Source organism: Eumetopias jubatus, unplaced genomic scaffold (assembly GCF_037043125.1).
Source record: "Eumetopias jubatus isolate StellerSeaLion01/CBP00866 unplaced genomic scaffold, mEumJub1_p1.0 scaffold_12, whole genome shotgun sequence".
In the NCBI taxonomy this organism is placed as follows: domain Eukaryota; kingdom Metazoa; phylum Chordata; class Mammalia; order Carnivora; family Otariidae; genus Eumetopias; species Eumetopias jubatus.
The window spans coordinates 77,495,018-77,639,196 of NW_028274818.1; the positions used below are offsets into that span (position 1 = coordinate 77,495,018).

General features: G+C 44.7%; 3 protein-coding genes across 4 annotated transcripts; 2 read left to right on the forward strand and 1 right to left on the reverse strand.

Annotated features, from left to right (window-relative positions):
* The first annotated feature begins 14,762 nt into the window (after positions 1–14,762).
* On the forward strand, positions 14,763–16,598 carry LOC114219863 (uncharacterized). The gene is made up of 3 exons (XM_028117482.2): positions 14,763–14,787; positions 14,873–15,237; positions 15,738–16,598. Exons 1-3 carry the CDS (start codon positions 14,763–14,765, stop codon positions 15,966–15,968), a joined length of 621 nt encoding a protein of 206 aa, XP_027973283.2. The 3' UTR covers positions 15,969–16,598.
* Positions 14,832–73,722, forward strand: ATF7IP2 (activating transcription factor 7 interacting protein 2). 2 transcript variants are annotated; one of them, XM_028117635.1, is made up of 11 exons: positions 14,832–14,911; positions 29,438–30,294; positions 31,350–31,474; positions 35,401–35,535; positions 36,010–36,108; positions 40,213–40,373; positions 57,300–57,373; positions 58,472–58,542; positions 58,971–59,040; positions 71,536–71,621; positions 72,198–73,722. In XM_028117635.1, exons 2-11 carry the CDS (start codon positions 29,448–29,450, stop codon positions 72,609–72,611), a joined length of 2,082 nt encoding a protein of 693 aa, XP_027973436.1. In that variant the 5' UTR covers positions 14,832–14,911; positions 29,438–29,447; the 3' UTR covers positions 72,612–73,722. The 2 variants fall into 2 exon arrangements, with proteins under 2 accessions (XP_027973436.1, XP_027973437.1); XM_028117636.1 differs by lacking the exon at positions 35,401–35,535.
* Positions 73,723–92,905: 19,183 nt separating this feature from the next.
* EMP2 (epithelial membrane protein 2) lies at positions 92,906–99,131 on the reverse strand. The gene is made up of 4 exons (XM_028117673.2): positions 99,054–99,131; positions 96,798–96,888; positions 94,563–94,709; positions 92,906–93,093 (listed from the first exon to the last, which is right to left on the reverse strand). Exons 1-4 carry the CDS (start codon positions 99,129–99,131, stop codon positions 92,906–92,908), a joined length of 504 nt encoding a protein of 167 aa, XP_027973474.1.
* Between the last annotated feature and the right edge of the window lie 45,048 nt (positions 99,132–144,179).

Below are 144,179 nucleotides of genomic sequence, written 5' to 3' on the forward strand. Positions count from 1 at the left end.
CTGAGTTGGGTCCCACACTGGGCATGGAAACTACTTAAAAAATAAAAATAAAATAAAATAAAATAAATTTTGGGGTGCCTGGGTGGCTCAGTCAGTTAAGCATCTGCCTTTGGCCCAGGTCATGATCTCAGGGTCCTGGGATCAAGCAAGCCCTGCATGGAGATCCCTGCTTAGCGGGGAGCCTGCTTCTCCCTCTCCCTATGCAGCTCCCCCTGCTTATGCACATTCTCTCTCTCTCAAATAAATAAATAAATCTTAAAAATAAAGTAAATTTTTAAAAAATCTATTTACAAAATATTATTCTACTACTTCTAATTTTAGACCAAGCACTTCTAAACATCCAGAAAGACTAGATATTTCAAATAAGGACTTAATTATACACGATATATACATAGTACTATTAAATAAAAGTGCACCCACATAGAAATGGTTACAACTGAGGTATCTTCTAAATACGACCATTTGGGCCTGGAACCATTACCTCCTGACTTCCTTCTCTCCACCTCAATCCAGTGGACAAGTACAAGCTTAGAGGTGGTTGAACAAATTCATATCCAAAAGTTATTTACAGAAGGTAGGCTTTCCTATAAATTTCAACACAAACTGTACAAAATGTGCTAATTTTCTAAGTCTACTTTGTCATACATTGGTAACCTCTTTACATTTGAAGACTAGATGGCACAAAATTAGGACTCATTTGTCTATTAAACATACTATGTACACAGCAAAACAAGATGCATATGACATATAAAAAAACAGTTTTGTCTGAAACTACCCAAATATGGACACATTAGTATATTACTTTTCATATTTCTTTCCCTCCTCAAAACTATTAAACAAGTATAAACAGTAATATACTACTCACAGAGGCAGTTGGGCAATTAAATTTCTAAAAGACAATATTTCCTATGAATTTTAGCACAAAGATATTTACAGAGTGATATTTCACTACTTCTACTTTAAGCATATGGCATTGGACACTGCAAACCATCTACACAGACTAGCTGTTTCAAATAAGGATGACATTTGGCCACTATATAGAGCAGTTCTGAGTAAAGTGCACACATATAACTACCTTTATAATCTGAAAGTATCTTCTAGGTTCTGACCTAGAGCCCCTTCATTTTTTCCCTTTCCCCACCCACTCAGTGTATGGTAAATGTTAGATGGCTGGTTTGTGCAAGCACACCCTGGACGCCCCTGTCAATCACTGTCTCGAGAATGTAAGAATCGTGTGCTCTGTCTATAGTCCCATCAAGCAGAATATGTAGGAGAACGTGTCATTCAGGGTTCAAGGTCAGGGGCTCTGGGGGTAGCCAACCCAGAGCATCTCCTTTGTAACAAAGAATGTCCAGATGGCAGGCCTTGATCTCACTGGAACGCTGGCCGTGCAAGGAGGGAAAAAGCTACAGATAACTTACAAGGCTAGCTGCTACAGTATAAAATTTGCTGCATGTAGATCCCAGCAGCAGATGTTTTTTCAGTCGGCCACCCCTGGACTCCCTGTATGTAAGTTCCCCCTATAAACCTATGACTTCATCGCTGTCTCCAGGTCACTTCTTAGGTCTTGCTGGGCCGTCACCCACCCTTGACTTAGAATCCACTGGAGTGTGGCTTTAAGTGGGCTATAATGCTCAAATTCTCAGGAGACAATCTTTCCTAGGAATTTTAACACAAAGCATACAAAATGTATTTGTCTAACATCTATACTCTTGTCATAAACTGCCAACCTCTTTAACATCCGCAAAGACTAGATGCTGTAAATGAGGACTTGTTTGTCCATTATATGCACTGTTACATACACAGCAATGCAGAACATAATCTATGAACCAGAGGCATGATGGTTAATCTTGCCTAAATATACATACACTTGCATGGAGGCTTTTACATTTGCTTCTCCTCTCTCCTCCACCAAACCAGTGCACAAACACAATGTGTACTCAAGGAAGTGGTTTGGCCATTCCAAAATAAACAAGCAATGTTTCTTATTGTTAACCCTAACAAAAAAAGCCAGCCAGTTTTTGTTTGTTTTTTTTACCAGCAAAACGGATTTATTCAGGAACAGCAAAGAATTGCAATCCAGGACATGCAAGCTACAGCAAAACCATAGGCAAGTCTGACAAAAAAGGGAGAGGAACTTTATTCTCTGGAGAAGAAAGGCCATTTGGGAGGGGTTGTTTTGAAAAAAGTCCATTGGAGAGAAGCAAGAGCTCAGGGTGAGGACAGTTTCTCATTGGTTGAGTGGCTGTGGTCATCTATTTCTTATAGGAGAGGCAATTATGTCTTTTCCTGTTGGGGCCTCTAACTCATGATTCTTTCCTGTTGACAATTCTTCTGTTGGGGTCTATAATTGACAATTCTTGTGGTACTGAAGCCAACATCCATCTTGTTAGTTCAGATGAAAGAATGAACACTAGAGGTTACACTGTCCCCAGGCATAGCTAGACTAGCCAAGAAATATGTAGGCCTAGGTTCATGAGGCAGGAATGCTTGCTTAGGATTCAAAGGAACATGAAGGAATGCAAGCCCCTAGCTTATGCGTGTATCAGTAGTTAATCAGCACTACCCTAAAGATATGACCACATATACCTAACGAAATCTCTAATCTAAAGAGCAAAGATATTTTTCAGATTCCAAGCCTCTTCTTCTAAAAATTTTTTTGTAATTTTGAGAGAGAGAGAAAGTGCAGGAGGGGTGGGAAGGGCAGAGGGAGAGGGAGAGAATCTTAAGCAGACTCTGCACTGAGTGTAGAGCACAACTCGGGGCTTAATCTCAAGATCCTGAGATCATGACCTGAGCTGAAATCAAGTGTCAGATGTGAAACCGACTGAGCCACCCGGGTGCCCCCAAATTCCAAGCTTCTTGAGATGGAACAGACCTCTCCGTGACCAGATGAAGTGGCACCAGGAGTTACTAAGTAACATCTATTAACATGACTTCATGAGCCTCCAGTCAACATGGGGCTCAAACTATGCCTTTAAAATCCTCACTTACAAACCATTAGGGAGTTCAGGACTTTGAGCACTAAATCCCCATTCTTCTGGGCGGCACCACACCAATACATAGCTTCTTCACTGCCAAAACTCAGTGTTGGTTTGGTTTTTTTATTGGCTTGTGGTGCATCAGGTAGATGAACCCTCCTTTTGTTCAGTTAGGGTATGAGCTCCCTTGTCTAGCTTCTTGCCTCCCTTTTAGTGAGGTTTCCTTTCATCTTCATATTATAAATTTGAACCAAAAAATTTTACATAATGAATTACTGCACAAACTTTGGTCTTGACATATATCAGGCACTTCCGGACACCTAGAAAGAAATTCCCCCAAAAAACTACTTAGCACTGTCAACTGTATACAGTGAGGAATACACACAGAACAATGTCTTTAATGTGACAATGTTTCCTGAATACAGCCCGCCTGACATAAAAGTTTCTTCTCTTTCTCCTCGCGGCCTTTGGCTCCATGTCCTCTAACCAGGGAGTGAACACGGAGGCGCGTCCCACCTGATGTCACTTCTAGAGGTGGTCTAACAAGGCCTAGAGGTAGCAGAACCTTTCTTTTAAAAGGCAGGGGAGGAGGGGGGGAACGTGGATAGCCGCTTTTTCCTATTTCAAGAACAGCCTTCTGTCATCAGCCAGTAGACCCTCCTGAAGGCGGCAGCCCTCCCCATGGGCCCAGGGTGCCGCCTTCTTCTGCCACCTGACGCCACCAACAGTTCCAACTGCTGTCGCCAGGGGCCCTTTTGCTTCTGGCCGGAAGGCCTCTGTTCACGCTGTCTAGAAAGGGGTTCGTTTTGTCTGACTGGGACCAAGCCATCAGCCCAGGCCCGTTGGCCTAACCGAGGTGGCCGAGCTCGCGGCCCAGACCCGCCCTGTCCAACCCGTCCTGCGTTCCAGTGTCTCCATTACCATCCCCGCCACGCACCGCATGCAAAGATGCCGCGTCCCAGGCGGCCCAATCCAGACCAGCGGCCTGCGGCGCTGGGCCCGCTGGGAGATGCTGCTGCAGCCCCGGGGCCGAGGGGTGGAGGGTTGCAGGCACAAGGCCCCGTGTCCCACTGCGCCATGCGCCCAAAATCGGCATCCTTATTGTTCCTTTTTTAACTGCAGCAGAGCAAACAAGACTCGGCTGAAGTTGTTAGCATTAAATGACCTTGTCTTTCCACCCCACATTTTGGAGTTACTCTGAATCCGCAGGATCTGAGTCACTGCACTGAGGAAGTGAAAGGAAGTGAAACCGGCATCCACGTGGTCAGACCAGAGGAAGGAATGAACACTAAAGGTCATTGTCCTCAGGCTCAGCAGGACCTGCCAAGGAACATGTAGGCCTTAGGTTCACCAGATGGGAATGCTTGCTTATTTAAAGGAACATGCAGGAACACAACCCCACTAGCTTAGGCATGTATAGGTAGTTAGCTCACCCACTTTAATCAGTACTACCCTAAAGATATAATCAGCACATGCACCTAATGGAACTTTCTAAAGAACACAGATATTTTTCAGATTCCAATCGTCTTGTGTTGGAACAGATCTCCTTGTGACCAGATGAAATGGCACCAGAGGTTATTAAGTAATAGACTAACACGACTTCAGAAGCCTCCAATCAATAACGTCTACCTTCTCAGGAGACCCCTGCCCCAAATTATGCCCTTAAAAACTCTCACCTGCAAACCATGGGGGAGATTGCGACTTCTGAGCATTTGCTTACATTCTCTTGGGTGGCACCACGCCAATAAATAACCTACCTTTCTTCACTGCAAGAGCTCAGTTGTCAATTTTTATTGGTGTACTGAGCAACATGGGGCAGTGGGGGTGGGGGGGTCTCATTCGGTTCAGTTACAGGAACCCTGTTTTGCAACTGCTAACTTTCCTAGATTTGGGGTACTTTGTGGTTTTTTCTGTTACTTGCAAAACATCCCAACTGATAAAAATCTTTCTTCCTGGAACAACTTCCCTTTTAGAACAACTTCCCTTTTAGAGCAACTTCCCATGAACCCATCATTTGGCAATTACTGTCAAAATTTGATGTACAGATAGCATTTAACTGAACAATATTTTACTCCTAGGTCCTTAATTTCTAGAACTAGGAGGACAAGACTGAAAAGATATTTATTATAATAGAAAAAAAAGAGAGGGCACCATTTCATGTCCTCCAGTTAGTAATTGGTTAAGTAAATTATGCCAACAAAATAGAACACAGTGCAGTTTTTAAGAAGAATGAGCTAGCTCTACACTGATGTGGAAAGAGCTTCAAAACATATTGTCTTGATTGATAAATAAATGGTAAGATGAGCCCATTCATGCAATAATAAAAACTCTAAATTTGTATGTGTCTATATATAGAAGTGCATGTGTGCATGTAAATAGGAAAAAGTCTAGAAAGTCACACACTATTTTGCAATTGCTAACTTTTTCTAAATTTGGGGTACTTTGGTTTTTTTTTTCTGTCACTTGCAAAACATCCCAACTGATAATAAAAATCTGTCTTTCTTCCTGGAACAACTTCCTTTTCAGAGCAACTTCCCTTTTAGAGCAACTTCCCATGAACCCATCATTTGGCAATTACTGTCAAAATTTGATGTACAGATAGCATTTAACTGAACAATTTTTTCACTCCTAGCTCCTTAATTTCTAGAACTAGGAGGACAAGACTGAAAAGGTATTTATTATAATAGAAAAAAAAGAGAGGGCACCATTTCATGTCCTCCAGTTAGTAATTGGTTAAGTAAATTATGTCAACAAAATAGAACACAGTGCAATTTTTAAGAAGAATGAGCCAGCTCTACACTGACGTGGAAAGAGCTTCAAAACATATTCTGTCTTGACTGATAAATAAATGGTAAGATGAGCCCATTCATACAATAATAAAAACTCTAAATTTGTATGTGTCTATGTATAGAAGTACGTGTGTGCATGTAAATAGGAAAAAGTCTGGAAAGTCATGTTAGGAAGGTTAGAGTAGGGGTGTGGGTAAGTTCAGTTGTGAAGAAGGGATTTCAATGTTTTACTGTATAGAATGCTATATGGTTTGCATTTCATAAGGATACATATGAATAATAACTGGGTACTTTTAAAAAATGAAAATCATATCATGGACTTGTGGTGGTTTTAAAATATGCCTACAGGGTGCCTGGGTGGCACAGTTGGTTAAGCGTTCAACTCTTGATTTCAGCTCAGGTCATGATCTCATGGCTGTGAGATCAAGCCCTGTGTCGGCTCCATGCTGGGTGTGGAGCCTGCTTGGGATTCTCTCTCTCCCTGTCCCTCGGCCCCTCCCCACACTCACTCACTCTCTCTCTCTAAAAGAAAAGAGGAAAAAAAAAAAGGGAGAGAGAGAAGAAAAGGAAAGGAAATATGCCTACAAATTCTAGAATATTCCATTTAAGAGGTAAAATTTAATTCTCCTCACGAATATTGGATGATCCAGGTTAACTTGTACTCTCCTGTATAGACCTGGAATCAACTACTTCTCCAAGAAGCTCTGGTTTCTTGCAGTGGGAAATCATAGAATGAACACTGGATTGATGTTCATTCTCGAATGCCACTAGATTGGTCATTGTTTCTTGGCTTTTCTGTGGGGAAATTTAGAAATATATTATTTCTTTTGTTTTCAAAAGAAAACATTATAAATTCAGAGTGTCAAAAAAAGCTATTTGGACGAAGGTCCTTTCATGATGTAGCTGAATAGGCAGTTCCCCGTTCTTTTTTCAATGGTATTTTTAAAGTTTAGTTGCTAAGGACACACCATCAAATAATTTTTTCTTGTGGTAATGAATCTTCTATTTTAGTTGGAAAGACAGAAACAATTATCCTCTCTTTTTCTAATATAGTTACTTGTCTCTGAATCATTCAAATTAAATTGAGCTGTTGCATAACCAAAATTACTCTCTTTTTTTGGTCTAGCTAAATATTTTTAAAATAATATTTTTGAGACAGAAAAGTAAAAAGAACAAAAGTATTCTATAATCCTGGCACTCCGAGGACTACTATTACTATTTTTAATAAAAATTATACATATACATGACAAACAGTACTTGTCAGAGTATTAACTACTTATGGATTGAAAGACTTAATACTGTTAAGATGTCAATTCCCCCACATTTGTCTATGTATTCAATACAATCAAAATCAAAATCACTGCAGTTTTGTTGTTTTTTTTTTTTTTTACATAAAGTAACAGGTAGATTCTATAATGTTTACAGAAATGAGAAGGACCCAGAATAGGCAAAGGATTTTGGTTTTTTTTTTAAACAGAGGTAGCCTTTTTTTTTTTTAATATTTTTATTTATTTATTTGACAAAGAGAGGCCCAGAGAGAGAGGGAACACAAGCAGGGGGAGTGGGAGAGGAAGAAGCAGGCCTCCCGTGGAGCAGGGAGCCCAATGCAGGGCTCGATCCCAGGATCCTAGGATCATGACCTGAGCTGAAGGCAGACGCTTAATGACTGAGCCACCCAGGCGTCCCTAGGCAAACGATTCTGAAAAAGAAGAACAGATTTGGAGGATTTATACCCTCTAAATCTGAGGCCTGTTTTAAAGCCATAGTAATCAAAACCATGGAATATTTGCATAAGGGTAAATATATAAATCAATAGAAACACATAGGGAGTCCAGAAGTAGATCCATATACACATGCTCAATTGCATTTGATAAAGGTACAGAGTAATTCAAAGAGGCAAAGAATAGTGTTTTCAGGGGGTGGGGGGATGGGTTAGCCTGGTGATGGGTATTAAAGAGGGCACATTCTGCGTGGAGCACTGGGTGTTATGCACAAACAATGAATCATGGAACACTACATCAAAAACTAATGATGTAATGTATGGTGATTAACATAACAATAAAAAATTTTTAAAAAAAGAACAGTGTTTTCAACAAATGTTACTGAAACAAGAAAAAACAGTAGGAACAAAAAAATGACCCTTGATCCTAACCTCACACCATCTACAAAAATTAACAGAAAATTGATCTAAATCTAAATATAAAAGCTATAGCTATAAAATGGCTAAAAGAAAACATAGGAGTGTATCTTTGCAACCTTGATTGCCAGGGTTCAGCAAACTATGGACCACACACCAAATCTGACCCACTACCCGTTTTTGTAAATAAAGTTTTATTGGGACCCAGTCAGGCTCTTTCAATCATATACTATCTATAGCTGCTTTCACATTACAATAGCTGACTTGAGCAGTTGTAACAGAGACCATATGACCCACAAAGCCTAAAATATTGCTTTCTGGCCCTTAGAAAAAACTTTCCCTGACCTTTGAAGTTAAGCATATATTTATTATATGACCTAGCAGTTCCACTCCCAGGTAGGAAAAAAAACCATATTCCCTGAAAGACTTGTACACAAATGTTCAGAGCAACTTTATTCATAATAGAGAAAACTGGAAACAACCCAAATGCCCATCAGCAGGTAAATGGATAAACAACGTGCAGTTCTTCCATACAATAAATGCTATTCCCCATTAAAAGAGAAAAAACTATTAAATACACAGCAACATGGATGAATCTCAAAAATATTATGCTGAAAGATATAAAAGAGTATATACTGTGTAATTCCATTTATATGAAGTTCTAGAATAGGAGCAACTAATAAATTTTTATTGAAAGCAAATCAGGGGTTTCTTCGGACTGGGGATCAGAGTTTGGATGTGACTGCAAAGGGTACAAGGGAATTCTGGGGAGGAGAGTATTCTTTTTTTTATTATTATTATTTTATTTATTTGACAGAGAGAGATACAGCAAGAGAGGGAACACAACAGGGGGAGTGGGAGAGGGAGAAGCAGGCTTCCCGCTGAGCAGGGAGCCCGATGTGGGGCTCGATCCCAGAATCCTGGGATCATGACCTGAGCTGAAGGCAGACGCCCAACGACTGAGCCACTCAGGCGCCCCGAGAGGAGAGTATTCTTGACCGTGGTGGTGGTTACATTTCTCAGAACTCACTGTAACTTAAAGTGTATGTATTTCATTTTATGCTATTTTTATATCCATAAAGTTGATTTTAAAACTAAAAAAAAATTGTAAATGAATCAAACTTGAACTCATACAATAGAAACAAATATTAAAGCAAAGTCTCACTTTAGTACAACACTTGCAATCATCTATGCAGAAATGGATTTCAGTTCTGAAGCCTACTTGTGATACAAGTACCTTGGAGATTAACTTTTGATCCCATTAAGTAAATGGTCAGGAATGTGCTGAGTTGGTTTGTGCTAGTTAGCAACTGACAAGCATAAAATAACATAAATGTTGTGGGTTTCGCTGTATAGATTTCTCATGAAACACACTGGAGATCAGAGACAGGAGAAGCAAATGGTAAACAGGCAAACATATAAGTCGTTTTCTAGGGAGGGCCATAAAGGTTTAAAGATTCTCTCAGATCAGGAGAGGGGAAAAGAAAAGCCTGGCAGAATCCTCATTCCAGTGGGGCCTTATCATCAATAGCCATACAACCACCGAGAAAGTCCAGGGAACCAACACTTGGTATCTTTGCCTAATTGCATAGTTACCACCCTGTGGATGTTTCCATAAACTTTGTCATCAAAGACACCTTACATTCTGTAACACCGTCTGTGGGCACCTTTTAATCCCATCACTCTCTCCAACTCTGATAGCCATGTGTGGTGGATCCCCAAAAAAACAAGAAGTTTGACAGGAATGGAGTAATTTCAGAATTGGCAGGCTGCATGCATCCTAAACATATCTAAGCTAGTTCCATTTTAGTTCCTAAATGGATCTTCCTTTATCAAGATTAGACTTGACATATGTATGCTTGTTGCCTGTAAAGTCAGTAGGAAAGCGTAAGAGTGGGACAATTCTTAGTCCTAATACCCTCGTGTTCTATCTTCCATTCTCCATTTCATCGATTTCTGCTCCAATTGTTATTATGTCCTTCCTTCCGCTGCCTTTTGGTTTTAGTTTAGGAACTTCCTCTAGTTCCTTAAGGTGTAAAGTTTGGTTATTTGAGACATCTCTTTTCTTTTCATGTAGGCATTTAGATCTCTAGATTTTTCTCAGAGCCCTGTTTTTGCTGCATCCCATAAGTTTTGGTATATTGTGTTTTCATTTTTACTCATCTCAAAGTATTTTTTGATTTCCTTTATGATTTCTTCTTTGGCCCACTGGTTGTTTAAGAACATGTTGGTTAAGTTCCACATACATGTGCGTTTTTCTGGTTTTCCTTCTGTTACGGATTTCTAGTTTTATTTCACTGTGGCCAGAGGAGATACTTTTGTGATTTCAATCTTTTTAAATGTTTTTGAGGCTTGTATTGTGGCCTAACATCTGGTCTGTTCTGGAGAACTGTTCCACGTGCACTTGAGAATGTTTATTTTGCTATTTAGGAATGGGATAGCCTTCATAGGTCTGGATTAGGTCTGGTTGGTTTATACTGTTGCTCAAGCCCTCTGTTTCCTTACTGATCTTCTTTCAGTTGTTCTATCCATTGTTGAAAGCGGTATATTAAAGTCACCAATGATTGTTGCAGAATTGTCTATTTCTCCCTTCTGTACTGCCCATTTTTGCTTTGTATATTTTTTCAGCTCTGTTGTGAGGTGTGAATATGTTTATGAGTGTTCTATCTTCTGGACGGATTGACCTTTTTATCAATACATAATGTCCTTCTCTGTCTCTTGCAACAGTTTTTGACTACAAATCTATTTTGTCTGATATTATTATAGCCATCCCACTTCTTTTTCGGTTGCTGTTTGCCCAGAATATCTATTTTTATCTTTCTATTTTCAATGTACTTGCATCTTTAGATCTCAGCTGAGTCTCTTAGACAGCATATAGTGGGATCATGGTTGTTGTTTTTAAATCTCTTCTGTCAAACCAGTTCTGCTTTTTTTTTAAAGATTTTATTTATTTAGAGAGAAAGAGGGGAGGGGCAAAGGGAGAGGAAAAGGGAGAGAGTCCCAAGCAGACTTTCTTGCTGAACACGGAGCCCAACTTGGGGCTCGATCCCATGACCTTGTGATCATGACCTGAGCTGAAACCAAGAGTCGGACGCTCAACTGACTGAGCCACCCAGGCACCCCAATCTACCTCTACTTTTTTTTTTTTTAAGATTTTATTTATTTATTTGAGAGAGAGAGAATGAGAGAGAGAGAGCACATGAGAGGGGGCAGGGTCAGAGGGAGAAGCAGACTCCCTGCTGAGCAGGGAGCCCAATGCGGGACTCGATCCAGGGACTCCAGGATCATGACCTGAGCCGAAGGCAGTCGCTTAACCAACTGAACCTCCCAGGCGCCCCTCTACCTCTATTTTTAAAGAGATTTTAATCCATTTACATTTAAAGTAGTTACTGACAAGGAAAATCTTATTGCTCTCAATTTGCTATTTTTTTCCTCTTTTCAATTTCCTATTTTTTCTTTTTTCTTGTTGTTCTTCAATATCTGTTTTCTTCTTCTGTGTTTACATGATTTTTTTATGGTGTGCCATTTTCATTCTTTTCTCATTTCCTTTTCTCTGAAAATGTTAAAAGTTATTTTCTTACTGGTTACCCTGTGGGTATTATAATTAGACTCTTAACCTATTACAATCTATTTTGAGCTAATATCACCTTAACTTCAATAGCATACAGAAACCTTGCTCTTGGGGTGCCTGGGTGGCTCAGCCAGTCGGGCGTCTGCCTTCGACTCAGGTCATGATCCCCTGGTGCTGGGACTGAGTCCTGCATCGGGCTCCCTGCTCAGCAGGGAGTCTGCTTCTCCCTCTGCTCATGCGCACTCTCTCTCTTCTCTCTCTTAAATAATTTTTTTTTAAAAAAGGAACCTTGCTCTTATACAGCTCCTTCCCTCCCCCTGTATGTTAACACAAATTTCATCTTTACACATTGACTTTACCTAAAGTCAACTGATTCATAGCTGTCATTAAATCTAACAATATATTCATAGCAACATCTAGAATAGTATTTGACCAAACAACTGGGCACACAGCCTGTCAAGTTGACACATAAAATTTAACCATCAAAATAATCATACTTAAAAAAAAAATCTTCAAGATAAGAAATTGTGTAACTGGAGATGTTTTTCACGTTGACAGTGCTGAGAACTATGTATAATCCTGACTTCTTTTTATTAAAGATTTACTTATTTATTTTAGAGAGAAAGTGACAGAGAGAGAGAGAGCAAGAGCATGCAAGAGTTGGGGGGGCAGAGGGAGAAGAGAATCTCAAGCAGACTCCCCATTGAGTGTGGACCCTGACATAGGGCTTGATCTCATGACCCTGAGATCATGACGTGAGCTGAAATCACCAATCAGACATTTAACCAACTGAGCCACCCAGGCGCCCCTATAATCTTGGCTTCTTATGTTGTACTTTGTGGCTGCTAAAACTCCCCAGTAGACAAAGTAGTGACAATGTGCATGTCTTTTTTTAACCTTTTTTTTTATTTTACTAAGTAGGCTCTACACCCAACATGGGGCTCAAACCCACAACCCAGAAACCAAGAGTTGCATGCTCCAGCAATTGAAACAGCTAGAAGCCCCAATGTGCATACATTTTTAAGGTAGGAACGCTGATGATAAGTTAGGAAAAAGGCAGAATAAACTGGTTTTTGGTAGTGCCCATTTGGTAATTACATGAGTAGCCCTTTACAAAAAATAGTAATAAACACTTATTGAGCACATACTGTGTTAAATGCTTTATTAAACACTTTACATGGATTTAATCCATGTAATTTAATCCATGCAATAATTCTAAGAGGTTACTTTTTTTTCTTTTTTTAAGAGGTTACTTTTTACTATGTTGTGTTATTGGTAATTTCCACTTTACAGATAAGGAAACAGGTATTGGTTAGGGTACAATCGTGAAAAGAGAAACCACTGCAGATATTTCAAGCATAATGTTATTTGGTACAGAAAACTAGGTGCTTAAAAGCCTTTGCGGGGGGAAAGCCTTTGAAAGGGCTGGAGGAGCTACTGTCACAATGGTTTTCATTTATGCCACTGCTTCTGCAGTCCAAAAAGTAGGGAAGTTGCTGCTGCTGTCAGAAAAGTTCAGAAAAAACACTGTTGATTGTCACAGCTGCCTTTTATCACTGGAGCAGGGACTGGCAGGGAAGAGAGCCAAAGCCTAAACAAAATACACAGAACAGTAATTTATGTCTTTCTTCTACTTTCCAAATCTCAGGAAGTGCATCCTACTTGGCAAAATGTCAGTGAAACCAGAACACTGGCCATAGGGCATCTGGGAAACGTAGCTCCCAGGATTCCAGCCCTGCCTCTGGGATTGCTGAGAGGGGTATGAGAAAGAATGCTAGTATTCATTTTCTATTTTTTCCATAACCAATTACTACAAAGTTAGCAGCTTAAAACAACACTCAATTGTTGTGTCATAGTTTTTTATAAGTCCCAAGCTCAGTGGACTCAGCCCGCAGCGCATGCAACTCTTGATCTCCGGGTCATGAGTTCAAGTCCCACGTTGGGCATAGAGCTTACTTAAAAAAAAAAAAAAAAAAAAAAAAGCAGGCAAGATACACTATTACCCTAAATGGACATAACATTTCTGAAGTCTACTTCTCACTGGAATTAAGTCCAAATTCTTATCTGACTCCAAATCACTTGCCTCCCACACCCTCTCTTTCTCTCAGCAACCCTATGTACACCCTTCAACCATATTAAAAATTATTTTCCGAAACAAAAAAAAAACTTGTGCAAAGATTGGCATTGTTTTACTTTTTTTGCCAATTTCCTTAGTGTTTGACTTCAGACCGTTGGATTCGCTTATCTGTGTCTGCGTTTGACATGTTGCAATATTACAATGACACTTTTCCAGAAGTTTCTGGAAAATTCCGCTGAACACACCTGAGACCAACAGAATGAAAAGGCAAATAACTTCTATTATAAAAATAGTATTGCCGGGGTACCTGGGTGGCTCAGTTGGTTAAGCAACTGCCTTCAGCTCAGGTCATGATCCTGGAGTCCCGGGATCGAGTCCCACATCGGGCTCCCTGTTCAGCAGGGAGTCTGCTTCTCCCTCTGACCCTCTTCCCTCTCGTGCTCTCTGGCTCTCATTCTCTCTCTCAAATAAATAAATCTTTTAAAAAAAAAAATAGTATTGCCTTTGCGGACCGCCCCCCCACCCCGCCAAAATCCCTGGACCAGATTTTGGAAACCCACTGGGTAGTTATTGTGTTCATGACCCAGCTTTCTGGAAGGTCTGGCCTTGTCTCGTTTCTTTTGCAGCCAGTAGCTATTACAAGGCCAGTAGCTCTCCCTTCAGCGATGAGAGGAGCTTTATCGCACAAATGACGGTTAAGTTCGTTCCCTGCCGTGAGCATAGAGGGGGCACTCAGAACTGACTGAACACACAGCAACCACAAGAAGGGCCATTATGTGCCTCACGAAATCTGACGCAGCCTAAAGGTGGCAGGATCCCAGGACAATATAAGAAACTCAAGAAAACACAGCTGGGCTCAGCCCACTTGCCTGGGTCGCAAAATTTAGGAGTCGTCCCAAAACTCCGTAATCCAGGTGAATGAGATTTTAAAGGCAATATTCTGAAAATTCAAGTCGGTTTCTGTAAACAAAGTTTCCCTGGTCACGACTTTCGGAAAACTTTCCACCGCGTCGCGTGAGTCCCTCAGAGCAACGGCCTGGCGTCCGGCGCCGCCACTCGGCGGCCACGGACGACAGCCAGACAGAGAGGCAGCGGCGCGGCGGGAGAGCTCTCGGCACCCCGCAGCCGACTTCCACTTCCCGGCCGCTTTTCCCCGCCCCCGCCCGGCCCACTCCAGCAGGGCGCCCCTGATTGGCTGGATCGCCGCATGTTCGCGCTGCCATTGGCCGGGAGTCCGGCTGGGGCGGGCGCGGGCAGACTTACCTCCACAGGTCCTGGCGGGAGCGTTATTGTGCTCGGCGGTTGCTGTTCGTTGAGCTTCTGTTGAGAGAAGCGGCCGGTGCGGCGCCGCCGGAGGTACGTTGGGGCCGGGCGAGAGCGCCGCGCGAGCGGCGGTTGGCCGAGTCGGCGGTTGCGCGGCGCCGCGCGTCTCTCTGAGGGCTGGCGCCGAAGCCCGGGGACGCCGCGCGAGCAGGGCGGTCGCAGTGGCGGGGCCGACTGAAAGGCGCCCGCAGAGTGGCCCCGGGGCTCCGGCCGGGAGGACAGCCGCGACGGGCGAGAGCACGCGTCCGCGGCGCTTCCCGAGGGGGCGGTGCGGGGAGCGGCGGCGGCTGCGTGCGCCCCGCGTGGGGGTCGCGGCTACGGACGGACACGGCGGCGGCCTCAGGGTTTTATCCTTCCGAGTAAGTACGGGATCGGGGCCCGGCCGGACTATTTTTAGCGGCGCCGGGGCAACTGGGGTCCCGCGCGGCGCTGGCTGGCTGGCTGAAGAAGCGGGGGGCCGGCGCGGCCGCACGGAGGCTCCCCGGGGGCGAGGAGGCTGTCATCGAGAAGTGTCGTGGCGCGGGGGGCCCGGGGACAGAGGGGCCCCCTGAAGTCCCGCGGCCCAGGTCTGGGGGGTCGGCGCGCACACGTGTGCCGGACACCTGTTGCGCTGAGCCGCGCTGGGGATGCTGTAGCCCAGTCGTCCTGGAGATGGCTTTTCCGCTGGCGCACAAGCTTGAAAATACGGGCGTATCTACTTATCAGAGACCATTTTCTCCTTCCGGCCCCCACCTGGCCGGCTTTCCCTCCCGTTTTGGCAAAGTTGGAGGATGTGTAGGGTGGACAGAGGAAGCATATTGTTTGCTTTTGTGTCTCTGACTCCAGTCCGACTGTTCTTGGAAAACTTGACTTCTTCCAGCTTTGCCTGATACGGGGCCTGAAGATGAAGCTGCTGACGTGGCGAGCCGGCATCTGTTGTGGGATCCAGGACGAACTAGCTTTCACTGCCCTAAAGACTTACGTGTGGTCAAGATCTAGAAGCAGTGTGCTCAGTAGCCCCTTGGAAGGAACACGTTGGACCGCTTTGCGTCCTGTCCACTTTAAACGGACTTTGGTTACTCCAGCCTGGGATCTCATACTCTTCCCATGAGGATTTTGTGTTGTGTTTATTTGTAGCCAGGAAACGATCCGCGACACAGGTATTTGCAAAAACATGATGAAGAACAGTCAAGACCAAGATAACTTATGTCACAGGAGAGCTACTGAAAATGCAAAAATGAAGCCTCTGAATCAAGGTTTAATTACATCAAGTCCAGCTTTTGTGAAGTATGCCTTCGTAGTTATCCTTCAGTTCGGTTTTTAGAGATGTTGAGTCTGACCCTAATCGAATTAATCTACTTAACTCTCAGTCTGATCTGCAGATTTGTACAGACCACATCCTAAGATTGACTTCTGCCTCAACAGAAATGCATGAAGAGTGTCGTATTGGAAATGATTTACGTCTTTTAAGAGCTGGTGTGTCTAGGTACATCTTGAATCTTCTGCTCTTTTTCTTAACGACTCTTGTACATCACCTCAGCTTTCAGTCCACTGTATTTCCTTGCTACTTAATATCTTGAATTCTGGTGTGAAAATAACGGTGTGACCCTCACATCTTTGTGCATATCCTGTAATTCTGTTTTAGTGGGTGTTTACAGATGTATTTCATTTCATGTAATCAAATTTTAAGTAATATATTGGGTAGTTGTTTACAAATAAAAATAAACTTTATAACTTTGAATGTGCAAGAGTGTTCTCATTAAGTTGAGTGAGATTATATTAAATATAAAAAAGGACTATCTTATTTCATCTCATATTATCATTTAAATACTCTGTTCTCTGAGCCATTTTTTTTTTAAAGATTTTAATTTTCAGAGAGAGAGCACGAGCAGGGGGAGGAGGAGGAAAGAGGGGGAGGGACAAGCAGACTCTCCACCTACCACTCCATCCCATGACCCTGGGATCATGACCTGAGCCAAACTCAGACACTTAACTGACTGAGCCACCCAGGCGCGCCTGTTCTCTGAGTCTTAAACCTTGACAGATACCTTTAAAATGCATTACTATAGACCCAGGTACCTAACTTCTCATCACTTTTCAGCTTTACCAATCTCATTAGGACAGAAAGTTTGTAGTCAGGTAATATTTGGAGAGAAATAACTGACTTTCTGGGTAGGGGAGATAATCAGATGTAGTTTGAATTTTTGAACTCCTGATTAAATTTCTTAGGATATAAGGGATGTTCATAGACAGATCTTACCACATTTAACCATTAATTATGTAGACACAATCTACTAAATGCAGTACCATTAATGTACCTCCGTGTCATAAGTGTGTATAATGGCAAAAGTTGCTGAGGCCTGTTTTGGTACTTTAAGGAAAGAATGACCCTGGCTGGCTTTCCAGAACTTAATTTTTATAAGTTGAGTATACATTTAAGCCGGCATTTTATAAAGCGGCTTTATAAAGAAACTCCTCTTCCTGAGGTTGTAAAAGTAAAGACACATCTCTGCTCTCAAAGCTCATGACTAAAAATATATATTTGTAATGGGATATTCAGATAAGGAAGTCCTTTTCTTGGGGGAAGGCTTTTTTGAAGAGGTGATCTTTAAACATGACCTTGAAGGAGTTGGGAAAAAGGGGAAACATTGATAGATGACAAGTTGTGATGAATTTGAAAACAGTGAAAGATAGGTTTATAGGAAGTCAGTAGATTAAATTCATTATCTTCACAAAAAACAAAATATAGGAAAGATAATACAGTCATGATAGTCTGATTATGTAGAAAATACTTGCCTATAACAACTTAAGTATTGATTTAGCTACTGATGTGATTAAAAGGTGCATAGGTATAGAAAAGAGCTAAATCTCATCTGTTAAGTATAGGAATTTGATAATGGTCAGAATTTGTAACAAGAAATAACTAGTGTGAACGTATTAAAAATACTGAGATATAAAAAAACAAATGGTTAGTTAAAATTAACTGTCACTGGGTGTTAAGGAGTGCTGACAGGCAACTACTTCATTTCATTATGAGCACTTTATACTGTTTCATTTTATGGTATTACATTGATAAGTTTTTAAAGTAAAAGCAAAATTGTACTAGCACTTAGAAGTTGGCTGATGCAGCTGGTCCATGGACCACACTTAGAGGAGTAAGGATTAGTTCATGCTCATTATGAGATTGTCACCTGGCACAAGTCGATCAAGTTTTGTCATTTTGTTGACCATTATATACCCCTGAAGATAACCCTGTCTCTTCATATTTGGAGAGAAATAACTGACTTTCTGGGTAGGGGAGGATTTGTACTTGTGATACAAGATTTCTTTGTGTCTTAAGATCCTGGACTTAAATGCTGGCTCCAAACTGTTTCCTGGAACAAGTTATATAACCTAGCTCAGGTTGGTTGGTTTTCAAGTTTCACTTTTTAGTAAAGGGAAGGTAAAGATTTGGTTCAGTGGATTTTTAAAAAATATAACAAGAATTGCCATTTATTTAGTGCTTACATGTATTAAGATACTGTCTCAACAAGAAGCATTATGAGAGATTTCATAATGAAGAAAACCAGTCCATCACCAGGAATAGAGAAACTCAAATCAGTATCTACGTGAAGCTTCAAACTATATAAAGAAAAAAGCAAAATGATTAAATAAGAAAAAAATAGACAAACCTACAATCAGTGTTTTTAATAGCTGGAAGATTGTGAACAGCACAACTAAAAAAATCTGAACTAGTAGGCATTTACGTATAATAACACCACACCCAACAGTGTTGGAAGACATGTTCTGCTCAAATATATCTGGAGCTTTTGGAAAAACTGACCATGAAGCTAGCCTCAACAAATAAAAGATTGAAATAATTTTGGAGAATATTCTCTGATTACAGTGTAATTAAGCTAACTTTCAACAAAAATATAAATAGGGAATCTGCAATTGCCTGGAAATTAATCAGTGTTTTAAATAATCCACAGATCATAGAAGTATGGAGATTGGAAAATATTTTGAACCAAGTATTAAAATTGAGGTAGGGTTTATCAAAATGTGTAGAATTCAACTAAAGCAGAACTAGAGGAAAATTTTATAGCTTTAAATGCAAAGTGAGAAGGGAAAGGAACTGAAAGTTAAAAATCTGAGTTTTCATCTCAAGCTAGAAAAAGAACAACAAATCAAGCCTGAAGAAAATGAAATTAATGCCAACAGGAAATGGTGAACACTACGTACAATAGAAAGTCAGAAAAGCCAGAAGTCAGTGCTTTGAAAATAGTGATTAAATGGATAAATTTTAGTAAGAATGATGAAGAAAAAAGAACTGTCACTAATATCAGAAACAGAATAAAAAGAGCATTACACCAGACTCAGTGAAGCCTGGCTGGCTACCAGGGCAAAGAAGGAGCAGTGGCAGAAACAACAGCTGACACCGTCCCTGTGCCAGGCAGCCATGGGCCAGAGTGAGTTCAGCCTGCTGGACCAGTGGGGCCAGGCTTGCTGCAAAACCAATCTCCAGGGCCAGTGGGTGTCAATATACTTAACTCACTGTCCTGACATCTGCCCAGATGTGCTAAGAAGCTGGTACAGGAGGCAAGACAGCGGGAGGCTGAGCCTGACTGGAGCTGCCACCACCCCCATCCATTTTTTAAAAAAGAGAAGTACTACAGATCTTGCAAATGTTACAAATATAATTAGAAAATAATGAATAACTTTATAAATTTGAAATTCTGTTGAAAGAGAAAAACAACTAAAGTTAACAAACAGATGTAGAAAATATGAATGGTCTTGTGTCTATTTTTAAAAATTCAGTTATAATTGAAAAGCTTTATCACTAAGTTAACTCCAAGTCCAGATGGCATTATGGTGAATTATTTCTAACATTTAAGGAAGAAGTAATGCCATTTGCAAACACAAACTAAAAATCGAAAAGACCTTGCAGTGTTATGAGGCCACCGTATATACTCTCGCTGTCAAAACATGATAAAGGAAAATTACACTCTTCTCTTTCATAATATTGATAACAAGATTCCTGAGCAAAATGTTAGCAAACTTAATCCAGAACATGGGAGAATATCTAGGAATAAGCTAGATAAAATATTTTAAAATATCAACATGATGCAAATTAATTGAAGAAATGAGATTATGTAATCCTCTAAATAGATATGAAAAGACATTTGATTAACTTGAAAACATATTCATGGTAAAATCTTAACTAGGAATGGAAGAGTAATTATTAAACCAATAAAGCGTATCTCCAAAAATTATTACAAAAATCGTTTTTAGCGGTGATATAATGAAATGCCACACTTTGTCCAAGTTTGGTAATAAGAGAAGCATGTGCACTAACAGCATACCTATCACATCATACCGGAGGTTCTAAATGTAGGAAGACAAGAAAAGAAAAAAATAAGGATTAGCCAGAAAAAAATCATGACATTACCTACATAGAAAATTCAAACAAGTGAATCTAATGAATTGGGAGATGTGATCAATTAAAACACTGCTTATATTTCTCTGTAATAGGCAGAAATGTGAAATTTCAAAGACGTTTTTATTCATTTGAGAGAGCAAGTGAGAGTTCAAGTAGGGAGGGTCAGAGGGAGAGGAAGAAGCAGACTCTGTGCTGAGCAGGAATCTCAATGTGGTCCTCGATCCCAGGACCCCAGAATCATGACCTGAACCCAAAGCAGATGCTCAACGAACTGAGCCACCCAGGTACCCCATAAATGTGAAATTTTAAAATGCCACTTATAAAGCCTTTTAAGCTGATACCTAGGGCATTAAAGGAAGGAATAGAGAAGCAAAAGATGTGAGACATGTAAAATGGACACAAATTGAACTATTAATAATGTAAAATTGAATGGATTACACAATCTAGTCATATAGAGATTTTCAGATTGGAGGAGAAACAGCATCCAAGTATATGCTGTCTACAGGAGATAACATCTTAGTTTGAAAGATACAAATATGTTGAAAGTAAAAGGATAGAAAAAGATCTATTGTACAAAGAGCAACTGTAGGAGTGGTTATACTGATTTCAGACAAAATAGACTTTAGAACAAAAATTTTACTAAAGGTAAAGAAGGATGTTTTATAAGAAAAGGACTAGTCCCTCAGGAAGTTATAACAATTATATATACATATGTGTGTATGTATGTATTATATACACCTAATAACAGCACCAAAATACATAAAACAAATATTGACAAGAATTGAAGGGAGAAGTAGACAATTCAATAATAATGATTGGTGACTTCAATACAGCACTTTCATAATGAATAGAAAACTAGGCAGGAGATCAATAAGACTTGAATAACACTACGAACCAAGTAGACCTTAGAGACCTCTTGTAAACAGTCAAAATAACAGCAGAAAGCACATTCTCATGTACCTAGAACATTCTCCAGTATAGGCATACTGAGCCATAAAACAAACCTCAGCAAAGTTAAAAGGATTAAAATCAATGAAGTACACTCTGATTACAGTGGAATGAAATTAGGATTCAGTGCCGAGAAGAAATTTGAGAAATTCACAACTGTATGGTAATTAAACAACTCCTAATAACCTCTGGGTCAAAGAACTCCTCAAGGGAAATTAGAAAATACTTTCAAATGAATGAAAATGACGTAACATTCCAAAACTTTGAAGTGAAATTAAAGCAATTCTTCGAATGAAATTTGTAGTCAGGGAGCCACGGTAGCTCAGTCAGTTGAACGTCCGACTCTTGGTTTCAGCTCAAGTCTTGATCTCAGGATCGTGAGATAGGGGCCTCACATCAGTCTCCACATTCAGCAGGGAGTCCGCTTGAGATGCTCTTTCTCCCTCTCCCCCACTTGTGCTCACTCACTCTCTCTCTCTCAGATATATATATATTTTAAAGGAAATTTGTAGTGATGGACACCTATATTTAAAAAAAGGGGGCACCTGGGTGGCTCAGTCGGTTGGGCGGCTGCCTTCGGCTCAGATCATGATCCTGGAGTCCCGGGATCGAGTCCCGCATCGGGCTCCCGGCTCAGCGGGAAGTCTGCTTCTCTCTCTGACCCTCTTCCCTCTCCTGCTCTCTATCTCTCATTCTCTCTCTCTCTCTCTAATAAATAAATAAAATCTTTAAAAAAAATAAATTAAAAAAAAGTCTCGGGGCACCTGGGTGGTCAGTCGATTGAGTGTCCAACTCAATCTCAGCTCTGGTATTGACCTCACGGTTGTGAATTCAAGCCCCACATTGGGCTCCATGCTGGGTGTGGAGCCTTTTTTTTTTTAAGGCAAAAAAAATAAAAAAGATCTCAAGTCAATAACCTGACTTTTACTCTTAATACAAAAAGAAGAGCAAACTAGACCTAAGTCAGAAGAATGAAGGAAATAATAAAGATTACAGCAGAAAGTAATAAAATTAAGAAAGAAAAAATAGAGAAAATCAAGGAAACCAAAAGTTATTTTTCAAAAAGACCAAAATGACAAACCTTTACCTAGACTGAAAAAGAGACTCAAATAACTGAAATCAGGAATGAAAGAGGGAGCATAAGTACCGACTTCCAGAAATTACAAAAAATGATGAGAATACTATAGAACAATTCACTTCTATGCCAATCAATTAAATGGTTGAAATAGACAAATTCCTAAAGAGACCCAAATGAACAAAACTGACTCAAGAAGAAATAGAAAATCTGAACAGGCCTATAACAAGTACAGGGACTGAATTAGAACACAGAAGAGGCCAGTATGAGATGGCTTTATTGTTGAATTCTATAAAACATATAAAAATACCAATTCTTTTCAAATTTTCTTAAGAAATAGAAGAGGAAGAAACACTTCCCTAATCATTCTGTGAGGCCAGGAGGCCAGTATTCTTCTGATAACAAAATCAGACAAAGACCTCACAAGAAAACTACAGAACGGTATCTCTTATGAATATAGATGCGAGAATCCTCAGCAAAATACTAAAAAATTCAATACAAAAAATTCAACCCAGAGAAAGGATTATACACCATGATCAAGTGCTAGTTATCCCAGGAATGCAAGGCTGGTTTCACATCCAAAAATATATTAATGTAATCTACCATATCAATATAATGGAAAACAAAGCCATACGATTATGTTAATAGATGCTAAAATATTTTCTAACAAAATACAATGCTCCTTTACAATAAAGCATTCAACAAAGTAGAGATAGTTGGGAAATTCCTTATCCTGATAAAGGGCATCTGAGAAAAATCCACAGCTAATGCCATATAGAATCTGGTTCAAGACTGAAGATTTTTCCCCTAAGTCAGACAAGACGAGGAGGTTAACTTTTGCAACTTCTGTTATTGTACTGGAGTTTCTAGTCGGAATAGGCAAGAAAATGAAATAGAAAGCATCAAGACCAGGAAAGAAGAAATAAAACTACCAACATAAGATAGGATCTTGTTTGTAGAAAAAACTAGAGATAAAAACAAGGTCAACAGTGTTGCAGGCAAAATCAATATACAGTATTCTGTTGAATTTCCACATACTTACAACGAATAATCCAAAAATGAAATTAAGAAAAATAGTTTCATTTAGAGCAGTATCAAAAGGAAGTGCAAAACTCTAAAAACTACAATATACCTTTGAATGAAATTAAATATCTAAGTAAATGGAAAGACTATCATGTTCATGGATCAGAGTACTTGATAAAATTGAGGTTGCCATACTCCCTAAATTGATCTGTCTAGGTTCACCACAATCCCTATCAAAGTCCAGTAAACTTCTTTGCAGAAATTGTTAATCTGATCCTGAAATTCATATACATATTCAAGGAACTCAGAATAGCGCAGACAATCCTCAAAAACAAAGTTGAGGGCTCATATCTTAAATTTAAAACTTAACAGAAAACTACAGTAATTGAGACCTATATATCAGTGGGATAAAACTGAGAATCCTTAAATAAACCTTAAGATTTAAATTAATTGGTCTTGACAAGAGTGCCATAACAATTCGTTGGAGGAAAGAATGGCCTTTTCAAATGGTGCTGGAACAATAAGCAGCATCATTAACCGTCAAGGAAATGCAAATCAAAATGACAATGAGGTACCACATTACTCTCACCAAGATGACTCTACTGGAGAAGAGATAATGGTTGATGAAGAGATACTGAAACAAAATCCCTCATACACTACTGTCGTGAATGTAAATTGGTCCAGATGGTTTTGAAAACAGTCTGTTCCTCAGAAGGTTAAATATGGAGTTACAGTATGATTCAGCAGTTCCATATAGACATATAACCAAGAGAAATGAAAACGTGTCCGCACAGGAACTTACACATGAATGTTTATAGCAGATTTATTAATAATAGCCAGTTTTGGCTCTGAAGCAGAATGTAAATATCCAAAATTATTGTTGAAAGTATATATACCATAAAAGTAAGGTAAAATCTGGGATGTAAAGTTCGAATACTTTTTAAGTTTTGTTTATTTAAGTAATCTCTACACCCAATGTGGGGCTCCAACTCATGACCCAGAGATCGAGTCACATGCTTTTCCAATTGAACTAGCCAGGCACCCCTTGAATACTTTTAAGATAATATATATTTAAATAATATTGTTTTACTCTTTACTTCAATAGTTACTGAAACACTGGCTGAAATGCTTTTAGAGAACTTTTAAATATACTAGAATCCATGGAATCATGAAGCATGTGTAGACCTTATAAAATAAAAAGGACCTTTTCATGTTTGAGTATAATATGGAGATATCAAACAATAGAAAGTAAAATATAACAGCAAAAAGCTATGAAAATCAGAAGGCATAACACCAAGTGTAAGTTAAAGCTTTAGTGGCAATATTAAACGTAAATGGATTAAATTCTATTAAAAGATTCATTAGGCTAAATATTTTCAATAAGTTTTACAAAAGACATCTAAAACAAATTGATGGGATGTTCAGCAAGAGTTATATCATCAGATGAATGAAAGGTAACATTTTTAAAAGTTCAAAATTAACAGGATACTGTCCAATAATTAATTATACACCTGAGGACAAAATGAAATTAGATCCCTTCCTCTCAGTATATTCTAAAATCAATTCTAGATGGATTTAGGACTTAAATAATGAAAGACAGATCTTTAAAACTTGAGAAAATATAGATGACTTCTCTTTCCTACCTTGTCCTGCTGGACAGTACCATGATTTTAAAGATCTGTGTGAAATGTTGCTTATTTGACAGCAAAGGAGCTGGTTGCAGAGAGAAGTCCTGATGATGGCAGGGATCCCCAACTAGACTGTCTTTTATTTTTATTCTCCCAATAATAAATTTCACTAAACTTCTCTACAATATGTAAATTGTCATTTATCTTTTAGGCAGTCCCCAGTACTTAATTTCCCTGAGCCTTTTATTGGCAGTTTTACTTATTTTTCCCTAAGCATACTGATGCAGAGGTTTTCCAAGTGAAGTACGTCTCCACAGTGCCCTGAGTTTTATCGGCTAACAAGTTGCACACTGTTATGACCAATTTTCTCATGTTTATAAACTTTAAAAATAATTGTCTCTAAAGACAAGTATCATATGATCACACTGATATGAGGAATTCTTAATCTCAGGAAACAAACTGAGGGTTGCTGGAGTGGTTGGGGGTGGGATGGATGCGGTGGCTGGATGATGGACATTAGGGAGGGTAGGGGCTATGGTGAGTGCTATGAATTGTGCAAGACTGATGAATCACAGACCTGTACCTCTGAAACAAATAATACATTATATGTTTTTAAAAAAGAAGAAGATAGTAGGAAGGGAAAAATGAAGGGGGGAAAATTGGAGGGGGAGACGAACCATGAGAGACTATGGACTCTGAGAAACAAACTGAGGGTTCTAGAGGGGAGGTGGGTGGGGGGATGGGTTAGCCCAGTGATGGGCATTAAGGAGGGCACATACTGAATGGAGCGCTGGGTGTTATACGCAAACGATGAATCATGGAACACTACATCAAAAATTAATGATGTAATGTATGGTGACTAACATAATAAAATAAAATAAAAAAAAAATAATTCTCTCTGAGCAGGTATTCCTGTTATATATTCACTCAGGTCTGCTTTTATATTATGTATTTTTATAATTGCACAGCCATGGTGCAGGTCTGTGTCCTGAGATAACTTAGATCAGAAGGCTTCTATACCACCAGTAGGCCTCACTGTTTCATGTATTACGTAGAGGTGGGGAAGGATTTCTCAAGAGAGATTAAACTTCAGCCATTAAAGAAAAAAAAGAAATGTGTATTAAAATTAGGAAGATCCAAAGACAAACCACAATTGAGAGAACATACTTGTAACTCATAAAACAAATGATTGACAGAGGATGATTATTCATAATATATTAAGTTCTCTTAAAAAACAAATGAGAAAAGACAGCCCAGTCAAAAACAAAATAAGCAAGATATAACCAGGAATTTTGCAGATAAGGAAATATGTATAGCCAATAAACATAGGAAGATGCTACTAATTAGGGAAGTGCAAATTAAGACCATGAGATATATATCCATATCCAAGTAGACTGGTAAAAATTAAGTCTGGCAATACCAAAGGCTTGAGAGGATGTGGATAGTGGTAACTCATACATTGCCTGTAGGGGTGTATATTGGTATACCTGCTTTGGAAAATAATTTGACTATCTTGAGAATTTGAACATTTGTATATCTTACTGCTACCCAACAAATCCACTCAAAAAATGTTTATAGACATGCACCTTGAAACAGTAGTCGTAGCAATAATGTTAGTAAGAAAAAGAAAACTGGAAATGACTCAAATATCCCTCATAGAGAATTAGATAAAGAAGTTTTGTTATATTGACCCAATGGATCATTATGATGCCATTAAAATGTATGAATTACTGCTATACACAGTTTCATGGATGAGTCTGGGGATATGCATGAAGAAACATGTTAGAAAACTCTATAGTCTGGGGTGCCTGGTGGCTCAGTTGTTTGCCTTCAGCTCGGGTCATGATCCCAGGGCCCTGGGACTGGAGCCCCACATCAGTCTCTCTGCTCGGCAGGAAGCCTGCTTCTCCCTCTCCCATTTCCCCTGCTTGTGTTCCCTCTCTCGCTATCTCTGTCTCTGTCAAATAAATTAAAAAAAAAACCAACTATATAGTTTGGTCAAAAGTAAGTAGAATTAAACTATATTGTTTACACATCACATTTATAATGAAACTAACCTAAAAAGTAGAAGTATAAACTCAAAATGTAGGATACAAAATTACCTTAGGCTGGGGAAGAGGGGGGAGAGGCATGGTGTGGGAAACCTTGGATAGATGCAAGTTACTGGTGGTATTTGGCTGAATGGTGGGTGGTTCAAAGATACTCAGTATTTTCATACATTGTCATACTTCATAATTAATGGACATTACATGTCTTGTGTGTGCATCAAATGTAGAGGCATATTTACCGCAAAGTTTTCAGGGCTTTTCACTAGTCCGGGCCTTTTCTAAAGGCCCTGAGAAAGGACCATAGCAGTGTATTCACATGGTTGGTAGTTTCTGTAAGATTTATAAAATAAGATATTTCAACTATAATCATTTAAGACTACTGTCTCTCTTCATCTTGATTTCTCCTTACCTTTGTGTCACCTGCGAGTAGAATAGCTTCAGGCAGTTTGTGATTGGGAATATACTTAGTGTGGGTTTAATAGGATACATTTGTGGTTCATAGACACTTTTGAATGTAGGTAATTATTGCCTGTTGGCCTGATTGTGATGGTCTACAGTGCCTGGCCCCTGCAATATATGAGGCATGAAGAAGCCACGAATTGAAATTTATGAAGCCAGAAGGTAGTCAGGAGAAAATATTCCAATCACCTGATGTTTAAAAACATAAGTAGAGGATTTAGTTCTCATGGATTTCTAGTCGAAAGAACTTCTCTTTTTGTTAGAAAAATAATAGCATATTCAATTAAAAATTCACTGTACATTTTTTTCTTTTTTGATAGGAATTCTGTCTTTAAAATCAAGTAAGAATTTTTGTGTTTATAAGTCACATAGCTGTAGCAGTACCAACAAAAAGTATGTCTTCACATGAAGCTGATTGTTTTATGCATCCTGATTATCAGTTAAAATTTAATCAACGATGCTAATGGGGCACCTGGGTGGTTTAGTTGGTTGAACATCCAACTCTTGATCTGGGCTCAGGTCTTGATCTCAGGGTCATGAATTCAAGCCCTGCATTGGGCTCCACACTTCTGGGCATGGAGCATACTTAAAAAGAAAAAAATTAAGCATGCTAGAAGAAAGATTTAGTTTGTTCATTCTCTCGATGGGAAATACTGCAAAAATTGTGTTCATGAAGAGGCAATCAAATATGTAGTCCTATAGGGAAAAACCTTATATTGAATCAGGCCTTTAACTAATGAAAGTATGCTATTTTTTTGGATTTTGTGATTTTTTTTTTTTTTAAATACATGACAGGTCTGTTTTTGTGTTTTGGAGTTTTTGTTTGTTTTTTTGTTTTTTTAAGTAGGCTCCATGCCCAGTGTGGAGCCCAACACGGGGCTTGAACACATGACCTTGAGAGCAAGTGTCAATGCTTACTGGCTGAGTCACCCAGGCACCCCTATACGTGACAGACAGGTTTTTAAAATTTGAATTCATTGTGATTTTTTTTTTCTTGTTCTAAATACATATTCACCTCAAACTTAAGATCTCACAAATCCTGGAACTGTTCCTGATCAAATGATATGGTAAATTAAAAGGATATAATAAAGGAAAGCTTCAAGTAAGGTATAGTGATAAATGAAAAACTTATTCAGGTAGCTTTGACTGGGCTATTTGTGCCTTCAAAAGTCCTAGATTCTGTCTTTTCAGTTTAGTAAGTTCTCTATACTTTGTTAGATAACTGGCCTATCATGCCCATACATACATATTTTTCCTTTTTTTGTTGTTTTTATTATGCCTTTGATTGCCTTGTAATTTCACAGTTATTTCCTTTAAACCATTTACCTACCGACCTACAGTTTAGATCAGACTTGATATGATATAGTGAGAGATAAACACTAAAATATTTTTCTCTGCTATGTAGATTTTTATTAAATTATGAAAAATAATTAAAAGCTAAATTGGCTTTCTTGTTTGAACTAGCATCATGTTGTGTATCTTTAGCACTCATTTTATACTCCTAACTTTTGGGAATTACTCCTGCAGTACCATTTATTTTGGAAACTTGAACATTAGGAAAGCTTTAAGATAGTGCCACTAGGTGTAGAAAATGGAAAATTCTTTGCAAAACATTGAGTTTTGTTTTTATGAAAAAAATGCAGTTTAATCTTTAGATTATATAAGGTATGGCCTGCTTGGATAATTGAAACCAGACTTCCGTGGTTATGGCAGTGAGGTGGTACAAAAAGTGGCCAGATAAAATTAACAGCCTTAGTATCAAGTAGAGGCTTACTGGCAATATAAAGTTTGAATTTATATAGTTTAGATTTATAGAAAAAAATTAAAATTACTTGTACATTTTCAGTGACAGATGAAAATGGATGTAACTTTCAAGAGAAATAATTATCTAAATCTCTAGAAATAGTCTGAACATTAATATTACAAATAAGCTTCTGTCTGCTAGAGAAGTGCATTTAAATATGGTATTTTAAATTCTAGGGTATGAAAGATGGCAAGTCCAGATAGAAGTAAGCGGAAGATACTAAAAGCCAAAAAAACAATGCCTGTGAGTTGCCGGAAGCAAGTAGAGATCCTGAATAAGTCAAAGAATGCCGAAGCACTGAAAACAGTAACTGGGAATAATGTGTCAAGTGGTAATCAGAATTCAAGTACTGGTATCATAAATAGCAAATATGGACATTCTGAAAATGATGCTTCCTTATTGGACTCTAACAAAAATTCAGTATGCTCAGAGAAAAGTAAAGCATTTTCTCAGAATGTAATGAAACCACTAGAAATAGTTGATTCAGAAACAAGATTGGAATACATTGAAGAACAAGTTGTGTGCCCTTACCAAAAGCCAAGCAAAACAATAGAGTCTTCCAGGAAACTCTTTACACAAGAGGCAAAGGATTCACAGAACACTTCTGAAAACCATATTGAATGTCAGACAGATATAACAAGATCCTATTTTGAACAACATGAAGAAGATTGTAATCTGAAATCCATTTGTTGTCCATCCAGTGTATTGCCTGGTATGGTTCAAATGCCAAAAACTACAGTAAACAATACCTTGGATGATAAAAGAATCGACAAGATAGTTTCTTATTTAGAAACAAACTCCAATTCTGAGTCATGTGATAAAAGACAAGGTGACATTTTAATTTTAAGTTCAGATACCCGTTTTCTACCTGTTGATAAAATACCTAAGTTGGTGAATTCAGTCATTTCCAGTAACTGTGCTACTGAAATTTTGAAAAGTGAAGAATCTTGTAGAACCTGTCATTCCAGCATTTCAAATTTTGAAAGTATAGACTCAACACGGCTGTCGGCACTTGACACTGATAGTAATAACAGTAAGTGTATACTTATGCATCTTTTGGAGAAATTAAAATAGTCATAGTCACTTTCCTTTTGGGGGATTTTTTTTTAGCCTCAGATATAGAAACCATAGAGTGTCTATAGCCAGGAAAAAAGTAAATGATGGCAATAATCGTTTCAGAGTATCTTGTTTCTCAACCATTTAGGGTGAGGAGGGGGAAATGGTATCCTCCATATTTGAAGGGAAGTAAATTCTGGCAAAGAAGGAATCAGTCGCTTTCCCTTGAGAGTACAAAAAAAATCAAAAGGTGACTTATGGCAGTTGTTTGGTTTATTTCATCTACATCTCTTCTTATTTTGAAGTTTTATTTATTAGATTAATAAGGAGGCTAGTTGAAAGAGTTTTTTTAATCATTAGTGAACTCATTTCTTTCCATAGAATTGACCTGGCTGATAGATAATAGGTATATATACACATAAACATACATACGTGTATGTGTGGAATGACAGAGAAACATCAAATAGTTAACCAATGAAATTCTAGAGTTATAAAATTATTAAAATAGCAAAAATAAATTTCATTTGAAGTAGGATTTTTTTTGTAAGTTAATGAAATATAAGAAAAACATTTTGTAGGATAAATTTTGTAGGATAAATTTTGTGTTCTTGTCTAGGCTACATAGTGATCATTTAATAAGATGGATTTAAAATTACTTAAAAATAACAGGATCACCTATTAAAAATATGTAAGACTGCCTAAGTAACTGTATAAAAATAATGTAAGACCACTTAAGTAACTAGAGGATTTAAGTGCTATAATTTATTCCGTTCTTGTTAGTATTAAATAGGTATTAAATGAAGTTGAAAGGAAAGTGTATCTGAGACCAGAATCCTACCTAAGAACCTAAGATAATCATTTTTTTAAGGTTAGTTTATCACAATTTTTTAGACAATTACATTGTCTAAAAAATGCTGCCTTGGTCACATTTTAGTTTTTCTATTTCCTTAGACAGTCCCTGGATTAGAGAATTCCCTTGTTTCCTTCCTTAGAAGAAATATTTTTACTTCCTGATCTTTCCATTTCCCTAAGGCCATAATCAAAAGAAGAGGATGTTTTCAGAAAACAAAGAAAATGTTAAGCGCATGAAAACCTCAGAGCAAATTAATGAAAATATTTGTGTAGCCCTGGGAAAGCAAACAGCATTGCTGGAACAGGTAAAATATTGGGGCTTATATATTTGCTTCAGAAACTTCTGATTAGTAAAAAATGGTAAAAGTTAATTGATCTCCACGATGATTTAGTACAGAAGACTTTCACTTGGTGCAAAAGTTGTATATAAAAATGGAATCAACTGATGGACATATTAGGGAAAGATCATTGTTTACATTACCAAAACATGTAGAGTAACCTAGAGAATCATGTGTAGGTAGAGTGCTGTAGTAGAAAGAGAATGGACTTTTTAGTCAATATTATATTTAAATCTCTTAGAAAGTCAGACACTGCATGACCTTAAGCTTTGCTGAATAATTCAATGTCTTTTGTTCTGGTCTTTGGGTTCTCTGATCTGCAACTACAGCCATTTGTATACCTCATCACAACTGACCCCTACTTCATAGACTCAGACAACCCAGAAGTCCATCATAAAGTTCTGCTGCACTCAGGTTTACTTGCCCTAATTTCCAGGTTTACACAGATGTGTTGGATTTTCTGATACTTTGTTTTATAGCATCATCAAATGCACATTTTGCTTTCATTTTGCCCCATTTTATTTCATTGTACTACATTTTACTGTGTTTGATCAACTCTTCAGTTTAAGTGTAATGAACTTCAACTTTAATAGGTCCTGTAATGAAGACCTGTTTTAACCATCATGTTTTGCTATTTTACTACCACTAGAATTATTCAACTGAAAGTCGTTATGTAGTAGATTAATGTCTGTCGGCTATAATGGACCGAAATGTCTGAAGCCAAACTATCCTGCTGTTTCAGAAACAAAAACACTACTGTTTTCTAAAACAGACCATTACAATTATATAGTTACATATTATATGCATATGTATTCACATAATAAATAAATGGAAACCTTTTTGAAAGATTCATGCAGAACCAGCATGAAAGGTGAGTTAGCAGTTTTTCCCTTTCTACTTTGTCTTTTCTTCCAGGAAGACCAAAGGAAACACTAATAAAAAAATATGTAAATATTCTGTTATTTGCAGGAAAGAGGTGGCAAAATTATGGTGAGCATAGATCTAGCTTAAGAAAAAAGTTTGGGATTCCAGTCTTATTCCCGTTGATTAGTAGCTGAATTTAGAAATAAGTTCTGATAGGGACATATAAAGACAACATTTAATCTTTGAATATTTTGGTGTTGCTGGCATGGAAAAATCAGTTTTCATTCATTACAATTATCTGTCTCACAAAATACCTGGTCTGAGTTGACACAGAAAATGGTCCTTCCCAACGAGGTTTTGAGGAATGCAGTTTATTTTGTTTTCTCAACCATCACCACCCCCCTCCCTGAAGTTTCTTGCACATTCTTCAGAGACATCTTGGGTTTTAGCTAATTACTATCTTTTTACCTATCTCCAAATAGCTAGCTTTCCGTCATTTGATATTTTAATTCCTGTGCAAACAGTTAACTCTCTAAACCACATCTATTTGGGGGTTTTTTTAGTTTGAATCCCAGTGGAATAGGGCTAGCATTCTGACATTGTTCTTCCCTGAGAGAGTCCCAGAGCTGTTGACTCTTCTTTTTTGAGGTTTTTATAAGGATGTTGGCCTTGTTGATTCCAATTAAATTACAGAAGTGGAGCAGTTTTTCTTCTAAAGTCCAAGTTATTCACTCTACCCACCATCTTAGAAAGTTTAGGCAGATTGAAAATATATAATTGCTAGTCTTTCTCCAATCTTTAGGCTACTTTTTCTGCCATCTGCCAATTGTACCTAGGATTTCCATCAGATTCCATAATTTGGGACATATTACCATAAGCAGAAGGCATTTATGAGGTATTTGGTGGAGATTATTGTGTCTTCCTTTTTTATGAGTAACATCGCCACTAAATGAGAAATGTCCACTCTAACCAAGAGTAACAATCCGTGGATGGGCATTTGTTTAATCCTTTTAAATAACCAAGTTTTAAGAATCTGCCTCCATCTGAATCACCAGGAGTACATACTTGTTTAAATTGTGGTTTATTGAGCTCCCTCATAGTTGAAGACTGTTGTTTTAGGCTACTCTTTTCTCAAACTTACCTAATAAGAATTACTGGAGGTGCCTGTTAATTAGACAGCTTTCCAGGCCTTTTTCCAGGAAATTCTGTTTGGTGAATCCAGGCTAGGGCCTAGGAATCTGTGTGTTACCAGGGAAGTTTCACAAAAACTGTGTGATCTCCGCTTGTTAGCAAAACAGTATTTCCACATTCAGAACATTTAGAAAGTTTCTCCAAGATTCATCTGAGTTTGAGCTTTCCATATTGACCCAGCCACTGAACTGGCAGGGCTGTAGTAATCCATAAAAACCACACATGGGTGGTTTTCACCTGTCAGTAAAAATAGTGTGTTATTTTGAGCACTCATTAGTTGAATCAAATACTTAAAAGTTTGACAGTAAAAATGATAATCATGTCTAATGTTGAGAAATCATTGAAGAAATGTTAAGCATTACAGAAAAAAATCAAGTAGATGATAATGTTAAAGAGCAAGAACAATTGGAAATGAGAAGGAAAAACCTTGGGAATAATCAAAATTGTTGAATAACCCTAATCATCCCAGTGATACCAGTATAAAAGAGTTTAACATAGAAGCTTTGTGTTCCAATTTCAAACACCAAGAAGCAAGAATTTAGGGGAAAGATACAAATATTACTAATAAATACCTTGGGTGTATCATGACAGGTTTTGTTATTAAGAGACACTACCTACTCTGTTACGAAGGCAGCTTACAGGAGGATACAAATTCAGCAGAAAATTACAGTGGATATTTCCGAATATATGGCTGAGCAGAGCTATTCATATCAGTGGGCATTGAGATTAATTATGCTCCCTGAAAATAGGCCTGTCTGTTTTCTAAAAAACAGCCAGATAATGAAATGCATTAATGTTTCATGTGATAGCTACTGTTAGAACAGTGTGCATTATGCCAAATAGCATTAGTCACTGCCTAATTAGTCCTGACTTCTCTCCATTTTAACAATAGAAAGTCACCCCCTAAAAAACCTATGCAAGTAAAGTCGATTATCTTGCATATTTATTTCCTTTATGTCAATTCACTGTTTTCTATTTTATGGAGCTCTTTCACATATTTACCTTTTATACCCTTATAAAAATCCTATGAGCATCACACGTTCAACATTGTATTACCTACCCATATGTGGGCAAGGAAGATGAAGCTGAGAGGTGTTGTGACTTCCCAAAGGTCATATAGCTTTGTTAATGGCTGGGTCAAGGCTCAGACTTTCATAATTTGCTTCATATCCACTGTAGACCAACCAACCATTTTCACTGGGCTCTGGCTTTCAGATAAGTGGAGTTCCTTTTTATGGAATACTTGGTTTCAGTAATGCTCATTAAAAAATATAAATGCAATATAGGCTTTTACCATTCCTTTAATATGTATTATGGAATTCAGCTGAAACTGTAGGAAACAAAAATTAGCACTGGGAGAATAAATTTATGTTCTAACATATCCATATATTTAGATACTGGGTGTGTTTCGCTAAATTTGATATTCAAATTTCTGGTAATATTAGATACTGCGTGTGTTTTGCTAAATTTGAAGATTTTTTTTTTTTTTTGAGAGAGAGAATGAGATAGAGAGAGAGAGCATGAGACAGGGGAGGGTCAGAGGGAGAAGCAGACTCCCTGCTGAGCAGGGGAGCCCGATGCGGGACTCGATCCTGGGACTCCAGAATCATGACCTGAGCCGAAGGCAGTCGCTTAACCAACTGAGCCACCCAGGCGCCCTGTTTCGCTAAATTTGACAGTCAAACTTCGGGTAATGTAAACATAAAAATGTGAAAAATGTATATTTTATCAGTTACAATAAATCCAGAGAAGAACAAAGCTGTTTTTAAGGAGTAGAAAATAAAATTGCTTTTAAATTTGAAACATGGGGTGTTCTGGTTTTTATTTTAAAATTCTAGGTCAAACATTTGATTCAACAGGAGATCTATAGTATAAATTACAAACTGTTTGATAATAAGCTGAAAGAATTGACCGAACGCATTGGGAAGACACAGTGCAGGAATAAACATGAAGCGATAGCTGATGAACTCTTCGTAAGTTTCTGATTTCATTTGATTTCATTTGAAGTAGAATTTGGTGATATTTTACATATTAGGAAAGGAAAACAATAAAGCAGACCCAAATCTGATCCTTGACCACAAGCCTGGTGTACTGTACCATAGGTAATAGAGTTTATTAGCAATAGTGACCCTTACAAAATTGGAAATATTATTCTATGTTCTTCTGTTGTCAATTATTCTGTGTCAGTTGACAGGCTTAATATGTAGGCAGTTTCTTTTAATTCAAAATATATCCTGTATTAGAGCTGGTACAATGTGTTTGAAACTGTTTTGGGGTTTTTGTTTGCTTATATAAAGTAAATCTTTGCTTATATAAAAATTTCTCATTTATTTGGGTGGATGTCTAAGTCTTAACAAGACTCATTTGGCAGATACATAGTGTTCCCTCCATCTCTATATATTATTTAGTACTCTGGTTTTGTATTTGTTTTTCTCTTTTTCTTCTAGGCAAAAATATCAAAACTTCAAAGACGTATTAAAGCAGTATTGCAATCTCAAAAGAATTACTTGGAACCAAATGTATTAACCAGTAAAACAGCCTGTAAGGTTGGTATAAACACACATGAGTTTTAATTGCCTCATTGACCCACCGTTATAGGTAGTTGGATTTTAAGATATGAAATATATTTTTTCAAACTAAGAAGGCTTTAAAGAAAAATTTATATTTAGAATGTTCCTGTGATGTTATCTCTGGAGAAAATACCCTTAGGTGGCTAAACATAAATGCCACTTATATTTCTTGCATCAAGTGAGTAGAGAGGTGATTTGTGATCCCCACCACTTTATCAGGATAAAAAGTTTCAAACAGACACAACAGCAAAGTTGACAAACTTTTACAGTGAACATTTGTATATACAGCACCTGAATTCTACCTTTACTATTTTAATATGTTTATTTTTGTCATATATCTGTCAATCTGTTCATCTCCTAAGGCATCTTCATATCTGGTGCATTCATTAATGTATTTTTTTGTATCAAAATATACTCTGTAGCATACACTTCCAAAATATTTTGGCAGGGGTATCATTAGAGTTTGGTATCTGTTTATATTTTTCATATAAAATTCAAATACAGTCTTCAGCATATATTCACTGAATTTTTTTCTTGTAGTATCTTTATTTGCTTTGGTATCATATTTATGCTGGCTTCAGTAAATGAATTGGGAAGCATTCCCTCCCCCGTTTTCCAAAAGTCTGTGTAAGATTTTTTTACTTCCTTAAATGTTTGATAGAATCCATCTCTGAAGACTCTCTCTGGGCAAGGAGCTTTCTTTTTTTTTTTTTTTTTTTTTTAAGAGTTTATTTATTTGAGAGAGAGAATGAGAGAGAGAGCATGAGAGGGGGGAGGGTCAGAGGGAGAAGCAGACTCCCCGCTGAGCAGGGAGCCCGATGTGGGACTCGATCCCGGGACTCCAGGATCATGACCTGAGCCGAAGGCAGTCGCTTAACCAACTGAGCCACCCAGGCGCCCCAAGGAGCTTTCTTTGTAGGAGGACTTTTTCTTGAAATTCAATTCTTTAATAGGTAAGGGGCAATTCGGATTTTTCTATTTCCTCTCATATCAGTTTTGTAAGTTATCTTCACAAGGAATGTGTCCCTTTTATCTAAGTTGTTGAATCTGTTGACATAAATTATTAACAAAATTCTCCTGTCCTTTTAGTATTTGTAGATCTGTAATGATATACTGTTTCATTTTTGAAACCAATAATCTGTGTTTTCTTTTTTTTCTTGATCAGTCTTGACTAGGGTTTTAAAAATCTTACTCTCTCTTCCATGTCTCTTTTCTGTTTTTTATAATTTCCTTCCTTTTACTTACATTGGATAGAATTTATTCTTTTTCCAGCTTCTTAAGAAAGAGCATTGGTTTTTAATCTTCTTTTCTACTAGAAAACATTTAAAGCTATGAATTTCCTTCTAAGCACTGCTTTTTCTAAGCATTTTCTAAGCATCTCAGTGATTAGATATTGCACTTTTTTTTTCTTTTTTTAGGATTTATTTATTTAGAGCAATGGTTAAGCGGCTGCCTTCGGCTCAGGTCATGATCCCAGGGATCATGATAGAGTTCATTTTAGTGGGGAGCCTGCTTCTCCCTCCACTTGCTCTACCTGCTGCTTCCCCTGCTTGTGCTCTTTCTCTGACAAATAAATAAATAAATAAAATCTTTAAAAATTTTCTTTATTTAGAGAGGATGCATGAGCATGTGTGAGTGGTGGGGAGGGCCAGAGGGAAAGCATCTCAAGCAGACTCTCCGGTGAACGTGGAGCCCAGTTCGGGGCTCAGTCTTACAACCTATGAGATCATGATCTGAGCTGAAACCAAGAGCCGGACAGTTAACCAACTGAGCCACTCAGGAGCACCCCTAGACATTGCACTTCTCACTACAGAGATTATAATCTTTGATGTACTGTATTTTTTTAAAAAGATTTTATTTATTTATTTGAGAGAGAGAGCCCAAGCAGGGGGAGGGGCGGGGGAGAGGGAGAAGAAGACTCCTGCTGAGCCGGGAGCCCGACATGGGCTCAGTGACTTGAGCCCATGGGATCATGACTTGAGCCAAAGGCAGATGCTTAATGGACTGAGCCACCCAGGTGCCCATTTGGTTTTCTTCAGTTGAAAATAATTTATAACTTCCTTTGTGGTATTGTTCTTTGACTCATGGGTTATTTAGAAGTGTGTGTTTAATTTCCAAACATTTGAGGCCTTTCTAAGTATCTTATTTTTATTGATACCTAATTTAATTTTGTTTTGATCAGAGAACATACTGTGTAAAATTTCTGTCTTGAGAGTTATTGACACTTTATAGCCCAAGATATGCTTTTTCTTCCTTGGTGAATGTTCCACATACACCTGCATGTTGGATGTAATGTTGTATAAATGTCACTTTTGTGTTAATTTTGCCACAGTGGTTGATAGTGGTGAATAATGACCCCCAAAAGATATCCATGAATTAATCCCCAGAACCTGTGAGTATGTTACTTTATGTGTTAAAAGAAGCTCACAGATGGGGAGATTATCTTGGTGGGCTCAGTGTAATCACAAGGGTCCTTACAAAAAGGAGTCAGGAAGGTCAAAGGCAGAAAGAGATGGGACAATGGAAGCAGAGGTTGGAATGATTGCACTGAAGATGGAGGAAGGGGCTCTGAACCAAGGAATTCTGGTAGCTTCTAGAAGCTGGGAAAAAGGAAACACTCCTCTGAAGCCTCCAGAAAGAATGCAGCCCTGCCAACAACGCTGATGCTTCAGTAATCTTGTCCACAGCTTTCCCAAATGAGGGATGATGGTCCCACTGCTGTTTCAGGTGTGGGCTCCTGGGGTTCGATCCCTGGCTGGGCTTTGCCAGTACTGCTACTGCAGCTGGTTAGGCCCCCTGTTGCTCCAGTTGTCATGTGGGGACCGGGATGACACTAATGCTGCAGTGAATATGGCTGCTGATTTTGCAGGTGTGGAGTGAGGTTCAATCCCCCCTGCTCTAGGTTTGGCGAGAAGGATGGGTCCCTGACATTTGTGACACCTGTCGTGTAGGATATATGAATAAAAAGAAAACCGAGGGAACTCACTGTGGTTTCTCTCCGCAGTCTCAAGATCCTCAGGCAGTCTGCCCTTTTCTTTCCACCGTTCAGAGACATTTTACGATTATCTGTTGAATTATTTCCAGGGTTTTTCATTATGCTTAGATGAGGGTAGCAGGGATAAGTGAGCCACTTGCTCCTGGAACTGAAAGAATACCAAATATTTTTTGCTATCATTTTCCAATATTGTTTGAACCTATTTCTACATAGAGAATCTGCAAGCTTAATAACATTTCAGAAGTCTGCCTTTGTGTACAGGCATCTTAACCAACTGAGCCACCCAGGCGCCCATGTGTACAGGCATCTTTGTTCACGTTTTCCACCGAGGAGAAGCTCATGAGTTGGGCAATCAGTTTGACCCTTTTGTATTCTTTAATATACACATATTTTTTTTAAAGATTTTTATTTACTTATTTGACAGAGACATAGCGAGAGAGGGAACACAAGCAGGGGGAGTGGGAGAGGGAGAAGCAGGCTTCCCGCTCAGCAGGGAGCCCGATGCGGGGCTCGATCCCAGGCCCCTGGGATCATGACCTGAGCTGAAGGCAGACGCTTAACCATCTGAGCCACCCAGGCACCCCTACACATATATTTTAAATACTGTACATTCTCAACCAAAGCATGGACTAAGTGCTTCAACTTCCAAGTTTTAAACAAAACTCAACTGGAAGAACAAGTTGGAAATTTGATTTATTTCTGGTCTTCTCTCATTATTAGGAGTACAATGAAAGTAAAAGTGTGCTTATTACAATCTAATGTTCCTGAGTTCCTAAAACATAGTCTAATAGGAATAAAATGTTGTCTTAGGTGTTTGTTTTTCCTTCCCACCCAAGCTTAGGAAGTTGATTTGTACTATCATTATTTTTATTTCTTGAAGTATTTTTTTTAATTTATTTTGGCAAAGACACTGTAAGCATTGTCATCAGCTATTGAAATACATATAATTTAACATACATTTTGCCATATGTATTCAAGAATATTTTGAGAACATTTTCCAAGTGCAATTTTACCTATCAATTTTGTGTGGAAGAATACAAGTGGTAACACTCCCTTTAACTGCTTTTTCTTCACCCAATTAACAGGTTACAAATTCAGAGACCATGAATTTGGATAAGAATCCAGAGTCAGTCAGTATTCCAGATGAAGGAAAGACTTCTGTGAGCTCTGAACCTTCTAACCCTTCAGAAAAAGCAAGTGAAAAGCTTAATTTATCACGGGATCATGATGAGGCTGTTTCAGAAAGGTAGGCATTTCTACAAAAATGCATAAAGTTACCTAACTATATGCTTGTAAACATACCGTTTCTCAGGTAAGAATGAAACAGTGTAAAGGTTCATATTCATTCTTGTCTCTTATGAAGGAATGGAATTGGTTATCCAGAGCTTTTATCATTGTTGTTTTAACAGTACTAAATAGGGGCGCCTGGCTGGGCAGTCCATAGAGCATGCAACTCCTTATCCACATTGGGGGTAGAGTGTACTTAAAAAAAAAAAAAACAACACAGTACTAAATAAAATTTTGAATTGACTAGGGTATTGGGTTTTCTACTGTGGTGTGTTCCATCTTTGTTATGGTAATCAGAGTGATCACTTGATCATTCTCATGGTTTGTGTTCTACACGTGGAAAAGTCAAGGTCCTATAAAACGGTGGCTTACAAAAGTTAGAGGCTAGGAAAGTTAAGAGTAGGAAAAACATACCTAAAAGTATTCGATTCCTACAGGTTGAAAGCATTATCATGAATCATGATAACTTCAAATTACAGTAAACAGGTTAACTTGTCTAATTGTGTCAAAAAGCAGCCAAGACACCTAACCTCTGATCTAGTCTAAAAGATTCAGGGCAGGTAAGGAAGAAGTCATTTAGTTTAACAAAGAAATACGATTGGTGATTCCTGCCTGGATAAATGTTGGGGGAAGGGCATTTTAATGAATTCTTTTCTTTGGTCTGGTGATTTGCAAGTTTTGGAGCTTTATAGTATTATTTATTTATTCTTAACATTAACTCTGTAAAATGTCCTAAGGTTTTCCTTTTATATGTTATACTCCAGCTTTTAAAAAGAAAAATACATAACTAAAAATAAGGAATTAGTTGAAGAACACCACCCTTTCCCCAAATAGCTATGCATACCTAAGGAGGCCACAAAATGAAGGAGAAGCATTACCAATCTATACCATTTGCAGTAGATCCTTGGTTCTGGGGAATTTACATACAGTTTTGACTCTTCAGAAGAAACCCTAATATTGCATGATATTGAGTCCTGCATTTTAGTTTTGAACCAGGAAGCTGCTGTGAAGAAGGCATTTATTTAGTTTGTGAATGCAAGAGTCACATTTCAGTGAGTCTTTGTTGTTACCACTCTTAATGTGTGTGCTGAAACTCATAAAGTGACAAAAAAGAAAAACAAAATGCTAGTGATAAAAGTGAAAAAGTGAAGACCCCATTAAGATAGCATTTTATAGACTACTAATATGTCAAATTTATCAGTGGCTTCTATCTATGATATGAACAATCTACCTTATGTTCTATAATGAAGGAAGAACATGCAGTTTATGAAACTTGTCCCAGGCAGCCATGCTAACAAGTGTATATAACTTGACCCTGATGGGTGGATTCAATGGTTTATTATTATTATTTTTAAAGATTTTATTTATTTATTTATTTGACAGAGAGAGAGACATAGCGAGAGAGGGAACACAATCAGGGGGAGTGGGAGAGGGAGAAGCAGGCTTCCCGCTGAGCAGGGAGCCCGAGGAGGGGCTCGAAACCAGGACCCTGGGATCATGACCTGAGCCGAAGCCAGAAGCTTAACGACTGAGCCACCCAGGTGCCCCAAGATTCAGTGGTTTAAAACACCAGTTTTAAACAAACTTCCAAAAAATAAAAAAAGAGGGAATATTTTTCAGTTTGTTTTATGAGAGTAGATACAAAAATCTTGTATAAATGTGAAATATTAAAATCAATTTTAACATTTTACAGAAATGGAAAATTATAGTCCATTTTTACCCATGGACTCTATTTAGAGGCAGATATCCTAAACAAGATACTAGTAAAGCCAAGTTCAACAATCTATAAAAGTGGAGTTTGTCTCAGGAATGCTGCTGGGTCAATAATAAAATACCAGTTAATGTAATTTGCCAGAACAAGAATCATCATGAACCACAATACAAGTAGGATTTGATAAAATAACCTGTTTATGATTAAAAACAAATTCTTTGCAAACTTAGAATAGGGAGGTAACTTCCTTAATCTGATAAAGAGTATCTACAAAAACCCTAAAACAGATCTGATGGCCAAATATTGGAAGTATTTCCTTTGAGATACAAAATAGAAGGATGCCTGCTCTCACCACTTTAACATTATACTGGATCTCTTGGCTAATGAAAGAAAAAGAGGTCAATATAGAAAGGACTGAAAAAGAAGGAAGAAATATTATTACTATTCTTGGATGATTGGGGTAGGTATATAATGTAGGAAATCCAAAGTAACTTACAGATAAATTATTAGGATTAACAAGTTAACAAGATTGCCAATCTCAAACATACAAAAATTTATATTCTTGTATACCACATATAAACAATTAGGGAATTAAGATATTTTTTAAAAATATGATAACCATACAGTAGCACCAGACCTAGGAATATATTTAATAAGACATGTAATAGCTGAAGAAAATTATAAAACTTTGACAGATATTAAGGAATTCAGTGGAAAAATGAACTATGTTTATGGGTTGGACAATGCAGTATTTGTAGAATGTTTTCACTTTTGTTCAAATTAATTTATAGAATGCAATTTCAATCAGTTTTCCAGTGTGTAATTTTGTGGAATTTGACAAGCTGATTTGATTCTAAAATGTGTATGTAAATACAGTGGATTAAGAGACCAAGATATCCATCAACTAGAGAAACAAAGAGGAAGGAATTTGCCATCAGATGTCAGGACACTACAAACCGCAGAAATTTTAGAATGATGTGATATTATTCAATTTAAGTAATAGACAAATAGAGCAGCGTCACAGAGAATCCAGAAACCCATGCATATATGTATATGTGATATGTGATGGAGATTGTATGTCACATCACTTGAGAAATGTATGACTTTTAGTAAATAGTGCAGTTACTTTGCTATTCATGTTAAGGAAAATATGAAAGACATTGGATCTCTATGTCAGACTGCACACAAAAATCAATCTGTGGATTAAGGAACTCAATTATCTAAAGGAAAATTGTAAAGCTTTTAGAAGGTAATATAGAACATCCCCATGAACTTAGGATAAAGAAGGATTTCTTAAGACACAGATACCTTCACGATAAAAAAAAAATTGATCCGTTTTACCATATTAAAATTAAGAAACTTCTCTCAAGCTACTAATTTTAGTGAGAAGACAGGCCATCAAGTGGGAGAAGACGCAGCACATAGAACCTCTAGGGACCGACCTTTCCCTAGAGGGTATAGAAAGAGTGTATAGAAAGTACTTCAAATCAATGAGTAAAAGCCAGATAATACAAAATAAAAATGGGCAAAAAACTTGTACATCTATTTCACAAAAGAGGAATTCCAAATGACCGATAATAAACATGAAAAAGCGCTCATCTACATTAGTAATCAGGGAAATGCAAATTAAAGCCACAATGAGATACCTTTTCATATCAGGTAAAGTAAAACATTTTAAAATCTGACAATACCTGGTGTATTGGTGAGGTTTTGAAAAAAAGGGAATTGATTTTATTTAACATTTTTGTTGTTAGAAGAGTAAATTGGTATAATGCTTCAGAAAAAATTTGGCATTATCTAAAAATATTGAAGATCTTAATATCCTTTGACCTCACAGTCCCATCCTTTGATACATACCCTCTAAATGTTCAATAGGATATATGTAGAGGAATGTTTATTAGCATTTTCCATAATAGTCAAAAACTAGGACAAAAAGCCCATCTACAGTTGAAAAGAAGAATAAATTGCAGTAAATCCATACAGTGGAATTCTGTATATTAGTGGAAATGGAAGAACTGCAGTAACATGCAGCAGTACGAGTTACTCCCACAAAAATATTATGGAAAAGCAGACTCAAATAGTAGGATTCCATTCAAATAAAGGTCAAAAATAGCCAGAAAAGGGCTCTTGGGTAGCTCAGATGGTTAAGCGTCTGCCTTCGGCTCAGGTCATGATCCCAGGGTCCTGAGATCGAGTCCCGCATCAGGCTCCCTGCTCCTTGGGAGCCTGCTTCTCCCTCTGCCTCTCCCTCTCTCTCTCTCTCTCTCTCTCTCTCTCTCTGGCTCTCATGAATAAATAAATAAAATCTTTTAAAAAAAAAGCCAGAAAAAAAAATTATGTAGGAAGTCAAGGGTAGATGGTAAATCTAAAGACTAAAACAAAGAAATTAGCACTGCAAATGCTATTTATGGAGGAGATTTATGATATAGGATAGAGGCATATGGGTTTCTGAAGTGCTGGTCATATAAAATGTATTTACCTGAGTGGTGGCTACATGATTAATAATTATTTATTAAACTACATGTGTTTTTAATCCAATTCAAAAATAGTTATCTATTTATTAGAAAATTTAGTTTATGTTTAATGTAATCCTACTGAAATATGTGGGTTCATAACTACAGTCTTTCTACTTGTTTTCTTTTATCCCATCTATTTTATGGGCCTTTTCCCCTATTTGGTCTGTGTGTCTCTATTTTAGCCTTCTTTTGGATCAGTCTTTTTTTTTTCTTTCCCCATTACCTTGTTCATTATATATCTTTCATTGTTTCTTTAGAAATTATCCTAAAAATCATGATTTGGATTCTTGACTCTAAGAATCCAATATGAATTACTACTTTTACCATTTTGTAGGTAACGCCTGACCTTAGAACCTTATAACTCCATTTACCACTCCCCCTCCTTCTTTTGTGTTTTCACACATTTTAATTTTACATTACAGTTGACCATTGAACAATGCAGCATTGACCCCATGCACAGTCAAAAATTCACACATAACTTTTGACTCCCCCCAAATTTAACTATTAATAGTCTACTGTTGACTGGAAGCCTTACTGATAACATAAACAGTCAATTAAACATTTTGTATATGCTGTATATTATTTACTGTATTTTATAATAACGTAACCTAGAGAAAAGAAAATAGTAAAAATTATGAGAAAATACACTAGAGTACTATACCTTATTTACTGAAGAAAATCCATGGGTAAGTGGACCTGTATAGTTCAAACCCTTGTTGGTCAAGGTCAGCTCTATTTTAAATCTCACAAGATGATATCACTGTCTTGTTACAGTCATTATTGATTTAGAGTTATCCACATACTTACCCCTCCTGTTGCTCTTCATTTCTTCCTGTATTTCCATCTTTCCACCTGGGAAAATTTTCCTTATGCCTGAAGAACTTTGTTACTTCCTTTTTTAGTTTTGCTCAAGATAAATTCTGTCGGGTTTTTTTGGTCTGGAAATAATTCCATTTTGTCTTTATTTTTAAAGGATATTTTAACATGAGTATTGTATCGTAGGTAGGTATTTCCTTTCGGAACTTTCAAGATGTCATTACATGTCTTTTGATTTCTGTAATTTCTGTTGAAAAGTTAGCTTCAGTCTTACTGTGGCTTCTTTGAAGAAAATGTATTTCTGGTTTTAAGATCTACTTCTTTTTGGTTTTCATTAGTATACTATATGATGCTAGTTGTGGGGGCTTGAGTTTAGTGTTTGTTTTTTAAGGTAGCTCACAGTTTTTCATGAATCTGGTTTTATGTCTTCCATTATCTTTGGAAAATTCTTGGCCATTATCTCTTCAGATATTCCTTCAGCACCGTTCCATCGCTTCTCCCCTTCAGTATTCCAATTACATGCTTCTTGTACATACCATCCTTCAGTCTGGATATTTTCTACTCACCTATTTTCCAGTTTATGAATCCTCTCTTCAGCTGGATCAAAGTGGCTATTAAACCCATGTATCGCATTGTTAATTTCAGTTTGCTTAATTTTCAGTTCTCCCCTTTCCATTTTATTCTTTTTATTTGTTTTAGAGAGAAAGGGCGTGCACATGCATGAGCAGTGGGGGAGGGACAAAGGGAGAAGGGAAGAGGGAATCTTTTTTTTTTTTTTAAAGATTTTATTTATTTATTTGAGAGAGAGAGAATGAGAGATAGAGAGCACGAGAGAAGCAGACTCCCTGCTGAGCAGGGAGCCCGATGTGGGACTCGATCCCGGGACTCCAGGATCATGACCTGAGCCGAAGGCAGTCGCTTAACCAACTGAGCCACCCAGGCGCCCGGGAAGAGGGAATCTTAAGCAGGCTCCACACCCAGCGCTGAGCCTGACACTGGGTTCGATCTCACAACCCTGAGATGACCTGACTCAGCTGAAATCAAGAGTCGGACTCTTAGCTGACTGAGCCACCCAGGCCGCCATTGTATTCTTTTCTATAGATAGAGATTCTCTGGTGAAATTCTTTATCTTGTTGTCCATGTGTTGAACATTTTAATCACTGTTATTTTCTGATCCATTTCTTATGGGTCACTTTGAGCTCTGTTTCTATTTGCTATTTTTTAATCTTTGTCCTGTTCCTTATTATAACTAATTTTTTGTTTGAATCTTGGACATTGTGTATTGAAAATCATAGAGATTCTAAATGATGTTATCTTCCATCAGAGTAGATTCACCCTACACTCTGGCAGGCAGCAGAGAGGGGGACATAGCCTCTGTTGATGGTTTTAAAATATAGGCACACATTCTTTGATATACTCTTCCTTTAAAAAAGTGGAGTCTAATTTTTGTCTTGGGCTATACTTAGTGACAGCAAATAGAATATGGCAAAAGTGGCAATATGTAACTAGATCATAAAAAGCATCATAGCTTCCTTTCTTTCTCTTGGATTGCTTGCTCTGAGGCGAGTTAACTACCATATTAACATGGCAACAAGCATAGTTTACTAGAGGACATCAAGCAGCCTGTGCAGAATCCCACATGGTGAGGCACCCTGCCAACAGCCATGTGAGTAAACCATTTTGGAAGCAGGACCTTCAGCCCTCATTGAGCCTTCAGATGACTGCAGCTCCTGCCATCATCCTGAATGCAACCTCATGACAAATCCTGAGCCGAAACCCCCCAGCTATACTGCTCCATACTGCATTACCCACAGAAATTAAGATTATAAATGTTTATTTTTTAAGCCATTATGTTAAATAATATACTACAGTCTAATCAAGAATTGAGCAGAACTGAGGCTTATGTATGGTCTTTATAAGACTAGGTCTATTTTGGTTTTTACTCCATCTTATGGCATAGCCCTCTAAGACTTCTACCAGAAAGACTGGGGTGTTTCCTCTGGCTCCCTCTCTGTTGCTGGTTGTATATTCCAATTTTTCTCCCTGATACAGGCCACTGTGATATCAGCCACCTTCTGCTTGGCTTCTCGGTATTCTTGAGTGGTTTTGTTGACAGATGCAGTAAGAGGGGCAAGTGTCTAAGCCTACTTGTGTATGCCCTATTTCTCTCTGGGATCTCAGTTCCTTAAGTCCTGGCTTCTACCACAGCTTTCTGATGTCTTCAAACAGATATATATGTATCAAACAAATACATATATATAAAGTTAAATTTCTTAAGATTTTTTTAAATAAGAGCTTCTGAAATTGTTCAAGTCTGGGGGTTCCATCATAGCTATTCTACATAGCAGTTTATGTACTTCCTTATACATATAATTTATTTAAAAATTTTCCAAAAAGTATTTAAGAAATAAAAGAACTTTAAAAAAGAAAGCAAAAACATGTTGTTCCCACTATTATTAAAACTCTAGAGAAAGCCAGGAGGTTTTATAATTGTTTTTTCTGTTAACCCCAGGTGTTAAAGGAATTAGTGCCACAACTAACTTTCTATGTCTGTGGTAATGGTTGGATTTAGAAGTTTAAACAATTTTCTTTTGAGAATGTGTAGGAAATGGGAAAGGCAGTAGCAGCTGAGCTGAAGATGCTCATAGAAGAGAAGGTTTATGGACCAGAACACTTTTGAATAAAAGGAACTTGCTTAAATAGGATGAAAATGCCTTTATGTGCAATCATTTCCAAAGATGAAAAGGAAGTATCAAGGTGTAAGGCACCCAGGAACAGACTATTTCACCAATGTTGATTGAATGACACATGAATTATGTCTAAAACCTAAGTCTGGCATTGAACTTCATGTGAAGAACTATTTGTAGAGATCAAAGGGGGGAAAGCAGTTACCAGCCACAATATTTTAAGAAATTTCCTACAGTGTTGCATGTGTTCCTTCCTACTCATTCTTCATTAATTTAATATTGTGAAACTTCTCCCTCTTTTATAGATAAAGAAACCAAGGCAGAGTTTCTTGCCCCTCACTCAGCTAGTAAGTGGCCCAGCCACTAAAGCCACCAGTGGATTTAGACCCAGATTTAGAGCCAGTTTGTCTCCAGAACACATGATCTTAAATTACTATATTATAACATTACCTGGAGAATTGTAATTACTAATTTTAGACACAAATTTTTCTCCAAGGTAAAATGCAAGTAGAAAACATAGGTTAGGTATATCCAGATGAACATGAAAATCATCAGTGTCTTCAATTTCCCTCCCAGATATGGTTCATTTAAAAAACAGCCATCACTGGGGCACTTGGGTGGCTCAGCTGGTTAAGCATCTGACTTGATTTTGGCTCAGTTCATGGTCTCAGGGTTGTGGGATCTAGCCCCCCCATCGGGCTCCAGGCTCAGCGGGGAATCTGCTTGAGCTTCTGTCTCTCTCCCTCTGTCCCCCTCCCCCGCTTGCTCTCTCTCTAAAATAAATAAATAAATCTTAAAAAAAAAAACAGCCATCGTTGGTAGCAATCAGTGGAACAGTTTTATAAAAGTAATGTATCATTAAATACTCACAGAATTTCAGTCTTTAGTTTGCAGATAGATTAATTTCTCGGGGTAAGTATTAATAATAAATATTAATAATGAATATTAATACACAAACAAGCCCCATATGTATACTATTTAAATAAAATTAATTGACATAATGCCCAGTGAAGACTGCACAAACAAAAAATGCATCGCTTGGCAATTTTGGCAAAGCAAACCCATTTTGTAAATATCTCCCAGATCAAATCAGTGGCATCCAGTCTGCCTCATGCCTCACCCCTAGTCACTAATCCCACTCCTGCCACACCGACCTAAGTAACCACTATCTGTGGGAAACAGAATGCCACAACGACCACTGGTGCATGTTTGTTCAGACTCCGAGATCTCTGAGAAAACTCGAGATTGCAGGGTTAAAAATAACCCGAAAGGATCAGAGTGAAATGCCCTTGGGATGTGTGTGGTCTGTTCTAAAGTACCAGCAGAAGATGTTTTGCAGATGGGAAGCCAGCTGTAAAAAGCACACTGTGCATTCCCTTCTTTGTTCTCTTATCCTGTGTTAAGGTCTGAGTACAATGGTGTTTACAATTAATTGATCACAGCCAGTTACAGATTTCTTTATTCCTTCTCCACTCCCATTGCTTCACTTGACTAACCCTGTGTACGTGGAAGAATGTGCCTTATTAAGCCCCTGCTGTAAATCATTATAGATCTATATCATTGTAGAAGGTATATTAGATTATGGAAAATAAACCTCGGGACCTCAGGCTGTTCGCTTGGGGTCCCCTGTGCCTCGCTTTACTGTCGTCTCTTTTTCTCAGTTCCTTTGCTGCCCCAGGTGCACGACTCTCAGAGGTCGACAACTATCTTTTAACACCATAAGTTGTTTTTTTTGGTTTTCACGTTTATATAAATGGGGTCATACTTAGTGAACTCTTTGGTGTCTTGCCTCTTTTGCCCAACATTATGTGTTGTGAGGTCCATCTATGCTGTTGCTTAGCAGCAATAGTTTATTCATTCTTGTTGCTATATAGTGCTCATCACACGAATATACCTCAGTTTACTTATTCACAACTGTTAATGGGCATCCGGGTTGTTTGCACATTGGGGAGATTGAGTAGTGCTGCTTTGAACATTCCTTTTTATGTCTTTTGGTGAATGTACATACATTTCTGTTGGATATTTGCCTGTAAATGGAATTGGTAGGTCATAGAGTATATGTATTTTCAGGTTTAATAGATATTACCAAACACTTTACCGAGGAGGTCATAGCAAAGCTACATTCCCATTAGGAAGTATAATGAGGTTTTTGTTCTTCCATATCCTTGCCATCACTTGATAATACCTGCCTTTTTTGCTTTAGCTACACTGGTATGTTTATAGCATGTCTTGGTTTTAATTTGTATTTCCTACTAATGTAGTTAAGCACATTTTTATGTTAGTTAGCCATTTTGTTTTTTGTTTGTTTGTTTTTTTAAAGATTTTATTTATTTATTTAACAGAGAGAGACACAGCGAGAGAGGGAACACAAGCAGGGGGAGTGGGAGAGGGAGAAGCAGGCTTCCCGCGGAGGAGGGAGCCCAATGTGGGGCTCGATCCCAGGACCCTGGGATCATGACCTGAGCTGAAGGCAGACGCTTAACGACTGAGCCACCCAGGCGCCCCTAGTTAGCCATTTTGATACCTTTTATGAAGTTTCTCTTAAGACTTTTGCATGTTTTCCCTTTGAGTTGCCTGTCGTAAGTTTTTTTGTTAGATATGTTTACTATAAATATCTTTTTCCACTCCAAGTCTTTCCACTTTTGTAATAGTGTCTTTATATGAATTGACTTCTTAATTTCATTGTAGCCTTTTTTTCATAGTTTCTACTTTTCTGATCAGTGTTCCATCTGGTTTTAACTATATCCATCTTTCCTCAATATTCTTAAAAGTATTAATCATAATTCTTTTAGTGTCCTTGTTTTGTAACCCCAGCATCTGGATCATCTATATAGCTGTTTCTGTTGTTTTTGTCAGTTTCTGGTCATTTGGTTCTGTCTTTTGGCACGCTTGATAATTTCTGAAAAATTGGTGAGGCTCTGGAATAATATCATCTAACTGTACACAAGGTTTGTTCTCTCTGGCTGAGTAGGACCTGGTCACCTAATCTACTCAGGGAATGGTATAAATTGAGGCTTGTTAATGTGGTCAGGTCCTTCTACCTCTGGTTAGTTCACTGTGGCTTTTTAGACATAGACCTCTCTGGATTCCCAGCTGAGAGCTTGGAGTGTTCACTAGGGTCCCTCCACCTTGGTGGGACCCAAATTGTAATCTTCACCACCTCAGCCCAGTGAGAAAGCCAGAAATTCCACTCTGCTTTTTAAAGTCTTTCTGCTAGGTTTCTTAAACTCCTAAATAACACTATATTTGATGTACTATGGTAGCAAGGAGAAATACTTAAAATATTAGAAATATGGGGACACCTGGTTGGTCGCCTAGTTGGCTCAGTTGGAGGAGCATGTGACTTTTGATCTTGGAGTCATGAGTTCGAGCCCCACCTTGGGGGTAGAGGTTACTTAAATACATAAACTTTTTAAAAACAAAAAATTAGAAATATTTTAGAAATGTTAAATGAAGAATTTTGAGATTGATAAGAGATTTTGACTCTAGTGTATGAACATCTGAAAAGAATTGCTTATGGTTAAGCAATAAAATAAATATAGTTATCAATCTATGATGACTATTACTAGGAGAAAAAAATATATACAAAATAAACTTTCTAAGTTTTGTTAGAGACCAAAAACAGAAGAATGAAATATTCTTGATCAAATTTAGATCTGAACATTTGTTTTTGTTTACTGAACTTAGAAAGAATGGCTGTTAGAATCTCTTATTGATAAATTTGGGAAAAACTATTGAATTAAATCTGTTCTAAAATGTGCATGAAAACCAGTTGATTTCACAAAACTAAAAGGAATGTGTAGGAAATGTCTGCTTCTGCCCATGAAGTATTAATTGCTACAGGAATTGTTCTTTTGTTGTCAACAAGCAGAAAACCAAACTAAAAAAGAAAAAGAATTGTGTGCAGACATTGTTCAACAGGGAGCAATCTCCCTGGGAGAGGGAAACAGGTGAAATGTACCCTACCATTGTTCAAGCTTACTGCCTGGAGGCATTTTTCAGGTAAAGGGCAGAGTCAGGAGGAGCCCAAACAGCCTCTAGAGGTCTTGCTACGTATACATCAGAGACTGGGGAGTCTGAGTTGGCTAGAATTTGTGAGGCAGAACAATGAAGAAAGCAAATCGTATAAAGATAGAGCTCTGATGATCTGCAGAATCTGCAGGGCTTGATCCTAAGACCCTGAGATCATGACCTGAGCCAAAGGTAGACACTTAACTGACTGAACCACCCAGGCACCCATGGTCCAGCACTCTTTGAAAGAATGAAACATCCATCATTCAACAGTGTGAATTCTACAATGTCTGACATCTAATAAAAAATTACCAGACATGCAAAGTAGCAAAAAATATAATTCATAGCAAGGAGAAGACCGAAATGCTAGAAACAGACCTAGAAACAATATGTTTGATGGACAACAACAACATAAAACAGCTATTATCAATTTAGTGTTCATGTCCCAACAATATAAAGGAAAATGTGAAAATGGCAGATGTTAAAAAAAACCCAAGTTGAACTAGAAATGAAAAAGATAATAACTGAAGTATGAAAAGTACATTGATTAGGATTAACAACAAAATAATTATTGATTTTAAAAAAGACAGTGGAATAACAATAAAAACTGTTCAAACAAAGGCATGGGAAGAAAAAAGACTTAACAAAGAAGATGAACAGAGCATCAGAGACCTTTGGAACAGTATCAAGCAGTCTAATATATATATCATTGAAGTTTCACCAGGCTGGGGGCAGGGGGAGGGAGGAAAGATGTAACATCTAAAATTTTTCCAAATTCGGTGAAAATTCAAAACCCAGAAATATTAAAAAAAAAAAAAACAGTTGAGAAGCATAAAGGAAAACCACATCATAATCTAAAAGCAGCCAGAGAGAAAAGACTCATTACATAGAAAGGAACAAAAAAGATCAGGAGACCTCTTGCTGTGCACTATGCAAACTAAAAGACATCTCTAAAGTTTTGAAATGCAGAAGACATCTCTAAAATGTTGAAAGAAAAACTACCCATTAAAATTTCTACACTGTGTGAAAATATCTTTCAGGTATTAGGGGAAAACAGACATTTGCACACAAAAAAAAGCTGGGGGGGGGGCTGTGGAGAATACATCAGCAGTGGACCTGCACTGCAGAAAATGTTAAAGGAAATTTTATAGGCAGAAGGAAAATAAAACCAGATGGAAATTTGGATCTATGCAAAGGTGAAGAGATGAAGAGTACTGGATATTTTAAATATGTGGGTAATATAAAATATTTTTCTGTGCTTCTATATAGGGTATATATGTGTGTATATATCATACTGTTCCTCTATATTATGTGGTATGTATATATATATGTGTGTGTGTGTATAATATAAATTATACCATTTATGGTGTTTCTGTATACAGGCAACAAACAGTTGGAATTTCAAATTTCAAATCAATACTATTTACAGTATGTCAAAGAACATGATATACAAAGTGATAAGATTACCAAAATATCTGTAAGACCTAACTTCAGAACTACAAAGTAGATTTCAGATTTGTGATCTAGCACATAAGGAGTTATCACTCCATTCTAACAAGTAAAAAGCTCAATAAACTGGAAAAAAATAAACACCTCTTCTTAGATCCATTAGAAAAGTATGGTCACAGAACAAAATACTGCCCCCAAAATTGGAGCAACAAATGGGCAGAAATGGTAATCACAACATTTGGGAACTGGAGCAGAAACCCAGAAGCAGAAGCTTCCATGGGAACCAATGCCAGTTTAGGAAAACGTAAACTAATTGCTGGAGGTTCAGAATAGATAAATCAAGAGTTAAAAACTCCAGGGCGAGGCCCATAATTTTGTGTTTTACCTCCAAGAGCTCTACCAGGTCCTGACAGTGAATATTGAAGAAAAATCCCTTCATGCTTGCAGCAGCCAGTTGGCAAAAGGAACCTTTTGAAATATACCAGACCACTCTGTTCCTAACAAGGCCTGTCCTAGGGAGAAACTACTACTAGAACTTAACCTACCTGGGGGAATGAAATCCCCAACTCCTGCTCCCTCTAGCTTTCCATATGGAGGAAGTGAATACCCAACTCTAGCTGCTCCAGCCATCTGTCCCACCTAAAGGGGGTGGGTGACTAAGAAGTGCTAGTGAAGTTCACACTCCAGGGGCATAGACTTACTTAAAAGACTGAGAGCTAATCATAGGATTAGTAGAACCACTGCATTACCAAAGGCCTGTTTATCATAGGTCCTTTCATCCAGTACATCGGGTCCACCATTCAACAAAAAAATCACAAGACATACTAAATAAAAGGCGAGAAACATGATTTGAAGAGACTAAACAAGCATCAGAAGCAGAGTCAGCTATGACAGAAATGTTTAACTTACCAGACCAGGAATTTTGAAAAACTATTTGCTAAGGGCTTCAGTGAAAAAAAGTAGAAAAAATGCAGAAACAGGTGAATAAATAAGCAGAGAAATGGAAATGCTTGAGATCAAAACTAACAATGAAGAATGACTTTGATGGACTTATTGGTAGATTAGATACCTCTGAGGAAAGGATCACTGAGCTTGAGAGTCTGACAATAGGAACTTCAAAACAGAAAAGTAAAGAGAAGAAAAGACAACAACAAAAATATCCAAGAATGTGGGACAAACTACAAAGGGAATAACCTAAGCATAATGGGAACACCAGAAGGGTAAGGGAGGGGGTGTGCAGAGAAAAAGGAACAAAAACAGTGTTTGAAGCCATAATGACTAAGAATTTCCCCCAAATTAATGTTAAATACCAAGCTCAGAGAACACTAAGCAGGATAAATACCAAAAAACTACATTTAAGCATATAATATTTAAAATTCAGAAAATCAGAGATAAAATCTTGAAAGAAGCCAGAGGAAAAAACACCTTACCCATAGTGGAGCAAAGATGAGAACTGCATCCAATGTCTCCTTAGAAACTATGCAAGCAAGACGAGGGTGGAGTGAAATATTTTAAAGTATTCAGAGAACAAAACCACCAGCTTAAAATTCTGTACTCTGTGACACTGTCCTTCAAAAGTGAAGAGAAATAACAGACTTTCTCAGACAAACAAAAATTTAGGGTATTTGTTGCCTGTAGACCTGCCTTCTAAGAAGTGTTAAAAATTCTTCACAAAGAAGGAAAATAAGCCAGAAAATCAGATCTGCACACAAGATCTTTGGAGAAGGAATGAGTGAAAGTAAAATAGAAATTTATTTCTCTTATTAATTGATTTGACAGTAGTTCAAAATAATAGCAACAGTGTATTTATGTGTTTGTGTGTGTGTGTGTGTTTAAATGAATAACAGCAATGACATAAGGAACAGGTAGGAGAAATTAGGAATATTTTGTTATTGTAAGGTAGTTCCACTACTTGTAAAGGAGTATAGTATTATTTGAAAGTGGACTTGGATTAGTTGTAAATATATATTGGAGACTTTAAGGGAACCACCTAAGAAAGAAGTATAATTGATAGGCTAAGAAAGGAGAGAAAATAGAATCATATACAATGCAGTTTTATTCATAATTGCCAGAATGTGGATGCAACTAAAATGTCCTTCAGTAGGTGAATGGATAAATAAATCATTACATTGAGATAATGGACGTTACTAAAAAAGAAATGAGCCTTCAAGCTATGAAAAAACACAGAGGAAACTTAAATGCATATTACTAATTGAAAGAAGTTAGTCTGAGAAGGTTGTATACTGTATGATTCTAACTACATTACATACTAGAAAAGGTGAAACAATGAAGACAGTAAAAAGATCAAATACTGCCAGAAGCTAATGAGGAGGGATGAATAGGCAGAGCTCAGGGATTTTTAGGGCAGTGAAACTATTCTGTATGCTACTGTAATGATGGATATGTATCATTATATATTTGTCAAAATGTGTGGAATGTATACCAGTAAGAGTGAACTCTATCATACTATGGACTTTGATCATGATAATCATGTGTCAGTGTAGGTTTATCCTTTGTAACAAGCATACCACTGTGCTATAGGATTTTGGTGGGGAGGCGTGGGTGGAGAGGTTGGTTAGGGACAGTAAGTATATGGGAAAATTCATTATTAATGTCACTTCACCCAAATCATTCTTTACATTTAATGCAATCGCAATCAAAATCCTGGCAGCCTTTTTTGTGGAAAGTAACAAGCTGATTGAAAACTTAGTGAAATGCAAAAGACCTAGACGATGAAAGCAGTGTTAGAAGAACAAAGTTGGAAGACATACACTAAGTTTAAGACTTCTATAAAGTTATAGTAATTAAGACAATGGTGTTGTCTTAGAATTAACCTATAAATTGGTGGCCACATTAGAGACTATTATATATTGTCCATTGGTTTTCAACAAAGAGGCCAAGGTAATTTATTGGAGAAAAGATAGTCAGCAGCTATTGCAGGAATAGCCAGAGGGGAAAAGTGAACCTCTCCTCTTACCTCACACCATATACAAAAATAATTTGAAATGCATCATAGACCTAAGTACGAAAGCTAAAACTTAAAAACGTCTGTAAGAAAGTAGTATAACTATGCATAGCAATTTTTATGGGCTTATTGAAATTTGTGTTACGATCTTAAAGATTCTGATTTAAATATCAAACTCATGAAAGTGGAGTCAGGGTCAAATGGGAGCAATAACCGTAATGAGTGTCATTTACCATCTCTCTTAGTTTAGTAAATGTGTGGTCAGTATTTCTACTATAGTGATATAATGTAGAATCGTGGCAGGACTAATTTTTTAATAGCCTTATTTGTCATAGTCCTATAGCTGTAAGAGTCAAAGTGTCTTACTGGGGTTTTTTTCAATTATACTTTTCATTTTCATCAAGGCAAGCATATGTACTTGCCTTGGTGACTTTTTTATATTTTGTACATTTATGTATATTGTATGCTTATAGGTTATGTATTTGGATTCATTGTAAATGGGTCTCTAGTAAGTTTTAAGGATCCATTATTGGACACTTTTGGTCATGTAACTGGCAACATACGGGTTTCTTGAGTATTTGGTTTTATCTCCAGTTCCCCACCACAATTGTTAGATTAAAATGTGTCAGTTATGAAATGTTAAGTCAGAAGAATTCTAACCATTGACTGCATGTTTCAGCCTGATGATGCATGTTTAGTTTATTTTTGTTTTTTAATTTTATCATTTTAGTAACAATGATGATGTTACGTTGATTTCTGTGGAAAGTCCTAATTTGACAACTCCAATTACATCAAATCCAACAGGTATCTTAAGTTGATTAAAATGATCTATGAAATTAGAAAGCCTCAAATCAGTATTTGCTGAAAATAGAAAATTGAATATTATCTTTCATTAAAATAAAAATTGTAATTCTTCTTTCAAAAGTGTTTTAATTTATATCCGTCATTAATATTATCTGAGTAAATAAGTGATTCCTTCATATACTTGAGGTTTCTTTTTAACCTTGTGTTTATCAATTTATGGCCTTTTGTTTGTTTACTGTGTTTAATGGATTTGTAAGTTACAAAACTACTTAACCTTTCATATATTTCATTATTTTTCTGTGTTTGCTCTGGCCTGTGTTGGTGGTAGTGATTTGGTTTTGTCTGTCTTTTTGTTTAATCTTAAGATTTAAAGTTTGGCTATTCTTTAGCATCTTTGTTTTTTTTTTAACTTTCGGTTTTTTGAGAATACTTTGTTCCTCTTTAGAGTTTCTGTCTTATACTTATGTAGAAATCCTTACCCTCAGATTTCTAATGAAGTTCCTGTTTCTTAAAATGGCTATCTTGTTGGCCTATTAAGTTCTCATTCAAAATTCCCCATTTCCTTTTCATGTTTTACTATTTTAGAGTATTTGCCTCTTGATTTTAGAAAGCTTTGCCTTCACTTACATAGCCACTCAATTGCCCCCAAGGCTCAGACTGTTAAGATTGTGAATCAGATATTTACAAGGGATATTAAGCATTTATCTGAGTTTTCTCCTGGTTCTAGATAGAATGCTCCTCAGTCATCTCCAGAGTCTGGGTTAGAGATACTGTGAATAAAGAATGTGTACATTTCCAAGTCTGTTTCCTCAAATGCCATATCAATTTACAGATGGATTTTCAAAAAAGAGTTACTGATATAGTTGTAAAGTTACAGAAGGACAAAATCTTTTGAACCCAAATTAGGTTTTTTTGTTTGTTTGAATTGGTTCCTTTGTCTTTGGAATAGGTAATGCCAATTGAATTTTTTGTGATTATGTAATAAATGGTTAATGAGCATCCTCATTGTGTTTCAGCATTCATATATTACAAAGTTCATAAATGTTTAATAGCTTAATAAATTTGTCAAATGTTGATATTTTAATAATTTTCTTTCAGATACTGGAAAAACTACATCAGGAAATTCCAACAATTCTAATAATTCACCTGGTGCTGAAACAGAAGTTACGGTAGGTAATAAATGTTGTCTCTCAATGTTGTTTATTTGAGTATGTTAGTTCTGTGACCTTTAGTGTCGCTAGCTGGGAGGTGACTTAGTTTTGTCATTCATTCTTTGGGAGATTCTTTCTCTGTGAAATTAATGCCTGACTAGTTAGCATACCCAGTTTCCAGCGTAGCTTAAACATTAAAACAGTGACAAACACACTTCACAACCATACTTATTTACCACACTAACTCAGACTTTTCTTAGTCATATTCTCAGAAACCATATAGTATTTCATGAGCTTCTCTCTCCTAATAGAGTTAAACGGTAAGGACTTACAGAATGTTCAGTCTCCAGCTTCTAAATGGCAATTTAGAATCTGTGTTTTCTTTTTTTTAAAATATTTTTTGCTGCTATTGAGGCAAAATCTTAGTTTTTTTAACAACTTTTCAGGCTGTAGAGAAGAAGAAATGTGATTCTGTGATTGATCTGACAAAAGAAGCCCTATCAAACTGCAGCACAGGTAAGAGATTTGTCTTTCCTTTTTAAGAAAGAGGGAAGGTAGCAGTTCAGAAAGTACTTGACCCATTTATAAAGTTTTAGTGTGTTAGTGTGTGTGTATATAGCTCTATGCAATCTTGTCATGTATAGATTCACATCATGGTCACCACAATCAACTTGCACAACTATCCGTGGGTGTTACATGATGATACAGTATGTGTCTTTTTGAGATTGACTTCTTTAACTTAGCATAATTCCCCCACAGGTCATCAGAGTTGCGTATCAGTAGTATTGCTTTTTAGTGTTGAGTAGTAGTCCATGGTGTAGATGTATAATAGCTTATGTGTTCACTCACTGAAAGATAGCTGGATTCTTTGGGGGCTATTATGAATCTCTTTTCTGGTGCACACCTTTTTTCTTTATATCAGTAGCACTGTGAGAGGGTACTAGGGTATAACATGAAAATGTAGACGAGCGAATGACAACAGTGCCCTCTTTCTCAGATTTAAACAGGAAGAAGTAAAATACAGTCATCTGGGGCTAGTCATCAGTTATAAAGTTTCACCTCTTAATAACTGCACTTGAATGTTCTTGATACTCTTGATAAAATCTTGGAATATCACTTATTAGCATTAGAAAATTCTGTAATATTTAAAAATGGAGAGTAGCATAGGAAATATATAGCCAGTTCCTTCTCCCCTTTCAACTGTGGATCCAGACAAAGGTTAGAACCATGGGAATCTCCAGGTACCTCATGATAGAATTAAAAAACCCTTCAGTTTCCAGTTTCATGATGAAAATTAGAAGTATAAATTTGAGGGGTGGGGCGCCTGGGTGGCTCAGTCAGTTAAGTGGCTGCCTTCAGCTCAGGTCATGATCCCGGGGTTCTGGGATCCAGTCCCTCATCGGGCTCCCTGCTCAGCGGGAAGCCTGCTTCTCCCTCTCCCTCTGCCTGCCGCTCCCCCTGCTTGTACTGTCAAATAAATAAATAAAATCTTAAAAATAAATAAATAAATTTGAGGGGTGCCTGGGTGGCTCAGTCGGTTAAGCGTCTGCCCACAGCTCGGGTCATGATCCCAGGATCCCGGGATCGAGCCCTGCTTCCGGCTCCCTGCTCTGTGGGGAGCCTGCTTCTGTCTCTCTCTCTGCCTGCCACTCCCCCTGCTTGTGCTCTCTCTGTCAAATAAATACATAAAATCTTAAATATATATATATAAATTTGAAAAATGAATTGGGAATCTATAATTAGTTACTTTTTAATTAAGATTATTAAATCATTTCTAAACTATAGGGTACAAGATTTGAGATACAGTAAAATAAAAGGTATGAATACAGATTCATCAGTGCTTTCGAAAATCAATCAGACCTCTAAGTTGTGGGGGCCTTCAGTTTGAAATCTAGCAGTTGGACGGATAGATCATGCTAATTCATGCTGCTGACTCATGATAATGTGAGTCTGTTCATCTTGTAGAGTGTCCAGTTCTGAATAAAGGTATAGTTTGTCAGGTCAAACCTAGACTGTTTCCCATATTCCCAGGCTTAATGAACGGTTATCACCAGCTCACCCAGTTTCCCAAGCTAGACATGAGTCGCTTTTGACTCTTACATCTGCCTCATTCCACTGTGTAGTGTTTCCAAGGCCATGAGTCCTGTCTCCTGAAAAGCTAACACGTCCAGTCCATGTATTTCCTTATTTCAAAATCCCATCACCTTTAGCCTGCTAAGCTGCCATAACTTAGTAACCAGTGTTTCTGCCCTAACTTACTGCATCTGGTGAGTCTCCCAAGCTGCCACTAGAACACTACTTCCTGTATATAGACCTGGTTGTGTTTTTGTTCTGAGGATAAAATCCAAACTCCTTAGCAAGATAGACAAAATCCTTACTGACTTAGACCCTGAAAACTTTGCCAGTTTATGTTCTACAAACCCCTGACCTGTGCCTTAATAGTTTCTCAAAAGGTAACGCTTCTCCTCTCCTTACCGCCTATGCACGTGCGGTTCTCTCTGCCAGGAACGTGCCCCTCTGTCTCCGCAGGTGCGTCTGATGACCCCACACTTCAGTCTTTCATATTCACTTTAGACACTTAGGCTGGACTGTTCCTTTCAGGCTCCCCTTACCATTGGTATTTAGTGCACACCTGTATTATAGTTACATTACATTGCTCTGTCATGGTTTCTTTACATATGTCTTCCTGAAAGGACTCAGTTCTTTTCAGTATCAGTGGCTTTATTAATCTGTAAGTTTCCATCCTTTTAGCACAACGCTTAGCACATAGTATACTTTTTCCAAAAAATACTGAATTAAGGCAGATTTTCCACTAAAGAGTTTTAAAGGAAATGTAAGTTTACATACTGTGAATGGGAGTGTAAATCTTTCTGGGAGACCTTTTGTCAACATCAGAAACTTTACAAATATGTAAGCCTTTGATCCCAAAATTCTTTGAATAGTTACCTAAAGAAATTAAAATTAAGTATATAGGGAAGTATAAAAATGTTCATCACAGTGCTGTTTGTGAAAAATAAAACTTTGGAAACTCTTAAATTTCTAGAAATAAAGGATTAATTGCACAAATTAGATTTATATGATACAACAGTATTCAGCCATTAAAAATAGTGTTGTAGAAGTACGTGTGTCAATATCAATGTGTTGTAGAAATACGTGTGTCGATATCAATGTGTCGATAGTAATGTAACAAGAAAAAAGTCATAAATGTATATGGAGAGAGTAGGATGGAGTAAAGGGCCCAGACTTAACTTTTCTGCCATCAACAACTAGAAACTAAGATGTAATAAAAAAATTTTCAGATATTGCAGTATAGGACTACAGTCCCTGAGAGAAGGGAATGAATGAGATGAGCTGTACAGAGTGCCCAGCTTTCCTCCTAGACTGCGGTGCAGTGGATGAACTCCCAAGCAGAGAATGGCTGTCTTGCTGAGGTGAGGAAACAGATTCATTCAGAGAGGTTGAGGCAACCGGAATGAAGGGAAAGAGTATAGTGTCAGAAGGAGGGAGCCATTCAGAGAAAGAGCTCCAGGAGGTTAGCATAGAGTCCTCTTGAATTCTTGCTGAAGTATTAAGCCACACATGCATAGAGTAAAACCCCATAAATCTTGGTAAAGAATGACCAAAGAGCTTTATGCTAAGAGGTGGGAAATGTTTCAGTTCTGACCAGCTGTAGTGGCAGATTCTTACTGAACATCTGGGTATAAACTCATCTGAGAACAAAGGCGACTGTAGCCTTACCCTAATAAAACCAAAAAACAAGCTTTGAAAGGATTGAGCTGAACTACATATAACTCGATAGCTTATCGCACAGCCCACTGTGTTCTGTTAAAAGAAGAGAATGGAATTCAACACACAACCATTTAAAATTTATAATATCCATCATCCAGTAAAAAAAAATCACTAGAGATACAGAGACCAAAAAATGGAATCCATAACCAGGAGAAAAATCAGTCAATAGAAACAAACTTAGAGATGACAGAGATGACAGAATTAACCGACAAGAACTTTGAAAGAGCTGATAGAAATATGCTCAAAAGGGCACCCAGCTGGTTCAGTCAGTAAAGCATGCAACTCTTGATCTTGAGGTTGTGAGTTTGAGCCCGACACTGGGGGCAGAGATTACATAAATATAATTTTAAAAGTTAAAAAAAATACATATATGCTCAAAGATAAAAAGTGAACAGGAACATAGTAAGAGAAATAAAAGATACAAAATAGAACCAAATTTAAAAAAAGAAAATACTTAAAGTTATGGATGGAATATAATCAGCATATTAGACAATGAAGAAGGAAAACAAATTGGTAAACTGGAAGAAATAGTACCTGACCAAATAGTTTGGAAAGAAACTATCCAAATTAAAGAAGGATTTAAAAGGGAAAAGGAAAAAGGCTGGAAAAAAGGAATCAGACTTTTAATGAACTATGGGATAACATCAAGTGCTCCAACATACACGTATGGTCAGAAGTCTTCTAAATTTAAGGAAAAGTACAAACCTAAATTCCAAGCAGGATAAATACAAAGAAAACCGTATCAAGGTACATCATAATCCATTCCTGAAAACCAGTGATAAAAAGAAAAATCTTAAAAGCAAACAGAAAACAGAACAAAATTTTTTTTCAAGAAAAAAATGTTTTCATACCCTAAAACATAGAGAAGAACAAAGAATTCACAGTTTTCTCAATTGGAATGATATAAACCAAATGAAAGTCAAAAGACATCATTGAAAGGCTAGGGTAAAAAAAAAAATCCTTAACCTAAAATTCTATATTCACCAAGTATCTTTCAAAAGTGAAAGCAAAATTAAGACTTTTTCATATAGGGGCACCTGGGTGGCTCAGTTGGTTAAGCGACTGCCTTCGGCTCAGGTCATGATCCTGGAGTCCCGGGATCGGGTCCCACATCGGGCTCCCTGCTCAGCAGGGAGTCTGATTCTCCCTCTGACTCTCCCCACTCTCATGTGCTCTCTCTCTCTCTCAAATAAATAAATAAAATCTTTAAAAAAAAAAAAGTCTTTTTCATATAGAATTTGCTGTCAGCAAACCTTAATTATCAAAAATAGAGGCACCTGGGTGGTACCGTTGGTTGAGCATCCAACTCTTGGCTTCAGCTCAAGTCATGATCTCAGGATCGTGAGATCAAGCCCCACGTGGGGCTCCGTGCTTGGCCGGAGTCTGCTTGAGATTCTCTATCCCTCTCCCTCTGCCCCTCCCACTCATGCTCTCTTTCTGTCTAGAATAAATCAATCTTCAAAAAAATAAAGGAAGTTCTTCAAGCAAAATGAACATGGTATCAGACAGAAAGTGGGTCTGCATGAAGGAATGTAACACCATAATGTAGAGCTTATAACATATAGAAGTTAACATGACAGCAGTGGTATGTAAGATGATCAGGGGAATGGACATATGCTGTCCGTGAGGGTCTCACATTATATGACTAGTATGTTATTTGAAGACAGACTCATAAGTTATTAAAGATACATATGGTAATGCCTAGAGCAATAATTTTTTTAAGTGGAAGTCTAGCTAATACTAGTGAAGGTAAAATGGAATTTTTTACATAATCCAAGAGAAGTCACAAGAAAATGCAAAGAACAAATGAGACCTAATAGAGAACAAAAGACAAGACGGTAGATTTAAACCTTACCATATTGATAATTAGAATAAGCGTAAGTGGTCTAACATTAAAAAGCAGACATTGTTGGACTGGATAGAAAAAAAAAAAAACAGGACCCAACTGCATGATAATTATATGATGCACTTTAAATATAAATATATGCATAGGTTAAAATTAGAAGGATGGAAGAAGACAACTAGGCAAAAGCATGCAAATACTAATCATGACAAAGCTGGAGGGACTGTGTTATTGTAAAAACACTTCAAAACAAGGAATATTACCAGAGATAAAGAAGACCATTTCAAGTGGCCAACAGACACATGAAAAAATGCTCAACATCACTTGGCATCAGGGAAATACAAATCAAAACCACAGTGAGATACCACGTCACACTGGTCAGAATAGCTAAAATTAACAAGTCAGGAAATAACAGATGTTGGCGAGGATATAGAGAAAGGGGAACCCTCTTACACTGTTGATGGAAATGCAAACTGCTGCAGCCACTCCGGAAAAAAGTTAAAAATACAGCTACCCTACAACCCAGCAATTGCACTACAGGGTATTTATCCAAAGGAAACAAACATAGTGATTCAAAGGGGGCACATGCCCACCAGTGTTCATAGCAGCAATGTCCACAATAGCCAAACTATGGAAGGAGCTCAGATGTCCATCGACAGATGAATGGATAAAGAAGATGTGGTGTATATATACACAATGGAATATTACTCAGCCATCAGAAAGAACAAAATCTTACCATTTGCAACGATGTGGATGGAACTAGAGGGTGTTATGCTGAGTGAAATAAGTCAGTCAGAGAAAGAGAAATACCATATGATTTCACTTTTATGTGGAATTTAAGAAACAAAAACAGATGAACATAGGGGAAGGGAAGGAAAAATAAAATAAGAGGAAAATAGGGAGGCAAACCATAAGAGATGCTGAACTCTAGGAAACAAACCGAGGGTTGCTGGAGGGGTGGTGGGTGTGGGGAAGGGATAATTGGGTGATGGGCATTAAGGAGGGCACGTGATGTAACGAGCACTGGGTGTTATATACAACTGATGGATCACTAAATTCTACTTCTGAAATTAATTTTTAAAAAATTTCATAATGATAAGTCATTTCATTAGGAAGACCCAAGGAAACCTACACGTGTATGCATGTAATTGTAAAATTTCAAAATTCCTGATGCAAAAACTGATAGGATGAAATGATAAATAGAAAAATAAACAATTATAATTGGAGGTTCCATCACTCCATTCTCAGTAATTGGTAGGGTATGCAGACAGAAACTGAAGTTATAAAACCTGAGCAACACTACCAACCCAACTTAACCTACTTGACATTTGTAGAGCACTCAATCCAACCACAGCAGAGTACACATTCTCATTAAATGCATATGAAACAAGCAGTAAGATAGGTTGGGTTCTGGACTGCAAAACTAGAGAGAGAGAGAGAGAGAGTGTGTGTGTGTGTGTGTGTGTGTGTGTGTGTGTGTGTGTGTGTGTGTGTGTGTGTGTTTAGAGCACAAGCAAGCCAGTGGTGGGGAAGGGCAAAAGGAAAGGAAGAGAATTTTAAGCAGGCTCCACAATCAGCACAGATCCTGATGCAGGGCTCGATCTCAGGACCCTGAGATCGTGCCCTAAGCCAAAAATCAAGAGTCAGACACTTAACCTACTGAGCTACCCAGGTGCCTCTAGTCTCAGTATATTTAAAAGGATTATTATCCTACAGAGTATGTTCTCTGATACAGCAGAATTAAATTAGTAATCAGTAATAGAAATAGCTGGGAGCAGAGGCTCCTGGGAAGATGGCAGAGTAGGACGTCCCTGGGCTGACCTCTTGCCGCGTGGCCGCCTAGAGAGCACCCACGTCAGCATAAATAACCCAAAAAGCAGCCCGAAAACTGGCAGAACAGACTCCGCAGCCCGGCATAGACAAGAGGCCACAGCGAAGCAGATCCACCCTCTCTGATCGCTTTTGGCAAGATCCCGTCAAAGCGGTACCACAAGCCTGGCAGTGTGTGCGTGGCCCAGACAAGGTCAGCACCGCTCCAGAGTGAGTCCTGCCCCCAGGGAGAGGGGAAGATAACCACACACCCATCTGACTGTGACCCCAGCAGTGGGCTGAGGGCAGGCAGCTGGTCTGACTGCAGGCCCCACCCACCAACAAAAGCTTCTCCGGGGACGACACAGGGACAGTGCCTGCAGTTTGGTGCTACTGCATCTCTGGCAAACACCTGGTCTGACTCGACTCAAGCCCGAGGCAGCCCCGGAGCAGCCCACTAACACCACGGGCACCAGACTCTGCCCACAACAGGCAGGGAGCCATCGCAGACAACAGGACTGAAGGCAAACACATCCCAGCCACAATGGTAGGACAGCCCCTGGAGCAACACACATAGGAGACACCCCCTGAAGCACCAGGTTCTGGGGAATAGACATTGCACTGCAGGACCTCTTCTTCATAGAGCCACTACTTTCAAGTGCAGGAGACGTAGCTGACTTTCCTAACACAGAAAAACAGACAACGCAAGAGACAGAATGAGGAGACAGAGGAATGTGTCCCAAATCAAAGGACAAAATCAGAGCAGGAGACCTAAGCGAAACGGAGATAAGTAATATGTCTGATAGCGAATTTAAAGCAACGCTCATAAAGATTCTCGCTGGAATTGAGGAAGGACTGCAGGACTTCCTTGAGACCCTCCACCAAGAGCTAGGAGACGTAAAAAAGAACCAGTTGGAGCTGTTGGATTTACTAAATGGAAATAAAAATAGACCATCTGGAATAAATAGCAAGCAAGAGGAAGTAGAAGAAAGGACCAGCCACCTGGAGGACAGAGTCATGGAAAGCAATCAAGCTGAGCAGATGAGAGGGGGGAAAAATACGCAAAATGAAAATAGACCCAGGGAACTGAGCAACGCTGTCAGGCCTAACGGTCGAATGATAGGGATCCCAGAAGGAGAAGAGCGAGGAAAGGGGGCAGAAGATTTGTCTGAAGAAATAATAGCTGAAAACTTACTGAATCTGGGGAAGGAAAGAGAAATCCAGATCCAGGAGGCACAGAGAGCCCCCAACAAAACCAACCCAAAGAGGTGCACCAAGACACAAAGTAAATAAGACGGCCAAAAATAGTGAGAAAGAGAGAATTTTAAAAGCAGCAAGAGAAAGGAAAGCAGGTACATACAAAGGAAACCCCATACGGCTATCAGTGGGTTTTTCAGCAGAAACTTTGCAGGCCAGAAGAAAGTGGCATGATAGATTCCAACTGCTAAAAGGAAAAAATCTACAGCCAAGAATACTCTATCCAGCAAGGCTTTCATTTAGAATAGAGGGAGAGATCAAGTTTCCCAGAAAAACAAAAATTAAAAGCAAAACCAGCCACGTCCCTGTCACACACGATGCCATCGGCCTGTGGGTCCAAAATTCACAGTCCAGCCGCCCTCCTGCCCGAGTCAGCGTGCACGGCGTTCCACCTGCTAAATGCCAAGTCAACACACCTTCACCTCAGATTGCCAAGGGCTCAAATTGACACTGTTCCCCTCAAATTTCAGCCCTTGTACCCAAGTTTGTGCACAAAAGTGGGAATTATTATAACAGCAGAATGAAGCAACCCAAACATCTATTTCTGTGGAATACAGAATGGATAAAAGGAGTGTGCTAGGCTGAGAACATCTCCAAAAAGCACATGAACAATACATACAGCATGATTCTGGTTAGTTAAAAAAAAAAAAACAAAAACCTGGGAGGAATAAAACAAGATGAAACCAGAGAGAGAGACAAACCATAAGAGACTTCTTAAGCATAGGAAAGAAACAGGCTTGCTGGAGGGGAGGTGGGGGGGGGATGGGGTGACTGGGTGGTGGGCATGAAGGAGGGCACGTGATGGAATGAGCACGGGTGTTGTATGCACTGATGAATCACTGAACTCTAAAACTAATAATACACTATATTGTTAATTAATTCAACTTAAAATTTAAAAAAAGGAACCCCCCCCAAAAAAGAAATAGCTGGAAAATCCCCAGGTATTTGGAGGCTAAACACATTTCTAAATAACCCATGAGCCAAAGCAATCAACAGGGAAACTTAAAAATATTTTTAACTGAATAAAAATGGAAACACAGCAACATTTGAGGGATGTAGATAAAGCAGTGCTTAGAGGGAAATGACTAGCATTATATGTTTATAGTAGAAAAAAACAAATCTAAAATTAACAATCAAAGCTTCTCTCTTAAGATGCTAGGAAAAAAGAGCAAATTAAACCCAAAGCAAGTAGATGACACTTTGCCGTAGAAGATGTGGGGACGGCAAATAGGCACAAGAAAACATCATCCTCATCATTGTCGCTCACTGGGGAAATGAAGGCCATAATGAGACCCCATATAGCTATCAGGAACGGCTAGAAATGAAAAGAACTGAAAATACACAGTGTTGGCAGGATGTGGAGCAATTCTCATGCTTTGGTGGTAGGAATGTAAAGTGGTACAACCACTTCTGAAGTGGCTCAACCGTTCCTCAAAACATTAACTATACCCTTACCATAGGACACTGTCATTCCCATCTTAGGTATTTACCCAAGAGAATTGAAAACCTGTATCTACACAGACTTCTACACCACTGTTTATGGCAACTTTATTCATAACGGCCCCAAACTGGAAAAAGTACAAAATGTCCATCAGCCGACAAATGGATAAATTGGTTGTGGCATATCTGTAACCGCTAAATATTACTCAGCAATAAACATCAGCACAATATGGGGCGCCTGGCTGGCTCAGTCGGGGGAACATGTGGCTCCTGATCTCGGGGTCATGAGTTCCAGCCCCACAATGGGCATGGAGCTTACTTTAGAAAAATGAACAGGGGCGCCTGGGTGGCTCAAGTCAGTTAAGCATCTGCCTTCGGCTCAGGTCATGATCCTGGGGTCCTGGGATCGAGTCCTGCATTGGGCTCCCTGCTCAGCAAGGAGCCTGCTTCTCCCTCTCCCTCTGCCTGCTGCTCCCCTGCTTGTACTCTGTCAAAGAAATAAAATCTTTTAAAAATAATAGATAAAAAAGAATGAACAAAATGTTTTTATATGCAATATGGGTGCATCTCAGAAACATTATGCTGGGCCAAAGAATTCTATATACTGTATGATTTGATTTATATGAAATTCTAGAAAAGTCGGATCTAGTCTTTAGTGACAGTAGACCTGTGGTTTCACGGGGCCAGGGGTGAGAGAGATCCACCGGGGAGGGACACTGAAGGACTTGTGGGCTGATGGTAACATTCTGTGTCTTGATTTTGGTGATGGTTTCACAGGGGTACATTTGTCAAAACTCAGAATCGCACATTTAGAATGGGTACATTTTTACTGTATATAAATTATATCTAGATAGTTCATTTAAAAATCCAAATTTTAAAAACCACTTTTATATTATACATATGTACATGGTGACTCTTTGTGTCTACGTAAGCATATACATGCAGCAGAGGATCTGGAAGGTCGAACATCAGAAAATTGAGTTGAAACCAGAGGTCGCAGTTGTTACCTAGCAGTCAAATGAGCAACCCTAAAATGATGGGGACCTGGCTACTCCTGCTTTGAATATTCAAAGCCCTGAAGAAATCCTTCTTCGTTTGTAGACAGATGAGGGTAAAGGCAGAGAGTGCTTACAAGGTGCTGGCTCTGAGGACACACAGGAGATAAACAGGAACTGGTTTGGGACCAAAGTCCTGTGTTGCCTCCTCTTATCCTCAAGTCGCATTCCTGTCTTTCCCTATTTTAAGGGCCAGCTGACTTACCACCTTGAGAGAAGCAGTGTTATAGGGGCTTCTGTCTGTTGGAATGTTTGTGTGTCATTCACTGGAGGTTATCTGTGTCCGCTCTCCTGTGGTGATGAACCTGACAGTTACGATCTCGCAGACCTAGCTCTAGTGAAGTAAACCAGTTAGAAAGCCTGTTACAGACTCGCTTAAAGTTAAAACCGGAAGGTCATTACAACTCAAACAGGTTTTTTACCACCGGTAAATAAATTGACTAATGAATTAACTTTGAAACACAATGCAGAATCTTGATTATCTTTGTGAGTCAGAAGAAAAATACAAATAAAAGAAATTTTGTTTGGGGAGATTCAGAATTTTTGTTTTGACGCTTATTAGATGCATTCAGACTTGTGAAGTTTTTAGCTCCTTGGCCCTACTGCTTTCCAACAGGAGGCCCCGTTTCTTACCACCCCCCCAGGTAGCCTCTCCCCAGTTGTTTTCAGACCATTCTTACACCTACTCCAACCCTCTTCCTCCGCCTTAGCCCACATTTTCTCTTTTTCCCTTTCCTTTCTTACCCTCACCATCTCTCTCCCATTCTCCCGTTTGGCCCTCCTCCCTCCCCTCTCCCTTACCACAGTCCACAATTTAAAGTTGACCCTCAACAACATGGGGGTTAGGGAGACCAACCCCACATGCAGTTGAAAATCTGCCTATAACTATCAATTCCCCCAAAACTTAACTACTAACAGCCAACTGTTGACCAGAAACCTTACCAATAACCTAAACAGTCCATTAACATCTGTTTTGTATGTTATACATATTATATACTGTTTTCTTACAATAAAGTAAGCTAGAGAAAAAATGTTCTTAAAATCATGAGGAAGAAAAAAGAGATTTACAGTACTGTACCGCATTTAGTGAAAAACATCCATGTATAAGTGGACCCACGCAGTTCAAGCCAGTGTTGTTCAAGGTCAGCTGGATATCTGATTGCCTGGAGGCTAACACACCCTCAGCAGCAGAGCTTCTTTTAACCCCCAGACTGCCTGATATTTAGTTTGAATTCCCAGGACTTGCGTGTGTCACATATTTATACTGGATTGTAAATGGCTCTGTGTTTGCAAGCATCCTGTTGACCTAAGAGAGCATAAGGCACCTCTAAGAATGCTGAGCAAGGATCCCTCTCCCGTGTATAATTTTTCCTAGTTCCAGGTGACGTAATGACTTAAGTGTTTATCTTAAGAGGGCAATTTTTGTCACATTGAAAGGAAATTATATTTGGTACCTTTGGGTCCTGAACTTTTTTTTTTAAGATTTTATTTATTTTGACAGAGCAAGCACACAAGCAGAGGGAGGGGTAAAGAGGGAGGGACAAGCAGGCCCCCGGCTGAGCAAGGAAGGAGCCTGATAATGGTACTTGATCCCAGGACCCTGGGATCATGACCTGAGCTGAAGGCAGACGCTTTACCGACTGAGCCACCCAGGTGTCCTAGGTCTTGAACTTTTATCAAAAGTGTATCATCTTATTTTACAGTTTTATAATTTTAGTTCATATTTAATTACCACCTAAGATGTAAACTAGTTTTGCTTAAAGGCTATGGAATTGATGATTGCAGTTAAATTTTACTTCTCAAACCTTGTGTTCACAGAAAGTTCAGCATCCTCCATCAAGTCACCTACAAACACTGCTTTGATCTCAAAAGAGACAACCCCAGTGGCACAGAATGCAGCCCAGGTATGGATCAGAAATGCTGTGTCAAAGGATATGCATTCTCAATTAAGTGGAAGTACCCATTGTACTTACACAGAAACATTTGGGTCACATTTCAGCTTGTACTTTTTAAAAATGTGGTATTATGTATCTACTTATTTATGGAATCAAAATAGTTTGACTTTTCCAGAAACTCTGGAGGTTAAATATGTATATTTTTTTTACCCAACAAAAGATTTTTAAGAGTAGTAGCCATTGTTGATGAAGGTGGAGGGAAATGGGTATTCTTGTACACTCACACTTTTCATGAAAATCAGCAAAATGTTTGGGGACACAATTTGGAAATGAGATGGAATATCCAGAGTGTCTGGGACCTAATCCATTCTGGATTAGTGGTATTCCAGAGTGTAGAAATCTTAATGCCAAAAGCAGCTTATGCTTAAAAAGACTGGATCCAGCCCCACATATTCCTGAAACATCCTTTTGTTCTTAAAATTTTGATAAATGGATCAAAGAACCGGAAGTTTATTTAGACTGCAGTTGAGCACTTTAATCAAACCTGCCAGTCCAGCTTGCTAAACTTTATAAATGTCTTTCTAGGTTCTTGAGTCCTTTGAACACTTGCCACCTCTCCCAGAGCCACCACCACTACTACCTGAACTGGTAGACAAAATCCGAGACACACTTCCTCCCCAGAAGCCTGAGCTCAAAGTGAAACGGGTGCTGAGACCCAGGGGCATTGCCCTGACTTGGAACATCACCAAAATCAATCCCAAGTGCGCTCCCGTGGAAAGCTATCACCTCTTCCTCTGCCATGAGAACCCGAACAATAAGTTGATTTGGAAGAAAATTGGAGAAATTAAAGCTTTGCCACTCCCAATGGCCTGTACTTTATCTCAATTTTTAGCTTCCAACAAATACTATTTTACTGTCCGATCAAAAGACATTTTTGGGCGATATGGACCATTTTGTGACATAAAATCTATCCCTGGGTTTTCTGAAAATCTTACCTAAAAGTCTTGAGTAATTAGATATTGTACAGCACTGTTTCGTTTTCATATTTGAGTTGTTGGTTTACAACGTTCTCTAACACTGTTTGCCATCTTAAAGGGCCAGTTGAGATTGTGAACCCTTTGTACAGGGACAGTTCTCTTCCCTATGTTGTCAGAGGCCTCTCATTTTCATGAATTTCTGATTTGCGTTCAGTAAGTACTTCCAGCGGCTATGTTCTACAGCCTACGCTCTGGCGGACCCGGGTCGCGGAGCAGTGCTGTGCACAGTACCGCTGCTGACTGGGGGTCTGCTGCGCACTTCCATCCAGAGCCCTAGTGTGGAAGCCGCCGCCCTTCCCTCTGCCGGCAATCCGCAGTTGGTGGTCGGTGCAGGTCGGTGAAAAATCCGCTCTTTAGGAGGCAGGCTCATCCCAGGGGTGCATCTCACCAAGATCTTATGTAAATAAGTGTCTTCTCATTCCGTTCAAAATCTAAGTGTCTTCTCATTCCGTTCAAAATCTAATTAATTTGCCCTCTCCCTTATTTTTCTTTTTTGGTTATAGTCACTTGGGGAAAGAGTCTGGAGGTTTTCCCTAAATCTGTTTGTATATTTAGATATATATAATAAAATTAAACATTGTGTGCTATGTACACAAAGCGTAGAGAATCTCTTATAAAAGCATTATCCAACCCACTGTTTCTGCTCCAGAAAATGGAGTTGTCTGCCTTAGGCTTTGGCTTTTATTGGTTGATTCTTTGGTGCTACTCTGTTCATCGCCCGGCTGCCGTGGTTCCTCGGAGGAGCCTTGAAGGACCCCGAGAGGGGAGTGCCGGGCACACCCCTGTCTGAGGGGCACTGAGGTGAAGCTGTGGCTAGCACAGGTCGCCCAAGAAGCTCAACGAGCGGGCGCGCTGGAGAAGCGTGAGTCGGCCCAGTGCGATGCTGAGAAAACAAACGTAACTGTTAGTGTGAAGAACAGTCTGCCCGCCAGAGGCGTTCTTTCCTGGTACGTGGTGTATGTTCAGTCCTAGAGGCTCTGAGATTTCAAAAATTGAACAAGGAGGGGTTTTCTTTGGCATTTTACGAATGTCTTCACATCTTTGGTCATAAATAAAGCTATTATTTTTCAGTCTCCTGTGTCTTTATCTTCTAAAACATTACCACTGGAGGGGCGCCTGGGTGGCTCAGTCGTTTTAGGCATCTGCCTTCGGCTCAGGTCATGACCCCAGGGTCCTGGGATCGAGCCCTGCATCGGGCTGTCTGCTTGGCGGGAAGCCTGCTTCTCCCTCTCCCACTCCCCCTGCTTGTGTTCCCTCTCTCGCTGTGTCTCTCTCTGTCAAATAAATACATAAAATCTTTAAAAATAAATAAATAAATAAATAAAACATTACCACTGGAAAAGCCAGATCTGAACTGAATTTGAGATGAGCTGCCCTCTGTGAGGCCCGGTTTCAGGCTCAGAGCAATGGTGAGCATCCTGTGGCACAGGACAGGGGCTTCATTTAGAGGACCATTACACCGTTGCAGGGAGGATGCAGACTAGACATTCATGTATGAGCCAAGCGAAGCCCAAAGACTTGACACCATAAACAAGATTTAGGTGTGCATCACCAAAGTGAAACTGCATCCCCAACCAGCACATCTTCTGGAATGTTGGTGGCTGCACAGGGCTTGAAAGCAAGAGCTTTCAAAATAATAGGATGAGTGAGGAAGACTGATAGTAAGCATCTTAGGGCTGGTGTCTCAAGAAGCATTAATGTTTCTTGCCTTTTGGAAAGTGCAAGAATCTCAACTGTTATCCATGGCACCACAAGAGAGACAGCCCAAGGACAAGAAAGATCTAGTACACAGTACAGATGGAAATGGATGCCCTGATTTTAGGCAGAAAGGCTGAAAGCAAAGAGGTCTTCCTGTGCCCACTGTTTCTCAGTGGCCTTTGGCTCAACACCATCCTTATGCCCGAGGAGCATATTTGGGTTTCCTTCATGGATAGAAGTATCAGGTAGTTGCATCTCTCCCCCGACAGAAATCTCATACGAGGCCAAAAGATAGGAACTGATGGAATTGGATTTTAGGGCTGCATTATCAGACTTTTTTTTTTAATTCAATTTTACTCCACCCTCTGGATTTGTGGTAATGAGTAATATGTAAAAGTGTCAATCTCTGAATTTCTGTCACTTCAGCCTCTAAAGATTGCAGGAAGTTGATTCAATAAGGCTGATCTCAAGGGACACAGCTGTAGATGCTGTTACCAATCACTGGGGCAGGGACCCATGTCGAAGTTCTTTTCCTTCGATGGAGGGAAATAACATCTGATCTGTGAAGATAATATTTCTATACTCAAGACTTACAGTTAAGACTATTTCCAACCCAATTCTATTCCCCTGGATTTGGGGGGAGTCTAGTGTGTACAGTTGGACAGGTTGAATGGAATGGATTTAGCCAAGATAACACAAGAGACAGAGGATACTTGATTTTTGCAATATAATAAGAGTTTTAACTCTTTGGATGCAAGGGAATACTCAGCTTGGGGGGAAGGAGTACCTAATGGTAGGAGCGATCTGTGCGACTGGTGTCCAGAGTGCCTTGAAGAAAGTGTACATATACAGCACAGGGGGTGGAAGCCACACATGGGGATAATTACTTGGGGTCATGAGTATTTTCTGGCCTGTCTGCAAATGAACCTGATCATCACAGCTTGAGGTCAGCTCCCATTGGGCAAACTATGCTTCTCTCTCCATGAAAAAGAAATCATCCCATAGCTAGGGACACCCATCTCTTGCTCACCCATCTCTTGCTCACAGATAGGGACCCACAAGTGGCAAGCAGAGATATTTGGGTAATTCAGCAGTAGGATATGGGACCTTGTTTCAGCCAAATGGGCTCTGTATAAAACCAGTTTGGTAAATTTATGGGCAGGGCTTATTCCTCTGAGCAAAATAGAGGCCAGGCGTGCGTAGGCTGGGTTATAGCCCAAGACAGAGGAGAAATACTTAGCAGTTGTGCCAAGAGGTTTATGACATGGGAAAGGTTTGGGACATGAAGCTCAGCCAACCCAAAATTGTTTTCACCAATTCATTAAATTTTCCCAGTGGAATATTCATGTATTCATTCATCAAGGAGTTATTGAACATCTGCCATATGCCAGACACCAGGCCAGGGGCTAACATGGAGAACAAGAGTAGATACCAGGGTGCCTGCCTGGCTCAGTCAGTGGGCGTCTGCCTTCGGCTCAGGTCATGGTCTCAGGGTCCTGGGATCGAGCCCCACATCGGGCTCCTTGCTCAGCAGTGAGTCTGCTTCTCCCTCTCTCTTTCTGCCCCTCCTCTCAGCTCGTGCTCCCTCTCTCTCTCGCTCGCTCGCTCAGCTGCTTTCACTCTCAAATAAATAATAAACAAAATCTTTAAAAAAAAAAAAAAGTAGATACTGTCCCTGCCTTTTTGGAACTGACCTAAGGACATTAACAAGTAAAAAGTAAACACACAGGATTTTCAGAGAGCGACACAATGATCCACGAGGAAACTGAGCAGGGAGATATGGTGGAGCATGATGGTGAGGCTACGTGAGACAGGCTTCTCATGGAGAGCTTCTTGGAGGGGGAGGCACTTAGGCTTGAAGGATGAGAAGGAGCAAGACATAAGGATGTCAGCTGGAAGGGTTAGTGCCAGGTCAAGGGGTTTAACCCACACTCAAGAAAGTCCTCTAAAGGAATAGGATTTGGGTCTAAGGGGATCCCATGAGCCAATGAAATGCAGTGCATGATTCTTAGTGGATCCTGGATTTAGAAAAACCGCTCTAGAGGACATCATTTGGACAACTGGCAAAGTCCCAACTATAGACTATATAGGTAATAGGTTTGTGTTCATGTTAAAGATGCACATTTAACTCCATGCCTTGATGTCTGCAACTAACAAATGGTTTAAAATATTTACACACACACAGAAAGTTCAAAGCAAATATGACCGCAAGGTTAACAGTTGGTGAATCTAAATGGAAAGTGTATGGCTGTCATGTTATTCTTGCAACATTTCTGTAGGTTGAAACTTTTCAAAATAAAAAGTTGGGGGACAAAACAATGGATCGCTGAACTCTTCCAGTCCATGGAGGGTCTGGAAATCCTGATTTAGCTGAGATCTGCAAAACAGGTAGAGCTCACCAGGTTAAGAGCACAGAGAAGAACATTTGCAAGAGGCAGGTCGTTCAGGGTAGTTCAGGGAGGCCTACAGAGGTTGGCAGGGGCTAGAGCATGGACAGCCAAGTGTCGAGGACCTCCCATGCTACCTGGTCTCCTGCAGCATGGCCTTGCCTCCCCGCCATCCAGAAAGACAGTCTGTCTCTCCATCTCCTTGACTCTGGGCAGGTCTAGGACTGCTTTGACCAATGGAACACAGCAGAAGCGATACTAGGGCACCTCTCGGAGCTGGCCTGGCAGCTTCTACTTCCTGCTTCTTGGAAGCCAGCCACTGTCTAAAAAGTGCAACGACCCCAAGATCACCTTGCTGCAAGAAGCCCACTCAGGAGACCTTTGAGGACAAGAATGCCACATGGTGGCGGGGGGAGGCCCGTGAGTGAAGAAGCCATCTTTGAAGCAGATCCTGGGTTTCAAACGTCCCAGCTGAAGTCATGGGAATCAGACAAATAGTTCAGCTGAGCCCCACTCAAATTCCTGACCCACAGTACAGCAAAACAAAAGCTGTCTAAGCCTCTAAATTTGGGGCTTGTTTATGAGGCAGCAGCAGGACCTGGGACGCTGTTAGAGACTGGTAGTCCATGTTAGGAAGTTGGGTCATTATTGTATATAATGCTGCTATAAACATAGGGGTGCATGTATCCCTTTGAATTAGTGTTTGTATTTTGGGGGTAAATACCCAGTAGTGCGACTACTGGATCCTAGGTAGTTCTATTTTTAACTTTTTGAGGAACCTCCATACTATCTCAGCATTATTTACAACAGCCTAACTATGGAAACAGCCCAAGTGTTCCATCGACTGATGAATGGATAAAGAAGAGGTGGTACAGATATATAGTGGAATATTATTCAGCCATAAAAAGGAATGAAATCTTGCCATTTGCAATGACATGGAGGGAGGTAGAGAGTGGAATGCTAAGTGAAATAAATCATCCTGAGAAAGACAAATACCAAATGATTTCACTCATGTGCAATTTAAGAAACAAGTGAGCAAAGGGAAAAAAAAAGAGACACAAATCAAGAAACAGACCCTTCACTATAGAGAACAAACTGATGGTTACTGGAGGGGAGGGGGTGGTGGGGTGGGTGATGGGGATGAAGGAGGGCACTTGTGACGAGCACTGTGTCATGTATGGAACTGTTGAATCACTATATTGTACACCTGAAACTAATATGACATTGTATGTTAACTGTACCAGAATTAAAATAAAAACTTAAAAAAGGAAAGCTGGGTCATTATCTTGGGAGTCATGGAGCGCCAATGAAGATTTCAATCAAGATGGCAATAGGATCAGAGAAGGTTGAGGACATCTCTCTGTTTGCCGTGTAGAAACTAAACTGGAGAATGGGTGAGGGTGGTGGGTAGACCAGGGAACCAGGGTGACTAATTACAAGTCTATTGCAATGGTCAGAACACGAGGACAGCCGCTGGGCTGGGGTCGTGGAAGTGATGTCCAGGGGCAGGAGAATCAAGAACGCTTTCCAGGGAACCTTCGATGCATATGCCAGGCAGACCTCCAGATCCAGTTACTCTGCCCTGAGGCCAGTAAGGAGGGCAGAATAAATGTGCACACAGTCCTTCCTCCAGGAAGAATAACTTGGCAGAGGAAACTGTCGAATGACCGTGAAAGAAATCACTGGAATCGTTCTCTTCTTTGGGGAGTATCTGATTTAAAAAAGAGAACTTTTACCGGACCAAACCAAATTGTTTTGGTTCATAATTGAGATTTTAGTTGAATATAGAGATGCATCTATCCCAGGTCAAGAGCCAAATGTCCAGGGCATTGGCAGGTTTGCATTTCACCTCTTACATTCAAGGTCACAAATTTCTTCCCTAGAAGTCCGGAGCGAACGATTCGGAAAATTGGCCACCAGGTGGCAGTATGCCTCTTCCCCACCTTTCTGAAATTGACTTGAAACCTTTTTGTCCTTTTCGTGTTGAAGCCAATTGTCACAACACTACAAGATAATATATTTGAAATATGGCACCAGTGTGGCAAGTCTGTTACCCTAATATCTTAGCTACAACATGGTCCTTGCCTCCCAGACCTCCACGTTGATTCTGAAGGGGTTCAGAACGAGTCTCCCCAAAAATGCACCCCTTGGCCATGTCGATTATTTTGAGCTGAAGGCCATCCAGACCCAGCAGACTCCAGAAAAACTTTTACCTCTTCCTTAAACTACCTAGAAGAATTTAGATAGGGGGCCTGGCCCAGAAAGAGAGCTATTACCAAGAGAGAGCTTTTTAATCTGAATGACCTATTTGTACAGCAAGTCAGACATCTAATTACCGAACATTCGCTCTTCTTGTCCTGTGAGTCACCCTCCTCCGCTTCGAAGCCCCAGGACCCTATCTCATTCCTTAGCTCAAGATGACATGTGAGCCTCAATTGCCTGGGTTGTCCTTGGGTCTCCCTGTCTTTGTGGGGTCCCAGTATGTACTCATTAAATTTGTTTTTCTCCTGTTCATCTGTCCTATGTTCATTTGATTATTGGACCAGTCAAAAAAAAAAAAAAAAAAAGCCTAGAAAGGCAGAGGAAAAATGCTTTCTTTCTGGCTATTTTCAGTTGATTTCGATTTTGAACTTGATTCACAAATTATAACCGGAATTGTCACAAAAGTCAGTTGGCTTTTCAAAAGCCCTTCCCAGACTGACCGCTCTCGATTTCAGAGCTTCCGTTCCACTTAGAAACGAAGCCTTTGCAGGTGGGTTTTACCATCTTTCCTCCCCATTCCTCCCCTTCCTTCTTCCATGCCCTTGTCACGTTAGTGTTGATTGACATAGATTAAAGTCAATTACTTTAAGCTGAATCCAACACAAGGGGAAGAAGACTCATCTCGGTAAGATTCTAGAAGCAACGTTCTCTATGTTGTCTGCCATGAAAACGTGAAGCTTTTCGGGCGGACTCAGTTGGATGTGGCAGATGAACTGCACAGCCCTGACTCCCATTATCATCCCCACTTCAGCTCTGCCCCATTCCCACGACAAAAACGAAGCAAGGCTTTTCAGAACTTTGCAGCAGCATGCAGATACAGATAATGAGAGACCTTCAGAGTTGTCAAGCAGAGCAGAACTTAAGGAGCAGGGGGATCTGAGAGAGAGAGAGAGACCTACAGTGGCTCACACAACTGTGGGGTCTATAAGGGAAGGCTCAGAAGGGGGCAAAGATAAGATGCACCTGCTTCAGGGAATAAATGCCAACAGGGCTTTCCACCCTCGCGGAGCCTAGGAGGGTTTAAGAAAGAAAGGTTGATTGGTCTGGCTTGCGTTACATGCTACAGGACGCCTGACTGACCTGCCCATCAGATTGCCCACAGGGAGGGAGAGATGATTCTCCAAAAGGAATCTGGGGTGTTGACACCAAAGCAAGGGGGACTGCAAATTAGCCACCAAAAGAAAGCAATAAATATCCACATGGTTAACAGATATGATGACAATCAGCAGACCACGTGTAGGAGAAGAGATTTCCTTTTTTTTTTTTTTAATTTCTCAGTTTTGGTCGGACTACCCTGAAGCCCCGCCACCATCCTTCCATCCGAATCCCTGAGAGCTTGCTAAAATGGCAGATTCCCGGGCCCCAGGCCTTGGAGGGACGGACTCGAAAAGCCTGGGGTGCAGCCAAGGAATCTGCAGCTCAGCATGCCCTCCCCGCTCCCCCCAGGGAATTCCAAGGTAGCGAGGCTACGGACCCCTTAAGGAACCCTTTTCTCCCACCAGCAATTATAAAGACTTTTTCACATACAAAGATACAGACATTAGGCCAAACTGCTGGCACCATCTGGCCAATCACACATTTTGCCACATTTTGCCCCATCTTGCCCCCTGGGCTTCTCTGCCTCCCTTGCCAGAAAACCAGACGAGCAAGGTGGAGGCTGGAAGGCAAGTCTGAGTCATCATCCTTCATAGATACTCTGGTTACTGTGTCAACTCACCCAGGGGTGGAGAGGCCTTGCTACGCGTATGGAGCAGGCAACTCCTTGGAGCTCCGAAGTCTGCGGTTCATGCCGAAGGCTCCAGATCCCTGCTTGGCGCTCCCAGCAGCCCGCGGCTCCCATTAATCCCCTGGGAAGCTTCCACTCCCCGGCGCCTCTCCTCCCAGAAGGTCCCATCTCCGTGGGCAGCTCAGCCACCACCTCCTCCAGGAAGCCCCTTCTGATTCATTCAGTCTGGCTCTTCGGGGGCCCTGCCCACTCTGGAGACTTCAGCACTTCTTTGAACCACCCAATTTTTTAATTGTGGTGAAAAATAAAACATAGGAGATCTACCTCCTTAAAGTTTTGAGTGTCCGCTATCCTTCACCCTAAGCACACTGGTGTGCAGGAGATCTCTAGGACATTTTCAAAGCTGCATGAGCAGAAGTCTGTACCCCTGAACCCCAGGTCCCCCTCTCCCTTCCCCCCGCTGCTGGCAACCCACATTCTATTTTCTGTTCCTGAGTCTGAGTCCTTGAGGTCAAGTGGTATCAGGTGGTAACAAACTAAAGGCCCATCAACGGTGCCCAACAGATAAAGAAAAGACAGTGTGTACGTGCAATGGAGTATAATTTGGGCATAAAGAAGGAATCTGGGCACATGCTGCACTGTGGATGAACCTGGAGGACGTTATGCTAAGTGACACAAGCCAAAGAAGGTCAAATACTCTATGATCCCGACTTACTGGATCGCACCTGAGTTACAACGTGGCCGGGAGATAGGTTCTCCGCCCCGGGCTACCCGTTAGGATCACCTGGAGAACTTGAACAACTTCCACACCCAGGCTGCTCCCCAGACCAGTAAATGACCACCTCTGTGGGACCTGGGCTTCAGAAGCATCCCAGGGGGCTCCGGCACGTGGCAAGGGTAAGAACCCGGGATCGGACAATCTAACTTCAAGCCTTGAATCGACCACGTACTGGGTAGGTGGCCTTGGCAATAATGAGATTAACAGCCCTCACTGAGCACCGACTGTATGCCCCCTGCAGTTGCTGCCACCGCCAGTCGCATTTTATAGGAAGCAGAGGTCTAGAGAAATCCAGCAGTTGGCTGCTGGGCGCACAGCACCAAACTGCTGGGACCCGATTGGAATGGAGGCGGCCAGCTCAGCAGGGTCATCAGCCCTGGACAGGCAGGCCTCCTTGGTCCCAGGGAGCTGCTTCCTCATGATTTGGATGTCACACCTTATTCTGAAAACGGATAAGGGGCTTTCAGGATCCTTTCTTCTGGACCAAAGTCCACCCATCCCAGGCTGCCGTGGGAGGACAGAGGATGACAAAGAGGAAGAAGGGAGGTGGCTGCTCTTCAGGCCGAGCTCTGGTCTCCAGCAGCTCCCTCAGCCGTCACCCCCTCCTGGACGAGGCAGCGGGCTGTCCTGGCAATGGAACTTCTCCTTCTGGAAAAAATGAAAAAAAATCTGTTACTCAAGGTAACCCCACACCTCCCTTTGCTCGCGTGTGTCCAAGCCCCTGGTGAAATTAGGCTATTAACCTACAAACACGGAGTAGCAATTTCTTCCTGGTTCCTCCTGTCTCTGTTTGTTGCAGCTGATGGCAAACACTGAGCAAATGCGCAGTTTCAGCTTGGGGACCAAGAACATCCTGTGCTGTTCTTCCGTGGGTTCAGACATGCCAAGGGCCACGGTGGGACAGGCTGTCGTTGGCTTTGCCCTGTACTCCCGCAAGGATGTGAGCAGCGTGGGGCCAGCCACCGTCAGAATTTCCAGCAGCACCCTTGCAGCCTCTCAGAGGATCGCCCCATCACCGTATTTCCTGGTATATAAAACCCCATGGCTGTAGTTCCCATCTGAGGACAGTTTTGCTTCCACTCCCCAGGGAACATTTGGCAAGGTCTGGAGACCTTTTTTGCTGCCACAGTTTGGTGTGTGGGGGAACCATCTACCGGCTTCTACTGGGTGGAAGCCAGGGATGCTGCTAAATGCCTGATAAGCGTTAAGACAGCCCCCCGCAACGGATACTTATCTGGTCCCAAATGTCCGCCGTGCCAACGCTGAGAAACTTTGGGTCTACACTAGGGAGCTCTTACAAGTACAGATTTTGAAAGAAAACACTCACAGGTACTTTTCATAACACAGTTATTTAAAGGGACCTCAAAGTGGTTCTGCACCAGAAAGATATTCTTGTCTCATGTAAGAATAGTTAACTTCTATACTGACATCCAGGTGTAAGCGGCAAATGTGTCTCAATGCAGTAATATTCTACCAACTGAAAACAAGACTACAAAAATCACATGGCTAAAAATATGGAAAGAGCCCAGATGTCCATGGACAGAGGAATGGCTAAAGAAGAGCTGATATATATATATACATACAATGGAATACCACTCAGCTAGCAAAAAAATGAGATCTTGCCATTTGCAATGAAGTGGGTGGAACCGGAGGGTATTATGTTCAGCGAAATAAGACAATTATACGATCTCACTCGTATGTGGGAATTTAAGAAACAGAACAGAGTTGCATAGGGGAGGGAAAAATAAAACAAGACGAAATCAGAGAGGGAGACAAACCATAAGAGACTCTTAACTATAGGAAACAAACTGAGGGTTGCTGGAGGGGCGGTGGGTGTGGGGATGGGGTAACCGGGTGATGGGCATTAAGGAGCGCACGTGATGGAATGAGCGCTGGGTGTTATATAAGACTGATGAATCACTGACGTCTACCTCTGAAACTAATAATACATTATCTGTTAATTAATAGAATTTAAATTAAAAAAATCACATGGCTAAAAATTAATAAATTGAGCTAACGAAAATCGGTACATAGCAATGTTCTGGTAGTATATAGATTTAACTGTACGGTAAGGAGCAATAACTCACATTAGCTTTGATGAGCTGTGTCGGATTTGGCTCAACTAGAGGCCAAAGGATCTGTCTTTGCTCCTGGGGCTTTATTGCTATGTTATGTGGGCCACTCACCACTAGGAGGTGGTAGTAGTACCTGCTCTTTCACTTTCCAGCCACTGGGCCTCCCGAAGTCCGAAGTCGGTAAAGCAAATGCACTGGAAGCAGGATAATTTTGGGATACATATTCTTTGGAGGGGTGGAGGAGATACGCATCTACATGTTCTAGTGTTTACCTCCAAATGTAAAATTAAAACTCATCCGATTTCTGGACCTAGGTCTGATCCCTGAAAATGATGATCTGCAAACAAAGGGATCATCCGAAAAACCTGAAAGTCATAAAATTCAGATACTGGGTCAGTCTCTTCGAGATTTAACAGGTCTGGAATCTGCATTTTCACAAGTATTCCCTAAATGGTGTGTGCTCTCGGTGATTCCATTGCCCCCCCCCCCCGAACACACACACACCATTCTCTATTTTATGGCCCCAAACGGAAGTCTGCACGAACAGATTACCTTGATGGCCTCAATATTTTGCTCCCTCCCGCCCTCACCTTCTCTCCCTCATCCCCCACAAGGTGAATGTATGGTCCTCTCACTGAAGGAGGGAGCTGGTTTCCCCTCCTTTGCACCCGGGTGAGATTTGTAACCTGCTTGGCCAATGCAAGGCAGCAGGAGTGGTATCCCCATTGCAAGCCTAAGAGAATGTATATGTTTCCCCTTGCTCTCCTGCATCTCTGCCATCACCATGAGCCTATACCTGAACCAGTCTGATCCAGGACGAGAGAGCTATGGAACAAGGCTGAGTGCCCCAGCCATCTCGCACAAGGCCAGTCTTCATCCACCAACACCCAGACTTGGGGCCAAGTCCAGCCAGGACCAGCAGAGCTGCCCAGCCCACCTCCAGCTGAGCCCAGACATACGAGCAACAAACATTTGTGGGTGTGTGCCTCTATGCATTGTGGCTGTCTGTTACGCAGTTGTAGCTAGCTCATCCACTCCCATCTTGCAAGGGGCCACCACCAATCAAAGGAGGTGGTTTTGGGGAGAAGAGAGACCAAAGGAAATGGCTTTGCCTCCTTGCTGTACTTACCTGCTCTTCTTCTCGCTTTCCCACCAACAGAAGGAGTGCACGGTGTCTTGCCCTATTTGATGGGTTGCCGTGAGAATCAAATGTAATGATACAATTCATGGGAAGATGCTCTGTAAACCAGAGTTCTGGGCATCTCTGTGAACCCTTAGTGTCCTCCCGGATGTGCGCTATCTCACTGAATCCCCACAACCCTTCATAACAGCTGATCCTGCGGCCCTGTCCCTTCTGCCCTCAGCTCTCCTAATGCAGGTCTTAGCATCAACATCATGCCAGCAATGAGTCCTCACCTCCCTGAGTTGCTGTCTTCCCGTCACCCTATTTCCTTCACGGGCTGTATCCCGATTTGTAATTTCATTTATCTTGCTTGTTGTCTGTTTCTCCTCACTACCATGAAAGCTCCATGAGTGCATAGGACCTTTCTGTCTGGTCCATCCTTGTGTCTCCAGGCATACCCCAATGTGTGGTGCACAGATGGTGGGATACCAGATGGACCGAGCATTACCCCAATTTTGCAGACCAGGATACGAGGTCTGCAGCGTCTCGGCCGCTTGGCAAAGCCTCTCCACAACTAATTGCTGAGTCGGATTGGAACCTGGGCCTGTCTGGTTCTGAGGCCCATGGGTCTTAGGTGGCCTGGCCATGCCTCCCGGGGAGGGTTTGGTTGGTCACGGAAGTCCCGGGCCATGGCCTTGGGTGGGAGCAAGAAATGCAGCGATCAGAAAAGACAAATCAAAGCTCCTGCCTCACGGGCAATGAGTCAGAAACCTCAGCCCCTTAAAAAGCCAGACACGCTCTGTAATGAGCGCCCTCCAGACACCTGCCGGCCATCTGCGTGGGATTATGCAACACCCTCCTGGGTCACTGCCGTCCCAGAAGCTCGAGGGGAGATCGTGGTCAGAAGGGGGTTGAGAGTATGGGGCGTGGCGGGCTTCCTCGGAGGCTGGAAGCCTCTGATCATACCGGGTGTGGCTACACCAACATACAGGGTTCTCATCTCCTGTTGGATTGGGATGTATCACGAGGCCAGCTTGAAAGAGCAGACTCAGGAAATCCCGATAGGGAGGAACCAAGTGCGTGTGTGAGTTCCCTTACACCAGCAAGGACACTGGTTTATGGGTTTTTTTTATATTGTCATTATGAGGCAAATACCCGCGGTGCTACACAGCTAACTGAGGTAGTACCTACAGTCACACCACATGGGGGGGGGGGGTCACTGTCTTCTGATCAAGCAGCCATGGTCCTGACCCTGCTTTACCACCTATCCACCTGTTCCTAGCCTCCTTTCTTGGGAAAGAGCAGTCCTCAAGCTCAAAACCTCCACCAGACAACAGTTTGTACTATACACTTCATAGCATTCTTGTTTTAAATCATATCTAGGTCACTTAGGACAACCGATGCTGATTTTCAACTTACCTGATACTTTCCTTTTGAATAAATGTATTTATGTAAAAAATAGTTGCTTTGAAGAAAAATTGTTCAGCAAATAATAGTGCAGGCTGTACGTGCCTATAAGCAAAGAGCAGTGGGCAAGAGATGGGTCAATAAAGCTTGGGAAGCACGAGCTTAGCTGTGGGTAAATAGGGAACTGGATTCCGATAGGACATAGCAGGCATTTGCCATTGGGTTCGACCACCCAGTATTTGAACTTCCTTCCTCTGTTGGGGAATTCCCTTCCTTCTGAGTTTTGGTGGGTTGCAGACCTCACCTCCCATTACAGCTGCTGAAAATGCCTGCTGACTATTTTCCAGCCTCCCTTGCAGCGAGGGCGTGGTCACATGCCCCAGTCTTCACCGATCAGGTAGATGCGCCATGCCAGGCTCTGCAACCAAAGGAACGGGACAGCCTAGATAGCTGCCTTCCGGCGGAGCAACGGGCCATGTGAGATCAAGCTCTCAGCGCAAAGCACCGTCTTGCGGTGCCCACAGTGGCCTCCTTGGAAAACCGTTCTCTGGAAGAATCTGAGAAAATCCACAGGGGCTTGGCTGCACACTTCCAAAGCCTGTGCTCTACCTGATTTCCTTTTTACGGAACTCCTGTTCTGTGTCAATCAGCCAGAGTCACTGCGGCTTGCAACTAAGAAGCCTGATGATACCACATGTGGGTACTACAAGCAACAGACTCTCTACTGTGCAGAGCCGAGGGCAGTGAGGACTCTGTTCCAGGCTGGGAAGTGGTGGCCCTTGCATTATTATTGCAAGACATCGGTTTTACACCAAGGTTTGGCCAGCTTCTCTGTAAAGGGTCAGGTAGCAAATGTATCAGGCTTAGTGGCTCATATGGTCTCTTTGGCAACCAACTCCTCTCTGCCTTTGTTTTTTTGTTTTTAAGATTTTTCTTATTTATTTGAGAGACAGAGAGCACGAGCTGGGGAAGGGGCAGAGGGAGAGGGAGAAGCAGACTCCTCACTGAGCAGGGAGCCCGAAGCTGGGCTCGATCCCAGGACCCTGGGATCATGACCCGAGCCGAAGGCAGACGCTTAACCGACTGAGCCACCCAGGTGCCTCTCATCTCTGCCTTTGAAAGCAGCCGTGAACAATGAGTCAATTAGCAGGTGCGGTGGGGTGCCACTATCATTTTGTCTACAAAATCAGGTGGTGGACTGGATTGGGCCCATGGACCAAATGTTTACGCCTGGTTTAAACTGTTATCTGCATCACACCAACCATGTACCTATGGATGCTGTCGTAACAGGAAAAGTAGGAACACATCGGGCTGGTGGCATGGTCAGCTTCCTAGAGTTTTCACTAAGCTCCTTCAAGAAAAAGTCAATCTTGAGCCAAAGGTGGCTCACCTAATGGCAAAAGTGGGAGAAAATACAGCTTTACTGAGATTCTTTCTGCCGGAAGGCCACAATCGAAACTGATGGTGAGTCTAGCGCTTCAGAGATTTGCAGGGACGGACGACTCAAATTCTAAGCCAGGAATTGGCCCACTTGGCCTGTAAAGGGCCAGACAGTAAAGAGTTTAGGTGTTACAGGCCACCTAAGGTCTTTGTTACCTTCTTCTTCACCTTTTTTACAACTCTTTAAAAACGAAAAAGCGTCCTGAACTCTCGGGCCATAAAAAAGCAGGCATTTGGCCGGCGAGCCTGCCGTGCGCTAAGCCCTGTTCTAAACTACGGGTCAGGGGTGTGGAGGCAGAAAGCCGAGCAGAATGGATGAGACAGCTAGAAAAGATAGGCCAGGTCCTAGCCTTTTTCACCAGACAAAGGGCCACCAAGCCCAGGGATGTAGCTGGGATTACGACAGCTTGAAGTTAGGGCCCCAAGAGACAGAACCTATGAGATGAAGAGACAGGAGTTCTCAAGCTCAAAGATTAGGCTCACCTCACAAAAGACCATAAGGCAGAACCACCCAGCTATGCTGCTTCTAGAAACTTCGGCCACTGGGTGTTGATTCTCCTTCCGTTCATCCATTTTCCAAAGAGGATCATTTATTATAGATACCCTGTTCCTTCCCCCCCCCACCCCGTTACATATTGGGCACGTTGGGGGTATATGGCTGAGCTTTTCGTCATAGGTTGCCAGGCCATGAGTAGCCACATCTGGACCTGATAAAGAGGATAATCAATGTCACCAAATGACCCCCGAGCTGGAAGTAGTAACTGGTTTTGGCTTCAGGCTGTGGACCTCTTAGGAAGGGGTTAGTTCATTTCATGAATATATAAGAATCTTAAAAATTCTTGCAGAGTTGCATGTGGATGGTGGGCAGCCCAGGGATGGACTGGGGCAGACGCTGTTGGTCGCCTCTCCTCTTTTCTAAGAGGGTGCTTCCTAAGTATATCCCTCACTGAAGGAATCGGATGCCCAGCTAAGAGGCCAATGCTAAGCGTGGTAATTTTAGTTACCTCTGCCAGTGTTTGGGTTAAGCATGAAAACTGGAAAACTCAGGCCAGGCACATCAGGAAGAGTTTGCCAAAGGGTTCTAGGAAAAATCTTCTTGTTCCTAAAAAGAGACACACAAAAAGACAGTTCCCTTCTCATTTGATTAGACCACGGGATGGCAAACGTTTTCTGTAACAGGGGCAGATAGTATTACGGGCTTTGCAGGCCGTGCGTGTTCCACGGGGACTCTGACAATGAGACAGGAAGGCAGGCAGCACCATATCTAGACAAGAGGGCATGGCCGTGTTCCAATAAAACCTTATTTACGGACTGAAACTTGAATTTCACGTAATTTTTCATGTGTCACCAAGTATTCCTCATTTCACTTTTTTTTTTTTTTTCCAATTGGGACTAAGGTAAGTCTAGACCAGGGCAGAGACTAAGTACCTAACACCTAGCACAAGACTTATACCATAATACATGCACGAATACTTGGTGAATAAATATTTATGACATCCTCATGATGAAGTGGCCCCTTTACCATAAATATTAATGCATCATCATTAATGCAACATCAGAGCACCTAGACATAAAGCAATATTAACAGTTCCAAAAGGAGGGATACAGTAATTGTACCTAGACTTCAGTACCCCCCCATCAGCAATGGGTAGATCCTCCAGGCAGAAAATCCATAAGGACACAATGGATTGGAACTAGACTTTAGACCAAGTGGACCAGACAGACCGCTACAGAACATTCCCTCCGAGAGCAGCAGAATACGCATCCTTCTCAAGCACACATGGAGCGTTCTCTGGGATGAATCAGGCTAGATCACCAAGATTTGGTGAATGAATGAATGACTGGCTTTCTTCCAAACGGAAGAAATCTATAAAATTGAGTTCTCTGGGGTGACCCCCCATCTACCTGCCACGTGGACCAAAAACCAAGCCAAACCAACCACAAAATACCCTAGAAACACAAGGAATACAGACAGTAACCCCTGGAGGTTTTAGTTTGCAACTCCCTTCTAGAGACAAGGGAATGTAGGTTCTCCAATAGATTGCTTTCACTACTTTTGGCATTCCTTAGGTAAAAATTCAAGATCTCTCTCTCTTCATCCATCCATCCATGTACCTACCTACCGACCGACCTACCTATGTACCATCTCTTTCTTTCTTTCTGGCTGAATTTTTCATTTTTTTCAGCAAGAGTGTGCCGTCAAGATAGTCTGATTTTCATCATCACCCAACTCTGTAAAGCAGAAGTCTTTATTAATCAAACTAGAGAACAGGGCTGGCTCTATAGTCTTCAGGAACCACTGCAAATAGAAAATGTGAGGCTGTTGGCTCCCATTAAGAATTTTAACATGGCACTAGCAGATCACTAACCAAGCGTGGGGTCCTGAGCCCCTGCAGGTCATTCTTCCAGGAAGCTGGTTCCATGAGAGGCAGAGGGGGTTGGAGGCTGTCCTGTGATGGATTGTCAGATCTCAGCTGCTCGCTGTAAAGACTGCACATGATTATCTTGATGAGAAATACACATGGCGCCCCGTCACTCGAAACGGTGGTTTCTCCTCTGGCTGTTGGCACGGTTGGAACACTAGGGTCTCTTGCTCTGGGCGATTTGGTTCCAAACTTTATTTGTCACGTACAGTTTCACATTATATAAAATATAGCAAATGGACTACTTTAAAGGCACATGAAACAGAACATATCTAACCACCCTTAAAATCACATTTTGTCCCCAAACCAAGATTCCCAAATTTAGCCTCTAGACCTTTGCCTTGCATTTCCCCAAAACCACTGCCCCCCCGTACACAAAACTGTCTCACCTTCCGTATTGCTAAGTAACTTTTCGACTATTAGCAACTATTTCCCCGTCCAGGCAGATTTTCAACGAAGCCACAGCTTCTGTGGATCTTCTAGCTGCTGTGTTTAGTGTGTGTACCCACAGGCTCGGGGTCGGGGTTTCTTCATCATCGGTAAATACAGAGCGTCCGAGGACTCCGATGGGCACAGACACACAACCTACAGCAGAAAGAATGTCGGGGGGTGGGGCGCCACAGGGAACGTCCCCGATTTTCCCGTATTTAGGTCTGAATATACACATTCACTCAGAGCAACAAATCAATCCTCCAAACTCATCTGAACAGAGACCCAAAGTAATTTTAATGCAAATAACAAAACAAGTTAGTCTGTCTCCATCCATAGCCCCTCCACACAAGAATTACAGTACTTTATATAAAAATGTTCTAATAGGCGCAAACTACAGTTCCTTCAAATACAGTTGTTACGAGTAACACGTTTGGTCCTAATATTTGCTTCTTGGATGTCTCAGCTAAGTGTCTGTGTTGGGGTTGTCCTTGAGTAGCTGATAATAAGCACCGAGTGAGGGCTGGTTCTACCTACAGGTAAGAAAGTTGGACAGTTTCCTCCCGGACGCAGGTCAAACCACCGGGGCGGGGGGGCGGGGGGTGCCTGGCACATGGTAAGCACTGAATAGTCTGTTGAAAATGAACGAATGAGTGAATGAGCGGATGGAGAGAAAACCAAATCCTGTCCTGGTATCTGTAGCGGCCCTACATCACTCAAACCAGGCATCTCTCCAGTGCCACGGGACCCCGGCTGATGAAGGTCAGGTGCAGAAGCACGTACATGGCACCAGTGCGGAGACGGGGCGGGCAGGTCCCACACGCAGCCTCAGCGCACATCCCCAGCAGCGCGCTCAAAACACGGGAGGCTACAGACAGCGAGGTGCGGAGAGCTTTTCCACAGGCCCTTCCCGGGGCCACCTGCCTTGCCACATGCTTGCAGCGCTTCCACCCCTAAGGGCAAACTGCCCATGGCATCCTGCAGGCCGGCCTCAGATCGCCGGGAGCGCTCTTCACCCAGACCCTGGCAAAGCACGTTCCCCGAGGGGCAGTGCGCACGCTGAAGTTTGAGAGCCATGGCAATCTGGAAGCTTCTCACGGCTTCATTTGCAGTCAGGACCCCGGGCCCCCCCCCAGAGAAGTGTCCTCTGGGGGTAACCCAGACCACACCGCCAGTAAAGGAGTGGTATTTCAGCCCATCTCGCTTTCGAACCCGTGGTTGTGTTCTCTGCTGCCTTCCCCATGGTGTGTGATTACTTTTCCTAAGCTTTCCATCTGCCTCCCTCACGGGATGGTGAGCCCCAGAGGAGAGAGACTTGTCCCCGCACAGTATCCCCTGTGCTGGGCATGCACCAAGCCCTCTGCAACTTACGCTGCTGAATGAATGGTGGGTGGGTCCGCTGAGGCTCTAGAAATGGGGGTCAGGGGAGGCTGGCCAACCCTAGAAGATAGGGCGGGAAGAGAAGCGCTGGGCCTTCCCACTTAGAGGAGGAGGGAGGCAGCACCCCCAGGCTGTCTTGCTGTGGGGACACGGGGCCCAGGCTGCTACCGGGAAGGCCAACCTGTGAGCAGCTGTGGGAGAGACGGGGAAGGCCGGGGGTGATGGAGGCCAGCAGCGGCCAGCACGTCGCCATCTCGACATGATGAGATTTTTAATACTTATGAGGCAGTTCTCCTCACATGGCCCTGGGGCCCCGGTCCTCAGCTTCAGGGCACCTACGCGTCACCAAGGAGCTGGTTAGAAATGCAGGTGCCCAGGCCCCATCTCTGAAGACCCTGATCCCGTGGGTCTAAGGAGGGCCCCTGTTACTATGTTTGCTGGGGATCGCATGCTGAGATTCTTTGCCTTAGGGTGAGCCTAAATCCGACCCCAGGTTAAAGATCACCTTCCCTAACAAGGGAAGCAAGCAAGTAACATTGTTGGCAAAGGTGGGTGGCACTTTCTGGACCCAGCCCATTACGGGAGGGTCGGGGCTCTGGTCTGGATGTAGACACAACAGCAGGGGCAACACCTGTTTCTCACATGGAACTTGGCTAAACATCTGAGGGGGCTTCACCCCTACCCCACCTCCAACCCTAACACAAAGAGAATGGGGAGGGGAGGCTGAGCTGGGCGGGGAGGGGCTCGGTGTGGCTCATACCTAGGAAGGATGCCCCCCGAGACCTGGTGTTCTTGGTCTCTTCTCACATCACATCACATCCCCACGGTCAATAAACATCCCGTTGAATGTTTTCGGATTTGAGCATTGCTGGATTTGGGGCTCTGTCTCTTGGAGACTTTCAGATGGGCAGGAGTTCCGAATCCCAGCCTTCATAGTCTTTCTCTGATCTCAAGAATGCAAAAACTCTTCTCTCTCTCTCATTCTTTTTTTTTTTTTTTTTTTTTTGGCTTTTAAAGGAAACAATATGTTTGCTAGAAAAACCACACACAAAAATATTGATTATATACAAAACGGTTATCTGAATGTGGATTTTGTACTGCAGCAAAAGCGACCTAGCTCCCGGGGTTCTATTTGCGCTTCCTCAAGATCAGGTACATGAGGCCGCTGATGAAGGTGAAGGCAAAGGCCACCCACGCCAGGATGAAGGAGTAGCCATAGCTGCCATCCAGGGTCAGGGCGTATAATCCCAGGTTGTTCCTGTGAAGGTCTTCACGCCGGTCTGTATATATGGAAGCCGCGATCATGACACACAGGCCTGCCGAAAGCAAGCAAATAAATAAATCACAGACCATGTCACAGCGTGCGCCACAGCGCGAGGGGACCATGGCTGGAGGGGAAGACACACTTAAGCTCTGATTATTGGCGGGTATTTATTTCAGTCCATGGGAAAGATCACGGCTAATATTCCGTGGCAGGTCATGGCTGCCCACCTGGATGGCTTCACTTCCCGCTTGTTGCTAGCTGAGCCCGATTTTGCTTGGCTAGCTGGATATCCAGGCCAGGGGCTAAGTCATAACTGGTCTAAGCCATGGGTCAGCCAGACAGAGAACAGTTTAGGGTCTGTGCACCACATACAATCTCTGTCCCAACTACTCAGCTCAGCCGTGGTGGCGGTGGCGGTGGCGGTGGCGGTGGCGGCGGCGTGGACGTAGCCACAGGCAATATGCGAATGAGCGAGCGGGGCTACGTTCCAGTAAAATGCTATTTACAAAACAAGGCAGTGAACCAGATTTGGCCCGTGGACCAGACTCTGCTAACCACCCCCCACCTCCAGGCAATCCTGTTCCTGTTTACTTATAACAGTTTATGGGGCGCCTGGGTGGCTCAGTCGTTAAGCGTCTGCCTTCGGCTCAGGTCATGATCCTGGGGTCCTGGGATCGAGTCCCACATCGGGCTCCCTGCTCGGCGGGAAGCCTGCTTCTCCCTCTCCCACTCCCCCTGCTTATGTTCCTGCTCTCACTATCTCTCTCTCTCTGTCAAAAAAAAAAAAAAAACAACTTTATAACAGTTTATGGATCCACATGTGTCCCAGTTCTGGCCACAGAAAAATCCTTCAGTGAAAAATATTACTCCCTGGAAAGAGAGAGATGGGGGTGGGGAGGAAGCGTTTTTTGTTGCTGTGCTCTCCCTTGTTTATTGTTTCAGATACTGTTATGTCGGGAGGAATGTGTGGAGCTGCAGCAGCCTTTTAGGGGCCATGAGGAGGTCATCACTGACACTCTGAAGATGAGATCATCAAAGGATCAAGTGGAGGTTTCTTGACGCTGCTGAGCTGCCAAACGAACAATGGCACCTTCCACCTTCAAGCTTTTTGTTGTATCAGAAAAGTAAAGGTCTTTGTGGCTGAAGTCACTGTTAATTGGATTTTCCTCTTACTTGAAGTCAAAAGCATCCTGAGTGAATCACCAACGGACGTTAGTGGCAGGATGAGGTCAAGTACCCTGATCTTCCTCGGGGACCCTGTGCCTCTTCCCTCCGTACCAAGATAGCACGTTCTTGATGGCAACTCCTACTTAGCCTACAGATCCTGGCTCAGGCTTCATGTCTTGGGCACGCCTACCCTGACCCTCTAACTAAATCCAGACTCTGAGGTAGAAAATGTCCTGCCACAGCATGGCGGCTGGCTTTCCTTTCCAAATCCTCACCCGCTGCACTGCTCTTGGCTCCTACTTGAGGCGGCTGGGAAGGGAATGCTTATTCCAGGAAGCCCGTCCTTGTACTTACATGACATGAGCTGGATGATGGAGGTTAGCACGAACCTCTCTCCCTGCTTGAGGCGGAAGAGCTGGAGCACAAATATCAGGAAGGCAATGCAGCAGAGAACGGTGGACAGGATCATGGTGGCCTGGACCGCCTGCATCGTGGGGTAATCTGTGGCGAGAGGACGAGAGCGTGTGACTGAGGACCGCAGACCCCCGGGCCCCTCAGGGGGACACAGTGGCAGGGACAGGTCCAGAGCGGGGACGACAGGAGGCAGAAGTACGTCTGCACAGTATGAGCACAAGAACAGCCAAGGGTTCGTCCCAACATCCCCTCCCCCACAGCGTCCCTTTGTGCACCGGGCCAGATGGTCCCCACCGTCCTTTTCTGGAAAATGGAGCGAGAACCACCTGCTCTGTCATTCTTCTCAGTCTGGGTATTGCCCCCAGAGGCATGGCTCATGGTTGGGGAATTTTTCTTTTTTTTTTTTTTTTAGAAGCACAGCCCCTCAGGTTCCAGCCTGGCAGATTCTGGTTCGGGAGGTCAGGATTAGGGGTCTCCAGAGGGGCTCTTGGGGATTTGGGGCTCACGGGGCTGAGTGACCTTCAGAAAGTGCTCTGTGGACTACCTAACACCCCCCTGAAAAGAAGACAGTTAGCCTTGTGACTGCTACTTAGGAAAAGAGAAAGCAAGGCTTCTCAGATTAGCCTTGGAGAGCGGGGCTCAGCAGAGGGAAGTCTCAGCAGAGAAAGGAGCCAGTCCGGGACAGAGGACGCTGCACGCGGGAAGGACAGAGCAGAAGCCACATGACGGAGGGCAGAGAGAAGGGGTCAAGTGCACAGACTGGAGCCCCCTGCATGGTTCAGTCTCCTCACCTGAGACTCCTCCCCACCGCATAGGCAGGGGAAGTACAAGGAATTCATTCAGGGATTTTGGGGGTGCTGCAAAGAGGGGGAGTCCCATGTAAGGGCTGAATGTTATCACCAGGACGCAGCTAAGAGAGGTGCAGGGACAGTGGCCAAAGTTGCACAGGGAAACCTAAGAACGAAGCTTCTCCTTCTTCCCCAATTTTGCCTGAAACTGACCAGAGGGAAGTGTAATTCCTAAGTACTTCCTGAAATGCTTCGAGCGACGGATCCTGGTTCATCCTGGCTGCACGTGAGGGTCACCCACAGAGCACCTAGGCCCTCGCCCCATTCCTTATGTTGAGGAAAGAAACCCGGCCCCCCCGCACACAAATACACATTGTACGACTCCATCTATATTAAGTCCAAGAACAGACTAGGGTGACAGAAGTCAGAAATGGTCGCCCTCAGGAAAGGGCTCGCGGAAAACAAGTGGAAATGGGCCCAGGGGAGCTTTCTAGGGTGATGGGAAAGTTCTCTATCTTGCTTTGGGTGGTGGTTACGTGGCCGTACATATAATTGTCAAAACTCTTTAAGCCGAGCCCTTAAGGAGTACGCAGTTTCTTGTTCGTGAATTATAGCTCCGTTAAAAATAAAAATCCAGCATGCTACACAGAGAGGAAATAAATCAGAATCTCTGGTGTTGGAATCAGGCATGGGGGTGAGCGGGGTAAGGTTCCCCAGGCAAGTCCAATGTGGGGCCAAGGTTGTGACCCTCTGGCTAAGAGTGGTGTTCTGCACATTTGCCCGATCTCAGAAATCACCTGGGGGCTTGTTAAAAATACAGATTCCTAAAAAATAAAAAACAGACTCCTCGACCTCTCCCCCTGAGATTACAGCCCAGTGGTTCTGGGGCGGGCACCAGGAACCCGTATTTTGAATACCCCAGGTGATGGTGCAAATATGGATTGCTGCGGACCGCTTACATCTCCGTAAAATCCCTATTATCGAAATCCTAACCCCCAATGGGATGGCATTGGGACATGGGGCCTTTAGGGGGTAACCAGGTCACGAGGGCGAAGAACTCGTGAATGGGATGAGTGCCCGGATGAAGAGACACAGCAGCTGGTTCTGCTCTCTGCCCTCCACCGTCTAAGAAGAAGGTGGCCGTGCACAAAGCAGGATGAGAGGCCTCACAGGACACCAGATCTGCCGGCACCTGTGAGGCACAGAAGCTCTGCTGGGCCCAGAAACAGAGAAGGGAAAGGTGTGCACCCCTAGCCCTTGGCTTCTGCACACCCCTCCTGTCTCCAGCTTGCACTGAGCACTCGGCCAGGCCCCTCCAGGTATGAAAGCAGAGAACAGGGGAGCCCTCAGCCTGAGCTAAGGTGTTCCGTATCAGCTGGGCACTCACCCTGAAAGTTCGCATCGATTTCTGTACAATTCGTGTTGTTGACACACACTCTCCAGACATCTGCAAAAAACTCTTCTCCTACCCACCAGGCCTATAAACACAAACAGAAACACAGGGAAGGGCTCTTGGTTAACCATGGAAACACTGACTTCTACTCAGGCGCGAGGCACAGTGGTAAATCAATATTCGGGACCAGCGCTTCTCCATCTGCCACGTGCATGCGAGTCACCGGGGAGTCGGGTTAAAATGCAGATTCTGATTTGAGAGGTCTGGGGTGGGGCCTGGGATTCTGCATTTCCAACAGGCTCCCCCAGGAGACCCATGCTGTGGGGCGGCTGAAAAGTAAGACACGGGCCGGGGGGCCAGGGGGCCGGGCCCTCCCAGGGCGTAGGAGCGCGGGTGAGGCTCAATGGGTGGTCACAAGCGTGCACGGTGGTAAATCCACATCAACTATAGGGGCGATGTCAGGGGGGTGAGAGAGGCTGAAATCCAGGGGCAAGGCCTGGTACAGAGGGAATGATCAGAAAAACTCTCCTGCTTTCAGTCCGATCGCATGCTTCCTCTCTGGGCTTCTGCAGCTCCCTGCCCCCAGTGGGCCCTCCTTCTGCCTTCCTATCCACCCAAAGACAGGAATCTCCCCCTCCCATCCTCCAGCAACCGACGTTCATTGAACTCCCACCATGTGCTGGCTACATGTCAGGCGCAATTCCTAACTCACAAGGACACCCTCTGGCTCCCTGACGGGCAAACACAAGGCCTGTCCGTGTCTTCTCGGAAGTGCACAACACAAGCACCCAGGGGTACCCCAAAGGATTAACGGGTGCTGGGGCTGATGGCTTTTCTGCCCCTAATGTCTGTCTGTCCCTTTCACCCTCTCTGGGACCCTTTCAGGATCCCTTAGGGGTAATCGCAAGGCACAGAAAAAGGAGACTCTGAAAGAACACTCACTACCGTTTATCTCACCGAGCGCGGGTCCTCTGGATAATGACAGGCCCAAATACTTGAAGCCACAGCTTCAGTGTGATCTCTGCCCTGGCCACTCACTTCGAGAACCTTCAGGAACCCAAATGGATCACTGCATTTACCTCCCTTACGGGATCTAGGGTCGGGAGTGGTTCGGATCCCAGTTCTGCCACTTACTGCTGCATAAAGTCCACAGCTGTCAAAACTGCCCTGAGGCCCAGTTCCCTCATCAGCAACCGGTGCCGGAAGAGGGCCGATCTCGTAGGCGTGAGCTGAGGACCAAAGGAGATGATGCACATAAAAGGGCCTAGGACCTGGCCAGAGGGAGCTCTCCCTAAGTGGCAGGTGTTGTGATGGTCTATGTTGTTACGGGATGATTAATCAACAGGAGTCCTAGATGTAGGCAGAGATGGTGCCCCCTCGTGAGGTGTACTTGGGGGCTTCTGGAGCAGTGTTCCTGACTCTAAATGCCTCTGAGGTTGAAATGATCAGGATTGAAGCCAGGCCTTTGGGTCAAGGTGGGGGCCATTGAGGACCTCTGGTACAAAGCTTCATTTCCTGCCAGGGGAGATATTAATCTATACCAATAGGTCATTTATCAAATGCATTCCTGCCATATGGCTGCAAACTGGATACTTAAGTAAAAAGTTCAGTTTTTCAGGGGAGCATGGGCCGTCGCTAGGGAGGGCATGGCGAGGTGACTATCAATTGGGTTCCTGATTTATAAGAAGAAGGCAAAGGCAGGAGGGGCAGCACCTGGGAGGGGTCACCTGGGGGATCTTGGGCAGTGGTCCTCAACTGAGGGTGGTTTTGCTCCCCCTCAGGACATTTGGCCGTGTCCAAAGAAATTTTTGGTTGTCACAAGTCGGAGTAGGAGTGCTTGCCGTCTAGTGGGCTGGGACCAAAGATGCTGCTAAGCATCCTACAGTGCACAGGATGGCCCCAGAGCAAAGCATAACCCAGCCCCAAATGGCACAGTGCTGAGGTTGAGAAATTTATCTAGAGGAGGGTTGAATCCAAGCAGCATCCTCAAAGAGCTTTCTACACCCAAGGTACCACACCAGGCTCTGTGGGGGAATCAGGGATGAGAGAAGCCAAGTCCCTGCGCATCCAGACCTAACCATGGGGCCCTGCAAACCTCCACATATAGGCCGAGTCCTTGGGCCTAACCCGTGATGTCTCCACAGGGAGGACAACCCAATACCGTAATCACCTTGGGGAAGTTCTCAATCCTGCTTCTATGGACTGCAGGATGCAGGGGTTGTGGGATGGTCAGAAGGAAAAGGGACTTACATTGTCGATGGTGGCGACGAACAGCAAAGCAGCGGAAGTGATGTGGAAGACAATGATGAAAGCCAGGAGCACCAACATTTTCAGAGGGCGTGGCGGGGCGAGGGGTCACGCTTAAAGCCCAGAGAGAGATGCTAAAGGGGGTGCAAGAGAGAAATACATTCGTCAATGGCAGAACAAAATTAAATGATAAATGGGCAATTTTTTTTAAAGATTTTATTTATTGGACAGAGGGAGACACAGCGAGAGAGGGAACACAAGCAGGGGGAGTGGGAGAGGGAGAAGCAGGCTTCCCGCCGAGCAGGGAGCCCGATGCGGGGCTCGATCCCAGGACCCTGGGATCACGACCTAAGCCGAAGGCAGACGCTTAACGACTGAGCCACCCAGGCGCCCCCAAAGCAGGCAATTTTTAGTGGGGTTTTAGAAAATCAAAAACCACGGCGCCTGGGTGGCTCAGCTGGTCAAGCGTCCGACGTTTGATTTCTGCTCAGGTCATGGTCTCACCCTCAGTCGGGCTCCGCACTCAGCAGGGAGTCTGCTTGGGATTCTCTCTCTCTCCCTCTGCCCCTCCCTGCACTTGCACTCTCTCTCTCACTAAATAAATAAAATCTTAAAAAAAAAAAAAAAAAGAAAATCGAAAACTGCTCTTCTCATCATTCCTCCCCTGGAGAGACTTTACCGGACAAAATCTGGCGCGAGGAGATGCTCCTTGTGGCGTCCAGATGCCAAATATTCCTTGTGGAGGACAGGTGAGGACCAATTCAAACCCCGAATTCAGAAAAGCATTGCCCCTCTTCCGAGCGGCCGCTGCATGCAGGCGCCAGGGCAGGAAGGAGCGGCTCTATATGTCCTAAAAGGCTGCTCCCCAGCCCCCACCCACCAGGCAATGGTGGCCATGCCCTGGGGGGCTCACAGCCTGGGGGGGCGGGGAGGCGCGGAGCTCAGTCCCAGTATTCAGAAGCCCAGCAATGGTGCCTAACAAAGCAAAATCAATCTCAACATGAAACTATTTCCTAATGATATGACCATTTGTCAAATTAATCCCCAAGCACCCCTTCTCTTGACATCTACCCCTATTTGAACAACATCTAACCACAAAATGAAGACACAGTGAACGGCCTACAGCGGCTGGTTCATTTCCCTCTCCCAGGGCCTGGGAGGACTGCATTTCCCAGCCTCCCCTGCAGTGAGGGTGGAGCCTTGTGACTCATTCTGGGCAATGGGCTGCAAGCAAGCCTGGCAAGAGCAGATGTGAGTTCTCCCACATCCCTCCCCTACGAAGTGGCCGGCATGGTGCAGCCACAACTCATCGAAGCCTCCCACTTTGGACAGATACTGTGATGGACAAATTAAACCTCTGGGTGTTAAACCACTGATATTTGGGGGTAAATTTTTTTTTGCTATGGCTGGACAGTCTGAATAATATGCAGTAGGAAGGGACTGCAAAGTAAAATTGGAAATCTTGTAAAAGAACTGGGGTTGTGTCTGGTTTTGAAAAGTGACACTGGAGGGCTCCTCAGAAGTTGCCGAAGGCATTCATACACGAGGGCGTGACCTCCCTGACCATGCTTACTCTCACTCATGGGACTCATTATTCCGTCATGGGGACAGACGCTCGTGGGCTCACAGGGTGACTCCATAAGACCCAGGACTCACTAACAACCAGCCAGGAGCCTCGGCTGCAGAGCTCAGCCTGAGCAGTCCCAGCTGTGATTCTGCACATCATCACTTAGAAGAACCCAACGAACCAGCTCAAAGATTCTTTCAACTCTTTTTAAAGGGACAAATGCTCCTTTATTTATGCCTGCATCATCTTTTTTTTTTAAATTATTTATTAGAAAGAGAGAACGAGTGAGGGGAGGGGCAGAGAGAGAGTGAGAAGCAGACTTCCTGCTGAGTGTGGAGCCAACATGGGGAATCAATCCCAGGACGCTGAGATCATGATCTGAGCTGAAGGCAGATGCTTAACCTACTGAGCCACCCAGGCGCCCCACACCTGCATCATTCTTAACTGTCATCATAGGCTGCCCCCAAACAGACACATTTCTGACCCTTGTCAAAAAGCCAACCTAATCAGGCAGGGTCATAAACACCGGGGTGATAACAGACCTCATATGTTATCCAGGTCAGATGACACAAAAGCATATGGACACATAAATAAAACTTTCCAGAAGAGTGGGGGAAAAGGCTGTAACTCAGTTTTCTCCAAAGTGTGGAATTCAAATGCTATAGGGCATGATTTTGGTTGGAACATTGATTGATATGGCATTAAATAACACTGAACCACATAGTGAGAAAGTCCCCATTCTAATCCTTCTGAGTCCAACAAGGAAAAAGACCCAGTTTGGTGCTAGCCTGTCTCAAACAATTGCCATTTAGAGAAAAGAAGAGAAAAGGGAAGGGGAAAGGGAAGGAAAGAAAAAGGAAAGGAAAAGGAAAAGGAAAAGGAAAAGGAAAAGGAAAGGAAAGGAAAGGAAAGGAAAGGAAAGGAAAGGAAAGGAAAGGAAAGGAAAGGAAAGGAAAGGAAAGGAAAGGAAGAAAGAAAACTTTAGGCAGGTCACAGTGTAGCTAGAATTTAACAATGTTGCTTAGATTTTATTACATTTATTTTTAAAGTTCTTTCTTTTTATAAGAAGTAATGCTTCTTATAGACAAGTTTGAAGTTTTAAAAGTGAGTCATTTAAGAAAACTATTATGTAAATAAAAGGACGGGTGGCCTTCAGTGTTAACAAAAATCCTGAGGGTGGTTCTCAAATGCCTAAGGTCTGGGAGGCACTGCTTTAACACCCGGGAGTGAGTTCAGCTGGAATCCCAGACATTAGGAAGGAGCTCCTGCAGAGAAGACAGTAAGTTTTTACAAGAGGTCTTGATTGAGTCCAGAGAAAGATCGAGGGGCATACAGATTGGTTTGAACTGGTAGATGTCCAGGAAAATTAGGGCAAGTAAATGCCAACTACCTGGTGCTCCCCCATGATGATGCCTGGATCTCCCGTAAAAACAAAATGGGGGTAAAAAAATAGAACTTGTGCTCCTAGGACATTGCTCGTGACCTCACCAGAGGCTTTGGAGGAAATTATTCATAAGTAGAAGAGATCCCCTGAACCTTTAAGAGGGACCCTTTGCTCCTGCATCTTTACACCAATTGTCCTTCTAACCACTATGCCGGAGGCCACTCTCCTACTTCCCTTCCTCAGGGCACCATTCTTCAGGTTTCCGTGTGGAGGTAACTGCACCAGAGTGCCACTTCGGGCCTCATGCCCTGCCCCTCACTCACTCCTTCGCTCCTGATTGGAGGGGGCATCCAGCGTCCCCTTTCCGGATTGGTGGAGCTCAGACGTTAAGGGCGTGCTGCGCAGCGCTGTGCTCTTCCCCACACCTCCTCCCTAGGCGGGGGAGCAGGAGAGTTTGCTCGCTGGGAGCCCTCAGTTTCCATTTCCTGGGGTTGGGGGGGGCGGTTTTCCCTGCGCTGGTGGGGCGCAGGTTGTGGAGCGGAGAGCCCATTCTCCAGCCTAGCTTCTCTCCCCACCAACAGCCCTCCAGGATCATTCTCTTTCAGCCATTCCACCTCACTGCTGGAATGGCTGCCGGGTTGGTGTTGGGTTGTGTGGCTCATGCCACAGTCTACCCGCTGGTTCCCCACTGATGGCCATCGAGGTCCTTTCCGAACATTCTGCTACTTCAAATTACACTGCCTGCGGACATCCTTACATTTCTTTCTTTTTAAACATTTTATTTTTAACTATTCTCTACTCCCAGGATGGGGCTTGTTGAACTCCCGAACCTGAGATCCGGATCCCACGCTCCACCGACTGAGCCAGCGAGGCGCCCCCCCCCCACACTTATTTCTCTGCACACTTGCATCAGTGTATCTGAAGGGCAGATTCCTAGAAGTGGGGGTGCTGGGTCGAAATATATGCACTTGTAGTTGATTTTGCTTTTACTTTTTTTTTTTTTTTTTACTCAGTTTAGCCTACCAGACACTTGGTGCTATGCCATCCTCCATCTTCAAAGGTGACCTACTGGACCAACTGGTGTGCATGGCCTGGAGCCGGGGGTGGAGAAGACTCCATGTCACTTTTTTGACTTATTCCCACCCATAGTTCCCCAGGAAGTGTAATCCTGGGCTCTACACACCAGCCTCTGCCATCTCCTGGGTCCTTCCCAGCAGAGCGCCCCTTCCCAGGACACACACCCATCTTTCACCCCTGCACCCTCTGCGCACCCTCTGCGCACCCTCTCGGGAGACACTGAAGAGCACACAGCCCCCTGGGCTGGGAGCTGCATGAACACCGACCCACCAAACCCAAGGTGGCACCGAATTTAACCTTGCCATTCACAGAGATTTACTTCCCCCTCCCCAAAATGTCATACTGAATGCCTATCCCTCTTGCTTCCCCTTGTCCTTGTGGGCTTCAGGGCCCGGTCTCAGTTCCCTGGCACAGAGTTCCCTGGAGGACTCCCTTTTGACACCCTCGGCTGGCTCTCCCTCGCACTATCTAGGTCTCAATTCCAACACCCCCTCCTCGGAGAGGCATCCAGATCACCTGCTATGAAGCACCCACGCCCCCTCCCCATATGGTCATTCCTGTCCCCCTGGCTTATTTCCTTCCAAGGACCTCACGGTCTCAAAATACTTCATTTGTTTCCATGCTTATTATCTATCTCCCCCTGTTCACTGCTGTGCCCAGTGCAGAGAAAGCTATTTGCTCTTGTTCATAGTTTTAAAAATGTGTAACGGTGACAGCTCTTGAGAAACTCAAAGCCCTGATCGTCCAGAGGCGGTAACTGAGACCAGGGAGGGCCACACTTGCTGGGATCCCACAGCGAAGCAGGAGCACGGTCAGGACGGCAGTGTGTCCTGGCCCCCACTCCAACGGCCCTTTCGACCTCGCCGAGAGACCGCTCAGAGGACAGGAGAGTCTCCCAATGTCAGGAAGCACTTCCCAGCGGCCTCTGCCACGTGCCCCACAACCCACACCAGGCAGCGCCAGCCGCCATGCGGTTCCTCGGGCGATTTCTTCAGGGGCCTGGCCAGCCCAGTTTCGAAAAGGCCACCTGGATTTGGGCGTTGACCTGTCTGAAGGTGGGAGGCTGTGCTCGGTGAGCTTTTCAAGCTCCTGTCTAGAAATCCAAGTCTTAAGACTTGCAGGACTTCTTTTTTAAAAGTACGTTTTGATCTACGTAATACATGTGATGACAAAGAAAAAAAAAAAGCCCCAAAGATAAAAGAACCAAAGGCATGTGATGAAAAACCAAGCCCCCGCCCTACCCCCTCTACCGCCACCCCCCCCACCCCCCCCCACCCCCCGCCCCAGTCCGGGCAGTCACTTTTAACCCCTTCAGCTGTGCTTTCCCCAGAATTCCCTATTTCCAGACAACATTCCTACACTTCTCGATTCCTCTGCTGTAAACATTGACTTCCTGCCCACGGGTTGGGGGGGGTTTCTTTGCCACCATCGCCCCCCCCCCACTCCCTCCATCCCCACACAGTCTCGCCATCCTCAACGTGGATCACCGCCCTTAACATCATATGACCACGTAGTAACTGTTGTCAACTGCGGAACAAAACGGGATGCTGTGATTGCTTTTTCTCTTCTTTGAAGAACACTTCTTGTCCTTGGCATTGCTAGCGGGGGCTCCGTCTGCTGTCCACACATCTTTAGTTCTCTCCAAAATTTTATCATTCCGAGCCCTCAGTCGGGCCCCCTCTGCTCCCGGCCACTGCTGTTGCCACCTGCGGAGCAAGACTGGCATTCTTCAGGGAGGACTAGCGAAGTCCCCTGACTGGGAGCAGGACACGGCAATGCCGGCATGACCCCGAGACATGGAGGAGGTAAAGCAGGTCCCGGCGGGTGGGGGGGGTGCTCCGAGGGCTCACCCCATCTGACTCTCCATGATTAAAGGTGGAGCTGCGGTTTACACAGCACGTCTTGTTTTGGACCTTCACGTCAACCCTGTGAAGCTGGCTGGACAAGGTATCATTATGCCAACTTTACACATGAAAAGACTGAGGCTCACCAAGGCGTCAGGTGATTTGTCAAAGTTGGCAGAGATGGATTCCAACCCCCGCTTTTCCAACTCGGGCTCCGGGACATTTTCTGCTACCCTCCTTCCTGCTCACATGTTTAGGGCCTAATGAAAATCACACGGTGGCCCAGTTCACATCAGGCGAGGGGACGCGGGCAGGGTCTTCACCCTTTACCTTTGGTGGGCCTTCCCCCAAGCTCTGCAGCAGGCAGGAGGGATCTGGGGAGGCAGCGTCTCTCTGCGCTGCCCATGAGCTAAGGCTGGGATATGACCGGGCACATTAGAGGGGACCTGATGGAGAACTGCACGTAGGTCTTCATTTGTCCTAAAAATAGCGTTTCCTGCATTTTTGATCCTGTAGCTCACTGGCCCCAACGCTGAAGCCAGCGTTGTCTTTATTGATCTACTTGGGAGATGGGTCTGGATTTTGGAGACAGCTTTTCCTTAATCACTTGATCAATGCAGCCCCTTTCCACCCGGAAACTCAGGTGCGTCTTGCAGACTCTCCAACCTTGATTTAGGTGCAATGGAGGAACCACGGGAAAGTATCTTGAGATTGAAGGCCTATATGCTCTCCATTCTATAAAATACCCACAAAAATAATCACATAAAATAATAGGGAACCCAGGGAATTAGAACTTAAGATTCAAAAGAATTTTTTTTTTTCCAGGAAAAAGAATCAGTAACTGGCAGAGGAAGAACAGTGAATGGGTTTCTGAGAGCAAGCCCCCTCTGGGCGTCAGACCTGGAGTCAGTGGGGGTGAGCCATCGGGAGGTGTCGGTGGGACTCTGGAAATTCTGTGCACAGAAGGAATGTCAAGTTCTGACGGTGGACGGGAGGAGGGACAGCACTCCCCGAAATGTCCAGCCAGACCTCAGGTGACAAATAAGACACACCAAACGCTGGCATCTCCTCGCTGGCTCTTAGGTAGAGGTGCCATCCTGCTTTGCCTTGGCCCGATGTTTGCCTGAAGTGTGTGTGTGTGTGTGTGTGTGTGTGTGTGTGTGTGTGCGCATGCACACACTGCACGTCTAGTTCTGGGTGGGGAGAAGCTGCTGCTGGTGACTCACCGGCCCTCCCTCCCCCAGGAGCAACACTTGGTTTGCTGCTGATGGTGGGACATCCCCATGCGGTCTCGCAGGTGAGAAGGAGGTTACGGGGCCTGCCCCGGACAGAGTAAGGGTCCCCCCTCTCCTTCGCTCCGTAAAAACACAGCTCCCTGCTGCAGCCCCCACCTTTGTGGCTCAAAAGAAGGGGATCTGGCATTTGCTCGATTACGTGCTAGGGAACAAGACAGCGAGCCGGCCAGCTTCCCGCGGGCAGAGCACATGCTGTTAAGACGGCCACGCGGCCCACCGGCTTCTATTCCCACCCTCGGGAGTTCTTCCTACGATTTAAACCACGGCCCATTCTCAGCCCGAGTTGGAGCCCAATCCCGGACTTGGAAGCAGGAGGACAATCCTGAGCTGTGGAAGTTTTAAAAACAGACCTGAGATGTCTGGCGTCTGGAGGTCCGGGGTCATTCCCTCAACCCAGAAGCACTCCACCCACAGCTCCAGCTCGAAAGACCAGGTTTGAACCCTGGGGAAGGCCACGCTGCCGGAGGGACTCCGAGGCCCGCTCCGGAGCTGGAGGTGCTCACTCCAGGGCTGGCTGGCGGGAAGCCCGGCTCCTCCCACCACCCATAGAGCTCGGAGGGGCAGTGGCTTTGGCCTCCGTTTTCAGGAAGGCAGAGGTCAGCTCGGCCTTCTGCCCTGGGATCTGGAGACCAGCCATGCTGGAACATCCAGGCGTCCAAGATGCCCTCGGGCTGGCGGAAGCCCCTATGCCCTGGGCAGCCCAGCTCTACGTTCACCGTGGCTGGGGCTTCTGGGCACAGCGCCAACACTTGACTCGCTGAAGAAAGGGCAACAGGAGGGACACTGGGATCTAGCGATGCTCCGGGGCAGAAGCCCAGGACGATCCTGCCTGTGCAGGCCCCGAGTCTTCCAGTCTATTAGAATAATCATGACCACAACAGCACCGATGATGGCAGCCAACATTCAGTGCCTCCTAAGCTCTTACTCATTCCTCACAAAAACACTATGATGTAGGTGCTATAATTAGCCCCACTGAATACGTAAAGAAAAGGCTCAGAGAGGTTAAGCAACTTCCCCAAGGTCACACAGCTAGCGAAGGCTGGATCTGGGATTTGAACCCAGGCAATCTGCCCACCCGAAATCTGAATTTCTTTTCCCTCCTGGGGTCCTATTTCTTTAAGATCTGATCAGATGGGTCCGAGTTCCTGGGGCCACAAGTGGCTCTGGACGCTGGCCAGCACCACATACCATTATTCTAGGACCCACAAAGTGAGACACAGGTCACCCACGAGTCCCTCAGGCTGGAAGCGCCTGTCTTCACTGCACGCAGGGTAAACACGTGTCATTGAGGGGACAGCCCCCCGTCAGAAGGATGGGCAAGGGCTATAATCCCCTTTGCGGGCTAGAAGTCAAACTTAGAGGATTTGCCCAGATCATCAAATTAGCAGGTGGCAGAAGCAGGCTCAAACCCCAGCCTTCTGCTCACTGTTTTAAAATGGAACTATTATTCACGCAACGAGCATGTATTGGGAGCCCACCACATACCTGGTGGTGATACACAGATGAGTCAGGCAGACCCGCGTCCCCTGGGAGCGGCCGGGTGGGTGAAGAACACAGGTGGCTACATAGGCAAACATGACATGAGGGCATGAATGCTGTGAGAACAGAGAGGGAGGTGTGAGCGGCCCCGCGAGGACATCAGAGGCTTCACGGAGGAAGTGACATCCGAGCGGGGTCTCAAAGGGGAGAGCAGGAGAACAGGCGGTTTGGCAGGAGAGCCAGGGGACGGGGCGTGCTTGGAGCAGCGCAGTGCAAGTGTGAGTAGGGTACGTGCTGGGCAGGGCCCGGGGCTGGGCCAGACGCTTCATGGGCCTCGGAAGCTTGCATGTTGTCCCAGAGCCCCAGGGGAGGGGGAGGAGGCTTTTAAGGAGGAACATACTGAAACCTGCCTCTGGAAGAAATGCATTCCACAGTGAGAAGATGGGTTAGAAGGGAGGCAAAGAGGGGGCGCCCGGGTGGCTCAGTCATTGAGCATCTGCCTTCGGCTCAGGCCATGATCCCGAGTCCTGGGATCGAGCCCCGTATCGGGTTCCTTGCTCCGCGGGAAGCCTGCTTCCCTCTCTGCCGCTCCCCCTGCTTGTGTGCTCTCTCTCTCTCTCTGACAAATAAATAAATAAAATCTTAAAAAAAAAAAAAAAGAAGGAAGAGGCAAAGGGGCAGATCCCTGGTGAGAAACAAGGGTCTGGACCAAGGCAGCAACAGCCTGGTGAGCAGATAGGCGGGTGGGGGCTCTTCAGAAGCAGAATCACCAAGCCTGGCCCCAGGCTGGGGGATCGGGAGCTCCCAGCTTGAGCAGAGTGGACACTGCTTCCCGTGATGTGTGTGGGTCGGTGCAGGAGGAGCACGTTTTCGGGGAGAGGGCAACGGCCCACAGGGAGGGCCACATCGGGTAACAATGTGGAAATGTGTCCAGGCAGTGGGAGTACAGGCAGGACCTTCCCTCAGGAGAGAACAGGAGTGGCCAGCAGACCCCCGGGTAACGGTCATGCAGGTGGGACACGGAGCCCCTGGTGGATATGCAATCCCACCGGGAATAAGACGGGGGTGGGCACAGGATGGGGAGAAAACCCAGAGCGGACAGTGGGACGCAGAAGCAGAAGCCGAGAGAGGAGAGACCAGAGAAGAAGGTGTTGGGCAAACTTGCTGATGATGATCTCAGTGACACGAACCAAAGCCTTTCTTTACTCTTCTCCCGTAGCACCTGGCCTGGCCTGATGCTCTGCTGTCGTTGTTTACCTGTGTGTTCTCGCTTCCCCTGCGACAGGGCCCTCGTATGGCGTGCAGATGGTACTCCCAGCATTCAGAACGGTGCCCAGTTCGTAAACGGTGCCCAATAAATATGTGTCGAAGGGACAGCTGAATGAGCCAGATTTCAAGGAGCTAGAGAGCTAAGAAACGCAACTAGATGTTTCTTTCAAGTTTGGTAATGTTAGGGGGGAGAAATACTTTTCAAGGGCCTGGAGAATCTTCCCCAAGATAAAACCCCAGGCCTAGATGGCTTCACGGGTGAATTCTGCCAAACATTCAAGGTAGAATAATACCAAATCCATACAATAAACACCTCCATAAAATCGAAGAGTAGGGACCCTCTCCCTGCCCCCCCGCCCACACCCACACACCTGCTCTCATTCTATGAGGCCGTCATTACCCTGGTTCCAAAAGCAGGCAAGACATCACAAGAAAAGAAAAATGCAGACCAACGTCGCTCATGTTCACAAGCACAGAAGGTTTTAACAAATTTTTAGCAAATCGAACCCTCCCTTTAGGAAGTAGAATGTAGGGGTGCCTGAGGGGAGTGCGGTCGGTTGAATGTCCGGCTCTGGTTTTGGCTTGAATGGTGCTCTGGGGCTTATGGGATGGAGCCCCACATCATGCTCCACACTCAGCGCAGAGTCTGCTTGAGATTCTCTCTCCCTTTCCCTCTGCCCCTCCCACTCAAGCTCTCTTAAATCTATTTCCCCACCCACCGAACCCTGGCTGCCCCCCTCGTGATTTCTTCTCTCTTGGTGCCAATGTGGAGCCGGGGCCTCAAGAGGCTTCATGCACTTCCTCTCTCTCTCTCCCCTCAGCTACCGCAAGAACAAGCCCGGCCTGGCCTGCTAGAGGGTAGGCGACTGCACGGAGCCCAGGTGAGCCTTTCCAGCAAAGACCATGCTGGACCAGCCAGCCCCCAGCTGACCCCAGACCCGTGAGAGAGCCCAGCTGAGCCCAGCCTTCATTGCCCACCCGCAGAATCATGAACTAAACAAGCGTTTTCTGTTTTAAGCCATTACGTTCCAGAATGGTTTGTTACACGGCAAGAGCTACCTGGTACAGGGGAAACGGTACTTTAACAGATTCCGTTCTCAAGGACAGAGAGCAGGCCTTACTCATCTTCATAGGCCCAGAGCCCAAGGCTCCTCAGCAAATTTTTGTTGAATGTCTGCTAGTTTGGGCAGCTTTTGCAGAAGAGCTAATAACCGTCATTCTGCCAATGACCAGGCCTGACCCCTCAATTAAAGATCTCACGGCTGGCTGCTGTCATTCAAGGAGCTCCTTGTAATGACGCCACCCAGCAAACCCACACCCCAGCCCAGAGAGGCTTGCTGGTGCCCTTGCAGGCACACATGTCAGCGTGGGGGTGAGGTGGATTTGGATTCAGTGGCTAGGGGTGAAGCAGGTGTCAGACGCAGGGTGTCACGCATCCTCACAGCCAATAGGCTGGGAACGTGTTCTTCACAAAACGCTTTGTATCAGTGCCTTTCAAGTAATCCCCGGCAGGTCAGTGGCATTCACTAACACAGCCTTGTCGTCTTTCCTAAGTGACAGGAGATGTCCTTTCTGTAAGTGCATTCTGCTGGCAAGTTAGGGAGCAGGAATCACTTCCTACAACTTCGCCAGGCCGGACGAGCCTTAGACCATCAGAGGCTACTTCAGGCACCACCCCCGCCCACTAGGCTTACATCTGCTTCCCCAAATCCGTCACCCCTGTTCCCGCCTTCAGAATCTCAGGGGTATCCGCATACCACCCTTGCTCCTACTGGGTTCCTCACTTTTTAAGCTCATATCTTTATAAAAGGAGACCCAGGACCGGAGCTCACATAGAAAGTCAGCATCACCCGCCATTAATCGAGGGTGCTGGGAAAAAGAAATACAATGAAAACAAAACAACATGATTAGATGCCCAGCTAGAAATAGCGGCCGCTGAGAGCTCATGACCAAGGCCAACTCTGTCTCTCCTTGCTGAAACAGGATGTCACATGTGTTTGGGAAGTGTTAAAGATGCTGCCACAGAACTGAGACTTTCTCCCTGTAAGATTGGAAGGGAACTCAAAAGGGAATGACTTTAAAGGGGTTCTATTTTATGTCACGCTGGGTGTCTGTCTCACCTAAAATAGCTGTGATCATCAGTTGTATGTGTCAACTTGGCTGAGCCACCGTATTTCTGTGAGGGTGTTCTTTAGATGCGATTAACATTTAAATTGGTGGGCTTTGAGAAAAGCAGATTACTCTCCCTCATGTGAGTGGGCCTCGTCCCATCAGGTGAAGGCGTGGAGAGAACAGAAAGGCTGACCTTCTCCAAGCAAGAAGGAATTCAGCCCATGGATGGCCTTCAGACTCAAACTGCAGCATCAGCTATTCCCTGGGTCTCCGGCCCACCAGCCTGCCCTGCAGACTTTGCACTCACCAGCCTCCATAACTAGGTAAGCCAATTCCTTAAAATAAATCTCTCTCTACACACACACCTCCTGAACTGGTGCTGCTTCTTGGAAAACCCTGACCAACACAGCATCTCTCCATCAGGGTTCCCCACTCATACAGAGTCACTAACCTGAGAGCTGGCAGGTCACGCCCCCTAACTGGGGGGTCGGGAGGTGGGGGGTGGGGGAAGGACAGGAAGAAATTCCCTCCGTGAAACACTCAAGATCAGGGCAGACGCTGAGCTGGCTGGGGAGCCATCACCATGAACTTGGAATCGCAGGGTGCATGAACTTCCCCGCCAGGATGCCTGGTGAAGCTGGGGGGAGGATGGGCTGTGAAGGAAAGGCTATCCCCCAAATACCTTGCCCTTCAGACTGGGGCACCTCTGATGATGTGGCATCTGCAGCTATGACCCCGTTGAGCCGTGGAATTGGGAAAGCGACCCCACACAAAGAGAATCGCGAACTCATGCTGTCTCAGCCGAAAGGCGCTGTGTGATCATGCAGAGTCGCCCCTGCCTGAAGCCTCCGCCTGCATTATTTTCCCAGCACCCAGTTTCCATCTGTATGTGCCCCGGGACCGCGGACCTCACCGCTTCCTGACCCCGCATCTAATTATCGGGCCCTACATTTCAGAACAAGGGTTTCCAAGACTCCACTTGCCTGTCACCTTCTCGAGTACCACTGTGGGATTCTACTGCATATCAGTCTTTAAATAAACCTGTTCTCGAACAGAAATACGCGTATTTTTAAAAGAAATCTTTTGGCTCCCTGGAAGTGGAAAATCAGCATCATTGGCCACAAATAGAGACTGATTGTGAAAATAAACACCCCCTCCCCCCAAAAAGTCCACAAGTCCTGGCTCAGTGCTGTTGTCTGTCAAAGGGCTGAGCCGGAGACCCGCTCTGTCTGGTTGAGGAAGGCAAGCAAACAAAGTCGGAAAGGCATGAAACATGTCAGCACCAGCTAACATTTGCCCACGGTGGAATCAGAACCATTGAAAGAGAACTGAAAAGGGGACCACTTTCTCACAAAATGGCTTAATGCCATTTAATGTTGTGCCCAGAGCCACCCAAAGTCACTCCAGCATTGTGCAGAAAACAGCACCTTTCACTGATTGCAGTTCTCCCTCGGGCAGCCCCCACCCAGTGGGCCACAGAGTATGTGGCCCCCCCTTCTTTCCACACACGCCCCCCACCGCCCACTCCGCTGGATCAGCCGGTCCCAGAACCTTCGATGGGTCCTCACTTAGACCCAGAGGCCCCAGCCCCCAGCCCCCAGGAACCTGCTCGAGAACCAATAGGAGCCTCACCAGCAGAAGCTTCCAAGGAGCGAGCCAGCTGGTGGGGACATGACAAGGTGCAGCCACTTGGCACAAGAGTCTGGCCGCTCTTCAAGCAACTACAGTTACCGTAGGACCCAGCAATTCCACTCCTAGGGATTTACCCAAGAGAAAGGAAAACACATGTCCAGATATGTACGGGAATGTTGACAGCAGCATTATTCGCAAAGGCCAAGAGATGGAAACAGCCCATATATCCCCCAACTCATGAACGGATAAACAAAATGTGGTCTGTCCATTCAGAAGAATATTATTAGGCCATGAAAAGGAAGGAAGCCCTGACTCCTGCTATCACGTGGATGAGCCTTGAATATATTACATGAGGGTAAAAAATCCAGACACGAAAGGCCACATAGCATATGATCCCATTTATAGGCAAGGTCCAGAATAGGCAGATCTGTAGAGACCAAAGGCACATTAGTGGCTGAGTTCACTGGGGGCTGGGATTCCAACATCTCTACCCTCTGACCCCACAAAGACACCTAAGAGGCGTCTGCAGCCCCTGACGTGGGAGTGAGGGTGAAGACTGGAAGATGCTCCAGTAAGAGGGCCTCCAGGCGCTCAGTGTCCTCCTCCCAGCTCGAAAATCCCCCCTGGCCTCCTGCTTTCGAGGTCGGCCTCCGGGCTTAGAGGACGGGCAGGCCCCTGAGTGCAGGGAAATGCATCCTCCAAGGCTCCTCAGCTCCTGCCTGGAACCTGCCGTGAAAGCACCAGGGCCCCACATGGGAGAGGCTGGGCCAGGGCTCAGGCCAGGCTCTGGGACATGGCTCGGTGGGTGCCCTGGGGTGCGGTCCAGCAGCCAGAGGTAGGGAGCATGACTTTCCAGGTATCTCCAGAGGGGTGAGGGGGTTCTCAAAATTCTCCAGAGCAGGGGAAGCTGCATCATTAGCAGCCGATGCCTGTGGCATCTGGGGGATGGGTGTGCATACCACGGAGTAAAGGGGCTCCAGGTGCAAGGGAACCACTGCCTCATTCCTGCCCTGTGTGTGCACCACCTGTACTCCACGTGGCGCCTGTCTGTACAGCAACTAGCTTAAATCGATTAGTCTTTAAATGGGGATTACTCCATAAAATGGAAATCAGTACCCCTTGCCAAGGGATTGACACTTTAGCCATCCACTTTAAAATAAATGTGAGCACACCCCAGTTTTTAACGTCCGCCTGTATGCTATAGAAACCACCTCCAGAGGCCCGTGGGCGTGCAGACCACACTCTGGGCGTGGCGGTGATGAAGCCGCTTTCAGGCTCTGGCCTAGAAGAATGTGACCCCCGCATCCCACTGATATAAATGGATGCTGACTGTGACCCCCGGGCCTGATCTGGCTCCAGACAGAGTCAGCTGCAGGAGGGGAAGGGGGCAGCTGCCTGGCCCCAGTTATCTCGCACGCCCTCCCAAATCTCTCCCCTCCGTTCTCACCCCCTGCAGCCTCCAGCTGGCTCCTCGCCCGCCCACCCACCGGGGGCCTCCTTCTGGGACTCCTCCCCCCTCCACCCCGCCCCCCCAAGGCCGGCTGAAAAGCAGAGCCCAGGAAGCCAGGTGCCTCCCTCTCTCATGGGCCAGGGATTCACCGAGTACCTACTGCGCACTTAGCTCTGCACCGGATGCAGGAGGTGCCCTGGTGAACTCAACAGATGGGGATCCCTGCATCCACCAGCCCTTGCCTCCCTCAAGCAGGGGCCTGTCCTCCATGAGACAGGCTGGGGCGGGGGGGCGGGAAGCTCATGCCCAGGACCCTCGAGGCCGAGACGGCTGACTTTGGAGGAAGGATGCCGGCCTCCCAGACACCCACCGGAGCATCTGTAACAAAAGAACTTTCCTGGCTCAAAGGGCAGGGATGATTTCAAGAAGAGGACGCAGAAGTCTGTCTTTACAACGAGGGACATGACGGGGATACATCAAATGCAGTAGGGTCTCTGGGGTCCACGAGGCTTGGATTCAAACCCAAACACAGCCACTGGGTGAATTTAAGCAAAAATTCTAAGGCCCCACTCTTCCATCTATAAACGGGAATAATAATAGTTCCTACCTCATAGGGTTGTTGTTCATTTTAAACGAGATAAAGGATATAAAGCCCGCAACCCAGGAAACTGCTCTGCACCCTACAAATGCTATAATAATAGCAATGCTAATTATTATTCTTGCTCCTGACAACACTGGCAGAATCGAAGTCATTTTCTACTACCCTCAAATTCCAACCTAAAACACAGTTTCACACCTGGGTCCTTGTGTGTCTTTGAATACACTTCAAAGCTCCAGACTCCCATCCCCCACGGAGTCCTGGACACCTTGCCGGGGTGTCCAGGCCCTACTGGGGCCACTGTATCACTGTTGCCCCCTCTGCCGTTCACAGCACCCAGACAGGAAACCCATCACACCCACGAGGCGTCCACAGTGGGATGCTCCAAGGGGGTGCTCCATGGGGGCTGGAGGGCACCTCCCGAGCTAAGTCCCCATTACCCCGGCCCCAGGTGACCGCCCAGCCCCCACCCCGCCCCTCTGTCCACAGAGCACCCAGCAGGCCACCCAGCTCCACCTAAAGCTCCCCGCCCCCAAACCTGCAGAACCCAAGCAGCTTGCCGAATTCAGGAAGACCATTTGACTATTCTTGAACTTCGGGTATGGAGGTAGATCATGAATCTGTTCTCTTCCTCTGTTCCCGGCTGCACACCCACAACCATCACTGCTTGGGCAAATCCTAGGGACTCTTCTCAGCCCATCTCCGGTCCTAAGGGCTTCAGGAAAGCCTGGCCTGCTGCACGACCATGGGCTTCCCTGAAACCACATCTCTCGACCCCAGTCCTGGCGCTGGTGCGCGCATGTCCTGGACTCATCATCCCCTCACTAGATGGCAGCCTCCTTTGAAAGGGAGATCCCCCTTTGCCTGTAGCAGCTCACTGCACAGAGCTGCTAAATAACACCCATCAAGATGAAAGCAGGCTAGCTAGCCTCTCCCTCAGCCTTCCCTGGGTTCAAGTAAGCCACTTCTGTCTACATCTATACACCAACTCCTCCAATCCACAGAACAACGTCCAAGGTCATCCCAGCAGCACACTGACACTCACTAAAGATGGTGAGACTCCCTGGGAAGCTGAGTGGCTACTCGGTCTCAAGATGAACACAGGGGCTCTTTGCAGAAGAGGAGCTTGGGTGGGGAGCTCACAGATGCTCCGGATCCCTCATGTTGTCAAAAGTGTGAACTGTATCCATCCCATAAGCTACGGTTATGCCAACTCCCAAATGTCAGTCACTCCAGTCCTAAGATTTTTGTTCCGGGTCACCTGTGCTTACTCACGAAATCCCTCAATTATTTAAAAAAGTGCTTTAAAGTTGGGGCGCCTGGGTGGCTCAGTCGGTTGAGTGTCTGACTCTTGATCTCAGCCCAGGTCTTGATCTCAGGGTCGTGAGTTCAAGCCCTGTGTTGGGCTCCACACTGGGCATGGAGCGTACTTAAAAAAAAAAAAAAAAAAGGATTTAAAAAAGAAAACTTTTAAAGTTGAAAGCATACACTTTAGTTTCACTCTACCCAATAGTATCCATGAAATTATGGGTCTGGGTGCAGTTTATGTTTTTTTGAAATACCAACTGAGAAAAAGACATTAATTACTCTTTCCCGTTTTATGTTCAGCTGCAGAAACTTTTAAAATTATCTTGCGTGCGACCAATGACAACCCAATGTGGGACGCATTCATGAAAACAAGATTGATGAGACAACTTTGGGTCATATTTATTCACTGCAAATTTTTTTAATTATTATTATTTTTATTTATTTAGGAAAGGCCGTTTGCTAGATAAGCTGGTGATCAGAAGTGTCAGAACAAGAAATCTTCAAAGTGCCTTCTCTATGGGGAAGCAGTCTGCACTGAAGGACTTAATTTGTCCATCCCTCCATTCTGGGCGATAGCTAGTTGATTCACACTTATATTTCTCAAGATCATCGTGATGCTGAATGTCACCCTGGGGGACCCTTCCTCCAGCTCTAGACCTAGGAGTGCTAGGAAGCTTCTAGAAGCTGAGGTCATCCAACCTGTCCACAGAGGGCAGGGGTGCAGGCAATCTCTTCACCCTCAGTTCCCTTTTAGATCCACAGAAGCCCTGCTTCCCAACGACGGTGAAGGCTGGAGGAATTCAATTATTCTGGTTAATGGCTACTCATTAGGCAGTAGAGATACCCACGTGAACAAAACCAACAGTGTCTTCAGATGGGAAGGAGGGAGGGGCTCATTTAGCAGATTGTCCTCCAGCCCCCCTCCTCCCTACATCCTGCCCCAGGATGGGCCAACATCCCCAGAGTCCGACAGCTGTGCCCGAGAGTGACCCAGTGCCAAGTGGGAGTGACCCACGCCTAAGCATGGCTTCCTGCCCACCTTGATCCCATCAGTACGTAAGCATGGAAACCCAGCATCCTAGATGGATGACATGCCCTAAGGGGACCCTGACACTGGGGACCTGGCCTGGAACCCCAATGACCACTCCTAAGCCACTGGGCTCCTGGGCAGTGAGTCCCTAGATCCAGATCTTGTCCTGGTTCTGCTGCCAACCTGTTAGGTGATGTTGGGTGAGTTAACCAACCCCCCCCCCACCGCGTGTCCCTCATTGTCACACTGGGACTTTCTAAGGTTCTCATGCCCTCGAAATTCCCCGATCTTGGCCCATGGCTGCCCCGAATGCAGAGAGCTCTCACCCCCAGGCCTCACCCCAGGCCTCCACCCAAGGTCTGGCTGCCTGGAAGAGCCCAAGTGACTGGAACAGAGCTTTGCTGGTTCTTCTGCGTCAGAGACAGCCCCCCCCCCCAGCCCCCACCGTGGGTATCGGGTTACTAGCCCAACACTCTCTCTCACTGGGTGGCAGCTCTGTCTCCGATATTTTTAGACACCCCCTTGGCCTGTCCCTAACGAAACCCAGATGCATCTGAAGAGGAGTCCACTCTATGCCCTCTTTGGGTAACTCCTGCACGAAGCCACACTCCATCCCTCCTGGGGCAAGGAGGGGAGCCTCCTCTTCCTGCCATGCCCACCCCAACCCCTATTCCTTCCCTGGACAAGCTGAAGCCAACCTCCAAGACTCGGGCCTCCGTGGCCTGTGCAGAGTCCCCACCTGTCCACGGAGCCGGGCAGCAGCCACAAATTACAAAACACACACACACACACACACACACACACACACACACACGCTATCTGCCCAAGGACGGTGGCTGGACTCTTCCTCCCAAACACACCAACCAGCCAGCAATCCAACGCCATCCCATCTGGCCTGGAAAGGCATTTGTATATTTTTGTCTCAACAGCCTTCCCTCCCTGGTTGTGTCTGGCCGAGCCTACTATGACAAAGAGCTGGCCTCTGCTGGGCTCCCCATCCACCCAGAAGGTGGCAGAGAGGGACAAGAGAGTCCCTGGGGATGAGAAATTGGCCAGTGGAGTCAACTGATGAATCACCTGTTGCCGTAAAATGGAGAGTCTGTATGCACATGAACGCAGTTTTAGCTCCTGCCTGGAATATTACATGCGAGGCAGAGAAAGGAAACCTAGGTGAAACTTTTGCTTCCATTCCAGGAAGAAAGGGCCTTATGAAATAACTGTGTGTGCGGGTGGGGTGACCGAGCGAATACGCCCAGTATTTACAGTTACACGCCGGGGAGCCCTGCTTTCCCCTCCTGAGCTGTGCCATGTACCCAGGGCCACGCCAGCCAGACACGGTGCCACCTCTCCCCTGGGTGGGGCAGTGCAGTGGCCGCCCCAAAGCCTGGCCACCAGGCTGGCCACCTCCATGCCTTCCACCACAAACACCTGTCCCCAGGTCTTAGGTGAATCTCAGTTTCCCCACTTTGGGGACAGAGGAGGCTCCAGGCTATGTGGCCTGCTCTCGGACTCTCACTCCCACTCCCCAGTTCCTGGCAGGGGTGGAGGCGGCAGATCCCAAATCCCTCAGTGGGAAAACAGGTTCGGCACCTTCCTGCCACCCCCATGCCCCTCCCTCGGCTGTGGGCTTGGCATCTGCCAAGGCCCCCGTGGGCATCTGGGCCCTGGTTTCTCCAGGAGGGTCTCTCCCGCATTCCAGGAAACCCACCAGGGCATTTCCAGGTGGATATGGGAAGGCTTGCGGGGGGGGGGGGGGGAGGGGGGGCGGGGGGGGCGCGGGGGGGGGAGCGGGGAAGCTGACGGGGATTCAAAGTCTAGCTCTTGGCACTTATTGGCTCAGTGAGCTTGAGAAACTGACTTAATGTCTCTGGCCTGCCTCTCGCCACCTGCTACCTGGGAGCGGGGATGGAGGCAGCTGTGTAAGGCTTCCAGAAGGGGAGAGTGTGGGCGCACTGCACACTGCCAGGCGCCCTGCGAATGCTCCATGAGCTTTGGTTCTCATCCTGGTCCCTTCCGGACTCCTGGGGAAACCCGAGCTCCTGTCCCCTCCTCAGCCTCCTTACACTTCCTTATACTTGGGCCAAATTCTGGGGAGAGGTGACCTGCAGCAGTTAGCAGCCTCTGAGATTCCTTACTAATTCAGACGAAAGCAGAGAGGGGGCTGGAAACCTTTTTTTTTTTTTTAAATTGTGGTAAAATACACATAACCTAATATCCATCATTTAACCACCTATAATTGTAGATTTCACATACATTAAATACATCCAAAATGTCATGTGACCATCATCACTATCTATACGCCAAATGTTTTCGCCCTCCCCAACAAAAACTCCAGACCCAGTAAGCAGTAACTGCCCACCCCCTGCCCCAGTCCCTGGTAACCTGTACTTTCTGCTTCTGTCCCTATGAATTTGCCCCTCCTAGGTAGCATTGGCAGGATCATACAGGATTTGGGCTGCAGGTTTCTCAAGCCCCTCACCTTTCCTCTGCCCGTCACTTTTCAGGCTGGTCTCTCCACCTGGTACACAGCCAAGGTAAAAGATCACCCCCTGACCCCACCCCACCCCACCCCACCCCACCCCGCATGCACACCTTTGGAGCCTGGGAGGAAGCAGTGCACCTTTTCCCAAACCCGAAACTGGGCTGCCTGCCTTGTTCCAAAATAAGGTGTTGGGTTCTGTGGCCTGGACGGAGGGCTTTGTCCTGCAGGGTGTCCCTCCTATCCAGGTACCCTCGACTGGCCCCTGGTCACGATGTCCCCCTGTCAGCCCCAAGTTAGGGCCTCCTTGGGGTGTGTTTAGGACCCTGGATTTGGAGAGTGTACAGCCCCTCTATACACGAGCTCTGGCCTCCCCTTTCCCTGGAATCCACGCGTAGGGTCCTCAAAGCCCCCCACCCCAACCAGAATGGGGAGCGAGAAGCCTCATCCCGGCGGCGCCTCCAGGCTCCCCCACCGCTCCAGACCTAAGGAAGTTGCTCCTCGTCGCTGGGGGGCGCAACGGAGCCGCCGCCGGGGCCGAGGAGGGGACCCACTGACCCCGGCCCGGGCGCAGCCCGTCCCGCCCGCTCGGTGAGGCGGGGGACGGTGCGCCGAGGCGCGCGAGACCTTCCTGCGACACGGGACGGCCCTGGACTCCGAGAGCCCCGGGAGCGCAGTTGGCCGGGGCGAGGGGAGCCGCCCTGACTCCTCCCCAAACTTTTCCCGCCCGCCTCGGCGCAAAAGGCGCAGGAAGCAGCCCGGGGGTGGGGAGGTGGAATTCGGGGTCCGGGGTGAACTCGGCGCAGTGGGGGGGGGAGGTGGAGTCCGCGCCCTGGTCGTCTGGCTGAGGACCAGTGGGATTTGGGTACGGATGGGCCTCGGCCCCTCCCTGCTCCCCCCACAAGGCGGGGACCCCCCTCGGTCCCGTGGGTGCTGGGGCTCGCGGCCCGCTCCCCGGGCGCACGTTGCCCGCAGCCCCCCGACGTGGTCTCCCGCGCCCCGCGCGCGCCTCCCGGGGAGGGCGAGCCCCACTCACCGGGCGCTGGCGGCTGGACGGACGGACGGACGAGCGGGCTGGGGCGCGAGGCGAGGCCGCCGGGCTGTTTTGAAGCTCTGGGCTGGGACTGTGCGCCCTCCCTCCTCCCTCGCGGTGGCGCGGAGCCTCCTCCCCGCGTCCCCTCCTTCCCGGATCCCGCCTCCCGGGCCGTGATGTCAGGGGCCGGGAGAGCGGAGTGGGAGGGACGGCGGCAGGCGGGAGGGGGGCGCTGGCGGGAAAGGCCGCAGCCCCGGGAGCGCCCCCGGCCCCCCGGCCGCCTCCCCGCGCTCCCCGGGCCAAGTTTGGGGTGGAGTCTGTCGCTGGGTCGGGGGAGGAGGGAGAAAAGTGCCGCTCCTTGGAGCCCGGAGTCTCTCCCCCGCGCTCTCCCTGACGGGTTTCCACTCCCTCCCCTCCCCCTGTTCCTCGGCTCCCCCTTTCTCCTCTTCCCCTCCTTCCCGTAAGGGTTCTGGAATCCGACTCCCTGCTTTAGAACCCCTTCTCTGGCGCTCTTCTTCAACTTCGTGCTCCCGTCCTTCCCGTTTCCCGCCTCAGCTTCCCCATCTGGAAACTGAGAGGACTCATGTGCTCTGGAGGTTCTTGGGGGGATGCGGGAGGAGGCCAGAGGGACCCAAGCCCCATCTATGGAGTGGGGGAAGCAGTTAGTATGTGGAAAAATTGAAGAAATTCCAAAACAGGGCCGCGGCGGGGGACAGTATAGTTTAAGCTTTTAATTTAACAGATTAATGCTATTGGCATACACCCCAAAATACAAGGCAGGAGACTATGCTACGGAAGAGAGAATTAGAAACACTTTTAGGAAATACTAATTTATTGTGCACTAGCTAGTGGGGCCGGAACGCCATGTTTAAATTTTCTGATGCAGGACACCTGGGCGGCTCAGTCAGTTAAGCATCTGCCTTCGGCTCAGGTGATGATCCCAGGGTCCTGGGATCAATCCCCACAAAAGGCTCCTTGCTCAGTGGGGAGCCTGCTTCTCCCTCTGCCTTCGGTTCCCCCTGCTTGTGCTCTCTCTCTGACAAATAAATAAGTAAAATCTTTAAAAATAAATTTAAAAAAAATAAATTGTTCCCTGCCTGTCTTTTTTCAATCCTGCTGGGGAGCTCTGCAAGGGGAAAGCCTCCCTGGGTGGAAATTAGAGATCCTTAGGATATTTGGGACCCCCTCTAAAGGGCCACCCCCCCCCAAGGTTCTGAGGTTCCCCAGCTGCTCCAGAGGCTGATCTGTTATCTCTCTTTGAATTCTGGAATTTAATGGCTGCTCAAGACCGCCATCCCCCAAGCAGGGGATTTTCTGTAGGGCTGGAGCAGGGGCAGGAAGATGTTCATTTGAACTGAGACCCCGCCTTTAAAAGGGAAGGAGGGTGGGGTCTGGCTGCTGCAGAAGAGAGCCAGGTGGGGCCCCCCACACCAGCAGGGACAGTGGCACCTGCTGTCCCACGGCCACTGGGAGGACAGAGGGCACTCAGAAGGCTCTCCCAGAATGGACAGCCCGGGCAGGGGCTGGAGCAGGTGGGTTTCTGCCCTTTGCGGAGTGTCTACCGTGTCCCATCACTTTGCAAACATCACCTTCGATATAACACAACAGCCCTGCAAAAGAAGTTGCCTTCATTTCATCTATGCAGAAACTGAAGGTCAGAGAAGCTACTGCTCAAGGGCCCCATGAGACACGTGGAGGGTGGATTTGAACCCAGACCGACGGCAGCAAGCCCCACTCTTCTGTTCCCACCACATCGCTATTTACCAAACGCTGACCACGGTCAAGCCATCATTCCTGCCCTATCGACATGCCAATATGAACTAGCATTCACTTAATTCTTTTTCTTTAAATCGACTCTGTTTATTTAACTATATTTATTTCATGAGGAAGCCCTATAGCATCACAGGAAACAGGAAACCAGTGCCATTCACCAGAGAGGACAAACTTAACAGATACAAACACTACCCAAAATAACAACAACAACAACAAAAACAAAACAGTGTTAGTATGCTCTCGCCAGATGCTGTTGCCTGAAAGAGCCCGTGAACCTGAGGTTCGGGATCTATCAGTCAGCCTGGGAGGTGTTAAGGACCCCCTAGCGCAGGAGACTCCCCTTGTCATCAGAATCATTCCAAGATCACCAGGAAAGGGAAACTGGCTCTCAATCTGTGATTCAAAGCTAGGCGGTGCCTCCTCCCCATATCTTTATCACCTAAACCACCTCCCCTGTGCCTGCTGGTGAGGCGTGCCTCACTGTGGGAAGAACCTGGCCAGACACCAAAGAGCCTCTCCAGGATCCAGAGAAAGGAGTGGATCCATCGCTCCTCTCTATTGTTCCCAGAGCCACTCCAGAGCCCCACCTCCCCCGACATTCACCTGCTGCCTGTGCCACCTTGTTTGGTTTCTTTAAATACAGTCCTATCTCTCCAGTAAGACTTGAGGCAGAAACCTGCCTTTACCCACTTGTGTTTCCACTCCTGGTGTTTCCATAACAAGCTTGAAACCTCAGTGTGGTGCAGGGAGGGGGAGAGGGGAATGAGAGTGCTCGATTGAATTCTAGGTCCCAAATCGTCCCCCCCCACCCCCGACAGAATACATCCACAGCCCAGCCTCATGGCCAGCAGAGCATACATCCCCCCTTGACCTTGAGCTAGACCATTGACAGGCTTTGGCCAATGGGATATTAGCAGACAGGACACGCACACAAAGGCTGGGAATGTGCTTGGGCATTAGGGCTTGCCCTCTTGTGCTCTCGCCATTTCCATAAGAAGAATATACCTCCAGGAGCCCACTGTTCCCAGAAAAATGAAAGACCTGGGGAGCAGAGCTACCCAGGGTGACCTGCAGAACTTCCATCTGGGACGCAGAGCTGCTCCAGCCAAGCTGCAGACACGTGAAGAACGAGAAATGCATGGTACTGTTGTGTGCACTGAGGCATCGTGGTTGGTCGTTTCATAGCAGTAACTGGGTGATGAAAGTCTGGGGTTGGGGATCAGGGTGGAGAAGAGAAGGTCATTGAGAACTCTGTCATCTCTTGTGTGTCCTTTCTGGCTGGCATGTTTTAAGCTTCTGCCAGTTGCTTATAACCTGCTTCTGTTGACTCTTTTCTGTTCTTACAAGGAATGACAAGGAGTTGCAGCAGGATAGGTAATGGGGAAGAACATGTGGGCTTTTGTCAAAAAGGATCGAGACCCAGAAGAAAATACCTAAATCCACAAAGTTAGGATGGGAATGGATCAAATAGAAATGTGATCTGACCATAGAAACCTGCTTTTGGTTGGTGGGCCCATTTAATCTTGACAGGTGGCAGGGGGCTCTCTAACTTCCAATGAGTAAGTATTTCCTTTGAAAACAAACTGATGGACCACGTGATCTTGCCTCCCAGAGCTCACACCCTTGCGTAATCCCCTCCGCTGGAGAGTGGGCAAGACACACAGCTGGCTTTTCACGAATACAATAAGATAAACATGATGGATGACACTTCCATGAGTAGGTTAGAAGAGCTGTGACTGAAGCACGGACCATGTTCGAGAGGGCCACCAGAGCAAAGAACCCAGTTAAGCCATGCCCAGATCCCTGACCCACAGAGACTGTGAGTTAATACATGTGTGTGGCTTTAGGCTCCTACATTTTGGGGTAATTCGTCATGCAGGGACAGATAACACACTAAGAAAAGACTTAATATCCACTGCCTCTGATTTGGAGGGATGGGTTCTAGTAATCTTTGTATCGGTCAGGATAGGCTGGGTGATGCCACAGTAACAAATGATCCCACGATCTCTGGCTTGCAACACAGGTATTGCTATATCTTGCTTGTATTATATGTCCCTTACGGGATGATTGTGACTACGTGTCTACATCATCTTTACTTCAGGCTGCAGCTGATAGAGCAGCCTCTATAGGGACCAGTGCTGGTCTCAGGGAGGTGGGAAGATAAGGGAACGAAGCACACGCTGGCTATTAAAACCATCTGCATGCTCACATTTCATGGGCAAAGCAAGTCACGAAGCCAAGCAGCAAAAAAAAAAAAATCTCCCACTGGCCACGTTATCCTGGCAAATCACTTCATCTCTCAGGGTCCAACTCTACCTTTGACCTTGGCTTACAGCTCTACATGCTTCTGGAGGTAGGAATGAGCAGAGGTAGGAATGAGCAAGCATGTCCAGAGAGCTCACAAGCGACATTTTCTCTTGGCTCCTCTTCCAGATGTGAAGCAGGATCCTCAGACGAGGAAAATCCTCAGACCCAGGAAAATTTCCAAGTGTGAAGGTTATAGTCAACTACTGTTGGGTCAGCCCCCCCACCACCACCACCGCTGACCGGATGCCCTGCCATCAGCACTTCTAGGCATGGCTCAGCGGGCTGCCCATCTTGCCATAAGACAGACAGCTGGGAAAGCCCCCGGTGCCTGTTGTATGGAGAGCCAAGGAAGAATCCCTGGAGTGGGGATCTGAGAACTGACACTCTCTTGAGAGACCATTTCCTCCTTGTCGCCCACCTCCACAGACCGGGTGGGGGCGGGATGGAGACAATGGTCTCCAGCAGAGAAACAAGACCCCGTGTCCTCCAATTACAGCTCGGCGCTCTGGATCTCATCGCTCTTCCCCGTCATAAAACATCCCACGAGTCTAAGAAGGATTCACAGTACAAATATTGTCCGTTTGACTTCTGACAGGGAGATTTGACTATCACCAAAGTTGGAGGTTGCAGAATTTCCAAACCCCTGGAGATAACGGCCCATAACTGCGTCACAATGGGCTTTCATGTCTTTTAAAGACACCACGTGTGTAATGAATGCAAATATATGACGAGCAGAACAAACCTACGGGGGCTCGGTCTGGGTTTTCCCCATGATGGAAATGTCTGGCCCTCAACCCCAAAACATCTGGCTGCTTGACCGGAGGCCCCAGTTTTCATCAGGAGGTTTGGCACCTGAAGGCCAGAGCTTGGGAGCCCTCCCACATTTGAATTTCCCCAAAATACAGCCAGAAAGAGTAACAGGAAGTGGAGGGGTGGTTTGCTCTCCACCGCCAGCAAGCACCATTACCACCCAAACATCTGGAGCCCAGGTAGACCCGTGGGATGTTCTTGGCAAGTCACAAAAGAAAGCCCTCTGGTGTCTCCCCACATGGCAAGGCGGGGAGAGGCCCGCTTTCCTGGCCCATCTTCTGCAAAGATGGAGTCCAGTCTAACACTGAAAAGGCAAAGGAGAGGAAAAAAGCCCCTGCTATTAATAATGCCCCAGGGTGTACTCTCGTTTTCCTAGGATCTTAAGCACAGTCATAAATGTTCTTCTTTCAGGCTACAAGAGCACCCTTGATGCTTTTCTAAATATTTTTTTAAAAAACACAAAAACCTTTCCTTCCCTCCTTCCTGACAAACAATGGCTCACGGAAATAATATTTTCCCAATCATTCACTTAAAGTATACACAAGGTGTGAATGTCCCATGTGCCAGACACTGCTTGAGGCCCTAGGAATACAGCATTGAACATGCAGGTCAAAGAACCCTTGGTTTCATGGAACTTTCTAACCAACACTGATCCATTCTCTTCATTACCCTGCTTGACACAATACAGGTTTTGTTTTGTATTTCTTCCTAAGATTCATGGATATCTGTGTGTGCGTGTGTGTGTGTGTGTGTGTGTGTGTGTGTTGGGGGGGGTTGTCACTTAGGCTGTAAGCCCATGGAAACATCCCCTAAGCTGAGTGCCCCCTGGCCCCACCAGGCAACCCCAGTCTCAGGACTCAGGCAAGACTCCCCAAATCCTTATGAACTTCGGGTATGGGGAAGTAAGGATGTCTTCCGTTTCCAGGGGAAGACACACACACACACACACACACACACACACACACACACACACACACACACACACACACACACACACACACCACCCATGGTGTAACAGTCCCAAATTCAAAGAATGACAACTCAGGAGGAAGGAAGCCTAGAAATTCTTAGCCATTCCTCTGCTTCCAGGCAGGAAGATATGTGAACCATTCTGGGCCATTGAGACTCTTGAACTTGAAGTCCTTACACCTGAACAGCTTGGGAATTCCCTCCGTATGTGGGATTCAAAATTTGTGGACACAGCCCGTTTCTATTTGCTCTTGTTGGTTCCTCCCCTGCAGAACATCCCCTGAGTGCTGGTGGCCCTCGGTAGGCAGCCTACACCTCCAGACTCTGGCCTCTGCCTCCAGCAACCAACACAGAGTAGGGGCTCAACAGAGAGGCTTTTCCCCAATAACACTGTTTACAATCTGTGAGTATATTTTTTACATTTTTGTTTATGGACATTCACACTCATTGTCTTCATTCCCTAACAGAACGCAAGCTCCTTAAGAGCAGAGGCCATATCTATTTTGCTCAAGGCTTTTTTGCCATCGTCTGACACACAGTGGAGGATAAATCAGGGTTTCTGCTGGTCTTCACAGTGCCTTCACGAAAATTTGAAAAAGTCACCTCTTCCAAACCAATGATTTAGAAAAAAGCATCCTGTTGGTGCAGATAGCTTGGCAGAAAGATGTCACCTTTATGCAAAGGAAAAACAAAGCCAAAAAAATCCCCCTTTCTCCAAGGAGCCACAACCCCAAGCCAGGCATGTGGCTGGGAGGACCTGCCTCTCAGTAGGAACTCTTGCGCCATGCCCAAACTATGTGACAAGAGGCACTGGAATCAATAAATATTTGATGAATAAATTAATAAAATTCCAATCCTTGGGGACAGGTGGTAGTTTTAAAATGTGTCTGCAAATTCTCTGACACCCAGCCCCATTGAGAGCTTGAGCTCACTGACTGGCATCCAGTCGACCAATAGAATATGGTAGAAGCGATGCCATTATCACTTTCAAGGGTAGGTCACAAATAGCCATGCAGGATCTGCCTGGTTCTCTGGAGCCAGGTGTCAGAAGCACAATGATGAGCAGAAACAAGCAAAGCTCTGGTCCTCATGGAGCTTACAGCCTGTGGGGGTGGTTACCACTGGGACGGCCATATAACATATCATCCCAAGTAAGACTCTTTTGAGAGTGAAGGGGTGCTATTAATAATTGCAGTATGACAATAATCATAAATTGATCAAAACTGTCCCAGGGAAACTGGGGTGCACAATCACCCTAACTATACTGAGTTAATGAACTAAGTAATCCCTCAACTAAATGTGAGCATGTTGGTGTGATAAGCCTGCTATGAAGAAAGAGGTAGACAGTGCTCTGAGAGCCTGCAGGAAGGGGATCTGACCCAGGCAAAGATATCATGGAGGGTGTCCTTGAGGAAGTGGTGCCAGACCTTAGGCCTGAGATCTGAAGAGACCTAGGAGTTGGCCCGGCAAAAGGGAAGGGAGAGGGCCCCAGGTGGAAGAAGCAGCAAGTTCAAAGGCACTGTGGTTGGGTAGGAGGATCTGAAAGAAGCCAGCATGTCTAGAAAGGGGGAATCGAGATTGAGGTTATGGAAGGTGGTGGGGCTAAGGTAGGAGTGGGGGCTTCATTCCAGCAGCAGTGGAGAGAGGTTGAGGGGCCCGTCCTCCATGCCCTGTGGGAGGGAGATGGATGCTCATTTGTCACATCAAAGGAAGCAGTTATTCTAATGGTGCCCACTCCTCTCTAAGCCTTCTGCATTGGAGATTTGAGGTTACATGATATACTTTGTGGTCATAATCTGATGTGGCTCAAGAATTGGTATTGAATTTATAGCGTGCGCAGAAAAGTGAAGTATTTTACGCATGTCCATAAGGGGAACACCTGTTCTTGCTCCACAGAGAATGAAAATTGGAAATCAAACACCCTTTGTATTCCAAAATAGGGTCTCAAAATATTTTGAAATTTTCATTTAAATGGTTAGAGGATGTTAGTTAATGTTAGTTAAGCTATCTTCCAATATGCTATTTAATATAGCACTGAATCAATGATGCAAGTTCCCAGTGGGGAATGATCGACCAATAGCTCTGCTAGTAAATGAGCTATTTTTCTTCAATACAGTTGCATGAAACATTTGAAAACAAGGAAAAGCAGTGACATGGTCTGCCTGACTGCTGTGTGGAGGTTAAGGGGAGGGGGCCAGCATAGACTCAGGCAGAGAAATTACGAGGTGAGAAATGATAGGAACGTAGAATGCAAGATGGCACTCACACTTTAAAATGGCACTGTGTTTGGGAGAGTAACTCAAAGGGGACTCAGACGTCCCTCCAGGGAAATGTGTAAGGAAAATGACATCATAGAGAAGCCTGAAGAGTCTGGGGCTCAGATGAAACTGCTGAGTGTGCAGGACACGGTTTGGTCCATTGGAGCATTTGCTGGTGCAGACACGGGCTGCAAAGATGGGCTGGCCTCAGGGGACCAGTTCGCTTGATGCGTAATAAGAAAGGGTTCACAAGGTAGCTTCTATGTGGGCTGCACTTTGATGGCGGGTTCACTGGCAAGAGGAGCATCAAAGGGGCAGGGTGGTTCCTAGGACACCTAGTTATGTATAAAGCCTAGTGTATTTACTCTACTCTCTGGCTTCCAAAGGGGTTTGAGGCAGCTTATGGGCTTATGATCAAAGACGCAACAATAGAGCGGACACAAAAGGAAATAAAAACTGTGTACACAGACTGAGGAGGAGGCAAATATATGAACCCAGAGACTCTGAAAGGCAAAAGCACATATGAATCATCCGGGAAGCCTATGAACCATGAAGATTCCTGGGGCCCACTTCCAAAGGCGCCAGAACAGGAGGTCTGGGGTGGAGTGTGTCTGTATATTGTAAGTTCTTTCCACACTCCCCAGCTGCAAAGTGACTCTGAGACCAGCAGTGTGTGGACCACATTGTGAGAAACATTGTAGTAGGCCTTCAACCAAACATGGTCATAGTCACCGAGCATCCAATTTAACACTAGGCATGTGGTGAGTTGACATCTTAGCTGGCGGAGGGCCACCTTACCTTCCTGGGGTGGACGTGAACCCCTGGGGAGCACCATCAGTTCACCTGAACTACCTGGCCTTGCAGCTGTACCTTTCTGTGTCCAGAGAGGGTTTTGGGTGTGTCCATGGGTGGGGTGGAGACCAGATGTTGTCACCACAGCAACGGAGAGCACCCACTTGTGGATCGGCCAGGCCAGGTGTATTAAGCTGGTGGTTGGGCACGGTGAGCTTTGCATTGAGAAGGGAGACAAGCTGGTGAGGTAGGGGTTAATTTGCCCAGCCCTGGAACAGCCTATCACCTTGCTGGGAGAGACCCAAGTTGGGACCACCTTTGTTCAGGCTTCCAAGGTCACATACACTGGACGCCTCTGAAAGCCCGGTGTGCCATTCTCAGCTAAGCCTCTGGAGCTTCATTAGTTCTGAGCTCCTTAAAATTTCTCCTACTTCTTTACTAATCCTTTCCTGGGCTTCAATAGCCTGTTCCATGCTTCTGAAACACTGGGAACCTCTCCTAGGGTGCTGAGCAATGAGAAAGGGGACAAGGGGTGGTAGTATGGGCAGACTTTACCTAGAACATTGCTACTTAATCCACAGACTGGCAGCATCCCATGAGAACCCTTGAAAAATGCAGACTCTCAGGCCCTGCCCACTTACAGAATCAGAGTCTGCATTTTAATAAACTCTCCAGCGGAATCACGTGTGCGTTAAAGTTTAGAAGCGTTGCTATCCTTATTTCTTCATCCAACAACTGCTTACTGAGGGCCTCCCAAGGGCCAGGCTCCATGCTAGGTGCTGAGAGATGAATAAAACACGCAGGTGAATGAAAATGACATGGTCCCTGGCCCAGTGGAGGGTACAATTTGTCAAGGGAGCCCTGAGATAAACAAGTGAAGAAACATAATTATAAGTTGTGGCAACTGCTATTAAGGAAGTAGAGAAAGACCAGTGGTCAGAGGGACCAAAGAAAGGAAGGACACTCTGAAGAGCTGTCTTTTAAGCTTGGAAAGGTGACTGATCCTTGGAAAAGGAGTCAGAAGATTCTAGAATGGACACCCAAGGCTTGTCCAGGATCACTCAGTGAGTTGGAATCAGGTTGTGATCTCAGGGTTGTGGGATCAAGCCCTGTTTCAGACTCCGGACTCAGCACAGAGTCTGCTTGAGAGTAACTCTCTCCCTCTCCCTTTGTCCCTCCCCACCCCCACCTCTCTAAAATAAATAAATAAAATCTTAAAAAAAAAAAAAGTCCAAGCAGATCAGTAGAGCCAAGCGTTGGCCTGAGGAGTCTCAAGATGCTCAGCTGTCATGCAAAAGTCTTGAGAGCCGACTGCTGGGCATCGTGGGCCCATGGGCTGTCACGGATCCAGGCTGGTCCTAACTGGTCAGGTTTATATGCCCCAAAGCAAGGAGCATATACTCTGGCAGTCTGGAAGATGGTTTCAGGCAATACATGGGCACAGAATTAACACCATTAAATTATGGAGTAAGAATGCTCTTCTCTTCCCAAGTCCTGTTCAGTCTCTCTGATGCCCACAAGGAGAAAGACTCAGTTGGGTGCTAGGATGCCTTCAACACCTATGGATGGAGCTTGGTGGTTACATCCGGGCTCTGCACCTCCATGTCAGCCAGCTCGGGCCGCCACAGCCAAGTACCACAGATTGTGTCGCTTAAACAACAGAAATTGACTACCTCACGGTTCTGGAGGCTGGAAGTCCAAGATCAAGGTGTCAGTAGGGTTGGTGTTTTCTGAGGCCTCTCTCTTTGGCCGTAGATGGCCATCTTTTTCCTGAGTCTTGACATCATCTTCCCTCTGTTGTGTGTCTGTGTTTCCATCTCCTCTTAGGAGAACACCAGTCATATTGGATTAGGACCCACCCCAACAACCTCCTTTTAACTTTAACTAGCTTTCTAAAGTCACATTCTGAGGTACTGGGGGTTAGGATTACAACATATGAATTTGAGGGGGACCACAATCCAGCCCCTAACAACCTCCCTAGTTGTGTAACTTTCACAGATCTCTCAACCTCTCTGTACCTCAGTTTACCTATCTGATAAAGGGGATGATGGTATCCACCTCATAGGGCTAATGAGCACAGATGAAACAGTGCTTGGCACCAAGCAAGCCCACAAGCACAACAGTCATTATAATGCATGGCATATAGTAGGTGCACAATAAAATTATCTGTTGAATGACTGAAAGAATCCTATCTTTCTAAAGAAAGAGTGCTCAGGTCACAACTCAAAAGTTTGGTTGGAAGAGGGAGAAGGTGGGGGGCAAAACAGGCAAACGGGATGAAGAGGTACAAACTTCCAGTTATAAAATAAGTAAGTCTTGCGGATGTAACATACAGAACACAGTCAATAACACTGTAATAACTTCGGCAACAGATGGTAACTAGACTTACCATGGGTATCATTTCATAACGTATACAAATATTGAAGCACAATAGCATCCATCTCAAACTAACAACCTATGTATGTCAATTATACTTCAATAAGAAATTGAAACAAAAACAATCAGCAAAAAAAGAAGTTTGGTTAGGTAAGAGCATCTAGGTAGAAATGAAAAATATTCTTTTGCTTTCACTACATTTATTTTCTCTAGTGCCCTTCCATTCACAGGTAGGGAGTCTGGCTTTCAATTTATAGCAGTGATAAAAGTTTCTTTTTATTTTTTTTAGAGAGAGCGAGAGCAGGGGAGGAAGGATAGGCGCAGAGGGAGAGGGAGGGAGAGAATTTTAAGCAGGCTCCACACTCAGCACGGAACCCGATGCAGGGCTCAAATCCCACGACCCTGAGATCATGACCTGAGCCGAAATCAAGAATCAGACACTTAACTGACTGAGCCGCCCAGGCTCCCCAAAAGTTTCATTTTTAAGTAAGTCTATTTAAGTCAAAAATACAAGTTGATTTTTTTTCTTTAAATTTTTTATTGTTATGTTAATCACCATACATTACATCATTAGTTTGTGATGTAGTGTTCCATGATTCATTGTTTGTGCATAACACCCAGTGCTCCACGCAGAATGTGCCCTCTTTAATACCCATCACCAGGCTAACCCAACCCCCCACCCCCCTCCCCTCTAGAACCCTCAGTTTGTTTTTCAGAGTCCATCATCAAAACCTCAATGAGATACCACCTCACACCAGTCAGAATGGCTAAAATTAACAAGTCAGGAAATGACAGATGTTGGCGGGGATGCGGAGAAAGGGGAACCCTCCTACACTGTTGGTGGGAATGCAAGCTGGTGCAACCACTCTGGAAAACAGTATGCAGGTTCCTCAAACAGTTGAAAATAGAGCTACCATACGATCCAGCAATTGCACTACTGGGTATTTACCCCAAAGATACAAATGTAGGGATCCGAAGGGGTACGTGCACCCCGATGTTTATAGCAGCAATGTCCACCATAGCCAAACTGTGGAAAGAGCCAAGATGTCCATCGACAGATGAATGGATAAAGAAGATGTGGTATATATACGCAATGGAATATTATGCAGCCATCAAAAGGAATGAGATCTTGCCATTTGCAATGACGTGGATGGAACTGGAGGGTGTTATGCTGAGTGAAATAAGTCAATCAGAGAAAGACATGTATCATATGACCTCACTGATATGAGGAATTCTTAATCTCAGGAAACAAACTGAGGGTTGCTGGAGTGGGGGTGGGGTGGGAGGGATGGGGTGGCTGGGTGATAGACATTGGGGAGGGTATGTGCTATGGTGAGTGCTGTGAATTGTGCAAGATAGCAGGATTTTTTTTTTTAAGATTTTTTATTTATTTATTCGAGAGAGAGAATGAGAGATAGAGAGCACGAGAGGAAAGCAGGTCAGAGGGAGAAGCAGACTCCCCGCCGAGCAGGGAGCCCGATGTGGGACTCGATCCCGGGACCCCAGGATCATGACCCGAGCCGAAGGCAGTTGCCAAACCAACTGAGCCACCCAGGCGCCCAGGATTTTTTTTTTTTTTTTTTAATGAAGTAATATCGAGGGTCGGCAAACTTTTCCTGGTAAGGGCCAGATGGTAAATATTTTCCGCGCTGGGATCCCAGACCTCACGGGGCCTTTGTCGCAGGCTCGCAGCTCTGAAGCCCTGAAGCCAATCCTAGATGAGTGGGCGTGGCTGTGTCCTAATAAAACTAGTTACCCAAGCAGCCAGGGACTGATTTGGCCCCCAGACAAAGTTTAACAAGCTCTGAAATGATTGCATAGGGTCAGAGGTACAGAAATGGCAGTGAGGTTGAAGGTGGTACTCAGAGGGCCGAATTCAGGGAAACTTGTTCTAGAATAAATCTAGGTAATTAGGAACAAGGACTCAGAGGAAGAGAGTGAGTCTCGGGGCCTCTTCCCACACGCAGCCCCCAGACCTTTTCCTGGCACAGCCTTTTTGATCCTGTTCTTGTGCTGCTGGCAGGCAGGATGTCACGGGGTCCCCAAGGAAATGCTGTATGAGGCTCTACTGTCTCCCCACTTTCCTCTTGCCAGTTGTGCGAGCGCCCGCCTAACCAATACACCCAGGGGTGGGTACTAGTGCTCCCAGGAGAGGTAGGAGCACCCAGGAAGCCCCCTTGGGCCAAACTCCTCCTGTCTTACCCCCACCCCCACCCTGGGCTCTGCAGAGAATGTTCCTCTGGCTTCTCAAGTTGTCACTGATTATTAATATGTAAATATTCTTAGATGGGGGAACCTAATTAAGCCATTATCCCATTAGCCACAATCAGCCATTAACATGTTAGCTGGAGCCATTACCCGCGAGCTTTCCAAAGTGACAGGACAGATTCCGGGCACTGGAGGAGTCCAGTAGGGTGGTGCCCCATCCCTATGTTTCCCAGGCAAGGAAAGTAAAACTTGGCTAGGACAAAAAGCAAGAGTTAATGGGAGCAAGACTGTCCTGAGTAGTCGTCCCTAAGCTACTCCTCTTTATGCTAATTTTATTGAGCTAGTACTGAGTGCTAAGCCCTTTACCGGAGTCTCGCTCATGTAACCCTCACACCAGCATAAGGAAGTGGGCATTGTGATCCCCATTTTACAGACAAGGAACCCGAGGCTCACACAGGCTCATTAACTAGGTGGTGGAACCAAGATTCAAAGGTCTTTGTGGCTCCAAACACTCAACCCTTTTACTAACCCCACTGAGGCTTCTCTCCTCACTGCCCCTGCCTTCATCAGCTTATCTTGAGCCCATCTCTATGCTCTGGGCCACTCCACTCCAGCCCAGAATGCTTCCTTCTCGCTCCCCCCCCCCCCCCCCCGCCCCATGAGACGCTCTTGCGAAGCCCTGTTCAAGTGCTCTTAGCCTGGCACCTCCCTGGCTCCGGGAAGGATGCCAGGGAGACTCTGGTCTCTTGTACTGATGGTTCCACACCAGAGTCAGTGCTGAGAAGCTGGAGAGACACTAGGACACCAGCTATCTTCCCAGCGTGCCTCTCCAGTTCCAGGTTGGGGGTGTCACAGTTCACTGGCTGGCACCGTCACCAGCCCACACCCCGCACTCACCCGACCCGTCGGACCACACCACCCACATGCCAGCCGGATCCATTTGGACGGCTGGATGGCAGGACCCAGCTCGCCTGTTCCATCCTCCCGCCCTCCCCGGCGTTCTAGGGCTCCTCCCCACACCGGAGGGCTCTGTGCTTCTCACAAAGAAGAGATGCAAAGACTCCTTCCTGGAAGCTTGGGGAGAGGAGAAAGGGAGGCTCAAGGTCAGGGATTCCCTGCCCCTGGGTGACTTGGCTCACGATTGTAGGAAGTGACCCCAAAGCCCAAGTAGGTCATTTGGAGGGAGGTGGGGCAGTCCTGCTTCCATGGGGAAGGAAGACCAGGTTCAGCGAGTCCTGATAATGGCCTCCTCTCCTCTCCCCGAGTGTCCGCTTTCCCCTCCGGAAATAGGACAAAGAATTCCCTCATGAACTCTTTGAAGTATTCCCTGTGAGGATTCCCTGCGGTCAGACTTAGCCCCATTGCCTCATTCATCCATTCAAACATTATTTCTGGAGCACCAACCACGGGCCAGGGGCTCAGCCAGGCTCAGGGAGGTAAGACACGCAGAGAAGGGCTCTCACGGGGGTTATGTCAAGTGAGGGAAGGCAGACAGAAAGAACCCAACAACCCAAGTCAGCAAAAGAATCTGAGCCATTGTTGTGCGCCATAAAGCAAATACAGGGGCCTGGCTGGGTCATCTCAGAATGGCTCTCTGAAGTGACAAAACAAAGCCAGCATGGGAAGGAAGGTCTGGAATGGAATGTTCCCAGTAGACAGGACAGCAAGTACAAATGCCCTGGGGTGAGGAGTTTGCCCTGTCCGAGGAATAAAAAAGTGCCAGGGTAGCCTGACTGTGGTGAAGGATGAGCAAAGGAGTGGGAAATGAGGTCAGGGGGCTGGGCAGGGATTTCTGAGGATTGCGAGCACAGAGTGGGGGGCTCCATGGCTGCCCCATTGCACACCTTGGGAGAAGTCTGGAAGTGGGCATTGCCTTCCTCCTTCCCTCCTATTTCCCCAAGCGGAATTTTCAATTTGGAGAGGGCACTTGATTGGCTTGGACTGGGTCATGTGGCCACCAGTGGCACCTTGTTGGACGGCCCCCTCCCTACCCCTGCCCTGGTTCTGCCAGTTCTGCATGGGATGGCCCCGGGGTAGTTCCCAGTGGAGAATGGGGTGCTGCTAGCAGAGGGAGGGGCCTGACGCCGTGCAAGCCGAAACTACAGGTGTGCACTCCACCCCACCTCCAAGTTCTGACCTAGACCCTCATGCTTTTCCCTACTGTCAGAGCCCCACTCACTGTCATCGCCCCTGCCCCCACCCTGGAGTCTGTGTGACACTTGTGGGTGACACTCATTTGTCACAAAATAGAGAGAAATGCCCATCTCCTTTGTACTTTGGAAATGGGGAAACTGAGTCTGGGGTGGCAGGAAGCAGTTGGGGCTGCTGATTTACCCCATCATGGGATTCTGCATCTCCTTCTTTCAGGGTTTGCGAGAGAACCACTTGTTCCCCTACCCCCTGCAGCCTTCTTATGACCGTGTGGGTGTGGTCCCAGTATAATGGAATGGATTTCTGCTGCCTGTGCCACCAAGCCAGCTCATCGGTCTGCATCCTACCTTCCGTTTCCCCACTGAGAGCACAGGGAGCTCACTGAGCCTGGGTATGACCAGCTGTGACCCTGGCCAGGTCACTAACCTCTCTTGTCTTCATTTTCTCATCTGTAAAATGTGAATACTACTACTTCGTAGCATCTAGCGACCTCACAGGGCGGTTGCAAGAGTAAGTGGGCTCACGTACGTAAGCCCTTAGAACAACCCTTGGCACGTATTGCCTTTGGGAGGGTGGTGTGAGCATTTTACAAACCCCTACGGTACCTTGCCTGCACTGCGTGCTTCGAAACTCTGTCAATTTCTCTTGTTCATTTACTCAGCCCCAACCTATGGAGCATTTGCCAGACCCAGGAACTCACAACAAAAAAGCCAGGCAAGGTCCCTGCCCTTGAGGAGTTTACTTTCTAGGGGAAGAGACAGACCATGAAGAAAAAAACTAAGTTAACGAATAAGACACTTTTAATAGTGATAAGTGTTGGGAAGAAATAAAGCAGGGTGGACAGAGACAGTGATGGGGGGGTATTTTAGGCAGGGTGATCTGGTCTGGGAAGGTCTCTCTGAAGGGTAACAGGTAGAACAGAAGAATGACCAGCCACGGGAAGAGTATTACATGTAGAGGGAATAAATAGCAAGTTCCAAGACCCTGGGGTAGGAAGGAGCTGAGTGAGGAAAAGGAGGCAGTGGTACGTGGGATGAGCAAGGGGGAGGGGAGAAATCAGAGAGGCTGGGGCCCCACGAAGCAGTTCTCTTGGGCTGTACTAGGAGTCTGGATTTATCTTCTGGGCAGCAGGAAGACCAGGAACAGGAGAACTCCTGTTTTCTCAAGGACACTGGCTGCTGGGGGAAAACAAACGGAAGGGGCAAGATGGGAAGGAGAGAGATCAGTGAGGGGAGAGATGGTGCGAATAGAGACCCACCCTTAGGTCCCTACAGAGCACTGATACAGCCCCCTGGGAGCATGGCCCACCAGCCAGAAGCCTGGGCCTCATCTGCAAGGCCGTGTTATTCCGAGAGAGAAAGCTCCCTGCGCTCTTTTCCCCGGCAGCCAGCGGGAGCTGAGCATTCCTGCCTAGAACTCTCATGCAGGATCGGCCTATGGTCAGGTCAGTCAGTCCAGCTGCTGCCCCATCCTCTGCTCCTTCCCACCTCCGGGGAGTGCCCAGGGCAGAAATCCGGCCCTGCCCACCATGCGCCGTGCTCTGATAACCTCCCCGAAGGGGAAGCCGGTTGTTTGGAAGGAAATGGTGCAGAATGAGGCAGTGGCCACACTGCAAATAGGCCTGGGACCTGTTTCCAGGGCTGAACTGGGAGCTTGAAGGCTGAGATCCCAGTGGAGAAATTGGGAAGCCTTCCCCGGGCTGTGGGGGTGGGATTCAGTGAGGCACCTGCCCCAGCTGGCTTTCGGGAGGCTCAGAGCACTTCGCTAAACAAAGACGGATGTGATGGCTCTTAATCCTTAGTCCTGTGAAGTGGGCCCGGGAGAAAGATCATAATCCCATGGAGGGGTCCTTGGGGCTGACCCAGAATGCAGGCTACCCCTCCCTGCCCCTGCCGCCTTCTTCAATCTGGCATTCTCTTGTCCCCATTCCACCGGGTGGGGTGGGGAAAAAGGACCGGATGTAGGAATTACAACCCTATGACTGCACATTGGCAACCCCTGGAGAGATTTTAAAGGGGACCCCACCTCCACCCAATTCAGTGAGGCTCTGGGGTGGGGCCCAGGCCCTGGTCTTTTAAAGAAAATCTCCACCCCTACCAAAAAAAAAAAAAAAAAAAAAAATCTCCCCGGAGTAGCCTAATGTGCAGCCAAAGTTGAGAACCTCTGCATCAGAAAGTTTCGATTCTGCGCTTCTCAACCCTGATGGATCAGCCCAATCTCCTCGGCGTTTTTGTTTGTTTGTTTGTTTGTTTGTTTGTTTTTAATAAACCCACGTCTGGGCCCCTCCCCGAACCCCTTAGGCCAGGATCCCTGAGCAAGGGACACTATATTTTTTTAAAGCCCCCCCAGGTGATTCCAAAGAGCAGTCAGAGTAGAGCATTTCTGATGGTCCCATCTCACAGGTGTCCAGACAGGGAGACTGAGGCCCAAAGAAAGGTGACTGGCCCAAGGTCACACAGCCCACTAGTGGCAAAGGCAGAGCTCAAAACCAAGACTCCAGCTTCCCAGGCTCGTTAGCACCCTGCGCCCTGATGGGGGAGGTCTCAGAGGACGCCCGTGTGACGCGCCTGGGACCAACGGCTTGCCCAGGTCGGCAGAATTGACAGAGCAGCCCCCAGGAACCCACACCCTGGGGTAAGCCCTTCCTTTAGGTGTGGGAGAACCCGTTGATGATGGTGAGCTATGACCTCTGGGGCTCTGTCACTTCACTCGGCAATTTACTTTGAGTTCATTGAAGGGGCCACTATCCAGGTGGCACTATCCACTAACCGAATCCCACGAGGCCTTTGAAAGCAAGAAGTCTCCCCTGGCCAGCGGCAGAAGGGGAGATCAGACTCAGGCGGGCCTTGGAGGACTCAGTTTGCCAGTTTCCCCCTGGCTGGGGAAATGGGGCCAGGTGAGAAGGAGCAGAGCGTGCCCGCTGACAGCCAGCAAGGAGATGGGGACCGGACAGCCGCCACCAGGAACGGCATTCCAGAGCCTCCACATAAAAGGCGGCACCCTGAGTCCAGACCCCTAAGGCCCAGAGTAGAGAACCTGGCCTTCTGACCTCTAGAACCAGCAGCCCATAAATGCAGTTGTCTCCTGCCTCCAAGTGTGCGGGAATTTGCTGTGCCGCCCTAGAAACCCAAGACGCTGGCTAAGGCTGAAGGAGGAGCTGTGGAGGCCTGGCTGACCCCCAGCCCCCCAAACCAGGCTTTCCCCAATGCACCAGGGAAGGAGGGACGTCCCAAGGAGAGAGAATGAGGATGGAGTCGGAGGCCTGTTGCCAGAGACCAGGCAGACGGAGCAGCCAAGGGGACGGGTACGAACAGGTGGGCATGGAGCACGGCCAGGGCCCTGGGCTGAGACATGCCATGGCGCCCCCATTCCCGCTGCTGGCCCTCCCCCAGGGGCAGCGCATCTCAGAACTCACGTGGGCGCCCGGCTCGGAGCACGAGTGCTGTGGTCTGCTGGCAGGAGGGGATGGCGTGGGCAGAGGTTTGAGACACCGGCCACGGACCAATACCATTCCAGGGACCCCACCCCATGCCTGGGGCGAGATCTGGGGCCCCTGGGAATGTATGCCCCCTAAAGGGCAGGACTTCGCTTCCTCTTGTATTTGGGAGGTGGAGCAGCTGGGCACCCCCAGGGTGCGAGCAAGCGGACAGCAAGGCCAACCTTGAACTTGGGCAGGGCAGAGCCCTGCGTGAGACGCCTCTTTGTCCTTCTTTCTTTCCCTGGGGGTTTCTAGAATGCCCTCCTGTGCCTTGTTAAGCTGTCTAAAACCCCACATTCCCCTGTGGGTAGCATATTGTCCCCCACTTCATATACTGCACCCCCAAGCCCACCCGCCTGGGTTCCCCAGACGTCCACTGGCCCAGGCCTACTCCTCGCCCATCAGGGAAGCTCTGGCAGGTCCCTGATGCCTCCCAGGGATCTGAGCTCAGAGACTAAAGAAAGGAGGGTGAGGCCAGTTGGCCCTGACAGCTCCCAGGGCAAACATTTCTGCTCCGCGATCCCCAGAGCTTGGTGCTTATCAAGCCATTTTTGGTGAAGGACCAGTTTGCTTGTTTTGGGGGTCCACGCATCACGAGCCAATTCCATACATACAAGAAAAACAATAAAACCCGTCATATGCCTGCAAGTCGCGGTAACGGCTAACAGCTTCCCAGATTTCTGAAGTTCTGGTGCTCGGCGCTTCATGAAATGTACAGACGGACCACGCGCTGTCTGGACACACAGACAATGATGGCATGATGCTACAAGGCCCCAGATACCTGCCCAGAGGCTGGGGATAGCAGAGGCTGGGGAACCAGGGAGAGAAGGCCCTGAGGTTCATGCACTCTGTGACCCCCACAGGAAGGAGCCAGGGTGGGAACCAGGAGAAAACCCTGGGAGGCGGGGCTGGGGGAGGCAGCCTTGGGCAGGGAGGACTCCCCCAGCCCAGAATCTGGCTCCAGGGGAAGCTTCCGCGGGGGAGGGAGCAGAGTTGCCCGACTACGTGCTGTGTTGTCGCAGTCCTTAAGCTTCTCTGGAGTTGTTTGTCAAGCACCTTCTGGCTCAGATTCCAGTCCCAGAGGAATGCATACTAACAACAGGAAAGCAGGGTTGGAGGCCTCGCTGCGGCGTCTCTGGGTCCAGCCTGGGGACAGCTGGCTTCAGTCTGCTGGGCGTCATCAGGTCCCCCTGGCAGGGTGGGGTGGCAATACGGTCCCTGCCCGGTGTGCACAGAGATGGCAGCTCAGATTGCCTGCCCTGCCCCACCCTGGGCTCTCAGGGAAGAGGTGAGATCGAAACTCTCCCCACTCCTTCCAGAGAAGGCTGACCCCGCACCCCAGAGGCTGGCTGCCAGGGTTTCTGGGCCGGGAGCTCAGGAATGCCTCTCCCCCCACATCTTGCACACAGTAGGCGCTCGGAGTACTTGCCCAGGCCCGGCAGTCTGCAGCCAGGCCTGGATGGAACCCGGCCTCGCCCAGCGTCACCTCCCACCCGAGCCTGGGCCCATGGTGGCTGCATTGTTCCAATTCCTCCAGGTTTGGAATGTCTCTGTTTACCATCAATGTCAACCCGATTCCAGAAGGTCCAGCTCTGAGGAGCCTGCTGCGGTCTGCAGGGGGGACATGGGGCAGCGCGATGGGAACAAGCCATACACGCAGCCCCAAGCCCCCTTCACGGTCTGCAATGTTGGAGTCCCCAACCCAGGCACAGGCCACTCTGGGCCTTGGAATGGAGCAGCCAGCTGGGAGTCAGCCGGCAGGAGCTCCGTGGGTCCTCATTGTTCTCTGCCCAGGCTCCCAGCCCCTCTCCTCTCCTACCTTCTTCCTCAGCAGGATACGAAGAGTAACAGCTCCTCCTTCAAAGCGCTGCCCTCTCCTTCTGTGTCTTGGATCACACAGGTCTCCACCTGACATGACCCCTCTCCACCTGCCCAGACCCTCCCATCTGTGTGAGATCTCAGCTCTTATCGCTAGCCGGATTGGAAGCCAACCGCCGTGTTGCCTCGGGCAAGTTACTCAACCTCTCTGTGCTTCTGTCTTCTCATCTGTAAAGTGGAGTGTCGGGAGCATTTCTCATATTCCTGGCAGCCTGTCACCTTCAAAGAACCTTCTGTCTCTGGGAAAGCGTCGGTGGTATGAGTCCACACTCGCTAATGTGGTAGCAGATCTCAAATTTGCAGCCCCCTTGTATCTAGGACCAAGCATCGGAGCATAAAAGGATGCAGCCACATAAGACTTCCATGGGAACGGGAAGGGGGGTTAGTTAACTCGGGCATCGCCTTTGCTTTTGGTGAACTTGGTGGCAGAGGCAACTGGATCTTTGGGAATGGCTGCGGCTGGGCTCGTAAGCTCTGGTGTTCGGGCAGTTGTGCGTTTGTTAAAGCGTCCCCCTGGTAAGTATTATGTGTAGCCGTGTACTACATAAACCCAGTTTGTCTCCCCAACCCTGAGTTCACAGAGCTACTTAATACTTTTTAAGGAAAACCTTTTCTGGGGGCGCGCCCGGGGTGGCTCAGTCGGTTAAGCATCTGACTCTTGGTTTCGGCTCAGGTTGTGATTTCAGGGTCGTGGAATCGAGCACCAAGTCGGCCTCCACGCTCAGTGCAGAGTCTGGTGGAGATTCTCTCCCCCTCCACCTCTGCCCCCCACCCCATGCACATGTGCACTCTCTCTCTCTCTAAAACAAATCTTAAAAAAAAAAAGAAAGAAAGACAAGAAAAAGAAAAATCTTTTTTGCTTAAATTAGCCAGAGTAGATTCTATTACTTGCAACCAAGACCTTAAATGAATTCATGGGGGCAATAATAATGTCCACCTCCCGGGGCGGTTGTGAGGATTAAGTACCCCCATAGTAGTTGGTACTGTGTACAGGCCAGTTGAGCACTTTGAGTATCTCCCTTATATCTGGGGTATCCATCTTCACAGTTTGGGGATAGTGTGCTATGCCTGTGTCCCAGAGCACACCTCCCTCACAGGTAGGGTGGTTTTCCCTGCCCCTGCTAAGAAGGCCAAGAACCCCAGGGCAGGGGGTACATATATGTCTCTATGCCGAAGAACCCCTTCTGAACTCAGCATTTAAATAAGACCTGTTTCCTGCGGGAGGGTCCTACAGTTGGGAGCAGCCCCTATGCGCATGGGGAGTTCAGTGGCAACTGAGAGGCACTGAGTTTCCTGACCCAGTGGCACGTCCCCAGCCCCAGAAACCACCATCTGCAGTAAGGGATCCCAGGGTCCTAGCTAGGTAGGGACTCAGCCAGTCCTTGCATGCAGTTCCCACACCCATGGTCACTTCCCTGGGGCAGTAAGCTCGCACCCCTGGAGGGTTTAGTTGGGAGCATCACTTAGAACCTCTGCCTTGCGTTCCCAGAACTAATATACCCCAAACTTCTGCTCACAGGGAGCTGTCCCCACACAGCCACACTGGGGCAGGGCTGGCCTCCCAGGCATCCTGAAATGACCCAGTAGTCACTGAAAGAACTGACGGAAACCCATGTCAAGGTCTGTGCCCATAATGCTGCTTCTCCCCTTCTGCCTCTTTTATTCAGCAAAACAGGTCACCTTGAAAACCTCCCTTGCCCTACATGAGGTGGTCCCCATGCTGAGATGGCCAGTGTCCCCCCCCTAAATTCATGTCTACCTGGAGTCTCACATTGTAACCTTATTAGGAAATAGGGTCTTAGAAATACAAATTAAAACCATGATGAGACACCACCTCCCACCTGTCAGAATGGCTAAAATTAACAACACAAGAAACAACAGGTGTTGGCGAGGATGCAGAGAAAGGGGAACCCTCTTGCACTGTTGGTGCGAATGCTAACTGGTGCAGCCACTGTGGAAAACAGCAAGGACATCCTCAAAAAGTTATAAATAGAACTACCCTACAACCCAGGAACTGCACTATTAAGTATTTACCCAAAGGATACAAAAATCTGGACTCAAAGGGATACATACACCCTGATGCTTATTGCAGCATTATCTACAACAGCTGAATTTTGGAAAGAGCTCAAGTATCCATTGATAGATAAATGAATAAAGACGAAGTGGCAGATACACCCAATGGAATATTACTCAGCAATCAAAAAGTGCAATCTGGCCATTTGCAGTGACGTGGATGGAGCCAGACGGTATTATGCTAAGTGAAATAAGTCAGTCAGACAAAGACAAATACCATATAATTTCATTCATATGTGGAACTTAAGAAACAAAACAGATGAACATAGTGGACAGGGGAAAAAAGAGGGAAGCAAACCATAAACCTCTAACTATAGAGAACAAACTGAAGGTTGATGGAGGGAGGTGGGTGGGGGATGGGCTAGATGGGGGATGGGCATTAAGGAGGGCACTTGTGATGAGCACTGGGTGTTCTGTGTGAGTGATGAGTCACTAAATCCTACTCTTTTTTTTTTTTAAGCTACCGTTTTGTTGTTTTTTTTTAAGATTTTATTTGAGG

What these genes read in the sequence shown, in the direction of transcription:
- LOC114219863 (XM_028117482.2), top strand. Translation starts at nt 14,763, where the DNA reads ATGTTCGCGCTGCCATTGGCCGGGA. An exon ending in CGCGCTGCCATTGGCCGGGA is followed by an intron (nt 14,788 to 14,872) that starts GTCCGGCTGGGG and finishes CTGTTCGTTGAG; the next exon opens with CTTCTGTTGAGAGAAGCGGC. An exon ending in TCAGGGTTTTATCCTTCCGA is followed by an intron (nt 15,238 to 15,737) that starts GTAAGTACGGGA and finishes GACTTCTTCCAG; the next exon opens with CTTTGCCTGATACGGGGCCT.
- ATF7IP2 (XM_028117635.1), top strand. Translation starts at nt 29,448, where the DNA reads ATGGCAAGTCCAGATAGAAGTAAGCGGAAGATACTAAAAGCCAAAAAA. An exon ending in GATGAGGCTGTTTCAGAAAG is followed by an intron (nt 40,374 to 57,299) that starts GTAGGCATTTCT and finishes TTATCATTTTAG; the next exon opens with TAACAATGATGATGTTACGT. An exon ending in TGGCACAGAATGCAGCCCAG is followed by an intron (nt 71,622 to 72,197) that starts GTATGGATCAGA and finishes ATGTCTTTCTAG; the next exon opens with GTTCTTGAGTCCTTTGAACA.
- EMP2 (XM_028117673.2), bottom strand. Translation starts at nt 99,131, where the DNA reads ATGTTGGTGCTCCTGGCTTTCATCATTGTCTTCCACATCACTTCCGCT. An exon ending in TCGTCGCCACCATCGACAAT is followed by an intron (nt 96,889 to 99,053) that starts GTAAGTCCCTTT and finishes TTGTGTTTATAG; the next exon opens with GCCTGGTGGGTAGGAGAAGA. An exon ending in CATCATCCAGCTCATGTCAT is followed by an intron (nt 93,094 to 94,562) that starts GTAAGTACAAGG and finishes TGCTTTCGGCAG; the next exon opens with GCCTGTGTGTCATGATCGCG.